A 109,774-nucleotide genomic window follows, 5' to 3' on the forward strand; every position below is an offset into this window, starting at 1 on the left:
CCCAGGTCCAAATCCTAACACACTTCACAGAGAAAACCTCAACACTCTTACTGCATCATCTGGCAAAGATTGGCCCCTGTCGGTCTGTTTACCCAATCTGACCGCTCTGTGTTTCTGAGCTGCCGGTCTTCTGGCAGACGATGCTACAAAAAATAAATGACACGATAGCACATTAACTTTAGGACAAATATCCTGACGGCATGTAGCGACCGGCATTTTACATAACATCACTGTGGCTTTACGTCCTTCAAAAGACAGACATGTTGAGAGACTGATTGGGAGGATATCTTTTAAAATCCATGAAAGTCCCAAAAATCTAAAAATACATTTTTGTACAGTTATTTTTCTGTTCTCTGGAAAAATGTTCCTGTAACTCACAGCTAAGAGACCAAGTCAAAAAGAGAAAAAGCTTTGGTATTTCATTGCTACACTCCATGTGTGAGAGCCATAGGGAAAATACAGATCATCTCATGGTCTTCATCAGCAGATGATGTTTGCTCAGTTAGCATGAAGACGACATAGTTGTCATCATTTCACCTCAGAGGACTGTACTGCATAGGGAATATGTACACGGATGTGACTGGCTATAGAAGGAGTCGTATACTGTATATATATTCTATTTTATTAATTTCTTAGTTTATTTTTATCGTATCGACTGTCTCACTGAGCTTTCTGTTATTGGTATTATTGCCTTGCTTTTGCTGCTTTGTCTGTCAAAGCACTTTGTAAACTCTGTTTTTAAAGGTGCTCTATAAATAAAGTTGTTATTATTATTATTATTATTATTATTATTATTATATCTTGACTGTCCGAGCTCATAGAACGGAAACCCTGAAGCCAGAGGATGTAAATGTTCTCATAACATACTCAAACCGCATCATTTGGACCTTTACTCTCCAACAATAAACAGGAGATTCTATACACTTGAAACTATACATGGACAATAACGATTCTAAGATCCATGTATAGACATGCATTATGAAGTGTCATAGTGCACGATATCACACTCCAAACTGTATGCAGGTCTGTCCCACCCATAACACCATCATTGGAGTAATATACACACTTATCATTGCCTGCTCAGAGAACACGCTCTGAACACTTCCAAACAACGTAATGTCACACTTTACAGTCATGTACTGAACAGATGTTTTGCACATTTAGTGTAATTTGGAGTAGAGACAGAAAAGTAGAGATCACACAGAATGGTTAATACTTGATGAATCAGCATTCAGCCACACAGTCAGCACACTTTAATAGTGACAATATAATATTACAAACTGCATTGGGTAGTCATCATAAATCCAGACAAATGAAGATGAAGACATTGGTAGCAGCAGGGTACGGGGATGACACCTGTGCATTTACCTACTCGTTACCGCCATCTATTGGACATACAGTATACAAAGGGGACGGATACATCCATACAGGATACCACTTTAATTAAGTCCACCTATTTAGCATCCATAAGCAGCATCAAACATGTCATAGATCGTTTATAACACACTACAATTAGTTGTAAGCAGCTTCCAAGCAAGTGTTTGTATACAGTATGTGTCTATTGAAAATGAAGACTCTTCCTGTGAACATCCACAGGGGGAGGATGAATGAGGATTTAGTTAAACACAGTTGTTCAAGATAAAACATGTATTCATAGGATACGTTGTTGACTATTGAATATTGTACATTATTAAACACTAAAAGATGTAAATATTTACTCACAACTACACAATAGTGTGTTATAAACATAACATAAATGTCCATATGCTGCTTAAACATGCTAGATAGGGTGACTGTGACCCAGTACAGTAGATTATTAGATCCTGGGGGGACAGACAGTCAGAGACCCAGACCCATCAACATTACAAACTCTTGCTTTGTAGACAAACACTGATCAAATAATCTGTTTATATCCACATTATTGCCATCATCTCATCACATGGCTTTTGAAGATGAATTTGAGAAAAATGTGTGATGCATAAATATCTAATATATTTCCATTTGATGTAATGGTCCTATAACGGGAATTCATGGGTATTCTACTTAATATTTACATTATGTGTCATAAAATATGGATAGTTTCTTCTACAGTTAAAGTTACTTTAGTGTCATAATAAAAATGAGTCCAACAGCCAAGGCCTGCAATGAGGAGGGCAATCAGCTAGTAATTCAGATGTTGAATCCTGTAGTGTTGCTCAAGCAGCACAAACATGTGGCTCTCCACTTTACAACTCATTTTCATTTATGCAGTTATAAATATTATGAATCACTGAGTCAAAGAAGAAGCTATTGATTTGTTTCCTTTACTTAAAAGATGTACCAGGGTTAATGTGTTTTGTTGGAGAGCTTTTTCCAAAGCACACAGTGTTGGAGTTTTCTGAGCCCTTTCTTCTTATCATGCTGCTGAAAATTCAGAGTTGCTTGGGTAAACTAAGTTGTGTTGAACACCTCTAAAGATTGCAGCTGCTGAACTACAGATTAGACCTGCGATAATGAAATTCTGCTGACTGAAGATATCTACATGGGAGAATGTGTTTCTCCATATCTACTGGTTATGAGTATGTGCGAAGCACACATGTAACTATGAGTGACCTGTTCTTGACCTTCTCCTCTTACATGTCGGCTGGTCTGTCACCTGTGAGTTTCCCACTCATACGTGGCAAAGCGGCGTATGGCTGGAGTGTTTAAGTAGTGCTGCGTTCAGGCAATTCACCACCTTCTTGTCTGGACTCGAGGTAAGTACACAGCACTGTCCTGTTCAAGTCTTTGGTCCACGTCTTTACAACCAAACATTGTCATGACATCCACAGATGTCACAAATGTGGATTCTGCTCTGCTTCCTCACTGGCACTTCATATGGTGAGTTGACTTTCATTTCTGGATTCACTCTTTATTATCATGATTTTTGCACATTCAGCCTGGCATATTTGGTATATTTCTTCTAGAAAGCTAAACAAAATGAATGGCTGATATTAATGTTCTGGCTGGGCTCACACTCACACAGCCTGCAGTTCAACTTCAGATTTCATTTCTCACCAAAAGGTCTGTGTGTAGCACATTTCCAGCCTAGATAGCCTGAAAACATGTATTGAAAGGATGATTTTTTTGTCATCTGAGATATCAAAACTGCATGAGCGCAATGGTGAAATTAACTCCACGTAGAAGAATGAGGGCTTCTCTTAGTGGTGTGTTGTCCATGTCCGCAGCGGCCGAGGTCTGCTTTAATAAGCTGGGCTGCTTTGATGACCTGCCTCCCTGGGGAGGCACTGCTCAGAGACCAGCCTCCGTCCTGCCCTGGCACCCCGAGGAGATCGGCACCCGCTTCCTCCTCTTCACCCAGAAGAACCGCTACTACCAGGCAAGAAAAGGCTTTCTTTTCAAGTCTATCCTCAAACAATACTCATGTAGTTATTGTTTGCTTATAAATGTCTCCTCTTGTCCATACTGGCCAAGTGTGGTTCAATATAAGTGGGTTTCAGTCACAGTCTTTAGTAACTCTATATAAGCTATGTAAGCTATATACAGTATGTACTTGAAATGTTCAAAACAAGGCTGTGGATCTTGTCCCCCTTTGCCACTATCGATATAAGTACCAATTACAGCAAGCGTTAACACTTAGTTAAAGAAGGGGTGTAAGAAAATATCGAGTGCGTGATACTGTATCGATTCTCAAAAACACTCAATCAATTTTTGATTAAAAGTTTATATGAACTCTGGCATTACTGTGTGCCCTCTCATGGTAGCGCAATGATGTTGGATGTTAGAGGGGCTGTGATTAATCCAAAAGCAGATCCCACTGTTCTGATTGCATTAAAAAGTATGTTTTCTTTAATCAGATTTTATGCATATGGTGGTGTGTTCTTTATACTATTAAACTCACTACTCAAAAATGTGATTAAAAAAATGGCCTTGCTTATCACAATATATTGAACCTTAAACCCTGTGTCATAATGTGTATCATATGGCCAGATCCTTGCCAACACACAGTCATAGTTTTCATGTACATATGGGCATGCAAGTATTGGGACAGAATTATTAAAAAATGTAAACCTGTTGAGCTTTCAGTGTATTCATCTTTGCTTTTCTGTTGAAACTGTCAGGAGATCAAGGCTGACAAATCTATGGAGGTATCAAACTACAGCGGGAGGAGAACGACTCGATTCATCATTCCTGGTTATTTGAAGACAGGAGACGAGGACTGGCCACAGGAGATGTGTAGGGTAAAAACAGCAGATGTGAAGAGCACACGATGAAAAAATAAACTGCTGAAACTTTGAACTCTTAATCTGGCCCTCGGGGCCGTGTTAACACAAGGAGGCCCCCGCCCCAAAATGAGGTTGGGGTGTGTTCCTCTGTCGACCCCCGTCTCTCTACTTTAGTTTACTGTATTCTATTGATCTTCTTCTTATACTTCAATAATGAATATTCTAACAGAGATAAAACATTCAGACACAAAATGTTTTATTTACATGTGAAAGAGTTTGAAGGACATGATTCAAACATCCTTTCAGTGGACGTCCGCAGTGTCACATGACAGAAAACTGTTGAACTTGATGTTGAATAGTTTCTTTATTGAACTCTAAATATTGAGTTAGTCTCTCTGATTGAAGAGTTTTAAACTGTGATTAGTTCAGCTGATGTTCCAACAGTGCTAACCCTAGACTAACCTTCTATTTCTCTTGTGAAGTCTGAAGAAGATCTTTGCTAAAGCAACACGTGTAAACTCCAGCTTGTTCTCGGCTGCTTTTATTGTGAAACTCTTGACACTGAAACAGGAAATGGTTCCAATTTAAATCAAAGCTTCCAGTTTCTTTTACTAATGACTGCTGATTCTTCTCTTCTCATTCAACTGTTGCTCAGAGGATCTTTGTGTCTGGTTGGATCATTCTACAGTGTTTTGTTCTCCATCGACTAAACTAAATAACAGCTAATAGTGAAAAAGACTTTCTACAGATAAAAGCATCATTCAGACAGAGAGTCGTCCTCTCACACATCTGACTGGACACAGTCAAGCTCTGTGGAGGCAGATTACTAACTAAGTGTATAAAAATAAAGGCCTGCAGCTCTATTTTAGCTCTGGGTCGCTCTACCAAAAAGATGAGGCAACGATACACAATGTGCTTTAGTGATTATAGTATTAACAAACTATTTTGCATTTTTCCTAATGCACTATGAAGGCAAATCACTGTCAAAATCCAAGAGCGCAAATGAGATCCACCCACGTGCGTGTAGAGGTCCCGCGCGTGCAAATTAAACAGCCGTATTTTACTTTGAGGAGCGCTTCTACGTTACTCCGCGCAGAATATCTCTGCTTGCGCGAGCAAAAATGCGAGGATAAAACCATGCTTTGAGCGCGAGGGGCAACCCCAAGCGTGCGACTACTATCACTGCTCTTCTGCTCACGAAACTTTGACTTGCTCGCGAGTCTTTCACCTGCTCGCCAGTAGATTTTCTTTTTGACACTAAGTGGGCGGACCCAGTCACCATTGTATAACTAAATTGATTTGGTTACAATCCTTGTCTTTAGATTGGCCGGATATCGCTCTGAAACAGACGCTAGGTCTACAGAAGTAAATGTTCTACATTTGTCTTTTTTAAACTTCTGTGCGGAGCAGGAAAACAATGAACTGATCCAGAGAAACGTATTCAATTCTGTCTGTCGCGGGCCATGCATTTTATACCTAGCCTTCTGTGCTGTCCTACTACAGTTGAATAACCTAATTATGAGCCACAGCTAAGGTTATTATTTATTTCTAATGGTGTATGGTACCAATACACGTATTCGCATTAAACCGTTCGGTACAAGGCTTACGAACCGAACAATACGTTTGAATAATACTATTGCATTTGGAAAATATAGAAGCTTAAATTGTGGAAAATATAAATCGGTGGACTGCGCTTACGTAGGAGACAACAGGCTTTGTGACCTTTGAACCCGGAACAAAAAAAACCAAAACCAAAAACAGCTGAGGCTATGCTAAACTAGCTTAACGGGAAAACAACTGCGGCAAACCCCGCGATGACGGGATGCTTCGTCATTAACGGACAAGTCAGAATCAATGTAATTAACACAATGACAAGAACAAACTCACAAGAACCAGTCACATATATTCATATGACAACAAAGCAACAAATCAATCCAGCAACACTGCAGCGCTAACACGCGTATTCCACCGCACACTGAAGAGCACGAGCCATTCAAATATTATTCACATCAGAGGGAACAATATTCATCATATCATAAAAACGACACCATAGACAAATCTAACAGTAGTAACGCTTCTGCAGATGTAAAAAAACAAAAGCAGTTCACTTACCAAAGCTGCTGTTCACTTCAAGACAAAGTCCATCCTCCTTTCTTTGATTATACAGAGTTTAATGACGCGGTTGTACAGAACATCGGTGCAGTTCAGTTCCAGTCAGAGGTCCTCCTGCGAACGTGTTCGTTGAGTTGTAGATCCACTCGGGTCTCAGCAAAAGTTTCATTCTTAGCCATAAATTCTGCAACGCTTCTCCGCCGCTGTCAGCCAGAAATACTGTTATAATACAGTTAGTACAAATCCTTTTCCATGCTCGCGGTGGGGTTGATACCCTTTGATACGATGTCCAGTTTTTCTGGTCTTGAGAAATCTGTTTCTCCTCCTTCAGCCATTGAGTGTTTAAAAAAAAGCAAAACGCAAAAAATGTCATAACTTCTCTTACATATGTTTCAACATGAACTCTTACTAAACATAAGATCTGCTAGCTAGCTTTCTGTTTGACAGTTGCCGGGGGTGCTACTCGCGTGCCACTCGCAGGTGAGCGACCGTTGCATCGTGCACGCGGATCGGGGCGGAACACCGCCGTGCGCGATACAAGCTCCCGTCTCTTCTACTTCTTCTACAGGGTGCGCGCATGACAGCTCTCATCTCGTTCGCCCCCTGGTGGTTGGCTGATTAAAATTCGATTAATTGTGCAGACTGAAAAAAAATCATAATGCGTCTCTGGTATTGTTCAGGGGGCCGGACCAAATGTGGAGGCGGGCCGCATCCGGCCCGCGGGCCGTAGTTTGGGGACCACTGCCTTAATGAGTCAGTTCACCCAAGTTACAAACAAAACAACACGAAAACATACAGACAGACAAATAGATTTAATCACTTCCCTGTTGTATCGATCCATGAAAATATGTTTGATTTCATTTGTTCAGATTTCCGTCTCTGACATTTCTGCTTCCACACCACTACAATGAACGGGGAAGCAATTTTGTTTGTGGGTCTCACAACATTGATAAAAGATGTGATTTTTTTCAACAACAACACCTCTGTTGTGGATGAGTGTCTCTGTTGCTGTGGATAATCCACATAGCGTGCTGACAACAGTTCTCCTAGGAACTCCTCTCTGCCTCAGAAATGGTCATTTGTAAACACAGTGAGGTGTGTAGTCTAGCCAGGACATGTTATGAACACCACAACACAATGGTGTTCACTTGCATTGTATTGGGTTGACAACAGAAAAATAAGAAACCGTTAAGTCAAAACCTGGACTAATAAAACTCAAAACTATCTGCATGGTAGCCTAACCTCTATTACACCTCTATGGACTAGAGGCTGGATGATTCTCAAAGTAATTGTGAATAAAATAGAGGTCCTTATTATCAGCCAAAGATTATCAAAAGACCCTGCAGCTGTGTGTGGGACCTTTACCCTCTAAGGGCATTGAAAGTAATTTGAATGTTCTGTGAAATTAGTCCAAGCATTGGTGACTTAAAAATTCAAAATGGTTGTGTAAAGTTCAACAGCTAGCTTAACCAGTGTTAACTCGATGAAGAAAGACCATGTCTGTCTTTGCCCTACATTTTGGAATAGTTGACATTTTACAAACACTCTCAACACTCGCTTGTATTCCTTTGCTTTTAGTAACTGATGCTTTTGCTTTTTTTGTTGTTGTTGTTATTTATCGTGAATTCTATTTTGTTACTGTTCTGCCTGTTTGATATTTAATGCTAAATGCTTTTACTGTGAAGCGCTTTGTATCTTTTATTTTGAAAAGTGCTATATGACCAAATCTTATATTCATTTACTGACTAGGTGTAAGAAATAAAATATGCTTTTGGAAATTGGGTGAAGTGACCCATTAACCTTACATCTAATAAAATGTGTGTTGACTGTTTTAGGTTATGCTGAAGTGGGGTAATGTGAACTGCATTGTTGCGGAGTGGAAGAAAGGTGTGAAGACTCAGTATGCCCAGGCTGCCAATAACGCCAGGGTGGTGGCTGCCCAGATTGCATCCATGATCACATTCCTCATGGTAAATACTGCACCTCATTAACCGTCACTGGCATAATTTCTGTATTCCTATACATCAGCATACCTTCTCAAGGGGAGGGACATTTTGGGAAATACCCTTTGTTGCAGTCTGATTCCTTGTACAGAGATACTGCAGGTAGGTTTTGAAACTGTTGGTAATGTTGGACTAATGGTTTCCCCCTGCTTCCAGTCTTTGTACTAACAAGGCTTACTATATCTCTTTCGTGGACACAGTAAGATAAAACAGATACCTATATTCCATCTGACTCCAAGTGAAGGCCTGTACACACCGGGCTCCTAATGAATAAACAACATGAAAATGTAAAATACTCGCCAAATATTATATTTCTAGGACTTTTGATATGAAAGGTAAGAACGACCTCTGTCAACCTTTTCCAAGGTCGACAGGAGTCGTTAAGTCTGGTTGTCTTGGTTCGGACCATGGAGCCACTGTGGTGTTGTTTCATTAATACTACCTACGTGATTGGTTGGCCTTTATTTGTGAGAGAAATATTGAGACAAGCCCAGCAAGACAGTTTTGCTGAGGAGTTCAACCTCTTGTGTGCCTGTAAGCCAGTATCTGCCACTAGTAGTCTGCTCTCCCTAGCCCCGGAGTATGATGAGGCTGTGGATCTCATCTGAGTTGGAGGAAGGCTCCGCCGCAGCAAACAGAGCCAGATGCCATCCATCCAGTGGTACTGGACCCTCGGCATAAAGTGACCCAGCTCATCATTCAGGACTTAGACAAGGGCCTCCATCATTCAGAATCAGAGTGCCTCTTTGCAGAGCTGCGCCGCAAATACTGGATTCTGCATGGCCGTGAAGCTGTGAAACTCCATGAGCACTCCTACCCGGACTGCCAGAAGTGGAGAGCCGTTCCAGTTGTGCCCATGATGGCAGACCTCTCCCAGTCCAGACTAAGGCTGCTGAAGCCCCCATTTTACTCCACAGGCACAGACTGTTTTGGGCCCTTCATAGTGAAGGTCGACCATCGCCACAAGAAGAGATGGGGCATACTGTTTAAGTGCCTGACAACACGGGCTGTGCACCTAGATGTTTTGTGTAGCCTGGACACTGACTCTTTTTGATGGCTCTACGCCACTTTATTGCACAAAGAGGCAAAGCAGCGGAGCTTCGCTCTGACCAGGGCACTCATTTCAAAGGAGGAGAGAGAGAACACAAGGAGGCATTTAAAACTATCCACCCTACACTCCAGGCTCATCTGGCTAAACACCGGATAAAGTTTCAAATCAACCCCCCAGGTGCACCACACTTCGGAGGTGTCTGGGAGAAAGAAGTGAGATCAGTGAAAGCTGTGCTGTACGCCGCCATTCAGACCCAAGCTGTCCCAGAAGAGATCTTAAGGACAGTACTGATTGTAGTAGAAGGGATTTTAAACTCCAAACCACTGGGTTATGTGTCAACAGATGTGGCAGATGTTGACCCAGTCACCCCCAATTTGCTACTCATGGGGTGGCTGGACCCCTCACTACCACAGGCTGTGTATGCAGAGTCCAAGCTTCTCAGTCGCTGACGTTGGAGACACACTCTGGTGTTAGCTGACCAGTTTTGGATACATTTCATCCAACACTACCTTCTGACCCTTCAGACCCGGTCTAAGTGGCATAAGGACCCTGCACAGCTGCAACTGGGAACCATAGTCATGGTGGTGGATTCCCAGTTGCCAAGAGCTCAGTGGCCACTAGGTCACGTTACTGAAGTCATCCCAGGAACAGACGGAAGAGTCCAAACGGCAGTTGTCCAGATCAAAGTCAAGACCTATATCAGACCAGTCGCTCGCCTCGTCACCCTGCCTACCATCCCAGACACTGATCCGGTCAGTCCTCCTAAGAGTTGCAAATTGGTTGGGACAAATTTGGGGGCGGCTGTGACGACGGACGACCTCGATAGACGAGTTTCGGAGAAGCAGCAGAGCACGAACCGCACTATGTCGCTTGCGGCAGTCAGCTGCTCGCGGACTAATATCACCGGCATTGAGTTGGACAAAAGGCTTTGACGAGAGTGTCGCAAAATGACGGCTGTCTGTAAATAGATTAAAGTGTGTTTATGTGGCTGTTCGGAGTTTCACTTTCAAGACTGTGTGCGTGCAAACAACCAGTAAGTAAACGTAAAGTTCGGTGTTTGTTGAATACCATCATAAGGTTTATAGTGTGTCATTTGCACGCCAATCTAGTCTGATATATTTAGCCGCTCGTTAGTTGTTGTTTACTAAGTAGTGACCGTAGGAGTCCCAACCATGTTTATCGCTGCCTGTATTCTGTCCCTGTATGTCCTAATTTGAAACCAATGCTGTATAGAGGTTTTTACTAATTATCATTTCATGTATATGTTTCAGAACCACACACTCGCTTGTTTGACTACTGTCAATTATTGTGTTCAAAAGTTTCTCAAACAGAGGAAAAGTAGCCCACAGAGGAGGAGAAGAAGACCCCCCCCCTTGCTCTCCTTCCGTCAGCAAACAGGGCCGGAATGAGCTGGTCCCAAGTTCAAATCAAAAGGAATTGAATATACTAACAAAAGCAAAAACAGTAACAAACCGAATCACACTATTAATAACAATATGTTCCATGGAGCAGAGGCCCAATCCGGGCCACCCGGCAGACTGGTGTGTCTGGCCGATGGCCCGCAGAGAGTCTGAAGATGTCTGGAGATCCACAGTCTTTTGTGTTCTGAGTGTCTCTGAGATGTCCCATATCAGCTCAGTGATTGGCTGGAATCCAATAAGCTCCTCCTGGCCTTTGACCCATTGGCCTGGTCAATCACTCCTCTTCAGCCAGCGCTCGTCCATCCCCCGCTGGCACAGACTCTACTCATTTCCTTGTATGGTCTTGACCTGAAATTCCCTCACTCACCTAACACTTAATACATTTCAGCAAATCTTCCTCACAGTGTTTAATACATTCAATGACTCTACTTTTTGGTTTAAGACCTCTATAAGTAAATATTGACAGATAATATCCACCACTAGGGGTGCTATTAAACATACAAGGAATGCCTTTAAACTTAAATTCCTCTCACAATAAACCTCTCAAAGGAACATCTTGTCTGGAGTGCATTCTGATCGATGCTCCCTGGTGGCCACAACTTTTAATGAACCAGTAAAATTATACAGTCCTTCCCAGTCAATCTAACAGTTGGATTGTATGTGAAACAATATTACGATAACAATATTACTGCCTCCAAACAGCTGAGTAAAAGTGTAATCACAGAAGCCACAAAATACACTTAAAATGACACAAGCGACACGGTGGAACACAAGCGGAGAGAGAGGATGGATATAGTACATACCCCGGCTGAAGGACATACTCTATGTTGTATGTATGTTGTAGTAAATGCAGTATCTTTGACATTAACATGCATGTTTCATGACGCAGCGTAACTACAAGCAAACGGCGGATAAGTTCCATATTATCGGACACGGCCTTGGAGCTCACACTGCAGGAGACGTTGGGAGCCGGATCACTGGACTCGCACGCATCACAGGTAACCCGGCCTCCATAGTGGTCTGATGTCACTCACTGTGTAGAAACAAGAAACCAATATAGTGCATTCTCTTGGACTCTGGTTTATATGAGAATAATCTTGAAAACAGGAGTTTTTGTGAAAGTAGAATCTGGTTGTTTTTCATTTTATAATTTCGTTTTTGTTTTTGAATTTTAAAATCACAATATTTGTCATAATTGTTATAACATTTTGTGAAACAGTATTTGAACTAATCATTTGTCCACTGAAGAAATAAATTCCCCAGTGCTGCTATATTGAGAGTGATCAGATCGCCTACATGTACCAAGATGCATTGCAGGTAAGCGGCGAGTTTGCCATGTTACACAAGCTCTCTTTTAGTCCGATAAATAAACAAAATAAACTCTCAAAATGTCAACAAAGGATATATTCTTACACTTAAACCAGAAAATACAACCGTAAAACTTCTGAATTCAAGTTCCTCTTTTACACCAAACTAAGACTTAGAATAAGCTTAACTGTATGGTTAACTCATCTTCATTCAAACTGGACAGAAACAATACCAAAGCCATACATCCGTTAATCTTTCCAATATTCCAACAATCAGCAGCACTGGTTTGGTCATAATAAATCCTTAATTCACAGAGTAAGATGTAAAAATATGATGACATTCATTACGGCAGACTGATTCTGTTTCTGTTGGCATCGGCGGTGCAAACTGAGCAAAGGCTCGACCACCAGTTGGTGTTTTCTCCTGCAGCTCAGATTCTGGAGGGTCCATGCTGAGTCAGCCAAAGCACTGTAAAAAGCTACCAAAGCTAAAGTCGCACTCTGTAATTGTAAAACTTCCTTGCCTCCAATGACTTCTCTGTAACTTCACTGGAAGAACAGATTTTGCAGCTGCGCCCCAGGGACATAGACAACGTTTTTTCACACTATATCGCTAACTCACATAGATGGAGATAAGGTTGGAAATCTGCAGAATTTCCTTTGAAAAGAGTTGTATCGGTAATCAGAAGGTTTTATGTCAAGTAATCCTAAGACAGTGAAATGTTTAAAAAACTGTTAATAATATTATACTACTAGCCAGTGGCGGCTGGTGGAACATGTTCTAGGTAGGGCCATCCAATCAATTTCAGCAAACATCCCAGTATGATTTAATGCAAACAAATTAAGGTATCAAACACGCATTACTACTTTGCAGTTAAATATTTAACATTTATTCCAACACAAAAAAAAGCAGTAAATAACATCTTATTTTTGTCACCCTCAGGCAATTCAGTATAATAAATATATATATACATATTCAGTATAATATAAATCACACACATACATATATAGATATAAGCTATGATGAGTTTTCACTGTTAATTTACCATCTCAATTAAATGTTGGTGCCTCCATGACCAAGTTAAGAAGAAAAGATGTTCACTTTGCCTAATATGTAGCTTGACAGAGTTCTCATGTGTGCCCCAGTGTTCTCATGTTTCCTTACCTCCTCATCCCTCACTCCCTAACTGTCCGTGCTGGATCTGTCCCCGTTGTTTTAAGTTGTTAGCATGACTGCATCCAGCTAGCCAAACCTCTCTGGTACAGCTAGTAGAGAAGCTTCATGTACTGCTTCCCTTTCCTGCTAGTCTGCTGTCTGATTGTGAGGTCAGGCTGATCTGGGATCAGATCTTTCACTGTAGTTTCTCCTCAAACTTCTCCTCTCAAACGGGTCTTGGAGGAGTAGTGCTCGCGCTGGCGCTCGCCTGTAGAGACTTCTCCTGACGATCGTTTTGGCACCACTCTGAATCTATTTGAGGACGCTGATTGGCTAAATTGTATGTCACTCATTTCTATCTTTAATCAGCAATTAAACTGCTTCATAGACCCACCTCGGTGGGGCCGAATGTGTTTGGCCCCACTAGCTGCGCGTTCTGAGACGTGCACACAAGCGGAGGTGACGAGCAGACAGGCTGCATACAAAATCCCCTTCAAAATAAAAGCACAGGATTTTCTTTTCTTCTTTTTTTTTTTTTCTTCTTTTTTTGGGGGGGGAGCTCAAGGTGGGTCCAGGCCCCATGGCCCTCTATTGACCAGCCGCCACTGCTACTAGCCACAATGTACTCAGTTCACATATTTATAATACCCCCAGGGCTGAAAACAAAATGTAGTCTGCAGCTTATCACATTAGCCTCTGGTTAGAAGACAGTTTGGACTTGGCTCATTTTGAATTGTTATTTCTGAAGGGGCAAAGGGCATTCCTATTTGACACCACTTTTTCATTTTGGCAATCTGCATCTTGATTTTAGCTGAGGATGTTCTTCTTTGTTGCAGTCCATCATGTGATTTAGATCGCTGAGACAGATACGTTTCTTCCTTCCTTTAATCCCTCTGTGATTTAATACCTTTCTTTTCTCAGGACTAGACCCAGCTGAACCTTACTTCCAGGACACTGATGACTCTGTACATCTAGACACCAGCGACGCCACCTTTGTGGATGTCATTCACACCGATGGACTTCCTTTCGACTCCAAACTTGGTACATACCACTGATTATCACAATCAATAGGATCAAACTGGGCAGAATTCGCTCAATGTCTTCACTTCTTCTACTACTTTTTTAAACACTTTGTAAATTAGTAATATGTATTGTTGTAGTTTTACAATGTGACAATGCTTACAGAAAAAATGCAAAAAAACTATATTAAGTGCTCTTCAAAACAAATATCCATGTATTGTATATTTCACCATCTGTTTGCTGATTTCAAAAGTTGTATAATCGTTGAGTTGAAAATAAGGGAACTGAGGCTTTATCATCTTGATAAAATGTCGGTCTTATCTGAAAAATCGTATGTCTTCTGTTTGCATCCTCAGGTCTGGGGATGTCACAATCTGTGGGCCACATTGACTTCTACCCCAACGGAGGAGAACTGATGCCCGGCTGCTCCGCCAACAGAGGCAAACCCACTGACCTGGATGCCATCTGGGAGGGTGAGATGGAACGACACATTGACACATTTCAATAGACGAAATGGAAACACAATGATCACTTTTTTTGCCATCCAAACAAGGAATGCAGTCCTTCACACTTCCTTCACACAACGTCATGTTGGCTATTTGGCTTTCTTCCATTGTTGGTTAGTTGTGCTGTTGATTCCCCAGAATATCTTAAATAAAAAGACGTTATTATCTCAAGTTTAGGGAACATAACTTAGTTTTCCATTTTCCCAAGGCATGGAATTTTTCGACTTGAGTGCCATTAACTAATATTTAAGGCAGCGGACACACAGCATCACAAAATGATCATACAGTTGAATCAACACTTCGCTAAAACTGTTTCAGAAACGGAACACTACAACCTTCATGAAGGAAGGATGTATTGCAGGTTATGTGACCTTTGATATACTATTTTGATATGTTCTACATATCAGTGTTCTCAAGTCTACAGGGTTCATCACAGGCACACTTCCTATACATAACAAAATGACTCATGCATCCTATCTTCTCAGCCATGCAACCTACAATGCAGAGCAACCTGTGGAATGTTGGAGTTGTCCCAATGGAAAAATCGTAAAGAAACCCCAGGCAGAGTAATTCCTGCTGGATCTATTTTAGCAAATATTTTCTAATATGGATGACGACAGCCTTCCTTTGACATGTGCCGCTGAGTAGCAAGCTCAAGTAGCAGCATTGGTGCCATGCCTGGGTCTGAAGGGGGGTGTTGTTGGCACAGCTGAATCTGCTACTTTTGATCCTTTAGATAAAAGAGGGAGAGGGAGAGCCGGGGCTGCATAGCTGGAGGTCTTGGGTAGTCTGGTGTTTGCCCTGCACTGGAGGAGAAAACAACAGTCTGTCTCTTCCTTCTTCTTTGCGTATAATCTTGACATTGAAGGTTTGCGCGTGGCTAACAATGTAAAACAAGGTAGAAAGTTGTGAAACTGTCACGGTTAGGTTCAGACAACAAAATGACTTGGTTAGGGTTAGAAACATAGTGGTGTGGGTTAAAATAAGTATGTCTTATGTAACTTAATCTAAGGATGCAACATAGACTCAGTAACGTCAGTGGCAATAACTCAACTTTTGCTTCCACATGGGACATGAACGGCGGTATCCTGGGTGAAAGTCCTGTGTTTGTTTGAATCATCCACCTCTGATTGCCTTCAAACCTATAGCAGGAAATTCCATTATATTTGAAAGTCTTTCTCTAAGTTGACAGATTCAAACACCCAAATCATTCTCATAAGATCATACCAAGCTATCTGAAATCTAAGATTTAAATCTAAAAAAATCTCTTCACATATTCCTCATTACATTACCCTCTTTTAATGCCACGTCCATCTCACTACTTCTCTTCTTCCCTGTCATCTCCTGTTCCAATCTTTTTACCAGGTACCAAGAAGTTTGATGCCTGCAACCATGTCCGGGCCTACGAGTACTACAGCGAGAGCATGGTTAAAAGCCAAGGCTTTTTAGGATTCCCCTGCTCTGACAAGGACAGTTTTGCTGCAGTAAGTCTTTGGTACAGCTAGTGTTAATATAGTGCCTGTCAAACTAGGGTTTTTTTTGCAAGCTTTACTTAATGAGACATTAGTAAATTACACATTCTACAGACTTAAATATTGTCTGTGGTTGGTGCATGTTCAAACATTTTTAAGTAATTATTTAAGTTGTGGCCATGGTAGGATCAGGTAGATCTATCAATGCTACAATATATAGCTTCAAAGTTTCCTTTCCTGCCTCCTATAGTCTAAATAACCTTAATAACCCTTGATAAGAAACACAGAATCATGCTTAATACTACTGCCATATAACATTAATCTATGTTGAATGTAAAAACACTCCTTTGCAATCCAAATTTTACTTCTATTTAGTACAGAAGTAACTAACTATACTAACACAATTATGCAAATTCGGTCAGATAAATATGGTAATGTAGGAAGAACAATATATACTTCCAAAATGTTGTGTAGAGTTAAACAAATTCTTAAGTAAAGCGCTTTTTATTACACAGTTAGTATTTCTAACTTGTACAGTATTTGAGTTCATGTAGCCTACGTACAGCAACACATGACATGTTTCTTCAAAGGCGAGAAACTGGGTTAGAAGCCACCGAGCCTTAGTGGCTGGTCAGAGCAGAAAGTGGAATCCGTGGTGCTGCGTGGTTACATAGTGGCGACATACTTCCAGAGCTACGGTGGCTAGTAAGCTACATGCTACGTAGCTGGTAACATGCCAGCACTAGCCAGTCACAACAGCAAGCATAACTAGCTTACTTGCTAACTATCTTAGTCGGTTAGTTTGTTTAAGAGATGTATTTTGTACCACCAGATCCTGTCTCATTACTGACGTTGAACCATGCCACATCATACTCCAACAGAACAGGGTGACATCAAATGGGATGGTTCAACACAGCTAATATGAAAGCTGTCAGTTTGGTCTCTGGTTTGTCAAAGTTCGCTAAAGTTGAGAAACTATGTAAAAGATCTCAACTCCCCGAATGAATCCAATAATTGCAGCGATTCCACTGTAATGATTGATAACAGACATTTAGTTAGTTCACTAAACTGAAATTAATTAGGGTCAATGGAATCAAACTGTTAGTGTAGAACAGACATGAATTACAGTAACAGTACATGAAAAGTTGTATGAACTTGGATTTGTGGATAAAAATAATGTCTAGAGGAGCTTTAATGATCCCAGCAAAGCTTCTGGTGGTACGGGCACACAGACGAGGGATCTTAGAGGCATCTTATGGCCTCAATTCAGAAAGTGACTCAGAAGGAGAAGGAGGCCATATCTCCACCATCCCAGCATGTGTATGCGACTGCCACCTGTTGCTGTATGACACTGATATGGCTGTGAACCATTTCTTTGGTTTTAGAAGTTGATTCGGCAAGATTGGATTTTTTGTTGCAGCTGAAGGGGCGATGTAAATGGGCTTCCCTCATGTCTTCCATAGGGAGAGCTTGTATCTGCAGCTGTTGGTGTTAATGACAGTTTATCCCTGCTTTGGACACATGTCCTGATCAAAGGAGGCCGGGGGAGCGCCGAGACATGACCTCATATGACAGCACCTCCTTGTTGTTCACCTCGTAAACACTCTCCGGTGTTATTTCTGCAGCCATAGCTGACAGTAACAAAAACAGCCTGTTCCCACACTGTCACAACCAGCTACATTCTCCACCTTCATATTTATAAAGTGGCAATCTGCAACATGGTAAAAGGAGTGTAGGGGAAAATGTTTTACGGTTGTCACTTTTCCCTGACTATTCATTGACTCACTCCATCACAGGGTGAGCTCATTCTTCACACCTCACCATGACCTTGTCCCCACAGGGAAAGTGTTTCCCATGTGCAGACAACGAATGTCCTCTGATGGGCCATAATGCTGACAGGTTCACTGTGATTGACAGCATTTCAAAGACGAAGTACTTCCTCAACACGGGCGGTTCAGAGCCCTTTGGCCGTAAGTACCCTGCCCTTCCTTGTAACCGTGACTTACACACAGTTTGTAAGAACTTGCTGAAAGATTTTACTCGGAAGAACCACTGAAGCATTTTCATATAAACACTATCCAGAGAAAAAAAATGTCTCCAGTTTTGGTATTTTTCATTCTTTAGGCTCAGTTTAAGGATAAATGGCATAATTTCCCACTCCACTAGGCATAGACATTTTTAAGAGTTTGGGCAGAGGCAAATGTGCCTTGTCATCTATGAAAACAAAACCGTCCTGAAAGTGACGTTCTAAAAAGTTTACATCCCAGAGTAGTCCGTACCAAGCTTTCAAGTTTTTAGAGTTTTCAGGAGGCGTTGTACATGTTTAGACTGCAAGGCAGACTATATTGCTGCGATATTGAACGAAAGCAAAGCAAGGCCATAATTATAATATACAATGGACACACACACATCCCCCTCAGTATATAGAGCAAGAACATGTGTCCCCTCAAAGAAACGTGAATGAAATTAAACTAGGGGAGGACTTTTATTTAGGACACCTATAACACAACTCGTACATGCAATGATGACCTGGTAAAGTAGGAGGCAGTATGCAACCTCAAAATCAATGTTTGTAATCTGCCACAAACTAAGAATCAGTTGACCATAAGGCAGAATTTTTGTCTCTCAACTACGACAGAATATTAGGGCTGCGTTAGAAAACAAGAATAATGTGAGGTATGGAGGATTAAGTCATAATATTAGCCCATAGGGTTCTAGACTGCTTTCAATAGGGGGGCAGTCAGAGACGTTGGTTGGTCACCAATGACAAGTGTTTGAGTGTTCTTCAGCTAAGCTATAACCTGCATTGTCTGGTGTTTTTATCTAAAGCTATCTCCCAACGAATACAGGCAGGCTGTGTTATCAAGTGGCTTTCCACAAGGACATGGAGTAGCCCTCCAGGGGGGAAAACGTGGCCATAAAAGCCCAAATTTGTTGACCTCTGGCAATATTCCATGATATACACTAATCTTGATTATTATACTGTGGCTCAGTAGTAGAGCGGGTTGTCCTTTAATCAGAGAATTGTCTAGCTAGTTCATGTGTGGTGTTTTGTTGATGTAACCGCATTTTAGCCGGTTGAAAAGAGGTCCAAAATAAAAAAATATTTTCGTAAGATGACAGAGAATAATAAATGTCTTACCATTGCTTCGCTTATTATTATTATTATTATTATTATTATTATTATTATTATGATGATATTGTGTTTAATGGAGTAAATCACTTCTCAATAATCTGACCTTCATAACTCCTTCATTACCTGCTTTACACTGATATTACGAGATAGCAGAAAGTGTGCAGTATCGATGTATTCATTTGTTATATATTTTTTGAAGCTAGGAAAGCAGGTCAAGTCAACCTGATGTTTCCATACACATTGAATGATCCAATTCACTTTCACACAGTGAAACAAACAGCTTATTAATTAAACTCTAGATACCCAGAGCCCAGGTATCGCTGTACATTCCGATCGGTGCACCCATAGTTCATACCAATTCATTTGTCTGTTGAAAGATTATTTGTTCATATTTTGCCAGCACTAAAGGTGTTCACTCCATCCACTATCTGAAGGTAGCAGGTAGACTGCAGGTGTCTTTTCCCTGTGTTCTTTGATAATCCACACCCATGTAAAATGATGCATGTATCAAGTTGTTCTGACACTATGGTGAAATAATGTAACTGTTATTACGTCCTATTTCTCGCCATCTCTAGGTTACAGCTACAGAGTGACGTTAACCCTGGATGGTCCCAGCTGGCCTAACCCAGGCTTCATGTATGTGGCACTGGCTGGAGACACTGACAGCACCGAGGAGTACAAGCTTTTTGTGTAAGAACATTATAACACTGTTCTGTGGAACACACCAAGGGGGTTTAGTCCATGAGACATTTCTGCTTGTTGTCAGGATGTTGTGCTTCTCGTTGTTGACCAGGCCTGGGAGCTTGAACAACTGTACCGTCTGCTATCAGACCACGTGACTCCCTGCTGCCTAAATGATACTCACTGAACACAACATTTTACAGCTCAGCCACAGGAGCACCTTTTACTGTAGCTCTCCTTGGCATGGCAGGAGCACAGTCAGTCAATATAACAATTTTTACTATTATTATTATTTTTTTTACAATTGGTAACACACATTTATCTACCAGGCTGATCCCTGGCAGTCTTCTGTAGAAATGTACAGACTTGCAGAGAGGGACATCTGATCATGTGGCTGCTGGTCATAAACTTTAAGAGTTCCTCTATGTGGATGAGGAATCGAGAGTAAGGTGGGAGGACAAGTGACAGTTCAATTTAAATTCATTAAAATGTTATACAATTTAATTTATTTTTTAAAGCCCAAAATCACAAATTGATCAGATGGCTTTATAATCTGTACACATACGACATCCTTTGTCACTTTGTCTCACTCGCATCGGAATAGGAAACCCCCCCCCCAAAAAAAAACATTCAACAGGGAGAAAAAAAACCTGAGAGAGAGCAACAGAGGAGGATCCTCTATCAGGATGGACAGCAGTGTGATAGATGTCATGTGTACAGAATGAACAGCATAACAGAGTTATAACACATTCAATGCATATGACATAAATTATTCATATAATGAGAGTATGAAGCAGAATAATGATGGTAAAATGACAACTACTAATAATAACAGCAGAAGTGGATATAGTAGAAAAATAATGATAATGAAAGCAGTAATGGTATCGGTAATAGTAATAGAAATGCGAATACTAATAATAATAATTTAGGCAGGGCCATGGCAGGATACAGGACCAGGGTCCAGATATAACCACGATCCATGGAGACCTGCGAGGCAAGAAAGCACAAAGACTCCAGGGAAGAAGAAAAGTTAGTAATGTGCATTAATTAGATAGGAATTCATACAGAAGGAGAGAGAGAAGAGGAGAGAGGAGCTTAGTGTATCCTAGGAAGTCCCCCGGCAGTCTAAGGACACGTCCACATTACTCCGTTTCCATTTGAAAAAGCATATGTTTTGCTACGTTTACACTGAGCGTCCACACTACGCTGGCGTTTTCGAGCACCGAAAATGGAGTTTGAAAACGCTCCTGAGGACAGATAAGTTTGAAAACGCCGGGGTTGCGTATTCGTGTGGACGGTCGAAAACGGATACGTTTGGAACCGATGACGCCCACACCCACATTCGCTACTTGATTGGTTCTTAGCAGTCATGACATGTTCTTCCCTGATTCGTCACATGTCTATCACGTGACGGGTTCCCGGCAATCATAAACAACAACATTGATTACCGATCGGCTACCAGGTTAATTCAACATGGACAACTGATTACAGGCGATGCTGACCTTGTTGTCTTTACTAACAGCTGTTGTCCAGTTCAAGTCTGCATTATTACAGAGGAAGCAGCTGTTATTACCCATCCATCCCATCCATCCATCCATTGTCTTCCGCTTATCCGGGGTCGGGTCGCGGTGGCAGCAGGCCAAGCAGGCTGACCCAGACTTCCCTCTCGCCTGCAACATTTTCCAGCTCATTCTGGGGGATCCCGAGGCGTTCCCAGGCCAGCTGGGAGTTATAATCCCTCCAGCATGTTCTGGGTCTTCCCCGGGGTCTCCTCCACGTTGGACGTGCCCGGAAAACCTCCAATGGGAGGCGTCCAGGAGGCATCCTGATTAGATGCCCGAACCACCTCAGCTGACTCCTTTCGACGCGAAGGAGTAGCGGCTCGACTCCAAGTTCCCTCCTGATGTCCGAGCTCCTTACCCTATCTCTAAGGCTGAGCCCGGCCACCCTACGGAGGAAACTCATTTCGGCCGCTTGTACCCGCGACCTTGTCCTTTCGGTCACGACCCAGAGTTCGTGACCATAGGTGAGGGTAGGAACGTAGACCGACCAGTAAATTCACCAAGACGGTCCGGTGCAGCGCCTGCTTTACTGCTGCAGCCGCACCGATCCGCCTGTCGATCTCCCGCTCCATCTTACCCTCACTCTTGAACAAGACCCCGAGATACTTGAACTCCTTCGCTTGCGGTCGGCACTCCGTCCCCACCTGGAGGGAGCAATCCACCGCTTTCCGGGAGAGCACCATGGCCTCAGATTTGGAGGTGCAAACTCTCATCCCTGCCGCTCTGAGGACAACAGCACCTTTCCAGGACCCCTTCCACCGACTCCAAGAAGGCCGGATAGTCCGAACTACAGCCTGGTGCATAAGCACAAACCACAGTCAGAGCCTTGCTCCCCGCAACCCGTAGGTGCATTGAGGCGACCCTCTTGTTCTCTGGGGAGAACTCCAACACAGCGGCGCTCAGCCGGGGGCTCGTGAGTAGGGATGGGTATCGTTTGGGTTTTTTCCGATACCGGTGCTAAAACGATACTTTTAAAACGATACCGGGGCCTAAACGGTGCCTGAACCGATACTTTTTTTATTGCCAAGTCAAATTTAACAATATATTTAACTGTTTAAAGTATACTATACATATTAGTGCTGGGCAACGATTACAATTTGTAATCGCATGGATTTTTTGCGATTAATCTCATTGTTATGGCAAAGTTCAATAATTAATTCAAAGGTAGTGTATTGTGCACTTTTATTTTAAAAGTACTGCTATATGAACAAAAGTGCAATAACATTTGGTTTGCAAACACTTTAAACAAATAAGGTTCTTTTTAACAGCAGTATTCCCTTTACACAGTAGCAGTTCTATCTCTTCACTATCTGTGCTCAGTGTGTGACTTCATGTGAAACGTTCCACTGCTGTGCAACAGGAATACAATGTTTCAGCACGTTTCATCTAAATGTGTGTCGTCTTCATGAGTCAGAGCATGTGAATGCAGCTCTACTGTTCATCAATATAATGCTGTAACTCAGAGGTGATGATGGTTACCCAGCGATCAAAGAATAAAGACACACTTACGCACAATGTAGGTGTATTTTCCCTTTAACTCACGAGATGCAGGTAGCATGTTTTATACTTAATGTGAATTTAATTCATACTTTGTTGGCATCTTATTCTGAAAATCGGATGTTCCTCTGAAGAAACCGGATGTTGTCTCACGTTAAATCTTTCCGCTAACTTTCAAAGTCCTTCGCTCGCTCCCGATCTGTGCCGTTTGAATGCGTTTACCGTGAATTTCAGCGTATAGGTCACTAACATCTAAGTGTCTGCTGAGTTGACCACGGAGACCTGAGTGTCTGCTGACTTTACCGCAGCGATGTCCAGTAGTCTCCATTCCTCCACCGCTGCCAGTGAGCAACGGACTTTCAAAATAAAAACAGCCACACTTTTGACCGTTTACCTTTCGGCATTTTCTCTGTTAAAAGGTTGATGGCTAGCTAGCTGCTGTAGCTATACAAACGGTAGCTATCGTTACCTGCTGCCAGGACGGAGTCATCAGAGTAGTGTTAAAAAAAGTATTTCAATCGGCTCAGGCACCGAAAAGAAGCACCGAAATCTGCGTTGCGTTTCGGTCCGGTAGGTATCGGTCGTATAGGTACCGGTTCCATATTGGCACCGGGTTTCGGTACCCAACCCTACTCGTGAGTATCCCCACTCCCGCCCGGCGCCTCTCACCTTGGGCAACTCCAGAAAAGGACAAAGTCCAACCCTTCTCCAGGAGCTTGGTTCCAGAGCCAGTACTGTGTGTGGAGGTGAGTCCAACTATATCTAGCTGGTACCGCTCCACCTCCTGCACTCTTTCCCCGCTAGTGAGGTGACCTTCTACGTCCCTAGAGCTAGTCCGATCGGCTCGCCCAGGCCCCGGCCTGGCCCGCCGCCCGGTCTGCATTGCACCATTGACAACATAGCTCCCAGGATCACTGAGCCACTCAAACTCCTCCACCACATTAAGGTGGCGATTCGCGGAGAAGCACTTTCAACATCCCAGAAATGCAAAAACTCCATAACCAGTTCCACAACATGACTTTTGCCTTGTGGCCTTTTGTTCGCACAGATCACATTTCACAGTAAGAGAAACCAATAAAAAACATGTCCAATATGACACAGATACGTTCTGGAGTGGTTGATCACACAGGAGAACATAGTGCATATTGTTATATTACTGCAACATGTAGAATGAGTCTGTGTAATGAGTGAACAACACATCACAAACTATTACAGTAACGCTGCTCAGATTGCTCTAAAGCCTGTGTTTTGACTGTGATCTGTTGTGACAGGGGCACCATGATTCCTGGAAGGACCTACAAGGTGCTGATCAACGCTGAGGTGGACGTTGGGGATGTGAAAGAGGTGATGTTTCGGTGGAACAACCACATTTTCAACCCCTTGAAACCCAAGTACGGGGCATCCAAGGTAGAGCTGCACAGAGGAAAAGACAAGAAGATGTAAGTCTGATTTTTCTGTAGTGACTGGAAGGTGCCACCTCTCACTCTTTAATGTGAGATGGCAAAGGGTTCAAATCCAGCAAATCTACATGGTGATATAATGTTAATTATCAGCCATGTCCACTATGTTCTTTGGTGGAAAAGATTATGTATAATATAATGCTGATGATAATATATAATGATTTGAATGAGTCCTTTATTGGTTCTATCAGATACATTTTGAGCTGTGATATCTGGTTAAACAAATTGTTGTATTACGTACTTGTTCGGCTATCTCTGCTACTCTGATGAAGTTATTCCCAGGGTGCTCTGAGGTTTTCAAAAAAATGCTCTTAGCATGTGGCGTTCTTATTTTCAAAGCAGCTCAGTTGAGAATATAAAGTTTCATGATAGGAACTGCTGTCAGTATAATACATCTAACATTATTCTGTTGAATATTTATTGAAATGATTATATCCGTTTCATTGTTTGGACATTCTTTAGATGTTTTCCATTGAACATAAAGTGACAATTAGATCAGCATGATTATGCTAAATGATGCTGGTAATAATAAACAGTAAATAGAGTATATTGTAGGTTTGTGCTGTAAACCGTCAGCAGAAGACCACAAGAATCCATCGCCCAACAAATGTTCCTCTGCAATGCACTGCTTTTCCTTATTTATCTGAGCATGAGTTAGTGTCATCTTTGAAAATGTTTCTCTGTTTATGTTATGTTATAATATTAACAGAGTTACTAACTAGAGTGAATCCAGCCAACTTGTACTGCTCCCCAAAGAAGTGTCACACAACACAACTGCTGGTAAACATATTACTGAAGTGGATTATAATAGATTACATTATTATTTGGGATGATAAAATGATTTTGACGGCTGTTAATTTCTCACTCTTAACTTTGCAGCTCGTCACTGTCATTTCTGTCTCTGCCCTCCTGTTTACTTTGCCCGTATGTGTCATTTGATCGGATGAGAGTCTCAGATCATGAAGTCGGTGTTGGCAATACAACTCGTGGTTTCATGAAGAGCCACAGGATGGGGGGGACTTCTTCTTTTGACCCCGGTGTTTGGTCAATCTTTAGTTGTTTGGGATCCCTTAGTCAGCCCTCACCACTGTATCTGTAACAATAACAATGATAATAATTGCAAAATGAACCATTTTCCCTTTAAAATACCTTTTTCTTTACTTCTTATCTCATTAAAAGCCAATATGTAGAAAGTGTTAACCCTTCCCTTTCCCCCAAACTGTATTTAATATAGAAATGAGCATACATCATTGTAATTATACCAAATAAGAACATATTTTAATAAATTGTATATGTTACACAAGCTATGTGTGAACAAATATGCTCTCAGTGGCCACCTTATTAGCAATCTAATACAACAGTTCTGCCATAACGTCTACTTTTCTGGTGCCTATTTGTTGACACGGTCAGTCTTAACTCACTGCTGTGTTTTAGCATTGAGGTCATAGTGTTGTATGGACTTCATTAAGCCTCTTCATGTAGGTAAATGGAACAGACAGTACAACAGAAATTCAAATAGATTTACTTGTGGCTTGAGAGGGGTTGCATAAAAAGTACTGTCAGCTCCAAACACACAGGAACATCAATTGTATTTCACCATGTTTTACAGCTGAGAGCCCAAACAGAAGTCATGTTCTGCTTCTTAAAACATGTCATCAGTAGAAGTATATAAACAATTCTTGTAAAATCAGGAGAGGTCCTGAAGTATGGAGGGCATATATCATGGATAATATAACATGGATAAGAGGGCCACTAACAGAGCATTAGGTTGAATAAAACAACAGAGCCTGGCAACAACAGAAACACATTCTGTTGTCAAACTGGAGCACATGTCATAGACACACTGTAGCCACTAGAGGGCAGCAGGAGACTGCCATAGTGCTCTTTAAAGGTGAGGTCAGCTCGGGGGTCTTGTGAGTTTTACTTTTATATCATTATGATGCATCCATCAACAGAATAGGAATTATTTATGCTGATATATTTTGGCTTATCAACCCAAACAGATTTCAAACAATCAGTGCAAATGTATTCCTCAATATGAATGTGAGTGAGTTAGAGGAGACTGCTGTTTAAACATCCTTGTATGCACTAGATTGAAATTGGTGCTTAAACCAAAGTATTAACTCATATTGTCTTCTATATTTTCTTTCCCAGCTTCTATTTCTGTGGAACAGAGAACGTGGTGGAGAATGGGATCCAGCATGTGCTTCCATGCCAAGCTTGAGCCACAATCACCATGTTATTCTTTCAATAAAGATTTTGCATTCAGACCCTTTCAGCTCTTTGATTTGACCCTTTTTGCTGAGCAGGATATAATAGCTTATGAATACCAGACAATGAAGGGAGAACGGGCAGAGGACTGACGCAGATCAACTAAGAGTTCACTTGAAGAAACAAAGAAAAGAAAAGGAGGTGAAGAACGGTAATCTTTACAACATCTTTGTATTGACCTGAGTGATAAGAACTGTGAAAGAAGGACATATTTAAAACCACAAGTTCTGGCCTGAATGCAGAAATGGTAAATATACTGTATACTGTGAAACTACCACAAAGAAAGACAACACCACCACAAACCGATGCAAAACCATTACAAAGAGATGCAAAACCACCATTAAGAGATGCAAAACCACCACAAAACTACCACAAATAGATACATAACCACCATTATGAGAGGCAGAAGTACCACAAAGAGATGAAAAAACAGAAGGAGATGCAAAACACCACAGAGATGCGAAACCACAACAGACGCAAAAACACCTCAAACAGATGCAAAACCACCACAAAGAGATTTTAAACCACCACTAAGAGATGAAAGACCACCATTAAGAGACACAAAACCACCACAAAGATGAAAAACCACCACAAAGAGATGAAAAACTCAAAGACATACAAATTTTCCTGGAAGGGGTTCAAAATGACCACAAAGAGAAATGACATGTTGTGTCTCTTTGAGTCTTGCTCCTATGTAGGAGGGGTGGGGGACCTTTTACATGTCTTTACCCATTGTCTCATAATCCGTTCATGTGCCCACACAAACACACAGCAAGTCCCTGCAAAGTAGGAATTAGACATAAACACAAACACTGGTAATGCATAATATACCCTATACTCATTTACTTAAGTTTTCTTATCAATGTGCAAACACTTGATTCTCAAACGATCTGTGAGCTGAGACTAAATCAGGGAGTGCATCTTTAAATGTAAGCTCACAATCTCTATTCATTATTTATCCGTCTTTGTAGTAGACTGAGAATTCACATAAATTCACATAAAAACCATCACTGACAACTTCATTGCTATTTATAGTGCCCCATTACTGCAGTGTTATTACTGTCACTTCAACAGGCTCAACAAGAGCCGCAGTACGAGGGATACTTCACATGTCCAACTGTTAGCGTCCCTTGTCTTTCTCTCTCATCACAAAGCTAACTGTTCCTCACTGCTGCGGCCTGTCAGGACAAGGAGAGGGTAAATATTACCCTCATTGATGTTGAAAGACATCAGGCTCCATTTGTGCAAACACAAATCAACAGTAAATTACATGGTGAGATCACTGCTTTCTCCTGCTCATTTGGATACAGAATGGTCCCGGACAAAATCTTGTCTAATGTGTCACATATATCTGTAATTCCAAAAGGCCTCTACATGGTCCCGTGTGTGTGTGTGTGTGTGTGTGTGTGTGTGTGTGTGTGTGTGTGTGTGTGTGTGTGTGTGTGTGTGTGTGTGTGTGTGTGTGTGTGTGTGTGTGTGTGTGTGTGTGTGTGTGTGTGTGTGTGTGTGTGTGTGTGTGTGTGTGTGTGTGTGTGTGTCTGCAAAGCACTTATTAATCTGTCCATGGCCTTTCGCTTATGAAGTCCTGATTGTGTGTCATTGTTTTGGCTTCATTTATTTGAACACACACCCCGTAATCACGCTCGCAAACATACGGCTTTAAAAAGACGAGCTGCCATTTTCATCACGGCGCTAACAAAGTGCATTTGAAATGGCTCTGACTTCCCCTGAGCTGAGCCATCAGTGCTCACACAATACCAATCAGAAGAAAAAACTCTCGGCTTCAAAGCTTCAAGATTGACTACATTAATAATATTAATAAAACAGCAAATTGAATGTGTGGGCTAAGAGGTGGGGGGAGAAAGTGTCTTGAAATCCTCCGAAGACATCCGTCTTTGTCTCTGACTCTTGTTTCTCTTTTCATTATTGGCTCATTGAAAGTGAAGGCTAATGACAAAATAGCGGGCTAATTCCTGTAATTATGTGTGTTTGTCAAAGGAAATTTGCGAATGACAGCGCTTCTTTCTCTGATCTTTAAGCCAGTAGCTTCGGGGGTGGCATTGTCACTAACAAAGCATTTATAGACGGGTCATGAATTAGTGAGGTATGGATGTAGGTGGCAAGAGAAAAATGGCTCCCCTGGGGAAAGCTTGCACAACAAACTTAACCCCTGGCCGTTAGCTGCATTGTATTGTTGCCAAGAACAATTATGCAGGAGCAGGGAGGTAAATAATTCACATACACGTTGCTACGTTGAGGAAAAGTACAAAATAAATGTCCAATAACAAGGACGTAACAGGAATGTTACATTATTATAATATGACAGACAATGCTGAAAGGAGCAGAGAGAAACCGTAAACTACCGAAGAGTTTTGGACATTTCAGTTGTTCAGCATCTTCCAGAAGCTGCCACATGAAGAAAGGACGAGCCTATTTGACCTCCACAGTAAAACTATTTTGAATACCACAATATTTTGTGACCTTCATAATAAATTGATTCAGCAGAAATGTGAGTGTACAAAAGAATGTATTATGGAGAACAGGAAGGTGATTTAATAGAGGAGAATAGCTGCTCACTACAGCTGCCCAGGTCCTATATCTATGTGTCACGGTCTGGAGAGCAGGCAGCAGGGGATGGACCCGAACGGAACATTGGCAAACTAGTACAGAACTCCAAACATAAAGGGAGACAGACCCACAAAGAACAAAGGAACTAGGCTGGTTCATGTCGTCACTGACTACTGGGGAAGCGGCAACAGGGGACAAGGAGGTCTGGTGACGGGAGACAGGTGAAACTAATTAGGGCGCAGCAGACAATTTACAAAGGCCGGAAAACACACAAAGGCGAGAGTGACCCTACAAAATAAAAGCAGGAATAAATAACACTAAACTAAAGTCAAATGTTTTTTTCTACAATATCTATTTGTGGAAACTATAGAGTGAGGTCAGGGCAACTAAGACACAACTAGATACAAAGGAGTAAGGACTAGCTGAGCAGAGAATGAAGTCTCTCTCCCTCTGTGTGTGTTGTAATTAGAGCTGCTCTTTGTTCTTTGTTCTCTTGGATAGGTCACGGCTGCAGCTCTGCACTGCTCTCATACACCGGTTACAGCTAATAACGCCTTCCTGACTGTCTGCGTCGCCACGTAAGCGTAGCGCCCACCCTCCAGTTCCCCCTCAGGTAACACTGGTAGCTCTGTCAGCACTTTCGCCGTCGTTGGCGCTGTTAGCACCGTTGGCTATGAGCCGCTGGCTCCTTGTTGCCATGTTGAGAACTGTTGAAATGCTCCCAATCCTGTATCTTACACCTTTAAAGGTGCTAAATTCGATATTCAGAGCATTGATATATAAATCAAACCACTATTAAGGATGTGAAGACATAGTGATGTATTTATCTATGTTCACTTATTGTTTTGGTGAACCTGGAAGTCAGGCCTGTGACGGACAAGCTTCTCTGACAAGGTGAACACCATTAAATAGAGGTGGAGTTGCAGTGGGCTTTCACCATACTCAGTCTGAGAACACACCGAAGTTAGTTTGGAGTATACTGCTGCCCTCAGGCTGCCTCATTTAGTCACCAGCCTCAATGTGTGTGGGTGGGTGATGGTGTGGGTGTGTGTGCATGTTAAGTGTTCAGGCGTACCTTTACACCTGAACACTTAAGAAGGTTACACAAATATTCAATTCAAACAAACAAATTCTAATGAACTTACATTCTGTCTGTTTTCCACCAAGTGAAGCTTTAACAAGCACAAAGTGTGTCAAGCCCCCTGTTATCGTCCCATGATTTCATTGGCTAGTCATGTAGCTCTGAACCCTACCATTAACTGGAAGAGAGCGTGCATGTGGGAGGGCAGCCGAGCCGGCGACTAAAGGGCCACTTGGAGAGTTTGGGTCCCTCCAGATTGCCGTAGCAACGACTCTACTTCACAGCTATTTGAGGGAAATCGGCCACACCTATTCAACCCTCTCACCCTGTCTCACAGTCCCCTTCCCCTAACTCTCTCACACACACACACACACACACACACACACACACACACACACACACACACACACACACACACACACACACACACACACACACACACACACACACAAACACACATCCAAGCTAAAAACAACCTTGCCCTGTTAAAGGGTTGAGTGGCTCTCTACCGCCACTTCTGTAAGAATAATACACTCACTGCGTAAATGTATTCTGGTTACTGAATAATAATGTTGAGTTTCATATTCCACCGGCTGAATCACTGGTGGGGTGTTTGAGGGGAACTAAAAGAAAAGAAACTGGGTTTAATGGAAAAGTGTTCCTATTTGGGAGTTTTTGTAGAAAACAACAAAAGGAGTTAAAATGGTGTCTAATTGAATTACCAGGTAGGGAAAACAGAGGACCAGAGTACCTGTAATCCTTCATTGTACATTTTCTTCTATTTCAAAATATGCGTGAGATTTAGCTTGACCGTTAATCTCAACAAACGGTAGGTTTCCAGTTTCATCTAGCTAGTAACATGATGGACTGTAGCTAATGCTAACACACTGCTAGCCACGACTAATGCTGGCTATGTAAAGAGTTGTGTGACACTCAAGGTTGTTAACACAACTGCTGTTATTTAGGAAGTGTTTTTTTCTAACGAGCAAACAGGCAAAATTATGAAAATGCTTTATTAAGCTCTGTTGAGATGTTGTACAGATTAGTTTAGTAATGAGACACTCATTCATGCAGCTGTTGTCCAAAAGGGTCCAAGAGTTTCCAATATGGCTGCCAATGGGACATCAGAGAAGATCTCCTTAAATGTAATGAAGTGATAATGGACTCTGGAAATTCATTACAATTTAATCACAGGCATTGTCTACTATATAAATGTTTTTATGGCAAGAATGTAAAACTTTAAAATGTCTTGCTAACATGCTACCGCATCTAGCTCTTATTCTATTTTAAAAAGGAGCAATAAAAGGGCTTCTGATAAATACATAATGGATCAATTATTTTGACCCTTTGTTAGATATAGGTGTGCCTAATTTCTCATAAAAGTCATAAAAGATTGGGTAGACTATCACTTCTTTCCACTGAGGCCCACTCTTAGACTGATACATTACAAGTAATTGACCTCATCTCTGAATTTCATTCCTTCTTAAATCCACCTGGTGTCAGTGTTGCCTCATATGACTTCAGTCCATAAATCACAGTTGGATTATTGTGTAATCCAGGATTCTTTCTTTGTTTTTTGCATATTTCTTAATGACCAATGTTTTCAACAAAATTGGACCGGGATCATTTCTAGATCTGTTACAATCCTTCATGTAAGAAGTTCTGTAACTTCCACAGAGGAAACAGGTCATGTCTTTTCTGGGGTTGCAGGTTTTAGACCTAGAGGGAGCATTTGATGTACATTCTATCCAGTATACATTTTCATTCAGTATTTGTGTAATGTTTTTGGCCAACAAACAAAATAAAGTAGTCATTATTTCCTCACCAGTGTGCAGAGTTGCTGTCCAATGAAAACATGTATTTGGGGATTTTTTTTTTATTGGTCGGGAAATTCTCCTTTTTGTTGCATCAAAATAACAGTTTACACACTAAACGGATTGTCAGGACTGTTTTGCTCATGAAAATGGTTGGAGATGCACGGTTTTCAAATAAAATCTATACGTTTTGACTGAGAAGTTAACTGAACTAAAATAAATGAATATATATATATATATATATATATATATATATATATATAAAATAATGTATACATTTTAAAACTTCATTGTTTCAAGTCAAATTTTTCTAGGAAAGGTAAATTAGGGCTGTTGTAGGTAAAAAACAAAACAATAACAACAAAATGATAAAGCCGGGGAGATGTGGGTAATATTCACAGAAAAAGAGATTAAAGAAAAATAAATCTGAGTTGATATTCTGTGAGATACATAGTTTTTGAGGAAAAAACAAGACAAAATGGAATACTCTCTTGCAAGACAAAACAAAATAATTTTGAGATTAAAGTCCCAAATTTAGCTGCCGTCTGAATTTGGTTGCTCCTGAGGTAGTGTATACGGTAAGGATGGACTGAAATATACATATACGCAATTTCTTTCATGTTGTTTCTGTGTTCTTTGATGAAAATAATACTGACATCAATTGTATTACTGTAGTACTCGTTAGACCTGTTCTCTTGTGCGTTTCATGGGTTGTCAGATAAATCCTAAAGACTGTTGTTTAGATGTCCTCTCCAGGCGGCAACCTCCAGGTCTGAAAAGTGAGGCAGATGCTTCATGTCGCAAAGCTGCATTCTCTCTAATGTCCATCAGGGGGCGACTCCTCGGGTTGTATAGACGTCTATGAGAAAATGACTCTACTTCTCTCTTGATTTATTACCTCAGTAAACATTGTAAACATGAGTTTATGGTCTCAATCTCTAGTTTCAAGTCTTCTTCAATACAGCATGATGTTCATTTAGTAAATGATGGTCCATTTAGAGTCAAACAGACCATAAAGCAGGGGATGCTTTAGGGCGGGGCCACACAGTGAGTGACAGGTCTCTGCCACTGTGTTTTCCAGTCTGGGAGTGGTCCGCTTTCAGCGTGTTGTCAGTTTATTAAAGCTAATTTGAGATTGATGACTGCAGTATGTGTAGAATCCTGGCTATGGCTGGGCAGGACAGGATCACTAAATGCTCTTCCTTGCCTAACTTTGTGAAGACTTGGGTTTGGGCCTGCCTCCGCATTGCAATTAAAGTAAAAAACCCAGATTAAATGAGCAGACGCTACACAAAATCAATGTTCTTTGAAATACACTTACATTTTATTGGTGACAGTCTTGACAGTGAATACCTGGCATTGATCGATATACACTCATAACTGTGTGAAAATGCAAGAGAACAAGACATTTAAGTAACTCAAGATAAAGAAAAAAGATCCTTTGCATCATCAATAAAGAAGCAAAAGAACAAAGTGTAGATTGTGTTGCATTTCAGAGTGGCTGAGATGATCCTAACTATAAGCTCAATCATTCTAGCAGTAACATATTCTGAATGATTGTATATTTTAGATAGTGTTAAGCAGATACTTGTACATGATGCAAGCTGGCTAGACTGCTACCTCAAATCACATCCACTGAACCACTTCCTCTCTGACTGATTGACCCACAATTTGACATCTCAGCCGAAATGCCTTACACGCTGAGAAATGTTGACTAATGTCAGCTCAACAAGTCTTCATACCATGTTATCATACGTATAAAGCTGCTACATAACAGTGTCCTGTGCACCACATAGTACTCAAGGCTGCATTACTTTGTAATTATCTGACCAAAGAATGAAACTCTTGATATCCATCCTCTGTGACTACAGAGATGTGTAGAAGGAATAAAAGATTATTAGGTTAGTTATCAGTTAAGTATGTGAAGTGCTGCTCTGCTATGGAAGTTATGAGCATTAACATCAACATCAGCTCAGCAAGCAGCAAGGAATCACACACAGCCCAGCGGACTGCAACACTGTGGTGAGGCTGAGCAGCACACAGGCAGAAAACACCATCAGTGGTTAACCTTGATTTTGTGCATTTTAGTAATAGCAATCAACTAATTGTCTGTTGTAGTTTAGTCATTTCTATGTGACGCATGCAAACCATGCATTACAGAAAGAGTGCTGAAGACAGCATCTTGTGCGACTTTGTACATTGACACTGAAAAGTGAGACGAGCCTTGATTTACAGTTCAAATAAAGAATCCAAGAGAATGGCTTGAAAACTGGCTATCAGATGGTATCATTACGATATCACCATCCTGGAAACATATAGCTCAAAAGCATTAATACACCCGTGGGGGCTGCTGGTCGATGCCAGTGACTCAAAACATGACTTGGCGTTTTTCTCGAGCCAAACGATCAAACCATCGACAGGTTTATTGTTCTTCCAGTACTCATCACGGCGATGTGTTGCCTCTTTATGGGATGATTTGTGTCTAGCCCCACGCTAATCAGCTAGCTCGGAGTCTTGTGAACAACATCTGCCTCCTTGAACTGTGTTTGGCTGGTGACACTCACGCTCTTTAGCATTGCACTGGAAGCACTCAACTGTGCCCACAGCAGGCATCATTCTGTACGGAATGAAACTCTGCTCGCTAACGCGCTGTAGCAGGTGTAAGCCCCCCGTCACACTGGACCAACACTTTTTCATTTCAATGGACTCAGTGCAATCAGTGAGTTCACTCATGGCAAAGAACATTTGCGCAGCGCTTTCGTGACAAGTTCAACCTGAACTCTGATGGTCTTAGTATGCTTCAAACTAAGTGCTTTTCATATAGTCAAAAAGCAATTTTATCACTTTCTTGAACAGTCAATCCGACCCTAACGCCACCTTGATGCAGCAATTAGTTGCATTGCTACTTCAGTTCCACCATAAAGGACTTTAGGGAGAGTCAGCCAACACTGGCTCCTGCATTGAGACTACAAAGGCTAGTTCGAGGAGGATGTGGTCCTACTGTAGTTACTTTGAAGCACACTTTGACCCTCACGCATCAATTTGAACATTTGACAATAGATAACTGTTTTGACTGTGCTGATCAAAATGGAGGAAGCTATCATATTAGCTTACTTTCCGATTGTATACAACATTGCTGTGGAATGAGCATCAGGCTGGGCATCAGTACTGGATTCCTTTACGGTATCGACCGAAATGACCATTTGCATGGTTTTGCTTACAGGATAGATCGGGTGGGACTGTCTTCCATCACCACGCGGTCCCGCTACCGTCGATCGTGGGCCGGCGCTGTCAGCATCACAGACTGTGCAGTGTGACCAGAGGTACACTCCCACAGCTTCCAGTCACATGACGGGTATAGAATGGAGTACTCTACTGGTATCGGTATCACCTTAAGGGTACTGGTTTTGGTACGGGCATTGATACGCAGCCCTACAGAGCATTTGGCCATGGATTAAACTAGCCACAACCAGATGTAGCCGCTGCTTGATGGGGTCACTTCTGTACATCATCACTGCTGTTGTTTCTGCGGGCGGCCAGCAATGCAGCAATGCCCCTTTAATTCTACCTGTGAGGATTTTTCACGAGGATGTTCGGCTAACACGTTGAAGATGTACACGTGGCAAAGGCCTTTGATAAATTGACATCAGTGTTTGCGTCACGCATTATAAAGCTCTGATAGGGTTACATCACATTTTATTCATAGTAGGCTCTTTTTACTCTTTCTTTTTAAGTCTTTAAAACTTCATAATCATATGGTAATGTGGCTTTAAGTTGTATGATTATTGCTGACTATGCCTCAGTCTTAACAAAGCAACAACAATTTCAGAATAAAATGGCTCTTCGCAGTACGGTGGAAACATATTGTCTTAATATTTATCCACTGACTATGTAATAAATCATTATGAATTTCTGACAGAACTTACTCTCCTGCAGTGATGCAGATGGGATGGAAAAGGGGACTGGACACATTTAGATACTGTTATCATTTCTAAATTGAAATGCTTTTTAAGGACGGAGGTATTCAAGTTTCTTTTGTGACTGCGAAAAAGAATGAACAGGCGACACACAATCTCTCACTTTGAAAGAACGGAGCATCCAAACCTGCCTCGGCCTCTCATGCTATGGCTGGTGAGAAATATCTTTTCGAGAGATGTTCATGTGAAAGCACACAATCACAACCCAATGGACACACACACACACACACACACTCTATTGGTTCTAAAGCTGCAGAAACAATGCTAAAAAATCTGTACAATATTTAAATACTGTATTTACAGAAATAAACATACTTCATTGTTTGTCTATCAACTGGCCTGCACCTTTGTCCAGAATCACACCTGGATTCTAAATATTCAAGTGGTCAAGTGGCTTTTTGTCCACATCGAATAGTCAGAAGCATAAACAAATAAAGGCAACAATTAAGCGCATTTGAGCTTGCAACACGTTTCACATTCTTGGATTCAGCTTTAACTGTGGATAATTTTTAAGGAACATACTGGTAGTTTTGCATGATTTGGCCTATTTATTAAAAATCACATGTACTTGACATTATTCATCAGACTGTCTCTGACTGTCTTCACAGAGTGAAAATGGAAAGGTATCAATATCATAATCGTATCTGACAGTAAGTAGGTCAAGTAAGGATGCCCAACAAAACCTGGTTTTGAATGGAGACTCTAAATGGGTAAAAAGCCACATTGTTAAGGTCGGTTCTGCTATTGTCTGCCTGGATGTGAACATGTGTCACCATATGTCCACTTTAGTTATTTACAGCTTGTTCCCATCTTCATCCACAGGCATGCAGAGCTTGTTAGGCTAGTAGTTTCTTATTATGAACAAGTGTTAAGCGTTATTGACCGTGTATCTTTAGGATTTGGTAAACTGCTGTCGGCTTTGAGGCTGAGACAAACTGACCTCACCCCCCCTCTACCTCGGATACATGTCCAGTTTGCATAATGCACCACCACGCAATGATAACATAACGCTGAAGAAATGAAGCTGACCACATGTTCACTGCGGTGGATCACTATTACTAAAGGCTTTCTGGAATAAAGCAAATCTATGGAAATAAAACGTTGGAAAGGGGCTGGCATCAGTGTGACGCATCAACAGTTTGCACTCAGTTTAAAGGGTTGAATCATGCAAAACCACTGGTATGGCCTTCAGAACTCTAGTGAAGGGGAGCTGATGTCATTTTTGAAGCACATGAAGAGCATTAACACCTTCCACTCAACCTGATGACATGTTAGTACTACCTATTTATACACAAAATGTGTTGTAGTGCACAGATATGCAATGATCGGCTGTAATCTGACAGAAAGTGAGGCATGTAAAGATGCATTCTGAATGTGGAGCCAACATATTAGTATTATACGTTATGCCTTGTTTTTTTCTGTCTTTGAGAATGCTCAGAGAGAAGATCTGAAAAGCTGTCCTGTAATACATTATGGCTGAGACGTGAATAAGCCTTTCTCTTTCCTGTCAGGAGCTCTTCCACCTGTCGCTGTAGCCTCAGCCTATGCAGCCTATGGGTTGGATATGAGTGTGTGAACACTATGGAGCTCCTCGGCAGCTAGACTACAAGGTGGGACCTAGAACACAATGAACTCATCCAGACTCTTTTTCTTTACCTTGTCCTAACATGGATTCTACATTCAAGCCGTTCAAAACACTTTAAACTGAGAGTGACTGAGCCTTGAGATTCATCATCAATAACCACTTTCCAGTAAATATCACAAGCTTGTGTGTGTCTGTGTCTGTGTGTGTCTGTGTCTGTGTCTGTGTGTGTGTGTGTGTGTGTGTTTGTGTGTGTGTGTGTGTGTGTGTGTGTGTGTGCATGTGTGTTGCAAGCCTTTCCATCTCCATTTGTTCCAACAATTACAACATTAGCTCTTTCGTTCCCTTCTTAATGGCTTAGGAAGTCAATGCTAGCTTTAACGGTGCGTCCGGTGGACACATCCACTGCCATGGCCCGAATCTCTGTGTCACCAAACTGCATGTGCGTCTGGATTTCGCGGCGCGGCGCCGTGCTTTCCGTTCCGCTCACATCCAGGCGAAGTGTCCCACACTTCCTGACGCCGGGCTCGCTGATGAACCCTGCTTTCTCCTTCTCAGAGCAGTAGACGTGAATGACAATGACCTGCTGAGCGGGCTTGGCCGGGGTGTAGCTTCGCTTCACCATCTCACCCAGCGCCACAGACTGGTCGGCGGCAATGAAGGTGTCGAAGACATCGGTGCACCAGCGAGTGCCGTCCTTCACCAGCAGCTTCTCCGGCGGGTGCTTGCCCTCCACGAAGCGATTGAGGACGCCCACCCCGTATGTTAGAGGCGAGCGGCGGACTTTAATGATGCTGGGGTCCAGGCCGAACAGCACAGCACCTTTCAGAATGGTGAGGCCGACGTCATGGGGAATGATGATGCGGCTGCGGCCCTGGAGCATGTCCTGGACAGCTTGCTGCAGTAGGGGAGACTCAGCAAAACCTCCCACTAAGAACAGGAACTTGATGTCGCTCACCTCCGGCTTCTCAAACAGCTCAGCTGCAGGAGAAAAAACAACAGACTGTTACAGGAAGGAGTACATGCAATATGAGTGTCTATTAGTGATGTATTTCAGTTGTTGTTGTTGTCCATGGATGTGCCCTGATGTACATTTCATGTGTAACAGTCACTGTGGGATGTTGATACTGTCTTGGTTTGAATTAGAAGATTCTCGTGAATAGATCTCCAATTGAAAGTCCACTCCAGACTTTAGAAGGAGTAAAACGTAGCTGCACGGGCCTCTAACACAGCAACCTCACAGCATGGTGTGTCAGGAGTAGAGGCGTGCTGTCAGCACTAGCTGGCAGGGCGCTCGGATCATGAGCCTGGGTGAAGTTACTTGTCCCAGCGTGGATCATAGTGTCAGTGATTTCAGTGACAGTACAGCGAGAAACAGTTCGTAAACGACTTAAACCACTTCATTTGTTGGTGACTGCCACCTGGAATGTCACTGACAGTCCCTTGTTGTCGAAGACAACTAGGCTTAAGACGTTGCTTTGTCTGCTTTTTCTCTACATGAAGCAAGTGTGTCACTTTTGCAGCACACTTGGATGTTGGTCCTCACTGCGGGGATAAGCTAGAAATGCCAGGCTGTAAATGAATCACTCACTGAACTATCTGCAGTGCCTTGTGAGAGTTGTGAAATTAACTACACTACATGGTATAATGACAATAAAATAAGATATAATAAGACACAATGAGTACTAGCTATAGCTCCACATTGTCTGTATGCACAAACACCATTTCATTTGCTGCAAAAGACTGTTTTGACCACAAAGGTGACAGATGTGTGTGTGTGTGTGTGTGTGTGTGTGTGTGTGTGTGTGTGTGTGTGTGTGTGTGTGTGTGTGTCGAGGTGTTATAAGGCAGCTTACTGAGATGCTGGATGATGTGGTCTATGGTGGGCTTGAAGAGGGAATTCATAGCTTCTGGACTCATCCTCAGCATCCCCTGAGACGACCATTTCACGAAATCCACACTAGGAGAGGATGTGAGAGTATATGAATATAAGAATGAGTATGAATGACTTCATCTGCAGTTGGGTGATATGAAAAAATCACACATTCTCACAATTCTCTTCACACATAGTCTTCAGTTAAAATCTTCATCATGTGATTCTATTCCAGTGAAAGTCACCAAACCATACTGTTGAATTGTGGTTCATTACATTACAGTCATTTAGCAGACACTTTTATCCAAAGCGACTTACAATAAGTGTGTTCAACATAGTTATTCAAGAGAACTACTAGTCACTCGAAGTCATCTCCTTTTTAAACAAGCATCTAAGAGCATAAACCAGAGCAAACATACAGAAACAAACGAATACAATAAGTGCAACAAACTAATATGAATACAATCAGTGCTGAGTGGAAGGCTCAGGGTAGACCTTCTTGAAGAGGTGAGTCTTCAGCCTGATGAAAGATGGGCAGCGACTCTGCTGTCCTGATGTCAGTGGGGAGTTCATTCCACCATTGTGGGGCCAGGACAGCAAAAAAGCCGTGACCGGGTCGATCGGCCACAGTGACCTCTGAGCGATGGGGAACCGATCGCCCCGAGGCAGCAGAGCGAAGTGGTCGGGCGGGGGTGTAGGGCTAGACCATGGCCTGGAGATAGGAAAGAGCTGTTCCTTTCACTGCCCTGTAGGCTAGCACCAGAGTCTTAAACTGGATGTGAGCTCTTACAGGGAGCCAGTGTAGAGCACGGAGAAGGGAAGTTGTGTGGGAGAACTTGGGGCGATTGAACACCAGGCGAGCTGCAGCTTTCTGGACAAGCTCCAGAGGTCTGATGGCAACAGTATTTGCAACAGTATTCTAGCCCAACAGTGTTTTTTACAAACGAGATAATGACCTGCTGAATCAACTTTTTAACTCGGATAACAAGTATTGATTATTTTTGATTCAGAAATGGAATGCAAGGCTGAACCAGCTGGGGACCCAGATCGTATGACCTGAGCTGACTGAAGTGCAGTGGAATCAACAAACAATGTTGTCAAATTTGATCTAACATTCTAAATTGTGACCTTTGTTCATTCACCTGATGGGATCTGACCACATGAGCAAAACAACAAGACAAAGAGTCTACTGCCATAACAGCTAGCTGCTTTGTGAGGCTGTACATAGGCACAGCAGTGCTTTGAGCTACATGCTAACATCAACATGCTAACATGCTCACAGAAGTCTGTCCTGCATGGGCACAGGTAATTCACGGGGCCCAGAGATACATGGACCTGCATTTGTGAAGCTCCTTTCTCGTCTTCTGACCTCTCAAAGCGAGTCACTACATGTCATTCACCCATTAACACACACATTCACACACTGATGGCAGAGGCTGCAATATAAGTTGACACCAACTAGGGCTTGTGAAGCAATGCAATAGAGGCTTCTTAGTTTGCTCAGCTGTCTTTTAATGGATCACCGTGTGTCTCACTCTACATGCCGTTATGAACTTCCCGTATAAACCCCAGTATATGCGCAAGCGCATTAGACTACCGTATATGACATCTCCCCCTCTTTTGAGTGTTATGTCAACAACATCAAGGAACACTTTAACTGAAGATGGCTATTCAGACAGCACATAGCGTAAACCAAGATTAACTCAAATCAACTCATTTCAACATAACCTGGTCTCTTTCCAATCAACCAACGAATAAACATCATCAACATCAATGTCAGTACAACTTTTCTCCCCCCCCCCCCTCCAAAGGCCATATGATCTGCACTTATCTACAGATCAAGCCTCTCGACTTGCTTGCACACCCGTCCAGATCTGGTCACAGTCTGACCGGGTAGAGGGGTTGTGGGTGTAGCCACACTCTGACTGACAGGAACAGTCTCTAACATGGTGGCTCCGTCAGAGTATGTGTCTGTCCCTGAGATCTCCCCGTGCGCTGCTGGGATGGGCTGGGGAACCAGCACTGGTTGGAGGTGACGGCGGTTCCGCCGCAGCTCTGCTCCATGCTGCATCCTGATGACGAAGGATCTCGGGGTGGTGCTCTCGCTTGAGATCACCGCTGGCAAAGACCATGACTTTTCATGGTCCAACTTGGAGAATACAACATCTCCTGGTCGCAGGGCAGATAAGGGCCTGGCTCCATGACGGCGGTTGAAGTAGTGAGCCTGTTTAGCCTTTTCCCTCCCGTCCCTCTCTTTTACAGCTGTCCTGCTGGGCCATTTGGGTAGGAGATTTTTCTCCAGAGTGGGGAGTGTGGTTCTGATTTTCCTCCCCATCAACAACTCGGCTGGACTGAAGCCTGTGGTGGAGCAGGGGGTGGACCTATAGCTCATCAGAGCCATCACAGGATCTTCTAGCTTCAGAATTTTCTTTGCCGTCTGTACGGCTCTCTCTGCGTGCCCATTGCCCTGTGGGTGGTGAGGGCTGGATGTGCAGTGCTTGAAGTCGAGCTGCCTCGCACACTCCTTGAACTCCGCACTTGAAAATTGGGGTCCATTGTCGCTCACCACCTCATCTGGAATGCCAAACCTGGTGAAGACTGTTTTCAGTCTTTGGATAACTTGTGCACTCGTTGTCGAGGGCAGCTCCAGTATCTCTAGGAACCTGGAGTAATAATCTGAGATTACCAGGTAGTTGTGGTGGTTGTGCTCACAAAGGTCCATTGCAATTCTCTTCCAGGGTCGCTCCGGAAGCGGTGTGGAGATGAGAGGTTCCTTTTGTTGTGTTCTTTTCAGTTCACAGCACACCTGACATGACGTCACAAGCTTGTTTATCTCCGTAGAGAGTCCGGGCCACCACACAGATGAGCACGCTCTCTCCCTACATTTGACTAGGCCCTGGTGCCCTCCGTGAATTTTCTGGAGGATCTCACCTCTCATTGGCCTTGGCACAACAATCCTGCATCCTCTGAGGACAAGGCCATTGTGTTCTGATAGCTCTGATTTCACTTGGACGTACTCTCTCGCGTCCATGGGCACATTGCTTAAGTGTTCAGGCCATCCTTTCTTCATGAGCTTCACAACTGACAGCAGTTCGGCGTCGGCTGTTGTCGCCATTCTGATTTCATCCATCTTGCTTGTAGACGCAGGGATCCCCTCTACTACACTAGCCACGTAGCATGCCACCTCACGGTGTGTGTCTGTCTCTGTGCACGTGCTGGCCAGTGGGCTGCGTGACAGGGTGTCCGCGACGATCAGAGTTTTCCCCTGAGCATACTCTGCCACTGGATTGAATCTCATGAGCCTCATGAGGAGACGCTGACATCGTACAGGTACATTGTCCAGGATGCGGCTGTTAATGAGAGGCACTAGCGGCTTGTGGTCAGTGATTAGCTTGAACTGCTCCAGTCCATTGAGGTATCTGTCGAACTTCTCGCATGCCCACACACCAGCCAGACCTTCCTTTTCTATTTGGGCGTAGCATGTTTCTGCTTCAGTGAGGCGTCTGGAGCAATATGCCACAGGCTTCCACTGCTCCCCGTGGAGCTGAAGGAGTACACCCCCCCAATCCATAACTACTTGCGTCCGCTGACAGCCGTGGGCTTGCTCAACTCATAGAAAGCGAGTACTAGTGCAGTTGTCAACAGCTCCTTGATGTGTTCAAAAGCTGTTTGTTGTGCGTGGCTCCATGTCCATGTATTCTTGTCCTTCAGGAGCTCGTACAGCGGCTGTCCTACCGTATCTTCCGAGATAATTCACCATTCCCAGTATTCTTCTCAACTCTTGCACGTCTGCTGGTGGTGACAGCTGCCGAATAGCTTCCACTTTGTCGGGGTCAGGCCGGATCCCGGACCGGTCAATGAGATGCCTGAGGAACCGCAGCTGACTCTGCCTGATGGAGCACTTCTCACGATTTAGCTTCAGACCAGCTGTCTCTATGCGCTGCATTACCTTCTCCAGGCGACCGTCATGCTCCTCCTCTGTGGCCCCATAGACCAGAATGTCGTCCATGAAGACCTCGACACCCTCCAGCCCCTGCAGGGTCTCCATCATCTTCCTCTGGAAGCGCTCGTTATTCCGAACGGTAGCCGCTTGAAGTTGAATCTGCCAAATGGCGTAATGAAGGTAGTGAGCTTACAGCTGTCTGGGTGCAACGGTATCTGGAAGAACCCACTGGCGGCATCGAGCGAAGAGAAGACAGTGGCCCCACTCAGCTTTGCTGTAATGTCATCAGTAGTAGGCAGGATATACTGTTCTCTTTTCACAGCCTCGTTCAGCCTCTTCAGATCAACACAGATGCGGGCTTTACCTGTGCTCTTCTTCAAGACTGGCACCATGGGTGCACACCAGTCCGTGGGCTGTGTCACCCTCTCGATGATGCCATTTCCCTCCATCCTCTGGAGCTCCTCCTTTACCTTTTGCAGCATAGGGAGAGGTACGCGTCATGCTGTGTATATAGCATATGGCTGAGCGTTGTTTCAGCAGTATTCTCACCGGTTCAGTCTTTAATGTCCCATGCTCGCCATATGCCTGTGGATGTCGTCTGTCGCACACCGTTTCTTCCACTCTCCTCACCAGATTCATTTCCACGGACAACGGCCTGCTGAGTAGGTTGTTTACAGTATGTCCGCGGATGACATATTCTGTGAGTGGGTGAGTCTTCCCTTTGTAGGTCACAGTGCTCTGGATCTGTCCTATGCACTGCAGCTCGCCGCCTGGGCTGTCCAGTGGTATATCTGCAGGCTCCAGTGGTCTTTTGGGGATGAGTGAGTGGTAGGTCTCCTCGCGGATGATGTTAACATCGGCCCCTGTGTCGATTTTGAAGTCAACTGGTGTAGAGCCGACCAGCAACTCGACGGCCCATTGCTCTGGTGACCCGCCTGCTTTACTCACAGCCCCAAGAAAGTATGACTGCTGTTGCTCCGTTTGCTCTGTAACCTCACTCACTGCCTTCCTGCTCCTACACACTCTACTCCAATGTCCAACTTTGTTGCATGTATTGCATGTGGAGTTTCTGGCCGGACAATTTTCATCTTTACTGTGCCACGCTTTCCCACACTGTCCACATTGTCCTTTATTTCCCCCTTTTGGCTTACCGTAGTGGTTGGGGTATTTGCTGCGCTTGTGAGTGACTTCTTGTATCACCGCCGTTGTCTCTCCTTGCATGCTGACTTGCGAAGCAACCTCTTCCGACTGCCTGACGGTCTCTATGGTCAGCGCTAGCGTCAGGTCCTTTGTCAGCTGCAACTTCCGTGAGACGTCTTTGTCAAGTATTCCAACGACGATTCGGTCGCGGATATTCTCATCTCTGCTCGCGCCGAATTCGCAATGCTCTGCCAGTTCGTACAAAGCCCTGATAAAAGTCTCAGCTTTCTCTCCCGGTCTTTGCACGCGCAGATGGAAACAAGCACGTTCGTGTATTACATTCCTTCTCGGCACAAAGTACTCATCGAACTTTCCAAGCACCCTAACAAAATCATCTATATGTCCATCTTCGGTAAATGCAAACGAACGGAAGATGTTCTCCGACTCGCTTCCCATAGCGCAGGGGTGTCCAAACTTTTTTCAAAGAGGGCCAGATTTGATAATGTGAAGATGCCCAAGGGCCAACAGTCCCTGCTGACATTATTTTAAACAATACAAGTTGCCTATACATACACTATTATTTAATAATTATATTTTCAATGACACAGCAGGGATCATTTTATTTTAAATATGATCTTTAAAATGTAGCATTCTGGTGTACTCTGAGAAGAAAATTAAGTGATAAGACATTTACTTTAAGCAAAAAACTAATTTATTATTCAGTTATTAATCAGTATTTCAGCTCTGGTTGAACAGCTGGATAGTTTTTTTCAATTTATTATTATTATTAACCTTTTATGTAGACAAAATCCATTGAGAACGAGGTCTCATTTTCAAAAGTTTGTAATTTAAAAACAAAGATAGCAAGAGTAGCGAGAACCATCGCCTGTACAAATAAAGTGATTAGTTTTCATTGAACCCCGTTACTGTATTAACTTCCACTGTTACTGTAAAGCTGTTAGAATTGTGGCCTATCTTCTATTTGCAAATAATATGCATTCAATCCAGTTTAATTATTTAAATTAGAATGAAGAGTAAAGTAATAGCTGTGATCTATACACACCTCTGCATTAGCAACCTGCTGAAATGAAGATACAGGCACCTTAACCCTCTCTATCATTACTTCAGGGCCCTGTTGGGACCGGAAGTACCCTGGCTGTGGTCATCACAGTGAACAGTGTCTGGGAGTGTGATGAGAGGGCACGTGAGCCCTTGTTACTGTAGTTCATCTCCTTGGAGCAGAGGCAGCATTTAGCATACCCTGCCTTATCAATATTTCTAAAACACTGCGACAGCAGTAAGCTGTACTCACGTCTGTTTAGAGTAGACCTCCACCTTTATCCAGGCCCAGCTCCTTCACATCTCAGCCCTGCATCAAGCTGCGCTACACAAACAGCCTCCTCTCCCTGAAGCTCTTTGACCTCATCATCTCATCAGTATCTGGGCCTCATCATCGTGGTCTTAAAAGTTATTGTCACCACGAAATCATCCTCATTCTACTTTGAGTTAAAAAAAACAACCTGCCAGCAGATCCGCCGGTGTTCCGGTTTAACGTTAACGAGTGACCGCGTGAACTGAACTGGGCATGTTTCATCGCGTTACGTTTTTTTTCCTCCTAAATCGCGATAATGACGAATGTTAACAAACAAAGTTCCGCATGCAGTGGACGTTATCCTTAACCGAGCAAGTCTGAACTGTAACGGAGGGAAAGACGGTGTAGACATCTTAACGCTGATTGGCCAAGACTCTACACATCAAAGATGTTTTATTGCGAAGATCACGTCATCACCTTTTTTCCTCGTCTCAATCCAATCTGAGAACCGCTGGCTGGCCAGATGACCCCCCCTAAAGAGAAAACATCTACGGATCACGTGGATGATATATCTTCATTCAAAACGGCTAATTTCGCTGAAAAGCAACAAGTTTGCAGGTATGCATTTGACTCGTGGGCCCGCGAAAAAGACCGCTGCTGTGTGGCCAAGTTATCTTGGAGTTGCTTCACTTTTCTAGCACGGTCGCTCTCTGATAGCTTGTTGAAGTATTAGCATGTCTTTTCTCGTAGTGTCTCTTTACATTATATCACTTAAACAAGGCAACAGTCTCATGACAAACTAGGCAGACACAGTTGTTTCGGTTTTCGGTGAAAAAATATGAAAGCGGCGGCCCTCGGTATCGACTTTCCTTATTTTACTTGCCGTAGCCATGACAGTTGAAGGGTCAGAGACAATTAAAAAAAGCCAGACAGTTACAGAGTGGTGCTGCCACCATGAGGTGAAAAGAGGAATTGCATGTTGAATTTGTATGATTTATTCATTCCGTTTTGACTGTGCTGGCGGGCCATAAATAATGTATTTTAAGACAGAAGGCGCGGGCCGTATAAAATCTGACCTCGGGCCGTGATTGGCCCGCGGGCCGGACTTTGGACATGCCTGCCATAGCGTATATCAGACTGCTAACCTGCACGGCGCCATCTTCTTTGTCCAGCTTGGTGGCGGTTCTGAATCTCACAAAACGCTGCTTCCACTCAGGCCATTCTCCTGGCTTATCGAAGGAAAAGTTAGTCGGGGGGTTGAACTTTGCCATGACTCCGTTTTCACTTCTGACACCATGTAAATCAATGCAATAGAGGCTTCTTAGTTTGCTCAGCTGTCTTTTAATGGATCACCGTGTGTCTCACTCTACATGCCGTTATGAACTTCCCGTATAAACCCCAGTATATGCGCAAGCGCATTAGACTACCGTATATGACAGGGCTGACCCGAATGTCCAATCAGTATTCAAATGCATTGTTTTTCTTTTGGCGTTGTTTTATAAATATTTGCATTACCCCCAAAAAATCCAAAATAGCCCATGAAATAAGGAATAGTAATCCCACATTATTCGTTACGCATTAACATCAATTATTACGAGTTATATTCAAACGGATAGCCCTGTCGTGTGTGTCGGTGCGGTGCTTTCATGGACTATTTCCCACAGTCCTGTCTCCATGCCTGATGCAGTCTGACTGTGGAACCATTAATCCTGAAAGAATCCATAGGATCCATCTGCTGGGATCCCATGTGTGTGATTCATGTACAGTGTGTGCACATGAAAGTGTGTGATAGTGTTCACGACTTTCCCACACAATGAGACAGACGGAGTACTTCCAGTTAGGCGTCAGAGGAGCCTAGGGGGCAGTGAGGGCTCCAGTTTCAGCCATATAAGTATCTTCTAATGTCCCTCACTGGGGGATCATGAAAAGATACACAGACATGAGACACGGCCATTCAAATCTAGACTCCATGGTGGTCTCAGAAATGATGGTACTCTAATGGCTGGAAGGAAAAGTTGTATCTTCTCTGTCTAACACTGGGTTCTAATACTCTTCTTTTATCAAGTCAGTAGCAAGTTTTTACAAGCTGCCTGTCGACTTTGCTTTGTTCATATGCATAAACATAATGTTGCCACACCTTGCAGACAAAACATCTGTCATCAGACAACCACTGGTAACGGCTTCTGAAAAGTCAGATCTGCACAACCCATTCTTCTGAAGCAGAAATCGTGTCTGTCGACAAAGTGTTGTTCACACCTGTATTACTACTACCGTTCAATAAAACTATACAGGATACCATAATGTGGTGAAAGGATGGAGGGTGAAACTAATATGTTAGCGTTTTTACACTACATGTCATCATACACCCATTCATGCACCGCAGACACAGCCTGCTGGAGCAATTGGGGGTTAAGAGTCTTGCCCAAGGACACATTGACTTGGACTAGAGGAGCCGGAGATGGAACCGACCTACAAATGCTTTGGAACTGTGTTTGATGGAAGATTTAGTGAAAATACAGATGTCATTGTGAAAAATTCTCAGCAATGACTACTAACTATGTAAACTAAACTCCTTTGGAGTAGATCAGTGAATATTGAACACATGTTGTTCTTCAAAAATATTTTAGATAATGTTCTATTCACAGGATTAATCAAACTACTATTATCTATGTAAAGATCTAGAGGAGTAATGTCTACCTGAGCAGAGAATGAAGTGCCTCTCCCTCTGTGTGTTGTTATCAGAGCTTCTCTTTGCTTTGATGACATAGCCGGCCGGCTTCAATGCGGCGCTTACAGCTGATAATGCCGTCCCATCATTTATAGGGCTTAATTAATATACAAGCTTGTTATGATCCAGATAAAACATCCATCTATCCATCCATCATCTTCCACTTATGGCCAGGTCGCAGAGGCAGCAGGCTTAGGAGGGTATTCCAGGCGTTCCTTGCCCCAGCAATGCTTTCCAGCTCTTCCTAGGGAATCCGAGGCGTCCCAGGCCAGACGAGATATATAGTGCCTCCAGCGTGTTCTGGGTCTACCCCGTGGCCTCTTACCAGTTGGACAAAACCTATAAAGGGAGGCGCCCAGGAGGCATCCTGAATAGCTGCCCGAACCACCTGAGCTGGCCCCCTTCGACACAAGGAGCACCTGCTCTACTCACTCGTGAACAAGACGCCGAGATACTTGAACGCCCTCGCTTAGGGCAGGGCACCTTAACCTTAAGGGTTTGTGTGCCCCAGTGACTCTGGGAGCTGTTTTGTCAGGGCAATAGTTCCTGGTCGGGTCTCCCAAGGCAAAGTGGTCCGAGGGTATGGATCAGACTAAGAGGCATTCACTGACCCTATACAAATCATCCAGAAAAGAGTTGTTGCAACCTGGCCCAGAAAATGGAGAACATTACCCCCTTATGGAACCAGACCTGAAAGGGGAGCTCGTTGGCGAGCGTCCTGTGGCCAGGCCATGCACATCGGCCAGGCACAGCAGGGATCACAGCAGAAGCAGGGATTGGTATTCGGGGTCTGGTGCATTGTGAGCCAGGTGGCAGTCAAAGGTAGGGACCTACGAGTGTCGAGCTATGGCATCACAGACTGGCTCCAGACAAAACAGCTGTATATTGTGAATAAAAATCAAGCAGCTTTGAAAGATAACTCAGGCTTTATCTTATCTTATACCTATGTATTCCTGTTCAGGGTGATACAGACACTCATTCCAATGTGTCAGGGTTGGTCCCTGGTTTTTCTGTATGTACTCACTTGCTTTTGCGCAGGGCGTGTTCCACGCTGTGGCCCCGGAACTTCTTGTAGTAGTCAATAAAGGAGAAGGGAAGGTTAATATTGAGGGGGTTGGTTCTGTCAGGGGCCGCTGCCCTCTTCCGAGACTCAAACGCAATCATCAGGTCCACCCAGGCGGCCGGCCTCTTGATCTTAAATTGGTCAATGAAATCCTGGCCAAAGATCTTACACAGTAGCTTCTCAAATTCATAGTCAATGCCGAGGGAGCCATAGGGACCACCTGGGAAGAAAAGGGATTGTGATTGTGAATCAAATAAAATTAGATAAAACCACAGCTGCATAAAGCAGAGATAAATTATGGTATGTTATGCCCTTTTACCTGAGGCCTTGTAGAGCTCTTTTAGATGTCCCTCTGGAAGGCGGATCTGATGAACAGTTAGGTCCACTGTTCCTCCGCCACAGTCCACCACCACATAACGGTCACCTGCACAGAGAATAATGGAACACGGTGTGCAGTCAGTATCTAAAATGCTTGTTATCTAACCGCATCCTGTCTGACAGGACTCATTGCTCTGACATGTAGCTGCCTCTTATCTACCACTACTCTGTTTGCTGTTATTAGGAACAGTCTCAGGGGAGGCTGGACGTGACTCTTTATGACACTTCAGCTTCTTGAACACACTTCGGTGTAAGCAGCCCAGTGATGAGGTGATGAAAGAAGAGAAATCTGCTGACAGAAAGAGTGGGACTCAGGAGTAGCTTTAGCAAAGACAAGATGGTGCAGAGGAGCTGACAGTTTGGACATTAGATGATTCACACACATTTTAAGCATTGTTTGATTGTTTGACTGACAGCAGAGCCAACAGGCTGTGTCATGGAGAGACAAAGTGAGACAGTACAGCAACTGTGGCTTAAGTCCCTTCAGCAGACTAACGTCAGCTGTCGCAGGTATAAATTGAAGCTGTTCACTGAGCTACAGCGGTCCAGCGAACTGATGTTAGCAGTGAATTTGAAATAGCTCAGTGCAATCTTGAAATCCAAAAATATAAACTATAAATTCTTCCCTTCTGGAAAACATTTTATTTTCTATGATTTGCAAAGCTTTTTAAAAATATAAGAATGCTGTATGTAATTTAATTTAATCTTTTTAAAAAAATGACTTAATAGATTAATCAGGGTAAACTTTTTGACTCATTGACTTATAGTCATACTACATATAATTGATACATGTTAGAAGTATTCTTCATCCACAAATCCTTAAATTCTTGAAGAGTGCTTTGGTTCTTTTCAAGCCTCCACAGTGAAGTAAATGGGGCTGCTGTAACAACCAAGCCTCATTTATCTAACTGGTCATTTGGATTTCTTGCTTCTGTCATCTGGCCATCAGTTCTACGAGTATTGATAACATTGTACGCTGTACAACTTAATTGCTGAGATCACCACAGTGAAGTCCCACTGACAAGCAGTCAGATGATCAGACAGGTTGTAAACACACCAACATTTAGTTTGTGCACAACTATGGTAAGTACAGTAAGTCTGTAAACTGATGGATGTTAACAGACAGTTTGCATTATAACTTTACTATTTATCTTTGTTTACTCTACCAAATAGGTTTGACTACATCTGATCATCTGCCAACTACCAATAACAAGCTCTAAGAAAATATAACCCAAGTTGAAATAAACTGTAGTTTTGCTTCCAGGACTTTAAAATGGAACTTAAGCACTGGGATGTACAGCAGAGACATACATGGCCTCTGTACATTGAATTTTAGCTGAGTGTACTTTTGGTACAACCACAATGAAACAAAACACCTCCAGATAGTAGCAGTTTCCAAAACAAACCAACATGCTAATCATGAAACTCTAACCTCTGAAGCTAGTAGCTAATATGGCAGCATATGAAACAGCAAGAGCATTTACCCTAAAGGAGGAGGGAAAGGAAATCATATCAGATGAGTAAAAGAGAAAGACTCTACCTTCTTCCAGCTCCGACCAAAGCTCCCCTACGACATTTTCCACCAAAAAGGTGCGGCTCTGCCGGTTGCGCCGAACAAGATCCTTTGCTGGTTGTTAACAGAGAGAGAATGTTGTGGTGAGTGTGATGAAGCTGTGAAGCTATGCTGTGTGGCTCATATACAGAGGTGTGTGAGTGAAGCAAGCAGCAAGCTGAGATGCACATGTATCCACACTGTGAGCAAGAATTATACATAGTATGATATAGTAATAATAATACGTTATTCAATCTATGATGTATACGTTCTGCTCAATTTAAATGACATATGGATAATTTGCCTGTATATGTGTGGAGTATTTACCAGTATAGCGATGACCTGTATGTCACAGCAATTATGTAGCTCACAGTGTTAACATGCAGTAAAAGTGACACGTGACCCCCCGCCCATAAAAAAGAAATAAAAGCTAAATGAAACGTTCTACTCTGCAGGTGATCTAATGTAAGAAGGCAAACGCATGAAGGCATTACGCAGTAGATCACTTTTTAGTTTAACAGGTCAACTTGTTTCTGCAAGTTAAAGAACATTTTCTAAAAAATAACAAAAATAGTTTTCACATATCCAACATCCCCAGTAGAGTAGCACAGGCTGCTCAGGAAAGCCATGTGACCTGAGGCTGAGTGGGAGGAGCAGGAAGACCTGGCAGCAGTAAATGTCAGAGGGACATTTCCTCTGACACACAGGAAACAATAAGGAGAGAATGGAGGACAAGTGTCCAACTCTCATTAGCTCTGCAGAGGGCATGAGAGAGGTCTAGAGTTCACATTACAGCAACACCATAACCTCCCTTTTAAAGAGTTCCATCACAAAATGTTCCGTTGAATCTGAATTTGGTAATATTCTAGTTAGGACTGGGGTTGATTTATTCATTTTCCTTACATTGTTTTAAATAACATTTGTATTGTAAAACATGTGCATACAGTACAGCCAATGTTCACATAATGCCTGCCCCCCCCCCCCCCCCCCCCCCCCCCACACACACTCAATTTCTATATAAACTAAAATAACGCACAATAATGAGACTGACACTCAGAGAACAAGTGTCCAAAACTCTAAACACAATTTCTGCTTTGCAACCAATTTACAATTCAACATGGCACTTTTCAACACTGCACACGGTTCTCTACATAAGAACGGAATGTGACATAAAGTCACTTATTTTTCCACATTTGAAAATGCTGTCATTCAAAATGCCACACCCATGGACCAGCTGGCTGGTACAAGTGCCACCTGGCAAACAGCTGACTGCTCCATTGTCAACTCATCAACCAGGAATGAGCACTAAAGACCACAGCTGAGAAAACCAACTTAGAGGCCTGTTTTCAAAAACCTGTATTAGCATTTTAATTTAACTGTAATATTGTTTTTTTTTGGGCTCGATAATTCTTTTCATTGTGTTTATGTACTACATTCTATTTAGAATATGCTCTGTTCTGATTTTCATTGAAAACGAACCTTTGCAAATGCATTGTATTGATTGATTCAACAATGTGGACAGAAATACATATTTCATCAGTGTGCAGTAAGTACTGGTCTTGTTTGTGTGTTTGGACAATATATTCATGTACTTCACTCGAACAATGTTGCTGAAAAATCAAACCCAGACTATATCATGAGAAAGGTGGAAATGTTTTAGATGTGCTTTAGATTGAGCAGAGCCGTGTGTAACTGATTCAATGAACCATGTGTTTGCCATACGCTGACCAATAGATTATTGCATAGTTTAGTAAGTATTTCATTTTCCAAAGATCTGAGGTGTTCTGCTACTTGTGTGTGTAGCTGTGTGAATTGTGTGTTGTGATATTACAAAATGAGCCCTGTTTTCAAAATCTTGCAAAAGCAATTGTGAAAAACTGTAATAAAAAATTAAAAAATACATCCACAGAAGTGTCCATACACACACACGTACCTTCATAGAGACGACATACCCATATACATAAATACACACATATCATATATCATCCATATCATAGTTCATGAACCTAAAAATGACATAGAGATCTTTATTAACAAACTACTAAATGGAGTTCCATTTGAAGAGCTTCCTTCTTGGCAAACGCAATAATATCTCCCTCCCACCCTGTGAGACCACCCACTCTCTCTGCACCCTGAAAATAGCAATTAGAGGGCTGGGTTCCAGTGTTTGTAGAGAGCCCTGGACAGAGTATAAAAAAGAAAACCTTTTCAATTTTGGACAGAAGGAATTTGGTAATATTCCAACACTGTCTCTGGGCAGTTTGTAAAATAGTCACGAAATGCAATCTATTGGTTTCTTGTACAAGGAAAGGAATTTGTTTTGTATTTTTTCGACATTACGTTAAAAAAAGAAAGTACGGTTAAGCAACAAAACCACCAACACTTTGGGACACGCGGTGTCCAACAGCGGCCTGTTTGTTGGACCCATCCAGTGACCCTCCCAACCCACCAGAAGATATTTAATACTACAGCAACAGCTCTGACAGTTGCATTGTCACATGGATGTGTCCACCACAGATATATGATCCTAATTGACTGACCTTTGGCATTGTCTTCTTCTTGAGTGACAAAACCAGTAGATTGTATTCCATGACTATTTCACGACCTGCAGTGATACTGGCCAGAATATGCTAATAATAAAGTATGTCACTAGAAATGTATCAGCCAGGAGATCGTCAGGAGACATTGCTCGTGATGGGGAAATCTAAGAGCTCACAAGTCTCCAGTCTCTTCTGGTTGTAATGAGCTTGTATCATCTGCTGCATGCCGTTGGTCTGCTTAGAGCACAGCACAGCTTTCTCTTAGCTGTGCTAAGACTCCTTTATCCGCATTTAAACAGGCTATTGCAACACATAATGAAAGCTGTTCTTTAAAGTGAATACGTGTATTTTAACCTTGTCACATTAACATACAGCTACAGTAAAGAACCACAGGGTTCTGAAAGAAGAAGGGACATGTTGAATACATTATTTATTTGAATTCCATGTTGTGTTGCAAAACTGAAAGTCCTATGAAGTAATAAGAAAAAGCCAGTGAACTGTTTGTTCTATTCCAGCAGAGTATCAGAGGATAAAAGCTCTTTGGTGAAGAGATCTGCTCTACATCAGACATGTGGTCAACGTTTCACACAACCCCCCGGCTAAACTCAACTCTTTCCTGTGTTTCTTCGTTGTTCCCTGGCCTGTAGTTTTTATTCATCAGATGAATGACAAAATCAATTGAAAATGTGATTTTGAAGTATTTAGGGTAAGAGGGATTAAAATGGACTACTATACCTTGTTCATTTGCTTGTCTAAGGAATTGAAAAAAACTGATAGAATAGATAATAGAAGTGAATAGAAATGGAAACATTAAAGAAGATTCATATTTTAAATGTTTACTCTGGATAACCCAAACTGACCTATTGAACCTGGCTAATTCTTATGAGGATGAGATATTGTGATGAATATGACGATAAGATGTTGGACTATGGGAATCTTGTAAATCCTCAGTTTGGATGGTGGTGATAAACAAAAAGTAAATCAAAGTGAAATATTTGTATTATTGTAAAAAGGGGAAGGAGAGGTGGGCTACGCTGTTGCTGCTAATGCACATGCTAATGACAGTAAACAGACTCATGGGAAAGATGCAAAGAGTTAATATGGTTTATGAATAACCAGGAAATAAACTGGACCTAGTTAAAGTAATACAGTTCCAGTTTCTCTAATAACTGTCACCCACAACTGATATACCGTAATAATAATAATAATACAATAGTAATTATTGCATTATTAAGTTTCAATGTAGGTCGGTTCATTCTAACTGTAAACACTCATCTTGTATCAAACAAATGCCAACTGTATGATGTTTATTACACATATCTTATTATTGTTTCACATTATATGTATATATATTTATTAAAATAAGTGTATACTACTATAATATGTAGGTGTGATAGCTGACAACTGATTTCCTCCCAGCTTACAAGCAATGACTTAAACTCAAAACATCAACGTGAGCTGGGAAGACTTTAAAACCATCATGAGCTTGTTAATAATATAAATAAAATCTTGAAAAAGAAGCAAAAGCAAGTGATGGTTGGAAAGAAATAAAAAGCCATGCATTTCTGTCCGGATTTAAAAAGAAAGCATGTTTACCATGACATGGAGGAACTATGGAAGAAACGACATTCAACAGGAGAAAACAACTGTATGTTACAATGTCAGAACTAAAGTCTTTACAGAGAAACTGTAAATACACACACAGTCAGCAAAATCCCCTCAGGGTGCATGATTAATGATGACGGGTGGAGGCAGAGAGGACGAATGCTGTATGAAAGCACCGCGTGGTGTCAGTGTCGATGGGACGCACCTTGGGTCATTCCACTGCCCACGTTGTCGGTGGGGCTGCAGCCGTTCTGGGTGGTATAGGTGCCCAGGTCCACCATCTGGTGGAGGCGGAGCTTGCGGCAGTAGATCGATGCTGCCTCTGGTTCTAAGGCGATGATCAGCTGCTCTGGGCTTTCACGGGACACCAGACCAGACTACACAAGAGAAGAATACAGACAACATGAACTTTTGTTGTTTACAACTTCTTTCCAACAAACAATTCATAATAGTGACGTGTTTAAAATGTCTGTCGTTCTGTGAAATAGTTACTGAAGACTGTTTTCACATCTAATCTTATCTGGAATCAGTCTCATATCTATGCATATTTCTTGTAAATTCATTCAGTTGGAATTCAAAAAAATTGTTTAGGGACTGATATACAACATTCATATCAATCATGATTTTTCTACACAACCGTAGGAACTGTAGTGAACAGGGTTTAAGATCAACGACGTCCCGTCAATAGAAAATGTCTCTGATAATGCTACATTGAGGAGTGCTAGTTACCAGCTGTTAGCAGCACAGTCCTGCTTGGCTAAATAACGGAGCTAACAGCTAACGTTAATGGAGGGTGCATTGAGTTACATTATGCTTGGCTTGTTTCAGAACTGCAGGCTCCTTTGTTTTAATGCATTCCTTCTTACTTAGTTTATTGGTAGGCATAATTTTAAAGTCCAATGAAGCTGCACTGCTTTTACTGTTTGAGAGCGAAAGAGGAGCCAGAGAAGAAACGGTGCTTGATGTTAGCATGGTGTTAGCATGGTGTTAGCATGGTGTTAGCATGGTGTTAGCATGGGTGGATCAAGAGAATGGGTTGCATCATGGCTCCCGGACTAACGGATGATGAGATCAGAGGAGACATGGTTGCACTGGGCTGCTGTTCGCTGGCCTTCTCCCTCCCTCTGTCCTCCATGAGCAGCCAATCAATCAATCCATACCGCCTGATGCTGAGTCACTGCAGACGCTCCCTTTCTCTCTACCTCTGTGATTTACTCACATCCTCCCTGTTGGCTCATCCCTCCATCCCACAGTTAGAAGCTCTCCTCCTCTTCCCTGTTTCTGCCCTCGTCATTCATACACCCCCCCCCCTTCCTCCTCTTTTAGCTCGACACCAGGGATGTGATCAGGACAAAAGGATGATGTCATTGAGGAAGACAGGAATCTGAATCAGCCCATTGAGCACATTTTGGAAAATGCACTGATCTGTTCTCGTTCCGAGAGTATGATGAGAGGATTGATATCAAGCTCTAATCAGCATTTTGACATAATCAATGGATCATATAACAATGTTTAATGTTAAATGTTCCCTCGTCATTTAAGCACATTTTACATGGTCTGCTAGGCCTTCCTCCCAGTAATTTGTGGCTGAGTTAATAAATGATCCACTGCATCCACTGTACAGTGGTGAAACGAGGGAGACACTCTAAGGGCACAAATGCAAAGATAGCTGGATATGTGAAACGCATGTGGCCAATCTCTGCGTGCAAGTATAAAAATACTCCAACTTAAGCAACAAAAGTCAGCTTTACTATGATGACAGCACTGGTGTTATACATGTATACAATTTTCTTCTGTTTATCTAGCTTCTATTTGCAGCACTACAATCTCAGTCACACTCTTGGAGGCCTTTTTCATGAAGGAACAGGGCATGACTCGTTTGAAATGGCCGGTTTCAGCAATGAAAATTAGTACATTCTCATGAACAGGTGGTATTCATATTCATTCATGTGCAGTAGTGACGTACAAAGGTTACCTAATGTATTTGAATCTTATATCATCACATGTATTCAGTCTCAGAGAGAAAAACTAAATACCGCCGGATGTGTCTGCAATGACTACTGCTGAAATGCCTGATTGAGGGGATACCCATGCCTGCTATATGTATTAGACTATCTCAGCACATTATAGCCCAGGCAATACATCTGACCATTACCACGGACACCGATCGATATTCTTTCCTGAATCTAAGGAACATAACTAGACAACAGAATTCATTGGATAGAATGGATTGAGATACCTCCTCATTTCTGTTCTTATGTTTCTGCACTGGCTTCCAGTTTGATTCAGGACACATTTTAAGATTACCCTTCACACACATTATTTAAAATGTGTTAGATGTGTTACCTTGTTGATCCTGAGGGTTTAATATTATTTTCTATGGTTACAATTTCATTCAAGATTTGGAATCAGTCATTTGCAAACCAGTTGTGTTCAAACTAGAGATGCAAACTGGAGTCTGGAAGTAAACAAATGTGGATGAGGCTTTTCTGCCTACCTTACAGGCAGCTTCCCTCATGAACTGCTTTGCAGGCATTTTCCAGATAGCAGGAACAGTGATCACCCATCTCACATCATTGTTGTCAAACTCACCGCCTGTCTGATCGCTCAGCTCCTGCAGGAGGAAAAGAAAAAGAAACCCAACCAACAGGTGAGCTAACTCATGGCAGGGTTAGTGTCCCACTGTGGGCTCAGACCATTGGTGTAAAATGTTTTAAAATTCATAAACAAGAAGTACTGGGTCATGTTTATTCCTTATGCCGAAAACACACCAGAGCACCTGCACTATTCACATTAGGTAGTTTTTGATACTAGCATATTGAAAATAAGTCATTGGACCAAAGGGTTCATGCTGGCATTCTACAGAATGTAAAATGAACAATGCATTGTATATGTAACACACCAGAAAATACACAAGTGCTGCCAGACGTATGTTACCTTTAGTGCCTGCTCCTTAAAGAAGGCCAATGCATATGCAAAAATATCCAGAGCTTTCACTCGCTTCCCATTGGCTGCGTGGAGGTCTGTATCGATGGACAGATTCTGATAGACAAAAGAAGACGACACAGTTAGAGTTGAATGAAGGACATAGAATCATCAGATGAAGAGGGGATATGGGCTCTGCAGTCTTTCAGCTATCTTCTGTGTTGATCAAACATAATATATTTAATATTACAGTAAATAACAGCACGTTTGCATACACAGGAAGCTTTTCCAAGGCGAAAATGAAAAGATCTGTGAAGTTAAAGTTACAAATCTGTACGTAAAATGTTAATATTCATTCGGGTTGTGATGAGTGTAAAACTGTTTTACATGTCTTCAAATCGCTTGGTATTGTGTGTAGATTGGAACATTTTGTGGGTGCCCATAATCATGCACAAATCACTGAATATTTTGTAAATCTTTTTTTTTTTTACAACCATTTTGAGACTAATTTCACTGCATAAGCCCACTTTCTCTACTTTTTAACTCTGATGCTCGTACTTGATGACGATTCATATATACCGCTGCTGTGACTTGTGAATTTCCCCCCAGGGTAATTAATAAATTAATATCTATGTATCTATTAAAACTCCACGGCAGACATATATACACACTACTGATGGTAACAATCATTATCACCTGCAGAGAATTATTGGCAGTAAAGAAATAGAAAAAGTCTCGGCTCAGGCTCACCAGACTGCATCACAGTGCAGAACAGTGGACAGAGTGAGTCACTGAGTGATGAGGATGGAGTGTGCTCGTACTGCTGAAGAGAACCTGTAGAACTGCTATACATATATTCACAGTGTGTGTACAGGGTGTTTGTTTCCTCACTGCAGTAGTGTGGAGCTTCATTTTGAATTTTTCCAGATAGAGCCAGTGTTTGGACTCGCTGGGGTCCAGGTCATGGTAGAAGTCACGTGCCGCGTAGCCAAAACTGTGGAACTTCCTGTCTGGAGTCAGCAGGATCGTGGTTGGAGTCTTCTGATTGGACACCCCAGGGTCCCCGCCTTCCCATCGCCTGGAAGGAAGTCAGTTATCAATACATGTATCTGTATTTCTGCTTTTGTATGAATCAAATATAGTCTAGTGGAGCCACCATTTAACCACTCCACCTTTCAGACTTTCCATCAATGGCACACGCAGTTATGCATCTATTTCAATCTATATGCATAGTGACAAGTCAGCACCTTTCAGTTCAGGTCTTGTAACGTTTGTGTGAGGTTCAAGTCAGTCGTTAAATTCCATCAGAAAAGCCATGTTAACTTCTCTCGTAAGCTAACTGAGCTACCACAGTATTTCTGGACAAATGGAGGTCAGATATTATTACTGTTATCTCTGTTCCTTGGGAGGTGTGTGATGGGATTATGGAGGCCATCTCACTAAGAGCACCTGATGTGAAGAGGAACTCATTTGGGAGATCTGGGAAAAACTGGATGGAACAGCTTTTAGCTCAAAAGAAATATGAGGTTGGTGGGATATCTCTTACATTTAGAAATGCAGCGATCGGTTGGCGGACGGTCGAAACCAGATGGTTTTAAGTGTCATTTTTCCAGTCGCATTTACACATGTGAGCCGCCGCAGACATAACATAGCAACACAAACACTACAGGTCAGACTTAAAAAGATCGGAAAGCCAAGAAAACTGCAATCGGTCTATCGCTACATTTCTAACAATTCTTTTGCTGGTGTTGTCTTCAGCGTTGTGTTCTTTACTGTTTGGTGAGAGCAATCTGCCTTCAGTTTCCTGTTGGTGCAGTGTGTGTTTCTGCATGTCCCATTGTCTTTTAGGCTGATCAGTAAATGTGACTATCACTGCAAACTGTCTTTTACATTATACAGTATATTTATGATAATAAAGGCACTAAACTCCAAATTCAGAGCATATCTAAGATTGAGGGATTGCCTCCACATAGCTCTCAACATGGAGACAAATAACGGTGCTAACAGTGCAAACAACGGCAACAGTGCAGACAGAGCTAACAGTGTTACAGTGTACTTATTATGTAATGCTTACGTAATGTGTGTGTAGCTAGTGTGTGGGTGAGTTTGGTAGCTTGAACATCTCTTTCAGAGTGACACATGAATGCAATAAACTACATTATTAATTAACCAAACCAGAAACAAAGTCGTAGGTAGAGCAGCAGAAGTCTCAGAGCACACATGTGTATTAATCTGCTGCTGAAAATAGTCCACAACAAATACACTTCTTCTTTCTTTCCTGTATTTGTTTGAGTAATTTGTGTTTTTCAAAGATTATTAAATGAGTTTGTGCAACAGGCAGTGTACAGTTGGATGTTCTGGGAGACGGACTTGTAGCTTTTGGTTTTAAGGCAGAACACCAACAACAGACCAGGCAGCATGCATTACTGCATTACTAAAGCCTGGCCTCACATCCCCCTGAAGCACGCACTGAGCTGTGCTGGACAAACAGTAAACAACAGAAGGGATTCTGCTGTGAGAGGGCCAACCCACGTAGGAACAATTCTCAATAATAATCTATTGCTTGCAAATAATATTTAGGAAGCTTTGTGAAGATGTGAAGTGATGAGGATCTAGCTTCTATCTCTAGAAAGCTGTCAGCACACCGGATTGCTTTCTGATTCTGTATTTGGGGGGTTGTTACGCCACCTATCAGCTTCCTGCTCTATTTGTTGCCCTCACAACAAAATTAGGACAGCTGATGAATGCTAATGTTTGTACTCTCCACCCCTCTGATACAGCTCTTCAAGAATGCTTTGCTAGAAACTCAAACCCTGCTCGCTGCACCACACAGGCCGGCTCTGTCCAGGCTTTGTTTGGGGAGGGGTTCCAGCAGAGGAGGGACTCACCCAAACTAAATAATCAGGGGGCTCTGGAGCGGTTTTCACTTTAAAGGTAGTAGCGCTGATTCATTGTATCTGCTGAAGTGTGAGGGAGAATTGCTCAGACAAAGCCCCAAGACCTGGATCTCTGTCTCCTTCAAGCTTTTCCAGAGACTATAATACAATTGTTTTCATAAAATGTAGTTTGAGACGCTGCCTCTTGGGGGTTTTAGGGGGAGAGGCGGTCTGAAAGCCTGCATGTTCACAGCTCTAACACTGGTAATGTGTGTGAATTTCACAAATAGTAAACTGATCATATATAGATGGTTTCATTTTATTTGGACATTGAAATAAATTATTTTGAATATGAATCTTTCCTTTCACTGTCTAAAAGTGTTGCACATGCACTTTTGAAAAAAGAAAATCTATTATGTAGCTGGTTTTATATAAATAATAAAAATCTGGTTTCTCTAGTAGAAACTTGAACAAGTCTTCTCAAGGTCCCGTTTTCCATCCGTCCACCAGAAGCCCTCAGACTTTCTCTCCTTTCCCCAGCACCTGGCTGCTTCACCCATCCACACACATGTCCCTCATTAGCCCTCCAGTTAATAACTGGCCCTTTACACACTCCTTACCAATTTGTCAAAGTTGCCATTAAATTGCTGCAGCAATGAGTCCTGAAACCCTGAAGTGAGTCAGTATGAAGTTTGCAGGTATGGTTCCCTCGACTCGATGTTAACGTGTTTTTGGAATGTGTTTTTGGTTAGATGCCTGAAATATGACTTTGACGTTTTGTTCTAAAACATTAAATAGGTCAGTGAACATCCCACCAAAGAATGTTGAATCTTTTTAAGTGTCTTAATAAAGGCGCTCGCTAACAAGTGGCTAAATGAGACTACAAAACGCTGACTCATCTGCCTTCACAGCCCCGTTGTGTGTAGCTCTTGCAAACTATTCCAACTCAAACTTGTAGATTTACGCTACATGTCATACTATGGGGAAAGGCATGAGGTAAGCGTGCCAAATCAAATCACAAGTTGGAAGCTTAGTGGTGGTGATGAAGTCATGTGACCGTGGTTCCTTTATAGCCTGATGCTTTTACTGCTGTTGATTGTATTCACGCTTCAAAAATCATAAAAGTGCTGTTGATTTGTGAAGATTATCATGCTGAACAAAATGTGTAAGTACCACAACTGTTTGTTTGCCACAGAGTTTATTTTCTGCAATAATCCAGAAACAATGGAAGAATCCTATTGGCTTTTTGTGGAGGGAACCGGGGCGATGCTAACCGGGTTGGCTTACAGAAATATGTCATTCCTGCAGCAATCTATTTGCTTTATGCTTTCTTTCTTTTCTCTGTATTTTTTTTCTGTAAATCCGTTATCTGAGACTGTGAACCTTACAGCCCGTTCTGACCCTCTGCCTGGTGGTTTTTGGACTATACCTGCCTGGCTCTTTCTAAGTTTTACTTGCATCATCACTCTGTACACTTATGCACCTCCAGTTTTTAAAGGAAATCCCTGAACTCTATCACTCTGCCTCTATTGTCTGCATTTGGGTTCTTCCCTTGATGCCTGTATTTACTGGCTGGGACACATGGATTGCAACACTACGAATACTCGAGAGCAATGGCAAGAATGTGAAGAATCACACAAGAGCTGGTCAACTAAACAGCTGTCAGCCGGTGCTGTGATGGAAGCTGATCACCCCTGTGGTGCCCGGCACTGAGGGCAGCAGAACTGACCTGAGAGGTCATGGGACTCTCATATGGGGTCAGATCAGTCTCAATATTAATGAATGCACACAGAAGGATTCAAAAAAGTATTTTGTTATTCACACATGAATGACTCTCCCACAAAAATACTGTTAGTAGTGGCGTTTGGCTTCTTTCACTTCATACAACTCTGTAGACGCATAGAGATGGAGGACCTAAGCTCACTGTTTTCATTTCATTACAATGTAACATACTAAAACTGTATCCCAAAGCCTGTGATTTCAGACTGTGAGATGTTTGTATCACTTTAGATCCACTGCACCCTCTTCTTCAAGACTAAATCTAAAATCATTTCATATGGTTCTATCAAATGTGTGACTTAGATGTTGTAACTCAAGTAGCAGAGTAAATACAAGTTTGATGAAGACACATTGTTGGCAAAAGTAAAATAAAGTAAAAAAAAAAATAAACAACATTATTTTTAAGTAGTACCATGACTGCAGCCAGCAAAGTAATAGGAAGGAATACATGACTGGGGCTATCTTTTGGTAATACGATACCTGATACCTTCTTTCAAAGCCTTATTTTAAAGCATGAAAAACGTGTCTAAACACCTCTTAATAATTTAAATTAGAGGAAGCCAAAGTTGTCAAATGTGACAACGTTGTCGGTTGCTCGGGCCCTAATTACTCAGCTGGAACTACGGTGTGTTAGTCTTGCTTTGTGAAAAGACGGGAAGTAGGGGAAACAAATAACCAGGTTCTGTTTAAAGTTAGTGGATCTATGTTCTCAGGTCTATGTTCCTCAGCTTAATGTTCCTGAAATATGACACATTAAGGAGAACTTTCAAAGAGTTTTCGGGTTTTTAGTTCAAATGTTAAAATCACCTAAAGAGAGAAAATAAGTGCATTTCCCATCATCAACTGGGAAATTAAAGGGTTAAAGTGAAAGTTGAGTTAAAGCTGAGATCAAATTTATGATTTCAATGTCTAAAGACCATTTAAAGCTTCAGCAAACATACAAATGCTGTAATAGACCATAAGTGCTCATTCAAGAGTATATCTTAATGGCTGAAATCATCTGGTAAACACACACTTCTCACATACACCCACATACTGAAATCCCTTTATACTCCCTCACTCATTTAATATACACCGTGATAAAAAAAACTTCCCGCATCGGTTACACAGTTTTGTGCCTACACTCAATTTGAACGATGTCTTATAATATATTTGCTCATATTCATTTAGGATTACATTTGTTAGACGGGATGATTTGCTCAGTGGCTTTGCTGTCCAACACAGTTACAGTGAAGAAGAAGAGAATGGAGGAAAGACAGATTGGAGTATTGTTTAGATAAAGACCGTCTCCAGAGACCATTTATTGGCCTGAATGCAAGAGGCTTGTTTTTTTGCAAACAGAAGTGACACAAGAGGGTTGATCAAAGTACAACGAAAGCTGAATAAGACATCTGACCAACGTGTTACAACTTTCATTGAGGTAAAACATGGTGAAAGGGTTAAAGTTGTAAGACACAAACATGGACCACTCCCAGACCGAACACTGTGGTAGCAACCTGTCAATCACCGTGTAGCCCCGCCCTAAAGCATCCCCTGCTTTATGGTCTGTTTGACTCTAAATGGACCATCATTTACTAAATGAACATCATGCTGTATTGAAGAAGACTTGAAACTAGAGATTGAGACCATAAACTCATGTTTACAATGTTTACTGAGGTAATAAATCAAGAGAGAAGTAGAGTCATTTTCTCATAGACTTCTATACAACCAGAGGAGTCGCCCCCTGGTGGCCATGAGAAAAAATGCAAGTTTAAGGAACTTCCGCATTGGGTTCACTTTTCAGACTCGAAGGATGCCTCCTCCTGTAGTACCAGGCTGTGTCACTAGGGTGCTCTGTATAGAGCAATGGGACAGAGTTTCAGGTCATTTATTGCTCAAATTTTGCAGTAATTATGGGCCATGGCAGTAGTATAAAAACAGTTTTTGTAAAAAACATGCATTTGTGTTGTATCATTTTTTTTAGTGAATGCCACTTAAGCTTCTCCTCCCTCAAGTCTTATTAAAGACTTTATATTAATGACTAAATAAGCTACAAGTTATGTTAAAAAACATCTTGCAGTATATATTTACAGTTTAAGATCAAGAGTCCGGTCTGCTTCATCAGGAATGTGGTTGTGGTTTGACCAGACAGAGACCAAACTCTCTGCCATCAGTTTTTGATTCAAATGTTGCTAAATCCTGATTGGTGCCCAGATGTGTATGACAAGAAATGTCTCAAACCCGTTAGAATATTATAGAGAAAAAAAAGAATACAGATAGCTCTAATGGGAAAAAAAGACTGTTCTGACTTTAGCAGAAAATGTGTTGATGTTGGACCATCTCTCACAGTAAGAAGCTGATTGAATTATTACATTTATGGGCCTATCAAAAGCCAAGCTGTTGGTCTTTTGAATAGACCAATTCATAAAAAACATAGCAATGTAAAAAAGTAATTTCTGTTGCAAATTACATATTTTACAGTGTTCAAAGAAGATAGTCCACGATCAGCAAAGTTCATGCTAATGTGGCTCCGCCCCACACATCTCAGCTGTGAGTGTCTGCATTGCAGTGCTGGCCTACCTCATAATGTGAATGCACTCTGGCTCCTTAGTGAAGGCGTAAGCATAGCCGCTCGACGTGGTGCCAAAATCAATGGCAACCACCACCACGAAGGACGGCCCCGACGGCACCTGGTCTGTGTCGTTCTGCTGTACAGAGAGCATATACAGAGTTATGGGGTTAGGACATGAGACTAACACACATACAAACAAGCACTTTGGGCTGTAATAAATACATTCACATTCACAGCCATCCACAGCAACACTTTACAGTACGGGGTCATAGGGTCACGGGACGGAGGTCACATTAAATTAAATATTCCCTGTACTCACTTGGAAACTTTGTGTATGATAAATGGTAAGGCTGCTTTACTTCCCAAAATCTAACTCTGGTATTATTCAGGAGTTCTCTGATCTTTCAGCTTTCTTAATGTCTCGTTTCGACAGTCTTGATTTTAGGTGATTTTAACATACATAGAAGCTGCCCCTCTTTTCCCTCCTTTATAAATAATTGACATGACATTGTTCATTCTTTTATTCTTACCCTGCCCACAATAAGGGACACGCCCTGATTATTGTTCTGTCTGTGAAAAAAGCTATTATTCTTCAGTTCCTCTTTCCACCTCCAACTTCCACAGTGGTTACTTATTTGAATATATGTAAACATATATGCAAACGCCATTGATAGATTTCACAAGGCCTTTAACACTGCAGCTACACATAATAATAAGCATAAACCAAATATATCTACAGACGAATTGCTAACAAACTTCAACAATACTTGTAAAGCAGCACTGGACTCCGTAGCACCAGTCAAGTCACATCATCTCTAAACTAAATAACAACACCAGAGAAATCAAAACAAGATGCAGACAGAAAGATTTGAAGTAGTACTGATGGACTAACACCTACCTATCACAGATCTGTGGAACAAGCTGAGTCCTGCGAGTTCTCTTTTATCATTTTATCATACCATCATAACCCCAGAATTATTTTCAAAACCATCACATCTGTAATCAACCCTCCTCCCAGCCAACAAACTGAAGCCACTCCTATAATCTGTGAGCAATTTTCATCCTTTACCTATAAAAACAGGTGAATTAAAACCCCAGATTGGTCATGCCACCAGTGACCCTTCTTCTCCACAGCTATCCCTGTGCCTTACTCAATAACCTTCAGCCCCTTGCATTGTGCCCTTTAATTAAAGGACATAATGGCATCATCAAAGATGTTTCGCCTGCCAGATTTCTTAACAGTGATGGTCCCACTTTGTTATCGATTGCAAATAGCTCTCTGTCTGCTGGCTGTCCTCCGTCCTGCCTTGAGCACATAGTAGTGCACCCACTGCTGAAGAAAACAAACCGTGACCCGTATGTTTTTAAAACTGTATGACTCATTTCTAAATGACTGTTTTTACTAAAAGCTTTAGGGAAGACTGCGTACTTGGAGTTGATTTATTTTATGAATATTCTTTGTGCACGTGATAGCACTGAATCTGCTCTCATCAAAGTAACCTAAACAACCTTTCACTTGCAGCTGATGCTGGTGATTGCTCAATTTGAATTGTGGATTTGATATCTGGGTTTGAGCATTGCCTTTGACACTGTGGCTCACTCAATCTTACTGGATCTCCTTGAAAAGTGTGTTGGCATCAGGGACTCTGTCCTAAAGTGCTTTTCATTGTATCTATCATACAGGTCATCCTCAGTATGCCTCCTCTTCAGGAGGAGATCTACTGGGATGTTTATTGTGCTGTATCAGACAGTTTCATGTCAATAAACTTCATTTCTAAGATTTCCCCCCCACATCAAACGTGCTAATGAAAAGCCGATCATATGGACAAGGGAAAAGCAAACCGTATTCATTATTTTGAGTTGCATAGCATTAGAGATGCTTCCCGGTTTTATAGCCTGTTGTGGCCTGTTGTTGGTTCAGTGTTTGTACATTCTTATGATAGAACTAGTTTACCAAAGTTTTCTTCACTCCTCAGCAGGAGGGCTGCATTACTTTCTGTTCAAAATACATGAAAAGAAACAGATGCTAATCTATTTCTTTTTTTCACTGTGAAAATCTAAACCCAGATATCGAGGTTCATTTATTGTCATTTTGTTACAGAGGAAAACTACTGGAAGGTGGAAGTCTGGTGGTACGACAGCTGACGTATGTGTACTATTACACTGTCATGTAATGTAGTTTATTAAATACAAAGAAAACATCACAGGTACAAAGTATCAATAGGTGAAGAAGAGAGTTGAGCCACCTGAGTATGTGAAGGAGACAGTGGGGTGATTCCAGGGTCACCCATGCTCTTTGCTGGAGAAGGATTAGCCATCGCATCTGTAGAGGAAGACAGACAGATATTCATGTCAGAGGCACACACTGTACCTTTCATTTGGTATCTTCCATCATTCATTTACATACTTATGCTAATGAATATGAGACAATACATTTTCTGTAAATTATGCTTGAAAAAGTGTGGGTCATATATTATATTGATAACTAGTCAATAACGTGCTCCAGAAGTCAGCGTACTGTTTGAATGGAGAGCACCAGCGTAACAGCAGCTCCTACAGTGCTGCGAGACAGGTTGTTTGGGACCTGAATGTGTCAAGGTCAGCAACTTTCTGGCAGCTCATGGGACAGATTTTGCTGCTGCTAAGGAAACCAGAAGTAGGTAATTGTATGACTCCATACAACCAGTCAAGTTACAGTTGACATCCAAGTCTGTCCAAAACGTCATCACTTCATCATTATATCCTTTTAGACATTTGTGTAATATTGTCATAATTAGCAAAGGAATTTTGGAGTTATGGCCAAAGATGTGTTTTGTCATGTCACAGTGACCTTTGACCTCTAGATCCTTATCAGTTCATCCTTGTGCCAAGTTCACCCCAGGCTCTCCTGAGATATGGTGTTCATGAGAATGGACGACCCTAAAGCATTATGCCTCGCGGAGCAAAAACCACTTCCTGACAAGTGGAAATGAGTTGAAAGTGTCTCTCGAGATCTTTACTGGAGAAACAAACTGAGGACTGAACCACCTCTCAAACGGTGAAAAGGTGTCCCACAATGTGGTGATGATGGACTCAGAAAGAGTGTGGGAGCTGTCAGAGGAAATTATTGTTCTAAAGTCAGAGACCTCTTATATATCAGACATATTTGGTGTTTTCTTTGTTATAGCTGAGAGGTCACTGAGTTGTATTTTGATTTGGTTTTGTTCATATTTCACCAGTCAGGGCCTCATGGACTCACGTGCAGCTGGTTTATATGAATGCAAAACTGTAACTCATCTTTTACAGTGTTGTGTGTATCACACAACTTTAAGACATGAGGAACTGCCAGCTGGCAGATGTGAACACCATACATCTGTAACCATGGTTACAGAATTTACTCTATTCATTTCAAGTACGCTGTGTAAAACAGCTCGTGGGATGTGAGGGCTTAAGTTCAGTCTTGACCTTGGACAAAATAATCTTAGCTCAATGTCCATTTATTAGCGTATTAGTGGATGGAGTTTGCTCAGTTATCAGGGACAAGAGTGTGTGTGTGTGTGTGTGTGTGTGTGTGCACTGTCTACCAGTGACATTTTTCCCTAAACAGTGATTGAAATCAGCTCAAGACTTTGAGCACAATACTAAAAACTCCCTTAGATGCAAATGCAAATGTTGCTATCGGCTGATTGGTACGTTGGCTTTGTTCTTGTTTGGATCCCTGCAGCTGGCAGGAGTGACTTCACGATCAAATAGTCATGGTAACTGAGTTACTGGTAACTGAGGAGGCTCTGCCCTGCTGCTGAGCTTGAACTCTGCCCAGAGACTGTAAATGCCCAGCGAGTGAAAAGATGGCTCCTTTTCTGGTGCAGAGCTGCAGACTGACAACATCAACTCCATTCAAACAGCACAAAATGTCTTTAAAACACAATGACATTTCAATGGAATTGGAGATTGTCTCCCCATTTGCTGTCATCATTTTCATTAGTCTGGCTAAATAGCCTTCGCAGAAAGTCTTCTTTGAAGGCACACAATAATAATACTCCCTCGATGTATTGTAAGTGTCTGGCAGAATTGTCTCACGACGGGACATCATGTCATCCATCCTATTTTTCTGCCTCGTTCACCCTTTTTTCTAGTCCACCCCTACGGAGTGGATGAGTGGTCTGAAGACCCATAATACACTTTGCCAGGCAATTACGGTGCAGAATTACAGACCACCTGTGGCTAGACTCCATGCAGCCCGTCTCTCTGCGCCCCCAGCAGCCCACTCTCAAAGCCACCTTTACAACCTTGAGGTTTTATTCCCAAAAATTGCCATAAAAATCAAATCATGATTAGAAAAGTAAAGCAATTGCTCTTGTAGACATTAATATCTCAAATGCTGCATCACTAAGGTTTGACTGAGGCCTTCTTTTTATTGTGCTAGCTCAGTTTGTTTCCCTCCATGCAATAAGGAGTTTCTAAACAGGCAGCTTTGTATTTGCAACCTTGGCTCTTTCAATTATACTTTGAATCCAATAAAAAAGTGGAAAACTAGCGATGAAGACATACCAATCAATAGCGCGTAGAACACTTGTTCAAAGAAAATTAGAATTGTAAGTAAGAAGTGCACCTAGTCATCGTAACGTCACCCATTGATTTGCTGACTAAGCAACAACGGAATCTAAAAGCTGTCCATCATTGTGACAGACTGGAGGAGGTGGAGCCTCTGTGAGCGCTACGGGTCAGAAGGAGCTCATGCTGTGGGATTTCCTCATGCTGAAGCGAGTGCTTGGAGGATCAGGAAGTCCCACGTTCACAGAGTCTGGTGAGTCCAGTCTCCAGTGTCGCAGCAGAGTGTTCAGCCTTCAGAACAAAAAAAAACGTCCATGACATCGTCTGTCTGAGGCAAACACGGAAGAAATCATTAATCTGCCTCCTATGTGTTGACATGAAAAGTGAGTGTGGGGCGTGTCTCTGTTCATCTTTTCTCTCCATTCCCTTATAAATACACAACCTATAAGCTAGTTCTGTATATTAACGATTCAAATAACACAAACAAACACAAGTACAGTACCGAGAGCACTACCACCGCTTGTGTGTGTCACTCAAAAACTTAAACATGTATTACAAGACAGATGTAATGTTCCAAGATGCCAAATAACCACAACTGGTCCCTGGTTCAATTCCAGGCTGTGATCTTTATTGAACAATATTCTATCTCCCAGTGCTTCTTCTCCACCTCTCTCCTGTTCAGTGAAGCCAGATATGTCTTAAATATAATAGCAGTATTTGAAATGGGCTAATGCTAAACAGATAATAAATGAAGGCATCCAGGGTCCTGATGGGCTGAAGAGCTCAGATGAAACAGGACATGTTGTATTCCTTTGAATGCCTGCTGAACTCACGTTGTCATTGCAGCACTGACTGTGCAGCTGATAAAGGATGTGAAGACTCGTATTTCTCTCATCTCAGTAGGAGTGGTGGCTTCCTGTTGGCCTTCCATTCCATCTATTCCCCAAACGACTGGTACTCAGAGGCCCGAGCCGCGAGAGTGTCAGTAAAATGATCAGGCACTTGACTAAAATAATCAATCAGTCGAAGTAGAACTGAAAACAGGTTCCTTGGAGTTTAAAAGGCTCACATCAACAAAGAAGGGCAGTCTTCAATGTTCTGATGACGTTGTTGTGGACTAAGGTCACTGTCACCGAGGGTCTGCCTGATGAAAAGAGCAGCTAATCCAATACATGCTTTTAGCCTGCTCTCAAGGGAGAAGGTATGTCAGCAGCAGCTCTTCAGTAACCATGACCCCCCCGACCGCCGTCTGGCAAAAAGCATTCTACACTTGATGATAGAAAGCCAACTCTACACCTCTCAACATCTAATCTGACTACAGCGTCTGTACGTTTTAAGATATATTTACAAAATGTCCACATCTTGTTGTGTAGACCAATATATATTTGAAATTAGCACTGCTAATAAATCTGGGCAGAACATTCTTTTCAATTTCCTATAACTGTTTCACAATAAAAGCCACCCGCTAGGTGGCCGGTAGAAAGGTTCAGTATTTCACTTTGTCATGTTGAGGTTGCTACTTTTCTTAACTCTAGAAACCGTTTTATGTTCAGTACAGCTTACCTGTGATTGTGAGAACTATACGATTCCCTCTTCCGCCCATTAAGTGGTACAACAGCTACTGTGAGTCAGTTTTAGCTGGAAGACTCGAGCTTCAATGCCTTTATTCATCATCGGTGATGGGAAAACATTGGGTTTCCACAAAGTCAAAATAGTCAAAATATGCGTCCTGGTCATAGTTATATAAGTTATATATACTTTACTGTCAATCCACAGTATTTTAAGTGTCACATGACCATCCCTGAAATAATGCAACCTGTTGAATTGTTAGAATACGTCAACGATTATGACCAAAATTATATTCATGATTATTCTGATCAATATTGAGATTATAATTATTTTTTATGATTATTCACTAATTTTAGGCGGGAAGTGAGGCTGAACCAGCTGCGCACATTTACAGGTTGACTGGCAGGCGTATGCAAGGTTCTATACATGTGAATATTGTTGTGGATCCTCCCCTACACTGTTTTAGAAATGAGACCCCTGCTAAGTAACTGATCTTAAAATAAGCTTCTTCTTCAGCTGAATTTAGAGCATTGAGTCATATACAGTACATTCACCTTGTACTCTGGACTGCAATTTCAACATTCAAAAAAGTCTTTTTTTTAAACTCAGACCATTATTGGTCAAAAATCTTATCATCAGTTAACAGTTGAATCGTTAACTATAAAAATCCTGCGTACATTAGGGTTTTTTTAACTATTATTTTGCCTGAATGTATAACTGATTTTTGTGGATGAGTTGTTGTACTGTACAAAGCCTGACAGCTTACAAGAGCAACAATTCAATCAGCAAGCTGAATCTAGTTTACATATGTAACCTGTTCATAAACTTGTTAATAAAGCTACAGAGAATCTCTGGAAGTCTTGTTTCAGAGGACAGTGGTGTCTAAGGCTGTGATGAAACACAGTTTATTGTTCCCGACATTAACAGAGCAGGAGCCTCATTAATTCACTGCAGCACACTGACAGGCACGAACACAACAAAACTACTATCAAAGAGCCACATTCATGAGGGGCGACTGCAAAATGAGTTTGTGGAGAGAATGTGCTGTTTCTTCTTCCCATGTGAGGTCCCATTCATCCACACCCCCATGCTCCTCTCTCCCCGGCTGACTGCATCCACTTGGCCATCAGCCCAGACACACAGTGCAGAGAAACAGCCTGACAACAGCTGCAGCCACTACACACACACACACACACACACACACACACACGTAACATATTGTTAGAATGAAGCTGCTCAGAGCTTTTAGATTCTCAATACCTTATCTAATCATTTTTAGCCTAAACTTTATCGTTGTCATGGTGGATAAAGCCTTTGAAATACACGTAGATATTCAAACTCCTACTGATACTACTGTGCCATACGAATGAATTTGTTTTAGATTAGGTTAGCAGCCTCTTAGGGCTGGCAGAGGCAGGTTGAATAATTCAGATTTCTCTGGCCTGACCTGTTATGAGACACTGTCTACTGGGGGGGGGGGGGGGGGAATTGTGACTCGATGCAGAAAACGTAATAATCAGAAATTTGAAACTCATTTCTCAACGTTATGATCGCCTGAAACAATTCTGTGACACCGGGCAGTTTGTTCCTTACCGCTGCCCCTGAACGCAACAGACGTAACACACGTGCTTTCAACAGTCTTGTTTACGTTCTAAGTAACGCACAGAAGCATTTCGCGTCTTATTCTTCCGCCAAACTCCGAAAGGGTGAAGTAATCACAGAGTAGATTGCAACTTTTTTTGCCAAGGATGCGCCCTCAGTCATTGAGAACCTGTGTTGCACACTTTGGAACTGAGATACAACATCCATCTCAACAAGCAAACCACAGCTAAAGTCATGGAGTCACTGAGGAAAGAGGAGGACATCCGTTACCACAGAGTGAGTTTCTATAGTGGTATTGTATCATGAATATTTCCAAATCTCTGATGGCTCGCCCTCTTTTTACCTATTGTTATTGAATTTGATCATATCTTTTATATGACATGAATTGGTTTTACCTCCAAGGCTCATTCAGGGTTACATTGAACATTTACTACTACTAGACACCTTCATTACTAATGTATCCTCTGCTCCGATCACAAACACCAGTCTGCTCTGAGCGCATCCACTGTCACACGACCACACACTCACTGCGCACACATTACACGCCGAGCTTTTCCTTTTCACAGAAACACTACCACGAGTGACAAATGACATCCTCATAATGGCTGACAATGGCAAACATTCTATCTATTGGGGCGGCTGTGGCTCAGGAGTTAGAGTGGGTTGTCCACTAATTGGAAGCTTGGCGGTCCCCGGCTCCTCCAGTCTGCATGTGTCCTTGGCTGTGCCATCAGTGTGCGGGTGAACCATGGCACCTTGTATGGCAGCCTCTACCACTAGTGTGTGAATGAGTGAATGATGGCTGGTGTTGTAAAGCACTCCGAGTGTCACTAAGACTGACTAAAGCATGATACGAATGCAGTCCCTTTATCATGTGTGTCTGTGGAGTTCCTCTGACTTACTTTCTATGTTCTATGACTTCCATTCCACATTCTGAAACTTTTCTTCCATATTCTCAGACTTCCAAACATTATTCTGAAACTTTTGTTCTATATTCTGACATTACGATTTTCTGACTTCCACAGTGGACTCAGACTTTCTTTTCATATTCTATTACTTCTATTCCACATTCATTCTAACCAGTCCTTTAGTTAATAGAATAGAATGTATATAGAATAAAACACAAGGTTAATAGAATAACTTCAATAAGGCCACTTTAAATGAGCTGCTATGTTCACAGCTATACCGTTACTGCTAACTTCATACTGACTGTCTCTCTCTCTCTCTCTCTCTCTCTCTCTCTCTCTCTCTCTCTCTCTCTCTCTCTCTCTCTCTCTCTCTCTCTCTCTCTCTCTCTCTCTCTCTCTCTCTCTCTCTCTCTCTCTTGAATAACACATTTTAGTTTAAAAAAACCTCCCACTGCCAGGTTTGCAATACACTGGCAGAAACCCTGTGCAGTAGGCCACAATTGCTACAAAGGAAAGCGAACTGAAGTCATGTGTTCTGTCTATCTCTCCTCCATTCCATTCAGCTTAAACCAATGTTTACGACAGCTTTCCATTTGTAGCATGCGTCCAGCGTGCCGCGAGGTTCAAACGTAATAAATACTTCTCTTGACAATACACAGCAAACAGCTACACCCTAAAGCTAGGCAAGATCATGAATCGTATGCCATAAAACGATAAGTAATTCCCTTGTATCGGATTTCTTCTTCATATTCATCTTTTTTGTCCGGAACTTCTTTGCCAGCCAACTTAGCTTAGACTCCAAAGTGCCACTTGTTTAGGCAGACCGAGAGTTCGATTCCTGACCGCCTACTGGACTTTTAAACCATTCATTTCCTCGTACCAACTACCTCCACGTTTCCACATCAAAGTAGCCAGACAGAGTGAGAAACAGACGGTGTGGTGCTTTGTTCATTACAACAAAGACCTTCATATACAAGAATGAACAGAGACGTCTGACAGATAGACAGAGCGAGTTCCTGGAGAGGGCAGAGTGTTTCGGTCACTCTCTAAGGAAATGCTTCCAAACTCTCTGCTGAACAATGGCTTTCCTTCCTGCCTGCCTGGAAACAAGTGATAATAGCAAACAGCCCCTGATTACTGAAGACAATCCTCTTCACCCAGACAACACAAATAGAAGACCAGCGTGCTGGCATCCAACACACATGAATGGACTGATTACTGGTATTTGATGTGTCCGGTGTTCTCACATTGTATCACATACTGTCATGTTTCAGATCTGAATCTGCAGCCATGCTTTTCTTGGGGTGTGTGCATATTTTGAGAGCTTGTGAATTATTCAACAGTGAGGAAGTATTCTCAGCTCAGCAGTGCAGCTTCACATTTTAAGAATACATATCTGTCCAAGCTGGCTTGCAGTTAACTAAAAAGCATTTCATTCTGCTTCATATTGACTCATAAACTCATCAGGAGGCTGCTGTTCCCCTTTCTGTGTTGTGGACAATATATCCACAGACAGCACCCACAGGTTCTCCAGAGGGAGTGTACTGACAGGGCGGAACATTTCTCATGTGTCTGCTTCACACAGATGTATAAAGTCAGTGTAAGAAGACCTTTTGGGAGCATTAATCCTGTGTGTGGACATATACATTGGGGCTTTCAGAACAAAAGACTGTCCACATTCAACACAGCAATGTTCAGAAAGTAGAAACATACAGTATACAGTATCAAAGGTGTGTGGACAAGCTTCACAGCAGCAGCAACAGCAATGCACCACAAATGCACCACATTTCCATACTTGACATGCCGCAGCAACATATGAAACCATGTACCATCTCACTGAAGACGCAGCATGGTGCTTTTGAACTCTTGTTGCCTTTGGTTTGTATTTAAGATCAAAACGTGTAGTTTGTGGTAGAGAAAGTGTTTCAACGTGTCCACAGAAGGAAAGATGTGTCTACAATATCTGCAGAGAGAATATTTAGACATGTGTCACAGTGTAGACTACTGAACATTGTTTTGGTTTTCTAAATGAGTGCTGTTTCCTCCCTCCCTCTTTACCAGCTCCTACATCTGATGGCCTGTGAGTAGCCCCTCCCCCATCCTGTCCCTCCCACCCCTCCTCAGATCACCACCTCCTCCTCCACATGGCTCATGTCTGAGACATGACACAATGCTTAAAGGCTTCCTGTTCCAGTTTTCCCTCAACATTCTGCACCGTATCCTTGTTCTGTCAGCTGAGGTCACTGATTAGATCACCATGCCATATTGTGTTTTATATGACAGCATAGGTGGTGTTATGGTGGTGACATGTTTCTGTCTTATGTAAATGTGTATTTGTAAGGTTCAGCTGAAAGTTCCCAAAAGCCTAGCTCATTACACCTCTTCCTGACATACTGCATTGTGGGTGAGCACACTGTGGATTGGCAGTGAAGAGATCTATAATATATAGATATAGAATAAATAGATATATATATTTATACTAAGGTGGGTTATCACAGACCCTTGGCTAAGCCCCCCCCCCCTACACACACACACACAAACACACACACCGCTACTCCGTCACGCTGTCAGAGCTATGTTACCATGGAGCCCACACTGTCACTTCTGCACTCCCTGTAGAAATATGAACTAGTTTTGGGAAAAACAATAAAGAGATTTCATAGAGAAGCAGACAGAAGGGTCTACAATATGAGTTATACATATCAGGATGTCAAGCTGATTCAGCAGTGAACACTTGATGTTACAGATCACAGTGTAACAGTGAACCACATCACAAGTGCTTGTTCTGGCCACTGAGAGGCTCAGATTGTTATTATAAACAGCTATATGTCTTTTGCAAATATACCAGACTCCACTGTCCACAAATGAATTTTATGGTGATGTAAAAACCACTTCATTCAAACTGGACAGAAACAAAAATGTTATGAGTATAAATGTTTCCACGCCTCACAAAGAATGACCAATGCTGCCTGAACTTGATACCAATAGTTGCATTAACTCCTACAGTGCCATGTGCAATGTGATGACCTGTACATCAGACGTGGATGTAAGCCCCCTTTATTTCAGTCTTAAAGTCAAAGATAGACATTGTTTCATTTCAAATCTAATAAACACAGAGCCAAAACATAACTGTGCACACTGTTACACCAGGTGGTAGATGGGTGCTACCTCCCTTTTAATGATCAGCAGCCAAACCACAAGATGGCCGCCAATGCACCAACTACAGCTCCCAGAAGGCCTCACCACTCACCCAGGTGTGGGTGTTTAAGGCCACATCCACACTATGGATGTGGCCTTACCATATGTTTTGCTATGTTTACACTGAGTGTCCACACTACGCCGGTGTTTTCGAGCACCGAAGACAGATAAGTTCGAAAACTCCGGGGTTGCGTATTCGTGTGGACGGTCGAAAACGGATATGTTTGGAAACCATGACGCCCACACCCACGTTCGCTACTTGATTGGTTCTTAGCAGTCATGACGTGTCCTTCCCTGATTCGTCACATGTCTATCACGTGACCCTTTCCTGGAAATCATAAACAACAACATTGATTACCGATTGACTACCTGGGCCCTATTCCTCGTACGTGGCTAACTGAGTTAGCCGGATAATGTTCAGGATGAGATTATATAAGTGAGGCTTTTCGGTTCCTCGAAGCAAGTTTGGAAAAATCACCATAGCAACACATCCATAAGCCTGAACCTGCTCCAGAGCAGGCTTGAGCTAGATCAGCTGGATCAGCTGCCACTCCCCCGGAAAAACATGTCAGCTCCCTTCCTCAGAGATCCATCGATGAGGAAGCGATATTAGTTAGATCAGCGTTTTATAGGGAGAGAGTTCTTCGAGATCGCCAAGATCCGTTATCACATCATGACGACTTCCTGTACGAGCGCTATCGATTCTGCCGACAAGGAATCATTTATTTAAAGACCTTCTGGAGCCGTACATTGAACACCACACGCCATCTACTGTCTCACAGACTGATGCAGCCTCGCGCTGTGTAGCGATGGTTCATGTTTGTACAATGTCGGTGATGTGGAGAACATCGGGAAAGCCGCTACATGCCGTGTTGTTCATAAAGTTTATTTGGCGCTTAATAAACTTCTGGATGTGTTCATTACATCACCATGGCACATGTTGTATTGACTCACCATTCTGAATAATGTGTGTGTGCTTAGTGTTTACTTGCTCCCGTGTCCTCTTGATGGCTGGTTGAACTACATGATGGTTGAAAGCACTCATAATGATGTGACAGTATTATTAGTACACCATAGATATCATTATTGTAGCACATGATGAAGGTGGACTCATGATAAGAAGAGAGAGAATTACACACAATTTATTTTCACTGCTTATTATGAATAATACACACACACTGATCCGCCCATACACAGATTCACACACATATTCAAACTCCTATTCTATATGATAATCTACACATACATGTATATACACATATATATATATATATAGTACATGATACATAAGTGCATACACCTACATATATCCTCATAAGTATCTATTAATTGGTATCAGTTAGATTCTCTTTGGGCTTGTTTTTATCTACTTATTCTGAAAGAGTTGAGATAATTATTTTCGCTATAGATCTCATTTGATGATGCGTTCCATGAAGCCTACTACCAGCAGCACATTTAAAGAAATATCATCTGATTGATTGAGGTGATGAGGCTCTTAAAATTAACCTATACATTTTCCCAACACTTGCGCATTTAACGACGTCTGCGATATGTTGCCATGCTTCTCGTCTAGCCCTCGCAGCGTTAGATTTCGTCATGATTATGGTCTTGAATTCCTCATATGCGTTCACGATCATCTCCTGCTCGTCAGCCGAGAAAAAAGAGGCTCTTTCTTTGCGTTTATTTGCCGTTGTACTGTTAGAAAATCATGGGTTCGGTGATCGACGCTTCCCCCTTTTGAAGTAGGACGGGCACGCGCAACGATCCTGTTGACTGACGTCTGGTTCGAATTAACGAGACTGTTTGAGCGGATCAGCCTTTGAGGAACCGAGATAGCCTGACGTCAATCATCGAGTTAATTTAAGCTGGATAATAGGACATTTGATCGACTTAGTTGAACCACGTACGAGGAATAGGGCCCAGGTTAATTCAACATGGACAACTGATTACAGGCTTTGCTGACCTTGTTGTCTTTACTAGCAGCTGTTGTCCACTTAAAGTCTGCATTTCTGAGGAGGAAGCAGCTGTTAATGGAGCGATTAGTGAGCGGCGTGTCCAGCGGAGCGGCCGTCTGAAGTCACATTAGCGGCTTTGAGGAGGGCGATGGACACAAAACGAAGGACTTTCCTTTTCTTAATAATGCTTATTTTGTTCTGCACAACTATTGTGAAGTCCGCAGATAAAATGTAAAGGAACAAAAGCAGTAAATGCTCTCCAGTAGGACAGAGACTTCAGCCTCCAGCAGAGCTACGAGTGAGAACAGACAACAACGACACCGAGAGGGAACAAGTTTTATAATCTATTAAACCTTTATGTGTAAGTGTTGATTTTAAAGTAAGTTTGATGTGTGTCAGAGAGAGAGAGCAAGACCCACAGCGCTGTAACTAAGTCTGAAAAATAAAACTTCTAAAACTTTCCACTAAATGTGTCTGTTTGAGTTCATAGAGGAAGATTTTAGAGAAGATAACTTAAGTATCAAACATGACCTTTCATTGTTAAAGACTACTTTATTACTCTGTCGTATTGTTTTTAACTAAGCAACCAATCTACTTCCTGTTTACATCGACACCCACACGCATGCCCAGTGTACGTGGATAGTCACGTGATATTCGCTTTCAGGCGTTTTAGTGTGGACGGAAATCATCTCGAAAACAATGCTGAAATGCTGTGTGGACGGAGATCGTTTTCAGAAAACGGAGTAGTGTGGACATGGCCTAAGCCACCTGATTGAGGCAGGACTTAAGAGCTGCAGGAGGAGAGGAGGAGAAAGAGCACACGGCTGGAAGGAGCTCCGAGAACTAACCTGGACTGGAGAACGGCGTAAAGAAAAGTACAAAGCCAGACTGAGGGTTGAAAGGAAGAAGACCCGGTAGCCGGTGAAACCGAGGACACACGAAGTTGAGTTTTTTTAATACTGTTCAGTTGAACAAAGCTTTATCTCCTCTTGGATGCTTTTTGTTTGTTTTGGACTTTTTGAGTTTGATAACGAGAATTACCTGAGTTGCCCCGTACAATAAGAATACAACTTGACCCTTTTCTGGCAACCTTTGATTTTTGCCTGTTTCTATGAATTACCTTGCACCACCCCACCCTAGCCTGCCATATTGACCTCTCATGACATTACAATATGTACAGGCTGCACTGTTCAGCATCCTGTGCATCACACAGGATTTGTGAGTGAAGAGGAATGAGCTAGTATACCAGCGTGCAATATCAACAATTCAATACGTTCAATAATGTGAACTCAACCATTCAATCTAGTGGTGTAATGGGTCTGTGATCCGTACGGATCCCCCCTCATGGTTCAGCCGACCATTATCCGCAAATATTAAGTAATTTATGTATCTATGCTGTTCTAGTCCCATCTCTGATAATGTTACAATGTAAACAACCAATCAGTGTTTAAATCGACAGGAGAGCTAGTAACGTTAGCAGCACCGCTAACAGCCAACGAACGGAGGTTCCGTTGGGTTACATTATGATAAAAATACAATCTTATATTTCCTTATCATTTGAATATGTGTTTTTATAGAGAAACACTAGAGATGACTATAACAAAGTAAAAGGAGAACATTTTGAAGTTTTTATGGTTTACTGACTTCAGAATCAAAAAAGAAGAACCCCAATGATAAGCAGCCCACGGACTTCAGCCACCTCGCCCGGACCAGGGAAACCGGGGCACCCTCCCGGAGCCAGACCCAGGAGGGGAGCTCGTCGGCGAGCGTCTGGTGGCCGGGCCTTCGCCCATGGGGCCCGGTCGGGCTCAGCCCGAAGAAACAACATGGAGCAGCCACCCTGTGGACCCACCACCCGCAGGGACAAGCATCGGGGTCGGGTGCAATGCAGACCAGGCGGCAGGTCAGGCCGGTGGCGTGGGCGAGCCGATTGCCGGCAGCATAGACTAGCTCTAGGGACGTGGAACGTCACCTCACTAGCGGGGAAAGAGCCGGAGCTGGTGCAGGAGGTGGAGCGATACCAGCTAGATATAGTTGGACTCACCTCCACACACAGTACTGGCTCTGGAACCAAGCTCCTGGAGAAGGGTTGGACTTTGTCCTTTTCCGGAGTTGCCCAAGGTGAGAGGCGCCGGGCGGGAGTGGGGATACTCACGAGCCCCCGGCTGAGCGCCGCTGTGTTGGAGTTCTCCCCAGAGAACGAGAGGGTCGCCTCCATGCGCCTACGGGTTGCGGGGAGCAAGGCTCTGACTGTGGTTTGCGCTTATGCACCAAACAGCAGTTCAGAGTATCCGGCCTTCTTGGAGTCGGTGGGAGGGGTCCTGGAAAGGGCGCCGCCTGCCGACTCCATAGTTCTCCTGGGGGACTTCAACGCTCACGTGGGCAATGACGGAGAAACCTGGCGGGGGGTGATTGAGAGGAACGGCTTGCCCGATCTGAACCCGAGTGGTGTCTCGTTATTGGACTTCTGTGCTAGCCACGGTCTGGCCATAACGAACACCATGTTCGAACATAAGGTGGTTCATAAGTGTACCTGGTACCAGAACACCTTAGGCCGGAGATCAATGATCGACTTTGTAATCGTATCATCTGATCTGCGGCCGTATGTCTTGGACACTCGGGTGAAGAGAGGAGCAGAGCTGTCAACTGATCACCATCTGGTGGTGAGTTGGATCAGATGGCAGGGGAACCGGTTGGAAAGACCCGGCAAGCCCAAACATATAGTGAGGGTGAACTGGGAACTAGTGCTGTGCGATATGACCAAAAATGTATATCACGGTATTTTGCATAACCTCGACGGTACCACGGTATATCATGGTATTCTTTTCAATCTCATATATCTTACCATAAGGCCAAGTGTGCGGGAGAGAAACACTTTTATTTCAATGTTTTCGCAGCACTGGTTTATGAATGCGGTCTTTTCAGCAATTTCAATTGTTAAAATCGACCAGAGATATTTGACTTTCACACATAGATTTTCATGAGATCTGCTCTATGATGTCTTTCCTCATCTCTCCTCCCTGTGTCACGGTGTGGGTACATCTCACTGGAGTAAGGAAACGTTTCAGAATACCCTTATTTGATTGGCTAAACTGCATCACGTGACGTGATTTACAACGCATTGGTCGGCGTTTTTCCTGCACCGCTTAACAAGCGCCTTAACAAGTGCCGTAAATGCTGGAAAGGAGCGTGAATGAGTGCGCTGCATAAGGCAAAGGCCCGCAACCCACTGAAAACGGGTCCGCGGCGACCCACCAGTTGAGAATCTCTGGTCTGCAGGATCGTGACGAGCGGTGAACAGCTGTTCGTGTGGCGTGTCTTCCGTCTCTTCCGCTTTCCTTCACCTACATTCCCCTGGGTCCTAAGTCCCTCCCTTTACAGCGTCTAATCACCCTCTATATACCAACGTACATCTATTACAAATGCCACACATATTAAACGTAATCAGCGTTGCATATGTGTCAAACTCTGTCGGTGCATCTCCGGTCTGTCTATGTTCATCCTGCATCAATCTGTTCTGTTCTTTAATGTAACGTTGTTCACGTGATGAGCCTCTCCCAGCTGTTAGCAGACTGTTGTGCTAGCAGGCGAGTGAGCTGTACCCAGCATGCAGTTCGGCGGTGAAATTTTATAAATGTACAATTATTAGTGTAACAAATTGTTTCTGTGTCACAAACTGTTGTGTCGTGGTGTTTTGCCCTGTTAAATAGCGTTAGTTGTGGGTTATTCATTGTTGTGTTATAAAGTTAGAACCATGATCAAGGGTCCCTCTCAATACAGTTAATAGAACTAGCTCCGACTGTGACGCAAGCCGCGGCGAACAATGTATTTTGCCAACTGCTGAAGATTGACAGTTGTTGATAAGCTGTGCTCCGGTATGACGGTATATGAAAAATTCATATCGTACGGGAAATTAATACCGGTATACCGGTTGAACCGGTATACCGCCCAGCACTACTGGGAACGTCTGGCGGAGGACCCTGTCCGGGAGGTTTTTAACTCCCACCTCCGGAAGAACTTCTCACACATCCCGAGGGAGGTTGGGAACATGGAATCCGAATGGACCATGTTCAAAGCCTCTATTGTGGACGCGGCCGCTAGGAGCTGTGGCCGGAAGGTCATCGGTGCCTGTCGTGGCGGCAACACGAGAACCCGGTGGTGGACACCGGAGGTGAGGGAAGCCGTCAAGCTGAAGAAGGAGACCTTCAGGGCCTGTCTGGCCCAGGGGTCTCCTGAAGCAGCTGAGAGGTACCGGGAGGCCAGAAGGACTGCAGCTGCGGTGGTCGCGGGTGCTAAAACTCGGGCATGGGAGGAGTTCGGGGAGGCCATGGAGAAGGACTTTCGGTTGGCCTCAAGGAGGTTCTGGCAAACCATCCGACTGCTCAGGAAGGGAAAGCAGGGCCTACCCCAGGCTGTTCTCAGCAGGGGGGGGGGAACTGTTGACCCGGACGGGGGACATCGTCGGGCGGTGGAAAGAACACTTTGAGGAACTCCTAAACCCGACCAACATGTCCTCTGCAGAGGAGGCAGCGCCTGAAGACCTGGGGGGCTCACCCATATCCCTGGCAGAGGTCGCTAAGGTAGTCAAAAAGCTCCTTGGTGGCAAGGCGCCGGGGGTGGATGAGATCCGCCCTGAGATGCTGAAGGCGCTGGACACTGTTGGGCTGTCTTGGCTGACACGCCTCTTCAGTGTCGCATGGGGGTCGGGATCAGTGCCCATGGACTGGCAGACCGGGGTGGTGGTTCCCATTTTCAAAAAGGGGGACCGGAGAGTGTGCTCGAATTATCGGGGTATCACACTACTCAGCCTCCCGGGGAAAGCTTATGCCAGGGTGCTGGAAAGGAGGCTCCGACCGTTTGTCGAACCTCGGATTCAAGAGGAGCAGTGCGGATTCCGTCCCGGCCGTGGAACAGTGGACCAGCTCTTCACCCTCGCAAGACTACTGGAGGGGTTCTGGGAGTTTGCCCAACCAGTCTACATGTGCTTTGTGGACTTGGAAAAGGCTTTCGACCGGGTCCCTCGGGGGTTCTTGTGGGGGGTGCTGTGGGAGTATGGGGTGCCGGACCCGATACAACGGGCTATCCGGTCTCTGTACGACTGCAGTAGGAGCTGTGTCCGCATTCTCGGCAATAAGTCAGACACGTTCCCGGTGGGTGTTGGCCTCCGCCAGGGCTGCCCTTTGTCACCGGTCCTGTTCGTGACTTTCATGGACAGGATTTCTAGGCGCAGCCGGGCGGTGGAGAACGTCAGGTTCGGGGGTCTCGGGATCACCTCTCTGCTATTTGCAGACGATGTGGTCCTGTTGGCCTCCTCGGATCTTGACCTCCAGCATTCATTGGGGCGGTTTGCAGCCGAGTGTGAAGCGGCGGGGATGAGAGTTAGCACCTCCAAATCCGAGGCCATGGTGCTCTGCCGGAAACCGGTGGATTGCTCCCTCCAGGTGGGGACGGAGTGCCTACCTCAAGTGAAGGAGTTTAAGTATCTCGGGGTCTTGTTCACGAGTGAGGGTAAGATGGAGCGGGAGATCGACAGGCGGATCGGTGCGGCTGCAGCAGTAAAGCAGGCGCTGCACCGGACCGTCTTGGTGAAGAGAGAGCTGAGCCGGAAGGCAAAGCTCTCAATTTACTGGTCGGTCTACGTTCCTACCCTCACCTATGGTCACGAACTCTGGGTCGTGACCGAAAGGACAAGGTCGCGGGTACAAGCGGCCGAAATGAGTTTCCTCCGTAGGGTGGCCGGGCTCAGCCTTAGAGATAGGGTAAGGAGCTCGGACATCAGGAGGGAACTTGGAGTCGAGCCGCTACTCCTTCGCATCGAAAGGAGTCAGCTGAGGTGGTTCGGGCATCTAATTAGGATGCCTCCTGGACGCCTCCCATTGGAGGTTTTCCGGGCACGCCCAACTGGGAGGAGACCCCGGGGAAGACCCAGAACACGCTGGAGGGATTATAACTCCCAGCTGGCCTGGGAACGCCTCGGGATCCCCCAGTATGAGCTGGAAAATGTTGCGGGCGAGAGGGAAGTCTGGGTCAGCCTGCTTGGCCTGCTGCCACCGCGACCCGACCCCGGATAAGCGGAGGAAAATGGATGGATGGATGACTTCAGAATCGTAGCAAAAAAGTCTTGTAGACCAGCTGCTAGAATCAAACAACAAAAAGATCTATATCTGCCAATATGTATTATCTATGATCAATAATTAGTATTGGTGGCAAATAAATATGATCAGGGATCTCAAAAGCTATATTTTCTCCCATTTTTCTTTGGTGCTGATCCGATTCAGATTTTTCTTATATTTGCCCGCTGTGGGACTAATAAAGGGTGATCTTGTCTTCACTTAACTTATCTTGGAGAAGTTAAATCACCCAACCGCCTCAACACCCACCACCAACCAAACCGTCTCACACCCTCCCTGCCCCCACACAATTCACAGACAGATGTCAACAACATGCAGAAGCCACTTCATTTACTGAACAGTTATGTAAATGAAGTACCTTTTGGTTTTCTATTCAACTCATTCAGACTGAGAGCTTCAACTATTTCAGTTGCAGCTGAACTTGATTTGCAGCAGAGTAATCTAGATATTTACAACTGAGGCTACATCCACACTACTACGTTTCCACTTTAAAGCGCATATCTTTTGCTACGTTTACACCGAGCGTCCACACTACCCCGGTGTTTTAGAGCACCGAAAACGGAGGAGTTTAGAAACGTCACCCGCATTGGCTACTTGATTGGGTCTTAGCAGTCATGACGTGTCCTTCCCTGATTCGTCACACCCCCTATCACGTGATCCTTTTCCGGAAGTGAACAAACAACAGCATTGATTATCGATCGACTACCAGCGGTTAATTCAACATGGATAACTGACTACAGGCATTGCTGATCTTGCTGTCTTTACTTCTTCAGTTAAATTCTGCATTTTATAATGCTACGACTGCCGACATGTAGTATGACGATGCTGAAACTCCGGTGTGGACGGAGATCGATTTTGTTTTAAAACCCCAGTTTTAAACAAATTCTGAATTCAGATGACTTTACAAGAATGATCCAGCTGGGATGATCATAAACAACAAACGCTATGAATCAAAAAGTTATATTTTAGAGAGACATTTGAAAATATTGAGATATAGATATATTATTATATAATATAAATATCATACCATATTGCCCAGCCCTCACTGCTCAGAGAGGATCCCCAGATCTGTCCACCTTGACTTCTCCTATGACCTCCTTCACTTCCTGCTGTATTTCCTATCTGACTGGCAGGGAGATAATTCAATCTGATGATTTATTGTGTTTCAATAGAATTGCATCGTGATGAAATCCTATATTGAGATGTCATGATACACACTTACGTCGTCTAAATTAATCAAGACTAGCACATACTAATTAATTTTTTTCAGGAAAGTTGATCATTTTGCACTTAAAATTTGAATTTAATAAGAAAATGCTCTCATTTGACAGGTATTTCATTCACACCAGAGTATGCAAACCATGTGGATATTACATAAAGTCTATTTATTTATTGCTGTACAGGAAAACATGCTAAATAGCGTTATATATAATGTTATCAAGATATGAAATGTCCTATGTCTGGATAGAAGATGGTCATGTCACCCAGCGCTAAAACCAGCACAAGCAATGAAACACTTGATTAGCCAGTAAATACCTCATGTTGAAAATGTTCTTTATGGTCTAGCTCATCAGCTGAGTGGTGTTCCAACTGATGTCATTTTGCCGTGTTAACTCCCTGCTGAACTGCAGTCCCAGAGGGATCAGGAACCTATCAATAATGTGGGAAGGACTAGTGAATAAAGGGAAAATGCTTTGTCAGCTAAGAGCCACACCTCACACTGGACTGAGAGCAGAGATGAAATGAGACAAGCTTTGGAAGCTATCCCCGTCTTGGATGCTATTATCTCAAGCACAATGTTAGGACATTCTGGACAGTTGTTTAAAAAGCAGATAGTAGTACTGCAGTTAGCAAAAGACCAAGACATGATTCAGCAAAGTCACATCGAACTCTGGCCTCCCACTCATAGATGATCATAAAATGATCATCTACAATGTTTGTCTTTTGGCATGAGTCATATGAGTGTTAATATTTTCTCAGCTCCATTTATGAGCATGAATGAATTTATGAGGAAGGTGTGGAAGTTATATTACCATGGCAACAAGCACTGAGCAACTGTCCTTGGCATTACAAATAAAACATTTTGAATTCTACATGACCCGCAATATTTTATTCAGCTGAATTCATGAGCATTATTTCTACCAAGAGACCACAGCAGAACGTGTTGAGACCCGCCCTTTTCTCTTCCACACCAGCAGGTGACCTGACTCAGCACTGTGTGGGCAGCTATTCAAAATGGCTTGATCTTCATCTCCATCACTCCGTCTGTTCAAATATATCAAATATCACTTTAGCAATTGATAACAAAAAAACTAAACTCAAGGCCCACTCAGTTTGTGTCCTACTATGTGTAGAGTGGTACAGGAGTGATGTATTTTTGTATTCCAACAGAAAGCAAACCATTCTTCCATGTGATTTTGTATTATTGCAGAAAATAAGCTTGTTGGCAAACAAACATTTATGATATTTACAGGTTTTGTTCATCAAGATACTCTTCACAAATGAACACCACGTTTATGATTTTTGAAGCGTGAATACAATCGCCAGACGTAAAAAGCTAACGTCAGGCTATAAAGGAACTACACAATGGTCACATGAGCAAACATGAGTATACACAACCAGGTTGTAAAGACGGACTAGTCAGCGTGATGACGTTTACTCTTCTCATTAAGACACTTGTTAGCTTTTTTAAGACACTTAAAAGCTTCTAAATTGACCAGAGTATTTACTGACATATTTAATATTGTAGAACAAAACGTTAACATCTCTTCAGCTTATGTTAACAACAGACCTTATTTCAGACATCTAACCAAAAACACATTCAGAAAACACATTGACTTTGAGACCAGAGAACCGGAGGGGCAAAAATGCTGACTCATTTCCTGGTTTTAGGACTCATTCCTGCAGCACTCGATTCATTTGCTGTTTGGTGGGCATGTGACATAAGGGATTGTGGGACAGACAACAGGCTCTGAATCAAGGGCACTGGTGGGGCTGGTCAGTGGCCCAAAACTATGTGCAGAGCTTTGAATCAACCCTTGAACCTCATCCATTAAGATATGTCACAAAATGTCAAACAAGACCTTTAGGCAAGGCAAGGCAGGTTTATTTGTAGAGCACATTTCAACAACAAGGTAATTCAAAGTGCTCACAAAGTCACATAGAACCATTAAAGGCATCAAGAAAATGAGATTTAAAAACAATAAAGAACATTGATTAAAACACTAAAAAGCAGTGTAAGAAATAAAATACAGTCGTAAAATGCAGAAAAATTGATTAATATCCTTGAATCTGGTTTAATTAAAGGCAAACAGAAAAGTCTTGAATCTTGATTTAAAGGAGCTGAAGGTCTCAGCAGACCTGCAGCTTTCTGGGACTTTGTTTCAGATATGTGGAGCAGAACACCTGAACGCTGCTTCTCCATGTTTAGTAGTCTTTAAAGTATTGATTGCCCTGATCTGCGCTGATGTAGGAGTGAAATGGTGGTTACTGTGCGTGTGTTTGCTGATGTCGTGCCTTGTGTCTTCCGTGGTGACACATCTGCTGGACCAACAATGACTATCGACAGCACTGCCAGCAACCCCTGAAAGTACACATCTCCTGAACTTTGAGCTACGATCACTTTCAGACTACATCTTGCTTCGTGAAAAACACTTATTTTTATTTGACCCTTTGCATGTTTGGCATCTAAAATCATACATGCTTTATCTGAAATCTGACATGGCCCACAGAGGGTTCGTTCTGCATATCAATGTGAGCAAATCATGAACACAGTGCTGTGAAAATACAAGACAAACACATATTCAGTTGCTGACCTCCCCAGGAAATAAAATTAGACACGGAAACTCTGCCATATTGGCTTTAGAGGTGCTGAACCTAATGTGATCAGTCAAGCTCAGTGTAACACCCCATAGCATATGACACACGGGTGTTGTCCTTTATCATGATTCTGCAACATCCTGCTGCAAGTTAAGGCCGTTTGGTGTCACTGCAGGGGAGACGGGCTACAGTCAGAGGTCAGCAGAGTGATGCTGCATTCGTGCCTCAATCCCACTCGCTCAAAGGCATTGCATCCAGAGTTTGAACTCTTAAGGTGTAAAGTCACTGAGTCACATACAAACGTCTTCAGACTATATGCTGTGGGGTGACACAAGCAACTTATTTTTACACACACACACACACACGCGGCACCTGTGCAGTAAGATTAAGTAAGATCATGACTATGTATGAAGCGCTGCCTTCACAACATGATAATAACATCAAGGTAACAAAGCGTCCCTGAAGATGACAACAGAATATATGGCAGGTATCTGCAATCTTTACAGTATTCACGTCATCAACCCACAAGTTAGAAATGCACAAAGTCTGGTATTCAGCTCTCATCCCAGCAGGACATCAAGGTGCAGTCTCTGTGGCCCTCCATCACATTACATGATGCTGGAGCGTGGCCAAAAGTGAGTCTGAATATCTCCTGAGAGGATAGAACTTCAAACCAAACTCCATTTATGTTTTGCCTAATTTAAAGCTTGTTCTCTAAAATACGAATTCGTATGATGCCATACATGACAAAACTACTGAAAAGAGCAAATTTAAAATTCAGACTTTGTTGGAATGGCGCACACTGCTCACCATCGCCATCCACAGCGGATTATGATGTGACATCATAGTGAAACCTCCTATTTGAAACATTATTAAGATAAACGTTGCTTGGTGTGTCGAATGACTTGCAAAATATCTTGCATAATGACTAGGAATTACTATACGTGAATGCTTTCAGACAAGCAAGCAGCAAAACATGGTAGATATCCCAATGCAGTTCGTCTGACTGTCATTACAGTACGGTGTGTACATATAGCAGGAGCAAGTGCTATCGGGGCAAACCTATCTTCCATCCATCCATCGAGCAGACACAAACATGTTGGACTCACAAACCCGTTCATATAGCGCTACCCCCGGTCAACCAGCCGCACCGCGCACAAGTCTGGGCGGGTGCTGAACGCTGCGCTACCTGAGGACATGGTGCAGACTTTCTTTTGCTGCATTGAATCACACAACTCCGGTGGGACGGGTCACGTGACCAAACTCTGCGCCGTTATGAAGAACCGAATCTGTTCTCCAGAATAATCTGAAAACACGGAGCTCAGCCTCACAGTCGGGAAACACACGCCAGAGCTAAGAACTTGTAATATCGCCATGTTTATTGTGTTTTTTCCCTGGAGCGCTACGCCAGTAGGCGAGGCCCAGCACACTGCGGCTGCCCTTGGAGCGCCGAGCCAGCGCTCCTCCAGCCTCCGCTCAGCGGCGGAGGCGTCAGGAAGACGGTTTTATAAACACCGTCATTCTACAACGTTCAGACTCAACAGCCTTCACTATCCTCAGACATATCACCAAAGTGCACGAGAACGCGTCCCTCAGACTACCACACCGAATCGCAAACTGCATACGTGCACGCGCAATGATTGATATCGGAGATGACCACCGCTAAAAAAAAGTACAAACAAACCCAGTTAACACGAGCTTATTTACCTGTTAGTATCTTCTCTGCCGCAGTTTCCTTCTCAGTCATCATATCCCGCAGTTTCACCTCCTCCCGAGCCTTCTCGCCGATACAGCTGCACCAGGCAATCTTCCTGCTTTACTGGGGATACCGGGCCAAATGAGAAACAAGTTCTCTAAAACAGCCTCCGTGCTGCTAATCCAACGTCTACTTTGATTTCACTTCGCCTTGCCGCTTCCTGTTCTATGGCCAGGGCGTTAAAAAGCACATGGAGGAGATTTGGGGTCTGGAGGTTGTTTGGAGTGTGTGTGTGTGTGTGTGTGTGAGTGGGGGGGGGGGGGGGGCAGAGAGGATGTTGGACCCCAGACTGCTGCTCTGTCCGCCCCTCCCACCACATGCACGGCTGTCCTGGCTAGGAATCCTGCTCCTGCCCAGTCTGCTGCAGCTCCAGACCGCCGGTAGGGATGCTGTGCCCTTCAGCAGCCACACATGAGTGAGTCCACATTCATCTCTAGGAACTTTGGTAATAAATACACAGATAAGGACTATTTGGCTGCTGAAACATTGCCATCAAAAGTTATTTAACAGTTTTTGTAAAGAGAAATATGGATTCAGCAACATTCAACCTCTGAGTCATATTTGGGTTTGCCATGTGGCTTATCTATTTGGCTATTTGACTTGCAACCACGAGACAGTTCTTGTCCCAAAGTGTTGTTGTGATTTTGTAGCTTAAACCTAATATTCGTGACGGTTTTCCTTAACCTAACTAAGTGTTTTTTTTTGCCTGAACTTAACTGTACTTAGTTATTTGAATCAAGGCTACGTTACCCACCGGGCAAAACTCCTTGTTCCAGGCTTACTTGTTTGTTCAAAGTTTTGTGCTAATAAATTTAAAATTTGGTAACATGAACCACAAAATGCTATAAAGGTGACATATTGTGCAAAATGTGCTTTTTTGTGGCTTTTTAATTGGGGGGTCTTGAGAAAAGACCATCCTCTCTCTTTTTAACCCCGATCCAAGTAATTTCATACTGAGTATCTGCCGATACCGAGTCCCGACCCAATACTTCTATTGTCCCAGATAATACAGCTGCACAGTGAACACTGCAAGTAAGTTATTAAAATCAATCCAATGTATATGTTTCACAGTTAGCTCTGCCTTGCCTTAAGATAATAATTGCTTGCATCTAAGCTGTTCCTTAATGTTTTTATTTTTTTATTCTGAAATGAGATCTGCTCCATCCCACTTTGGATGGAGCAGATCTCATTTCTGCAAATCTGACCCAGTTTCTGTGTGGACCTAATCCATGACAACCCAGAGCTCAGACCAGGAGGCAGAGTTGCAGTCTTACACACTTCTCTGAGCTTCCATTAGAGCAGTTACTCACCCAAAACCATATAGAGACTGTGTCTGCCCCACGGCCACTTCAATTCATTAAATCAAAAGTAACCAGTCGAGGAGTTAAACTAAATAACCTAATCCAAGTTAACACTAAGGCAACAGTGCAACAAAATAGGATAATTAAATGTGGACTCTTAAATATCAGATCTTTGTCATCTAAAGCTGTATTAGTAAATTAGTTAATATCAGATAATCACATTGATTTATTTTGTCTTACTGAAACCTGGTTGTGTAATGAAGAATATGTCAGCCTAAATGAATCAACTCGTCATTATAATACTCACATTCCTCGAGGCACCAGCTGAGGAGGTGGAGTAGCAGCCATCTTTGACTCAAGCCGATTATTAAACCCTAAACCTAAACTAAACTATAACTCATTTGAAAGACTGGTTCTTAGTCTTTCACACCCAACCTGGAAAACAATACAGCCAGTTGTATTTGTTACAGTGTACCGGGCCCCTGGTCCGTATTCTGAATTCCTCTTATTATTAGATTTGATTGGTTTCTGTCAGAGTGTACAGAAACCCACTCACTGTTTTAACCCTCGACCTGGTTCTGACTTATGGTATTAAAATAGAAGATTTAATAGTCTTTCCACAGAACCCTCTTTTATCGGACCATTATCTAATAACTTTTGAATTCCTACTAACGGAGTGTACGCCATTAAGCAAAAGTTACTACACTAGATGTCTATCTGATGGTGCCGTAGCTCAGTTTAAAGAAGTGATTCCGTCTTTATTTAACTCAATACCATGCCTCAATATAACAGAGGACTCCTGTGATAACTTTAGTCCGACCCAGGTTGATGAACTTGTCGATAGTGCTACAAGCTCTCTGAGAATGACACTAGACTCTATTGCTTTCTCTAAAAAAGAAACAAAGGAGGTTTGCTCCATGGTATAACCCTCAAACCCACAAATTAAAGCAAACATCGCGAAAACTTGAAAGAACATGGCGTTCTACTAACTTGGAAGAATCTCAGTTAGTCTGGCGAGACAGTCTTAAGACATATAAGAAGGCCCTCCGTAATGCCAGAGCAGCCTATTACTCATCATTAATAGAGAAAAATAAGAACAAGCCCAGGTTTCTCTTCAGCACTGTAGCCAGGCTGACAGACCTCAGTAGTAATGACTTCATGAACTTCTTTAATGATAAGATTATAACTATTAGAGAGAACATTAATTATCTACAGCCCTCGACTAGTACCGCTCTATCCTCAAATAGAGTAACCTTGGAAACAGCTGTAAACCCTGATATGTGTTTAGATGCTTTATTCCCATCGACCTTCACCAATTAACTTCAACAACTTCTACGTTTAAACCTTCTACCTGTCTCTTAGACCCTATACCGACTAGACTGCTTAAAGAAGTGCTACCATTATTTAGCACGTCTTTACTAGATATGATCAACCTGTCTTTACTAACAGGCCATGTACCGCAGTCCTTCAGAGTAGCTGTAATTAAACCTCTTCTTAAGAAGCCCACTCTCGATCCAGAGGTGTTGGCTAACTACAGACCGATCTCTAACCTTCCCTTCCTCTCTAAGATCCTTGAGAAAGCAGTTGCAAATCAGTTGTGTGACTTTCTACGTAACAATAGTTTATTTGAGTATTTTCAGTCAGGATTTAGAAAGCATCATAGCACAGAGACAGCTCTGGTAAAAATAACTAATGACCTTCTAATTGCATCAAAGGACTCGTCTCTGTTGTTGTCTTGTTAGACCTTAGTGCTGCGTTCGACACCATTGACCATCACATCCTGTTGCAGAGACTAGAACATTATATTGGCATCAAAGGAACCGCACTGAACTGGTTTGGATCCTATTTATCGGATCGATCTCAGTTTGTAAACGATGAAGCCTCGATGATGACCAACGTTAGTTACGGAGTTCCACAAGGTTCTGTGCTTGGACCAATCTTGTTCAACTTATATATGCTTCCTTTAGGCAATATTATCAGAAAACACTATAAACTTTCATTGTTATGCAGATGATACTCAATTATATCAATCGATCAAACCAGATGAAACCAACCAGCTCACTAAACTGCAAGCATGTCTTAAGGACATAAAAACCTGGATGACCTGCAACTTCCTGATGTTAAACTCAGACAAAACCTCTGTCATCAGTTATCTAATGATATAGTTTCTCTAGATAGCATCGCGCTGGCATCCAACATCACCGTAAAGACTCTCGGAGTTACCTTTGATCAGGATTTGTCTTTTAACTCTCAGATAAAACAAACTTCTAGGACTGCCTTTTTTCACCCACGTACTATTTAAAGAATCAGGCACAGCCTGTCTCAAAGCGATGCAGAGAAATGAGTTCATGCATTTGTTACCTCTAGACTAGATTACTGCAATTCCTTATTTTCAGGCTGCTCTGATAAGTCTCTTAAATCTCTCCAGCTGATTCAGAATGCTGCAGCTCATGTACTAACAAGAACTAAGAAAAGAGATCATATTACTCCTGTATTAGCTTTTCTGCACTGGCTCTCTGTAAAATCTAGAATATAATTTAAAATCCTTCTCCTCACCTACAAAGCCTGAACTGGTCAGGCACCATCATATCTTAAGGAGCTTATAGTACCATCGTACCCCACTAGGGAGCTGCGCTCCATTAATTCAGGGTTACTTGTGGTTCCTAGAGTCTTAAAAAGTAGGATGGGAGCCAGAGCCTTCAGTTATCAAGCTCCTCTTTTGTGGACCAGCTTCCCGTTTCAGTCCGGGGGCAGACACACTCACCACATTGAAGAGTAGGCTTAAGACTTTCCTTTTTGATAGTGCTTATATTTAGGGCTGGCTCAGGTTTGCCTTGGACCAGCCCTTAGACAAGCTGGTATAGGCTTAGACTACCGGGGGACTCAGGATACACTGAGCTCCTCTCTCCTCTTCTTCATCTCTGTCTGTATGAATTGATGTCCCATTAAAGATCATTACTAACTTTGCTTCTTCCCCAGAGTCTTTGTGCTTTCTCGCCTCACAGGTTTCCATGGAGCGTAGTTTTATCTGGATCCTTCCTCTTGCCATGGCCCTGCTGACTCCAACTGCTAATATCACTTTTATTATTACTCACATTACTATTTCATATAACCGATTCCATTAATGCACATTATTGACCTGCTTCTTCACCAGAGTATCTGTGCATTCTCGTCTCACAGGTTCCTGTGTATCCGGGTTATACGTGGACCTGGGCTTGCCTCCTGCTGTGGTTCTGTCATACATTGAATGCAGTGGCGGGCCGTGCATTTTATACCTGGGCCTTCACTGCTGAAATACCACCTTATAACCTCATGATGGCGCCACAGCTAGGGTTATTATTCGTTTCTTGGGCTGTAACTATATAACGTTATGTATTCGTATTAAACCGTTTGGTGCGAGGCTTACAAACCGAACAATACGTTTGAATAATACTAGTGCATTTGGAAAATGCAGAAGCTTAAATTGTAGGAAATATAATGTTTTCTGCGCTCACTCGGAGACAGCGGTCTGTGTGACCTCTGTGGTAACAGAAAATACCACAACAAAAGACAGCTGGGGCACCGCAAGTGTTCCAGGAGGCTAGGCTAACTTAATGGGAAAACAACAGCAGCAACACGCATTCTGCTACACACTCAAGGGCCATTCAGATATTAGATGTAAAAAAACGAACCAGTTGACTTACCAAATGCTGATCACATCCTCCTTTCTTTGTTGACAAAGAGTTTAATCCCACGGTTAAATCCCAACTCACAAATCCATTTCTCCTCCTTCAGCCATTGAGTGTTAAAAATCAAAGCTAGGTAAAAAAAAAAATATCTACACCAAGCAAAATGCAAAAGATATCATAATTTCTTCCATATCTTTCAATTTGAACTCTTACTACTCAGACTAAGCCTCTGCTGTAAGTTTCGTTTCACAATAGTCACGTGCTCGCCCACTGACCAATCACAGCATACGCTGCATCTCACTGCAGAGCTGCTCCTGAAAACTGAGCTGCACGTAATGCTGACGTACTTGTAGGTCAGCTAGCAGCTCTGGCACGTCAAAGAATACGCCTAACATGTCAAACTAAAGATCTGATTGGTTGAACACTATGACAATCAACAATATCGTCCCCATTCACTTAAACTGCAAAGGGATTGACTTGTGAGTCTGCAGGCCTGGGGCCTCTCTTCTACCTAGAGACACAGAGGTGAAATCTGATTGGATAAAAGCTCTACTTAAAACAAGCTGCACTGGAAGTAGAGCATCTGAGGAACACAGGAGCTGTGCAATGAGAAAATAAGATAATGGGAAAAATATTTTTATAAATTATGATACATGTAGTGTATTTAAGAAAAATTATTAAATTATAAAATAGCTATAACTTTGTGATTCTGTTTAGGCCAGCAGAGAAGGCTTTGCAGGCCCTGACGGCCCGCCACTGATTGAATGTGTTGTAATTACATTGAATGTGTTGTAATTCTGTTATCCTGTTCTACACATGACATCTATTGCACTTCTGTCCATCATGGGAGAGGGATCCCTCCTCTATTGCTCTCCCACAGGTCTCTTCCTCTTTTCTCCCCGTTAAAGGTTTTTTTGGGAGAGTTTTTCCTGTTCCTATGTGATGGTTCCGGGACAAGAGGTTGTCAAATGTAGTTTTTTAGTATTGTAAAGCCCTCTGAGGCAAATTTGTAATTTGTGATTTTGGGCTATACAAAAATAAATTGAATTGAATTGAATTGGATTCTATTTATTACAAAGTTATGACATAACAAACCCTCTCAAATATTTGTGTCTTTGTCGCTGTCTCTTTCTTTAAAAGTGTCCTCCAGTGTTTGGTGCAGCTGTTTTCCTCTTGTCATCACCTTGATATTAGAACTGTGATCACCAAACACGCTGTTACATGCGTCTGCTTCTTCCAACTGCAGGTATACATGGTTGGTTCTGATAAAACATGACAGAATGAAGCCACAGTGAATCTGCCATGTTTTTACAGATTACCTGAGTGACTTGATGTTATGATTTCTTGTATGTAGAAGGTTTAATAACCCTGGTCCATTTAAAATCCTAGAGGACCAAGGAACAAGTAATTTTATTAGTGTAGATCTGGATCCAGGTGCTGATCCAGGAATCTTAATCTGATCTAAGGATTCCTTTATGATACTTTTGTGGATTTAGATGCAAATCCAATACCAGAAGCAGATTGGAAGTGTTTCGAGCGTTGGACCACCTTGATAGAGGTATGTTCTCTCTAAAGACAAAGGTCTTTAGTGTATAAACATTATGTTTTACAAAATCACACTGATTATATTTATTAATCTGCACAAAGTTATCTTTCTAGTGACAAATGAAGCCAGTCTAGGTTTATGAGTCATAAGAGGGACTGTTGGAAGTTTGAATAATTCTATTGTTTTAATGTTCAAATAACATATTGAATGGGGCTAGAGAACCTTGGATTCTCCAACACAAAGCAACATGTGAACTCCAGCTGTGGTGAATTTACTAAATGCTGCCACTAAATCCAACTGATTACATTTATACAACCCAGGGTTTCATCTCTAATACCATACAACCAAATGAACTATCATGAAGTTGCAAACATCATTGACCTTTAACACAGTCTAATGGGAGTTACTGGGCATATAAGCCAACATTTAATTAAAAAAAAACGATCGGTAGCTAAACAAGACCAGTTGGAGATGGCTGGGCTGTGAATGGCCAGTGTACTAAATTGTGGCCAAATTGTTACACAGTGGAGTCTATAATGTATATTCCTGGATATTAAATGTTCATCTGGAATATTCTGTAGTGCATCATTTGTTCTGAAAGTGTACTGAAGGAGTATATGTCTGCGCCTCACTGTAAAGCTTTAATAAGTTGTCCAAAATGTTAAACTTATTTTTTGAAGAACAATACAACCATGTCTTGAACCTTGGTATTACAGCTCAATCTGGGTAGGATATAATAATTTCCCCAGTAAAAATCCAAAGGACAAAATAAGAAATTAAAATAGCCTATAACACTAGGGCTCCAGGGGTTTTCAGGTTCTCTAAAATTGCAGAGAAAGCAGCATTGGTCTCAAAGACAGTACAAGAAAAGTTAAAATATACACTTATTTATGAAAATATTTCAAAAATATTCCATAACAATGAGTCTGTTACAGTTAAAGAGGAGGCTAAAATGAATCAATAAGGAGGGGAAAGGATGGAATCCAATAGTCCAATTAATCTCCAACCACTGGTTGTCCTCCCACATGTTGTGTCCTCAGGCTCCCCGCCAGTTCTCTCTGACCACCTCCCCTGTGGTCCTCTGTGGAACCTCAGAGATAACCTCTGTGGTCGTTGTCTTGATGGGTGGAACAGAGCAAACTTAGGGCAAGGTACTCCTCGGCTACCGCCAAGCTCCCGCCTCACATGCCACAGAGCTACACAACTCTCAAAGTGAACTCACACGGCGAGGCAGAGATCCCATGGATGTATAAAGTGAACTGGAGTCAGCACAAAAAAATATTCGCTGAGACTTCTCTTTCTCAATGTAAGTCTGTTGCAAAAAGTCTTTCTGGGCCTTTTGGAATTACATGACGGACCCAGAAATTCCACGGTTTGGTCACTATGTAAAGTTTGTGGTCCTCAGTCTGCTGCTGCCTCTGTGTTGTGTTGCAACACTCTGGACTTCCTGTCTGCTGTCTTGTTGCCCTCGAACTCCCGTCCCTCCATTCCTCTCATTTCTCTCATTCCCCTACTTCCTCTCCCACTTCCTCTCCTGCTTCTTCCCATACTTCCTCGCTATACCTAGGTTCCTCTGCTTTGACTGCTTCCTCTGCATCCACAAGGCTAATGAATGAAGGCTGGGACACAGCCTTGAGCTATATGACACAGGCACAGTATAACTGGAGCTGAGATGTTGGAGGGTTACAGCAAACAATGCTAGCAAAAGGGACGGCGTCGGCTTGGGTGTTCTTTGGGTGCACTCTACCTGACAGGACTTTTTGGTAAACTCGAATGGATATAGATTAGAACAATTTCAAATAGAAAGCATTTGTTCATGGTCTTTTATGAAAGATCTTTTAATAATTGCAGAATTGAAATTCTCACCCATGAGGTATAGGCTACTATGTCACCCTTCTTGCGGATGCCTCAGTGAAATGAATCAGTCTTCCTCATGTTCTCGATTATGCGCCAGCTTGTGAGCCTTTTAGCCGATTTTACTGCGCATGTGTTGTACCTAAATGATAGGACATGTGACGTCTCCTCTTTTTATCCTCCTGTGCCTCTGTAGCTCCTCTCTCCTTGTAAAAGGGGAGACTCCCCTTCAGCCACGCCATTGGGCACCATCGTCACCCTGCTCACCAGGGATTGACTCAGTAGACTGTCTATCACGCCAAAGAAACCATGCGAGGCATTAGTAATTTAATAAATACAATTATAAGATAAATGTACATTCTTAAAACATGCAATAAACAAATAAATGCATGTAAAGCATGCAAACCAAGCAATACAAGTTGATTAGAGATCAGTACATTATTTTCTGATTGATGAAATGGATACAGGAAGTGTGAGTTTATATTAACAGCATAATGCTGTAACAAAAATTAATCAAGGAGCAGATCGGTAAAGAAGAAAGCTTCATACTAAAATATGACCAAATACACTAATCAGTCAGAGTTCATTAGAAGTAAGGGCCCGTCTCTAATATAAGCCAGCTACAGCGATAGCTTTTGATGTAGCTTGAGTCATGGCAATGGCCATCGCTGGGTCTACCAATGCTTTCCAGATAGTAATATACCACTGATGTGAAATATGTTACAAACATTTATGGTCCCCAGAGATGAATATCAAGGATTTTGGGGATTCCCTTATCTTTTTCTTTAGCACACCAGCAGGTCACAGTTTCCCCTTATCCACTGAAATATCTAAACATCTATTCAATGGATTTGGAAAAAATTTGGTTCAGACATTTATGGTCACTATCAGTAATGAACCAACAGGCAAAGGACTCAAAAGCAGCCTCAGTCCAAAAGTCCAAAAACAGGTCAAACACTAGAGACTTAAACTGGGACATAGAACACAAAGGCTGTAACGCTAAGCACGAGGAGTAAAGAGGAACTAGCCCAGACAAAGAGGAGCACACAGACTACAGACACAAGGGAGGTGCAGGTGAAGCCAAACCAGGTGGGAAACACAAGGGCAGCAAGTAAAGATGCTGCAGACAAATACTGAAAAAATTAAAAAATCATAACTTATACAGGGGACCAGGCTGTGACAGAACAATGAAGATGAATCTTAATAAATTTGGTGATCCCTTGACTTTCCATCTAGCGCCATCATCAGGTCAAACTTTTTACAATACGTTTTTATGACCAAATGACATTCCGGCTAGCCTCAGTAGGACTGTGTTTAGTGCTAAATAATGCTTGTGTGCAGTGGTGTATAGTAACGAAGTAGAAATACTTCGTTACTGTACTTAAGTCGTTTTTTTTTATATCTGTACTTTACTTTACTATTTATATTTCTGTTGACTTTTACTTTTACTTCACTACATTTTGCAAAGAAAACTGATACTTTGACTCCGATACATTTCCCCTGAAACCTTCGTTACTCGCTACAAAATAAAATCTATCTTTAGAAAAAAAATGAATCATGAGACCAACGTCGAGGACTGTGGTGGAACAGACTGCAAGCAAGCAGGTTTGGTGAATCAGTGGACCTAGCTTGCAAGTTAAATCATTGGTTAATCACGTTAATGCGCAACTGCAAACAAGTGCTCTCAAAGCCGCGGTTTTTTGATTCCCAGTGATGCCCAGGATGCTAGCTAGCGAGCGACTCCATGAGTAGAATTCCACTCTACGATGACTGATTTCATGATGGAAGCAGAAATGGAAGCACCTGCTGCTCCCGCAACAAATGACGGTGGTGACGAAGACCAACACCCGTGGCCATATTTGCGAGAAATGTTTTCTTATGTTGGAGTGAAAGATTCTTCGTACCGGATGAAGTGCCTCTTATGCTTACCCGAAGCTACTGAAATCATGGTGTATGTTAGGCTAACGTTCGCTAGCTATCGTAAATCAAATTAGTGTACTAGACAGATCGCTAGTTAGTGAGCTGATCGCTAGTTAGTGAGCTGAGGAAGTGTTGACAGTTGTGAGATGTTGTTGATTTGAGTCATCATAGCTATAATCACTGCAGCACTAGTTGGCTAACGAGAGCGCAGCATTACGTTTTGTAATACTTTAGTATTGATCATGTTTTGATATTTGAGTCATTTGGTGGATGATCAGATGGAGTTATGATGGTAGCAGTCGACCAATTGCAGATTCAGCTTGAGCAAAACCTTTGCCTGTTGTGTTCAAATCAGGCCCATAGTTCATAGTAGATGCAAAAGTATACTTATGTACAATATATGATGTTGAACATTGTTGCTCCTGGATGGATCACAGCCAACCCAATTATTTTCAACACAACTCCTTGTCCTTGGTCATGGTGGCCACAGCACTTAAAAGAATAAACTTCAGAATTCTCAAAATTCTGACCCTTTGCTTTTTTATTAACAGCATTTCAATCAGGAGAGACTTGTTTTATAGTTTAACAATGATTTATTACACATGCAAATATGAAAAGTGCAAAGTCTTTGGCGATTGGACTCCATCATGAAGTACTATCACCGAGGGTAGGGATACTGCGGTCCAATAGGCCTAAACCCCCCTGGAGTCCAGACACTGGTGGTGGTGGTGAAGGGAGTTGCTCCAATCTGATGATGAATCAGGAGCATGAATGTGATGCTAACTGGAGGTGACTGGGGTGGAGGAGGGTCACGTCTGCTTAGCTGAAATGACAACTGACAGCAGCAGAGAGAACACTTTTAAAGTTGACCGCACAGATATGATTGGCTTAAGGAAACTGTGCCGCATCTGGTTGGATAGTTAAAAGTGCACGCCCCCAATCAGCTGATAGAGTAATTACAAGGAGAGGAGAGACAGAGATTACCCGTTAGTGTCTTCCTGACTGAACTTGCGCTTGAGCTCCATTTACTTGTCCATTTACTTTCAATACTTAAGTACATTTAATATCAGAAAACTACTTTTGATACTTAAGTACAGTACATATCAGATACTTTAAGACTTTTACTCAAGTAGTATTTTAATAGGTGACTTTCACTTTTACTGGAGTCGTTTTCCAGTAAGGTATCTTTACTTTTACTCAAGTATGGCTTTTGGGTACTTTATACACCACTGCTTGTGTGTGACTCTACTGTACGTAAGTGCAATTTTGAGGAATTTGTCGTGTACTTCAGTAGTTCCATTTTATACTACGTTTTATTTCAACTCCACTGTATGTCAGAGGTAGATATGATACTTAGATAAAGTTACTATGTACTTTGGACATTAAGATTTGACATAAAAACCTACTATGACATATATTGTGTAAGTAAGGTGTTGTTCCACCACGAGCCTCCAGATAAGCTTCAGTGCTCCTTGTCTTATAATCTCTAACTGTGTGGATCTCTACTGGATGAATGTACGAGATTCTTCCATGATGGTGGCGGGTAGTGCTGTCTGACACATTGTAGCATATGATTCACATTGTTTTCATTCTCATCAAACCAGTGAGTGAACTGTCATGCCCTGCAGAGAGGAATCTCCTTCAAGCTGTTCTTTTAAGTTGCCACCTCAAACCACCTAAAACCACCTGAAACCAGTTGTGGCCCGTGCATTTTATACCTGGGCCTTCAGTGCTGTCCTACGACAGTTGAGCCAGCTCCCAATAACCTAATATTGTCGCCACAGCTACGGGTTATTATTTGTTTCCAGGAGGTGTAACAATACACATATACACAACGTGCTGTCTGGCACGCCCACCACGGAAAAAAACATTGTACTCTGGTGAGGCTGATGTGTTCTGGGAGGCGCGCTAAGCAATCGCCACACGATCCCCATTTCTCCAAACCATAATTCTTGCTTTGTAAAAGAAAACAGATACATGAATACGCACATGACGGGATGCTTCGTCATTAACGGACAATGCATATCGTCAAAATCAATGTAATTAACACAATGACAAGAACAATCTCACAAGAACCAGTCACATATATTTATATGACAACAAAGCATGACAAATCCATCCAGCAACACTGCGGCGCTAAAACACGCTGTCCACCACACACTGAAGAGCACGAGCCATTCAAATATTATTCACATCAGAGGGAACAATATTAACCGTATCATAAAAACGACACCATAGACAAATGAACACAGTAGTAACGATACTGCAGATGTAAAAACACAAAAGCAGTTCACTTACCAAAGCAGCTGTTCACTTCAAGACAAAGTCCATCCTCCTTTCTTTGATTACACAGAGTTTAATGACGCAGTGTACAGAACATCGGTGCGGTTCAGTTCCAGTCAGAGGTCCTTTTGCGAACGTGTTCGTTGAGTTGTAGATCCACTCGGGTCTCCAAAAGTTTTCAAAAGCACCGTAGTTTGTGAGTGTCCTGTCGTGCTATGGTGTCTTGTTGCTGCCTTGGTTAGCAAATCCAGCATTAGCTCCAAACATCAAGATGCTCAGTCGCAAATACAATGCATTCCCAGCCATAAAATGTGCAACGCTTCTCCGACGCTTTTAGCCAGGAATACCGTTCATACAAATCCTTTTCCATGCTGGGTCAGGGCTGCTAGCTGTGGGGTTGGCCGACCCTTTCTTACGATGTCCAGCTTTTCTGGAAATGTCCTTCTCCAGAAAGGCATTGCCAGTAACTCCCAAATCCATTTCTCCTCCTCTTTCAGCAATTGAGTGTTTGAGTTTTGAGTGTATCTTTCAACTTGAACTCTTACTACTACTAAGTTCTGCTAGCTAGCTTTCAGCTTCACAACAGTCACACTAGCCCACTGACCAATCACACCGCACGTTAATACTGACGTACTTGTAGGCCACCTAGACAGCTCTGGCACATCAAAGAATACGCCCAACATGTCAAACTAAAGATCTGATTGGTTGAAGACTATGACAATCAACAATATCGTCCCCATTTACTAAATCTGCAAAGTCTACCTAGAGGGCCTCGTGCCTCTCTTCTTACCTAGAGACACAGAGGTGAAATCTGATTTGACAAAAGCTCTCCTTAAAACAAGCTGCACTGGAAGCAGAGCAACTGAGGAACACAGTAGCTGTGCAATGAGAAAATAAGATAATGGGGAAAATAATTTGAATATATGAATACATGTGTATTTATGAAAAATGATAAAATGATAAAATAGCTATAACTTTGTGATTCTGTTTAGGCCAGCAGAGAAGGCTTTGCTGGCCCTGACGACCCACCACTGCCGGAAACCACTACTGACAGTAAACTGTTGCATTAACATCAATATGTAGAAACTGGTGAATGGAGCAGATGTCCACTGGCTGATTTTCTTGGTACTTTTTTGAGGAAAAACAACTGTTACAGCTGAAAAAGAGAAGAGTTCAATGTGATTCTGGCATTCGGTGAAGATGTCAGGTCATTTAGTGTCTTTCCACCATATTGACCAACATCTTACTCCACCTAGTGGTCTTTCAGTATTAGGATCAGGCCTTCCGTGGAAATAGATGCATATGCTATTTTTGGTTATCAAAGTGTAGTGACCTTGAATAATACCAGAGCTAACCACAAGTTTAAAAGTGTAGTAGTTGTGGGGAGTAGTCCTACTGTAACTGTTCTCTGTGGGAACACAGTTGTATAAGCTTTGCAAGTCCAAGTCCTAATAACCATGATGATGTTGTGATGTCGTCACCACTTCTAGAGAGCCTGGGGGCCTGTGTGGAGTTTAATAGACACTGGTGTTTACAATGCAGATAGAGAGTTATAGAAACATTCTAGTTAGTTTCATTGTGGGAAAAGTAGGATCCAGTGTTTTAGAGCTTGATCCACAGGGACTCAAAGTCAGGTTATCCCTTTTATGTTTTCATTAAGTATTATAATGATATCTCAAATCTTCTTTCTTACACACTTGCAGCCCGAGGCTCAGTATTCTTTATATGAAGGAAATGAAGTTGCAGTACTCTGTATGCTTCACTAGAGGGAAGTACAAGTGTAGAAACTGGAAGCAGACTGCAGGCCCGCAGGCTTGCATCATGGAGGTATCAGATCACGGCTTGGACAAAGATCCCCACAGGCTGAATTAGCTGCCTAGTCGGCTGTTTAAGTTACTAATCAAACAGAAACCGTAACTAATAATATACACAGAACAGCAATCTGCATATTAGCAGTGTTCAGTCCTGAGGTTTTTAGCTTCTTTAATGTTCTTGAGAATTGCCTTTCTACAATGTTTCGTTTTTTTATTGTGAGGACTGGATAAGAGGAGGACATTATAATATTAAATATCCCAAAATAAGTGACTTTTAAAAAGATGAATTCTGTAATATTTAAAATGAATAAAAATGATTGAACATAAGCCATTTTCTGTTACAAGTAAGTCTTGAAGTCTCAACAAATAAAACTAAAAGACATGTATGTACAGTCTGCTGCGTAATATAAATCACATATTCAGTTTCTTATGAAATAAAATACAAATGCATGAAATATGTGTGGTTTATGTTAATGCCCTTTGTTTCAGTTTCACCCAGAAACAACAGCATGTCTTTTTTAAAAGCAATGTAACAATATTTCCATTATGAGATCATTACAGACTATGTGGATTAGTTCATCTGACACAAACAAACATTTGATTTACAGTTTGCTCAAGAATATGAAATTGAAATGTGGCACTGCAGTGTGTAGGAAGAAGGTTGCAGTAAGGTTGCACTTGACGCATCTACAATAATAAGATTTGTGTTATTCGTAAGACTGAACACATTCTGACCGTCGTGATGAAGTCATCCTCCTGAGGATGCTGGGAAAGGGTTCCCTGACAGGTTGGCCACTTCTTAGGCTTAAACTAAGAGCTGTATGACTCAGAATAGTGCTGAGCCAGCTGAACATCTGTGCTCTCTGATCTGCCCTCAGCTCATTCTTCATCAAACACTGTGCTAACGTAACAGCTCTAACTCTATTAAGCAGACGTCAAAACAAGGACAGACGACCACCGCAGAACAGAATTCACTCGTCATTTTAGGCTTGATTTGAATCTGCATGACATCCTCATCTCACTAAGCAGTGTCACCCAGATGTGTGTTGGAGACTCAGACTGACAATTACATTTACAAATTCAATGTCCTCAGTTAAGGTGATGTGTTGCTGCTCGAGCACATGAACAAAGCAAAAGAGTGTTTATCAGCTCAAAAAAACATTCACAAACACTGTCCTATGTTAAAAAGTGACATATTATATAACAGGATAAGGACTTTTGAGAGATAGAAAACTAATCACTGTAGGTGGTACTGGTTCATTTTCTTCTTTTTTAAGCTGAATAAGGATTTTAAAACCCAGTGCTCTCTGAAAAATATACTTTATGACAAAGCTAACGACAAAGCTGATTTTTTTAGCTCACGAAAAGACAGAAATGATGCATAAGATGAAAGTACGCACAACAGTAAGCAGCGTCAGACTGATGGGGATGACATCTTTGAAGTAATCCAAATTAAAATCATTAGCATAACTCATTCTTACTCTCCTCTTATTCACATCGCTGGTAATGTTCTGGCGACTGATTCAGAGCTACATCTTTTATTATTAATCAGTGTGTCTCCACAACCACAAAACCAGATCACACACACACACACACACACATACACAAGTCAGTAGTAACACCAGAAGTTTCTAACAATCCCTCAGCTCAGTGTATCACCATCACAAGCGATTCTTCTCCAGATACCAGTCTGAAACCGGACTTTTAAATCCAACCAATGCGCCCATTCAAACCACACCTGGTCAAGTTTGAAAACATGAATAGAGGATTTTAATTAGATGCAATAAGAGGTGGCGACCATGCGGAGGGTTGGATGCACCCCCTGCTTTTTAGACTGGAGAAAAAAGATGCGCTAATTAGGCCGCAGGCTACTTGTATTCATGTGACCCGTGGAAACCCAGCGCAAGCTGTTTAACGTCACCGCTCTGACAATTAAAATTGGAATTCATTTGAATGAGCTGCGCATGTTGACATAAACAGACACCATTACATTCACTGCAGTGGGCTGAGTTGTCTATGTGCCTTGAATGGCCTGTGTGAATGAAGAAACAGCAACAGGTGGAGGAGGACGTGGATAGAACCACTGCAGCTCGAATAGTCTTTATAGAGATGAATATTAGGCCAATGAGCCAAGTTGACATGATTTTGTGTGACAGAATCTTTCTGTCTAATACACCTGACACAAGATTTCACACAGTGAGAATGTATTTTAAATCATTTTGGGTTTTTCACACTAAATTTGGGCTTAGGTTCTTTCTTTCTTGGAAGCCTTTGGGCAAAACATCCATTCCCCATTCAAACTTCTTGGGGAAGAAATACAAAAGTGTCTTGTAATCTATTCCTTATTTTGCCGGGGGACCCAACGAAGCCCCTTTGAGGACCTCCAGAACCCCCTCAAGGACTCCTATTGGACCCCCACAATGGGCATCAGTGCTTTAAAAAGGTATTCAGAGTTCTTCTTCCTGTGACAAATTAGCTATCAACACTTTTCATACAGCCCAATTTCATATGGCATTTGTGTCACTTAGACCAAACTGGCCATCACACATGAATCCTTTTCTTGCCAGCTGCTGCAGTTTAAAAAAAAAAAAGCCTGTAGGCACCCTGCTGTTGTAGCCTATCATCCTCTGGAGGAAGAAAACAACAAAAAGAATGGAATGATGGCCCTATTATTGCCTCACATGGGAGAGGAGAGTGTCCAGGAGGAGGCTGGGGCTCAGCTTTATTGGCTGAAAGCTGCACCTTTTTACGATTTGTCCATTTTTGACAGGTCTGAGTGGATTTCACCTTCTTTTAAAATGTTGCTCAAAGTGTTGCTCCATGTCTCCGCTCGTCCTGCTCTGGTAGGTAAGGCCTGTACCGCTTAGGATTCATAGGAATACAGTTGTTCTAATTGTTGCATTTTCTGTGTGAAACCAGTTTGTGAGTTTCTGAAGGTGAAGGTGCACTGGATTTAGTAAACAGAAGAGCCAGATTACAAATGGACGGTCCTCCTGTGCATCCAGGTAGTAACTTTCAGGTTGACCTGACCTAACCAATACAGACGTAAACACAAGATGACATGTTATAGCATAAATGTAAGCATTAAATGATAGAATGCATACTTAAATGGAAATAACATTATTTATTGTCATCATTTATCAATGTGTTTTGTGTTGTTTTTTTTACCTAATTATTTATGTATTTTGACAAGCAAAATGAAGTTTGCTTATGAAGGTTGTGTGTTATCACTGGGCCCACTTTAATTAAATCAATTTGTAGTAGAGATTTGAGAGCAAAGACTGAGTATGTTTTTATCTTAAATCTACTTTTGTTTTAAGGTGGTATTTTGTTGATACAGCTATAGTTTATCACCCTGAGTTGCCTAAATTATATGATCATTATATGACAAAGCTGTAACCAACGTTGTCAGAAATATGTGATAATATTTACAGATTTTACATTTTTTGGAGGTAAGAGACTTCGGACTGGGTTTCTAAAGGAAGTGATTTTAAACCTGACATCAAACGTGTCTGTGAACCATGAGGATGGAGATCAGTCCATAACGCTCCCTTCCCTCTGTGGCAGATATGTGTCTATTTGATCCATGAGGCCGCCGGTCGACGCTGTCCCTCTGCTTCACGGAGCAGGTTGACCCCGGCCCGGCAGGACCACTAGCACAGCCAGACTCGTAAAAAAACTGTTATGTGTTATAGGCCTACATTGTAATATTGATAATATAATAAAACGCCCTGTTATAGTATTACTTTGCTTTACGCGCACGTTCCATT

At 42.4% G+C, this 109,774-nt stretch overlaps 2 protein-coding genes across 2 annotated transcripts; one reads left to right on the top strand and one right to left on the bottom strand.

Annotated features, from left to right (window-relative positions):
* Window positions 1-2,626: 2,626 nt before the first annotated feature.
* LOC306703525 (inactive pancreatic lipase-related protein 1-like) lies at window positions 2,627-26,859 on the top strand. The gene is made up of 13 exons (XM_079169523.1): window positions 2,627-2,735; window positions 2,811-2,859; window positions 3,207-3,358; window positions 4,101-4,220; window positions 8,153-8,287; window positions 11,682-11,790; window positions 14,177-14,296; window positions 14,632-14,748; window positions 16,147-16,265; window positions 18,094-18,223; window positions 19,965-20,079; window positions 24,401-24,568; window positions 26,744-26,859. The coding sequence occupies exons 2-13, from the start codon at window positions 2,811-2,813 to the stop codon at window positions 26,811-26,813; spliced, it is 1,404 nt and encodes a 467-aa protein (XP_079025649.1). The 5' UTR covers window positions 2,627-2,735; the 3' UTR covers window positions 26,814-26,859.
* Window positions 26,860-38,191: 11,332 nt separating this feature from the next.
* Window positions 38,192-91,664, bottom strand: hspa12a (heat shock protein 12A). Its single transcript, XM_079169522.1, has 12 exons — window positions 91,570-91,664; window positions 68,394-68,470; window positions 66,156-66,280; window positions 59,833-60,019; window positions 58,954-59,058; window positions 58,514-58,630; window positions 56,222-56,393; window positions 51,860-51,946; window positions 50,261-50,365; window positions 49,903-50,161; window positions 39,739-39,842; window positions 38,192-38,863 (listed from the first exon to the last, which is right to left on the bottom strand). Exons 1-12 carry the CDS (start codon window positions 91,610-91,612, stop codon window positions 38,232-38,234), a joined length of 2,013 nt encoding a protein of 670 aa, XP_079025648.1. The 5' UTR covers window positions 91,613-91,664; the 3' UTR covers window positions 38,192-38,231.
* Between the last annotated feature and the right edge of the window lie 18,110 nt (window positions 91,665-109,774).

Source organism: Pholis gunnellus, assembly GCF_910591455.1.
Source record: "Pholis gunnellus genome assembly, chromosome: 11".
Taxonomy (NCBI): Eukaryota; Metazoa; Chordata; class Actinopteri; order Perciformes; family Pholidae; genus Pholis; species Pholis gunnellus.

What these genes read in the sequence shown, in the direction of transcription:
- LOC306703525 (XM_079169523.1), top strand. Translation starts at nt 2,811, where the DNA reads ATGTCACAAATGTGGATTCTGCTCTGCTTCCTCACTGGCACTTCATAT. An exon ending in CCTCACTGGCACTTCATATG is followed by an intron (nt 2,860 to 3,206) that starts GTGAGTTGACTT and finishes CCATGTCCGCAG; the next exon opens with CGGCCGAGGTCTGCTTTAAT. An exon ending in CCTGGATGCCATCTGGGAGG is followed by an intron (nt 14,749 to 16,146) that starts GTGAGATGGAAC and finishes TCTTTTTACCAG; the next exon opens with GTACCAAGAAGTTTGATGCC.
- hspa12a (XM_079169522.1), bottom strand. Translation starts at nt 91,612, where the DNA reads ATGATGACTGAGAAGGAAACTGCGGCAGAGAAGATACTAACAG. An exon ending in TGTCTCCTTCACATACTCAG is followed by an intron (nt 66,281 to 68,393) that starts GTGGCTCAACTC and finishes TCTGTACAGCAG; the next exon opens with AACGACACAGACCAGGTGCC. An exon ending in GGGCAGTGGAATGACCCAAG is followed by an intron (nt 51,947 to 56,221) that starts GTGCGTCCCATC and finishes GTTAACAACCAG; the next exon opens with CAAAGGATCTTGTTCGGCGC.